At 35.8% G+C, this 144,179-nt stretch overlaps 1 long non-coding RNA gene across 2 annotated transcripts; it reads right to left on the bottom strand.

The window, feature by feature from the left end:
- Positions 1-317: 317 nt before the first annotated feature.
- Positions 318-106,952, bottom strand: LOC141513913 (uncharacterized). 2 transcript variants are annotated; one of them, XR_012475907.1, is made up of 5 exons: positions 106,819-106,952; positions 92,564-92,642; positions 83,461-83,539; positions 18,766-18,847; positions 318-524 (listed from the first exon to the last, which is right to left on the bottom strand). It is a non-coding gene; the product is annotated as an uncharacterized LOC141513913 (long non-coding RNA). The 2 variants fall into 2 exon arrangements; XR_012475909.1 differs by lacking the exon at positions 92,564-92,642.
- Between the last annotated feature and the right edge of the window lie 37,227 nt (positions 106,953-144,179).

Consider the following 144,179-nt stretch of genomic DNA (forward strand, 5'->3'; position numbering starts at 1 on the left):
TGGAACCGGGTGAACACAATTAGTAAGGGCTTGAGTTAATGGCAGAGATTAGACATCCTTCAGTCCCTAATGATGCAAGAAAACCTGGGGAAGGGGTAAAATATGATTGCCATTGGTTTTTAGGCAGTAGTGGCTGGATGGTCACTATTACACTTGTAATTTGGAACTCATACACTGGTCATGATCTTTAATAATCCAATCACTTTTCTGGGACTGATTAAGTTAACATTAAAAAGTTAAGTTTATATGAGGAAATACGGAAAATAACAGTTTGGATTAAGAGGACTATCTAATGTTACATAGTAGTGAATGAAGGGGAAGAAGCACTTTGAATCTTTATTTAGCAATTCTAATTCTGTACAGTCTTCTTAGTTGGTACAAACTGTCTCAGAATTCTTCTCTTACTTTTTCTTTTGTATCTTTTCCTTTTCCTCACTCTTCTTATTGGTTAATAGAAAAATGTTGGGACTGAGAACCATCTTGTTTTTCTTTTTTTCCTCTTCTGAAACTGGATAAGAGTCTTGCTGGAGAAAGAAAGGAAGGGAAGGAAGGGAGAGAAAGAAAGTGCAAGAAAAGAAAGAAGGAAATGAGAAAGAAAGGAGTCAATATATGCCATTATATTTAACTGTTTCAGTTAGGCTGGTCTTGTCCACTACCATGTATTATACTCATCCTTGCTGCCATACTATTCCTGCTGCTTGGAATGACTTCTCCTTTCTAATATCCAACTTCTCTGCGTAATCCACAATCTTGTGATATTAGGAGCAGCATAGAAGTCTGAGTGTTAAACTTGGGATCATAAAATCTGGATTTGCATTTCCTCTCTGATTGTTATTTAACATCTGTATGACAATGAGTAAGTCACATAACTTCTGTAAGTCTTATTTTCTGCATTTGTGAAACTGGGAATGATGACAACCAGACCTAGAGTGCCTACCTCATGGGATTTTTGTAAAGCTTAAATGGCTGTAAAGCATGTTGCTAATTTAAAAACCCTATATAAATGTCTTATTATTGTTCCCTTTTGATCACTTCTATTGCCCTTACAGGTTGTGTATGGCTGACCCAGTCATCTCACCTTTCTTACCTCAGTCTTTCCTTATCCAGGATTGTACCAGGGCCAGTTCCTACAGGCACACAAGAACTGATTAGTAAATTTGAGGCTTGAGTAGTTACATTGAGGAAACCTGAAAACACTACAAATTAGGACTTGATTCATCATTTTATTGATTGTCTAGATTTGAGAAAAATATTAATAATGTAGGTTAAACTTAAAGTTGAATAATTTACTTATCCCTTCCATAGCCAGTTATTAAATATTGATTAGTACACTACTGCCCCCACCACACATATGATAATAATAGCTGGTCATTTACATAGCATTTCTGAGTTTGTAAAATATTTTAAGTGTTTTCTCATTTGATACTCACAAAATCATATGAGATAGATGCTATTATTATTCCTGTCCTACAGATGAGGAAGCCAAAATAGAGAAATTAAGTGACTTTCCCAGGCCACGTAGCTTTTAGTATGAAGCAGGATTTGAAATCAGGTCTTCCTTTCTCCAAGTAAGTACTTTACTGAATCACCTAGCTACCACTCAGTTGCTACATCTCAAATCTTGCTAATTTTATTTACATAAACCCCCTCACATATGTCTCCTTTCCTCTATCCACATGGCCACTCTCCTATTTCAGGTCTTCATTTCATTCTTAATTACATATTACCTTTCATTGCTAGTTAAATTTTCATGTACACAGGTCCTGTATCTTACAAGTAAATTGCTAGTTGTACCCTGTGGTAAAAGATCCCATCCTATCCTTTGTTATCCCCTTTAAAATTCAGTACAGAACTATTTGTTATAGCAAAACAAACAAACAAACCAACAAAAAACACCCTCTGGAATAAAATGTTATATGCAGCAACTGGGGAAATGTTGAGCAGCATAAATTATAGTTACAGGAATGCAGCAAAGTGTTATTATACTATAAGAGATAAAAAATAAGAGGAATTTAGAGAAACATAGGAAGAATTGTATGAACTGATGCTCTAAGAAAAGTAAAACTTTTACAGATTTTTTTTACAGATGAGGAAACTGAGGCAAACAAAATTAAGTGACTTGCCCAGGTCACAAAGATAGTAGGTATCTGAAGCCAGATTTGAGCTCGGGAAGATGAGTCTTCCTGATTTCAGGCCTACCACTATCCACTGTACTACCTAGCTGGAAGCTCAAGGCCCCAGTGGTCATTAAACTGTCTACCTTGATGTTAGTGCCACACACTAACCTACTGAGCTAACTGATCCACATATTTACCCAGGTAACCAGGATCATATTAGTTGCAATGACCAGTCTTGGTGATGAAAAGATGATGACCACACTTCCCTTCTTGTAGATAGAGACATCTACATGTCTAGTCCCTAGCCTATTTCCTGAGTTCTAGTTCCACCATCACCAATCGCCTATTAGAAATTTCAAACTATATGCCCCATAGCTATCTCAGAGTTGACTTGTCCAAAAAAGAACTCATTATCTCTTCCCCATTTCCTGGTTTCCACTGAGAACATCACTATCCTTCTAATTTCTGAGGTTCTAAACTTTAGAGGAATCCTCAACTCCACATTCTCCCCCCAGCTTACATATTAAAAAAATAGTTGAGCCCTAATAATTTTGTCTCCAAATAATTTCTCATATCTATCTCTTCTATATGCACACAACTAGCATTCTATTTCAGGATGCACCTTTCACCTGCACAATCACTTTGCCCTAATTCATCTCTTTGACTCAAAGTCTCTCCTCTTCAAACCAACCTCCACCAAATGGTCAAAGTGATTTTCTTAAAGGACTGAACTAACCATGCCATTCTCCCATGTCCATTGGCTCCCTGTTGCCTCTATAATCAAATACAAATTCTATTGTCTGGCTCCAGCTGAACTTTCCAGCCTTATTATATATTTACTCTCTATAGTCTTTCATAGTCTATTGTCCAGGCAAACTGACCTTCTTGCCAGTCTACCTTTCATGCCAATATTCCACCTCCTATGACCTTCGATTTGTCCTGGCTCACCAACCTCCCCCCCATCCCACCCCTGCGGCCCCTTCCACCAGATCACATTCCCCTGTCCAGGTCACAGGCCACCCTCACTCTCACTTGTTTCTGAGAATCCTCTAGTTTCCTACAAAGATCAACTCAAATGTCACTTCTGATATAACACCTTTCCTCATCCCTCCCAGATACTAGAACCACTTTTTTCTCTTCCCAATTACCTTATATTTATTTTTAAAATCTATTTTGAGTGTTATAATTAATAAAAAATTGATCTCTGAGTCAGGAAAAATTTAAGTTAAGTTCTACATCTGACAAATATGAGCTGTCACTGAATTTGGGCAAAATCACCTCAGTCTTAGTGCCCTGGTCAAATTTTCAAAGACTATAAATTACAGTGGTATCCATTTGTATTGGGAGAGGGAAGTTTCCCCTCCAGAAGTTTCCTAACTTGATGAAATTACAGGTCTAATGAAACATTTTAGAAATATTTACACAAAAATACATACATACATACATACAGATCTACCTGCATATTGTCTCTCCAGTAGCATGTAAGCTTCTTGAGAATTCATTTTTGTTTTTGTATCACAAATAGCTAGTCTGGCATATATATAGACTCTTTTTTTTAGTTGTTTTTTTTTTTGCAAGGCAGTGGGGTTAAGTGACTTGCCCCAGGTCATACAGCTAGGTAATTATGTGTCTGAGACTAGATTTGAACTCAGGTCCTCCTGACTGAAGGGCTGATGCTCTATCCACTGTGCCACCTAGCTGCCCCTCGTATATAGACTCTTAGTAATGCTTGTTAACTAATTGATTATTTCTTTGAGGCAGATGATACAGGTGGTACAGGGAAAAGAAGAATTGTTCAACCCAGATTCAGGGAGATCTGAGTTTCAACCTCCTTTTTTCTTTTAGTTTTTTGCAAGGCAAATCAGGTTAAGTGGCTTGCCCAAGGTCACACAGGTAATTATTAAGTATCTGAGTCTGGATTTGAACTCAGGTACTCCTGACTCCAGGGCTGGTGCTCTATGTAAAGCCCTCTGCAAGCTCTAAAGTGTCAGCTATATGAACTATTGTCCATATTGTCAGTGACAGTCATTTTTGACAGTAGGTTTTGTTTAATTGTTTTTCTTTTTACAAGGGAGCTTTCAGGGAATTACATAGGGAAATAGCTAAGGTAGAAAACAAATTAGGCATCAATAAAACTTCAAACATAAAAATAAAAACCAAGCCTATTACCAACACCCTTGGTACTCATCTCTTAACTGTCTTCTAGTTTGCCTTTAGAATCTCGGCTGAGGTTCTGTATGTCCTGGTTTCCTCTGTGTCTTACAAACGTAAACCAGAATCAGGTGACCTTTTTTTTAGGAACAGCACACAACTCTTCCCTCAGGCAGACATGGTTTTGGCCTTAGACAAAGACTTCCATTTCCACATCTTATAATCTGCACAATTATAACTTCAGTATAGGAAAAGTAAATAGCTTTCCAACATGCCCTCCAAACTGAGCAAGTTCCTGAAAAGCTTTGGGGGTTTAAAGTGGAGGGTGAATTACCTTACCCCCCCCCATCACATAAATGTGTTTCTTTTAAAATCCTATATAATTAAAGATTCTCCCTTTGTTTTCTGTTATGTTAGTGAACTAGCAGAGGAAGTTTCATAGGGGGCTTTAAAAAAAGCTTTATGGTAGTTTCAAAGAAAAGCAGGATCTAAGGGGGAAGGAGCAGGCTATAGGGAGAGTGTCCTAAATAATCCAGAATTGTCATTGATATTGAATTGATCAAATAAGTGGCTAACTCATTGCTTCCCTTTGCCTACTTGCATGAAACAGAGGAACATAAAACATCTTAGAAGGTATTTCTGCAGAATATGAATGAGGCAAAATAATATTACATGGGAGGTCTTAAAAATAGAGGAGGGAAGAAAGAAGGAAGAGACTTCTGGCTCCCCCCCCCATAATAATAAAAAAATTTTAAACCAGAGAAGAAAGAAAAATGATGTTTAAAATAACAACCAGAAAGTACTAGGGAGCCTCTAATTCCTAAGGCTAAGATCCCTTTATGACACATTTAAGGGACCACCGCAGTTCTTTTTTGTTGAGCTGAAATTGTCTTAACATTAAATATTTCTTAAAGAGAGTTGAGATTTGGGAATTTTTTGTTTTGTTATTAGAGAGAAATTTTTATTGTCCTATAATTTTATTTGTTGCAACAAGATCTGACCTGAATTTACACTCTTAAAAACAGGAGTTTTAACAAAGGCAGAGAAATGAGAAGGATGAGGAGGAGGCAAAAAGGGGCCCATTCTTATTATACAACTCCTAGTCTGCTTTGTTATTTCAGACCCATAAAGTCTTTTTAGTGAAGTAATTACAGCTAAGAATCAAAGATAGGACTGTAAGGCAAATGCTGCAGAGGAGTCACAGCCAGCTGTTCCCTAAAAATGGAATGTTGGTTTTTATTTTTATGTATCTACCAAATAGTTTGGAAGCAGTTGCCCACAAATCTTAATCACATATTGTTAATAGACAGCAGGAGGGGGAAATCTGTGTATAGATAAATGTTTCTAGCACCATATCTAAGGCAGGACATGGATAGCTGCCATTGATGCTAAAAATATAAAGTTTCAGCACCTTTTAAATAAAAAAAATAGTGGGGCCCATTCCATAGTTTTAATTTTAGTACCTAGCCAAGTGCTATAACTTAAGAATTCAAGATTGGAATAGACCTTTACCCCAATCTTTCTAGAGCATCATCGTCTGCCTTTCACAGAAGTCACTGAGTGTCAGAGAGGAAAAGAATTTTGTCCCAGGTCACAGTCCTAGAAGGTAGTTGAGGGAGACAAGCTTCTACTTCCACTGTAGCACACAGCCTCAAAGGCTGCCTGGTGATTTAGTTTCCTGCTCAGAGTAGGATTAGGGCACCTTTGTTTCATAAATTTATAGAACACATGTTTCTTTGGACAAGTGTACATATTAAATCAAAGCTATCATATTACAGAAATGTTGTTCATTTGTCGATGGTTTAAATGATTTATGATCACAATTCACAGAATACAAATTAATCTGACATGATACCAAAGTGAGAAGCCTGGCATATTTTGCAAAGTGAAGACAGGATTACATCCTGTTTATCCATCTGTGCATTTGGGCAACACCCATCGGCTCACCAAGGGTGTCTTGCCAGTGCCTAAGAAACAGCATGGACAAGACCGCACAACTTGCTATCTCTCCAGGCCACCCCCTCTGCCCTATTTCAGTTGCAGCCACTTACATCTTCATCTTTTCTTTTAACTCTTGCTAAACCTTCCCCTGGGACTTTCCAAATCCACCCCATCTTCTCTGGATTCACCATTTTTCAAGCCCCTGTTCTCTCAGCTGATGGGTAATACTCTAGAGCTCTGATTTTATTGTTCTAAAGAAGTCTTGGAGCAGGAAACTCCCTCTATCTAAGAAGGGTGGTACCTTCTCTGCAGCACACATGCCTGGAGAACTGCCAAGAGCTTTGAAAAATTAAGTGATTTGCAGGAAGTCCCAAGGGTCTTGTGAAGAATTCCTGGCTTCAAGACCAACTCACAACCTACTACCACAGTGATTATCAGACAAGTTAATACATAAAGATCTCTATGGGCAATACGTTAACTTAGAAAACCACATATTAACATTATCTATATCCTATTGTATTTTTATTTCTTTTGTCAAATATTTTCCAATTACATTTAATTTTCCAATTACATTTAATCTGATTAGGAATGTTACTGGCAGCAATGTCATCTCTGTCCTATACTGTGCTATGCTCCTTTTCTCAGATGAATTATATTTATCTAAGCACATAAGCACATTTCTGTGCATACATGTTTACAACTCTCCCCCATGACTCCAAGAAGCTGTAGCATGCACAGTGACCACACTCTGGTAAAACAGTCTTAACTCAAACTTAATGATGAGTTAGAGAGATATCTACCCAAGCACATGAAGACTTCTTTGGGCAGAATGGGTGGAGAAGAACAATTTATTCCAACAGTTTTGAAGATGACTGTAAAGGGTATTGTGGAATGCTTAGAGTTTGGTCAGACATCAAAGACATCAATTTGACTTTTGTCCTGCCACCAAATTTCACTGACTCTAGAAGAGAGAGTGAGGTTGATGACTATGCAACTCTACCTCACTTAAATCCAATTCACATGTGAATTAAGACATTACTCCATGATGTTGCTAGTACCTTTTGAAAACTATATCTAGATTTACATCTAGATATATAGATGGACATAGCAGAAGACAAACAGATAGATATAAATATCTATATGTGTATATATATTTATATATTTCTCTCTATATATTATATGCAAAATCTATAAATATATGTGTATGTATATATTATGTTACATTTTTCATAGGATATAGGCCCTGAATATTGAATAACCTTGATGACAATCTGCTAGATTACCTATACCTCTTCATTCCATGTGCCTCTTTTTTTTTTTAAACTGAACTTATTAAGTCAATTGTGTAAGAAACTTCCTATAAGGCAATGCTCTCTAACAATTTATGCTGGCATCCAGTCTTCAATTTATAGTCTTAGAACATTGATTAGAGGTCAAATGTCTTCCTCCAGGGTCGCGTAGCTTTGATGGGTCAAAAGCGGGACATAAACTCTGCCTTCCTGAGTCTGATCAATCTGAGGCTCTATACTATACCAAAGTGACTCTTACTGGAATCTTTCCATGTCCTCTCATCATTATTCATTATATCAGAGAAAAAAAGTTATTTCATACATATGTATATATATATATATATATATGTGCATATATAAACACACAAAGTTTAATTGATAATTTTGATTTTTACATTACAGTCTCTCCAAATCCTACTGCTACTACTACCTCCACCAAGTCATAGCTGCTAACACAAAAAGAACCCTCCCTTGTGAAAAAGAAAAGCAGTTTGCTCTTTGAAAAGGAAGGAGTTTCATTTCTTAATTTCTTCTCTGACCATAATTGGTCATGAAAGACAATTTGGCTTCAGTTCTTGTAGCATTTAAAGCTAAGATTCAAATGATGATCCAAAGTCCTCCTTCAATTTGTATCCCATGATACCTGATGACTTAGTACCATCCTCTACTTCCTCAAAACTTTGTTCCAATCTGGTTTATGGATCCTACCACCAAGTAAATACCAAATTTCCACATGTAAAAGACATGCCCTTTTTTGAAAAATTTGGGGTCTAAAAAAAACTGGGAATGTCTAATTCATTGGTTGTAGATTTTTTAACTTGCAGTTCCCACTTTTTTGCACTTGTTGTCTTGGTGCTCATTGTTTCACATTTGTTATTGTTATATTAGGTTATGTTTTGTCACATTCTGCCCAGAAATGGCTCAGAAAAGATTCTCATCCAGTTCTGAATTCAAATTAAAAGTGATCCAGTTTGCAAAAGTGAATGGAAATCATGCTGCTAAACATCAGTTTGGTCCTCCTCCAAATAAGAAAACAATCTGAAACTGGCTATGGGAGGAAAAAACCCTACTGAAAACACCCCGGCAAAAGAAGGCCATGAGAGGCAAGTGAGCCAAATAGCCTGATTTAGAGAGGGAATTGAAGAGATGGATTGAAGAGCAAAGGGCAAGTGGAATTCTTCTGTCCATAAAGATGGTTCTGCAAGAGGCCAGGAGACTTGCTGATGGAAAAGAAATGACTGATTCCAAAGGAGGACACAATTGGCACTTCAGACTCATGAAACGGAATGAACTGAGCGTGTGTCCATGAACCAGACTTGCCCAAAAGATGCCTGGAAGCTATGAGCACAAGGCCCTTGAATTTAATGATGAATAAAATTTGTATGTAATAATTTTCCTTTCAAATTTTGGGCCCCCAAATTAAAGTGCATCTTATACATGGGAGCATATTTATACATGGAGAAATATGGTACCCTTGTGACTTCTCCCAGCAAAATCAATGAGTAAAAACTTTAATTTACTAAATCTAAATTAGAAGATAATTATTCAGGGACATCTAGGTGGCATAGTGGATAGAGAACCGGCCCTGAAGTCAGGAGTACCTGAGTTCAAATCTGGCCTCAGACACAATAATTACCTAGCTGTGTGGACTTGGATAAGCCACTTAACCCCATTGCCTTGCGAAAAAATTAAAAAAAAAACTAAAAAAAGATAATTATTCACAATACAAAAGTATTTTTTCACTTTGCAGACATATTCATTATGGAGCACCTTTTAAATACAAAAATTTCTTTACTGCAATTAAAATGGGATTTGAGCTATCAAAAATTACAATTACATGCAACTCTTCAGGATCATGTCTACTGTAGAAAGTGAGACCTATTTGAATTAGGTTCCTGGAGCACTAAGAAAGAAGGTTCTATATTTTCTCTTATGTTCTGAGCCCTCTACCATGTATATATAAGATCATTTATTGAATGAACACAATATAGCCTATAGCAATCCAACCACTCAATAAATTTCATTTGATGTTCATATCAATATCTTTCTTAGGAGACAAGTTAAGGCCATTGATTTTAGAGAGTGTAGCATGTTTTAAATGGAAAATTCTAAGTCCCTTCCTATTGATAAAGTAGAAACAAAGTTCTTCAGTTATCTTAAAAATGAAAAATTCTTTATTTTATTGTCTCCAAATTATTCATCTCTACCATCAATATCTAGGAAACAGTTAAAAGTCTACTGATTAAAAGACTTTGCTAAATTACTAATTGAATATGAAAAAGTGATTGTCAATTATCCAATTGATATGGAGATGTAAAGAAGGAATTTGGAGATTATATTTCTTGTGAGAACTACAGGGATGGAGTGGGAAGAACAGCTGTACAAAGTGGGTAGAGAGATTGTACTGAGGGGGTTGCTGATAAGATAAAATCTTGGGAATTGTGCAAGAACTGGTCCATTTTACATTATAGTATTTTATATTTTGGAAGAATTGAAGTATTCTGAAGTATTTCTTAGACTTTCACATAGACTATTTCATTTGATAATGAAGTCTGGACTGTAGTGAAAAATAGTTTGTTTTTTTAAATTTAAGGCAATGGGGTTAAGTGACTTGCCCCACACAGCTAGGCAATTATTAAGTATCTGAGGCTGGATTTGAAATCAGGTCCTCCTGATTCCAGGGTCAATGCTCTAAATGCTGCTCCACCTAGCTGCCCCTGAAAATAATTATTTCACGGATAAATAGTTTTGAAGGTCTATGTGACTTTTCTTGGGTCATGGTTAGAGGAAGCATTTCCCAATCCCATTTCATTCTCATACCTTCTTTCTTTTAATTATATCATATTCTGAGCTCTTGGAGGGTAGGGATTTCATTTTATCCCCATCACTCAGCACAGTGACTAACACCAAGCTGATGATTAATAAATATTTATTGACCAACTCATACTCAGGGATCTAGGATTGAAACTCAAACCAGTGATTCCACACAGTTCTCTAGTTTAGTGGTGATGATATTACCAGGGACAAGTAGAGTATCTACATAACATTGTGGTTTCTTTTTTTAGGTTTTTGCAAGGCAAACAGGGTTAAGTGGCTTACCCAAGGCCACACAGCCAGGCAATTATTAAGTGTCTGAGACCGGATTTGAACCCAGGTACTCCTGACCCCAGGGCCAGTGCTTTATCCACTATGCCACCTAACTTATAACATTCTGTTAAAAGAATAAAATGTACATAGCAGAAACTTGTCATCAATTTTGGGAGGTAAAGACATACACAATAGTTACATGAAAGCTCAAAGCAACACAGGAGACATTTGTCACAAGGCCTAGATATCATGAATTACCAAATGTATGGTGCCAATAACAAGTACTAACAGTTCATTTCATTTGATGATTCTTCTCTCTTATTTCTATCTGATTTTGAAATCAAGCTGGTACAATCCTCAGTACTTAAAGGACATTCAGACTCAGTTTAATCCCTGGTGCCTGGACCATGTCTCTCTCCAGATTGTTAGTCCTTAAAGTAGCCAGCTTTCCATTATCTCTTCTAATGGATGAAATGAGTTAACATAGGGAAATTGCTTTGCAAGCTATATAATATTATAGAAATACTAGCTATTATAGTGAATGAACTGAAACAGAGCCATAGGAATCATTGAGATAATAGGGATCACACAGAGAGAGAGAGAGAGAGACAGAGAGCTGGAAGGGATCTCAGACCACCTGATCCAACCCTTTCATTTTATAAATGAGGAAGCTGAGCCCCTGGGAGGTTAAGGGACATGACCATATAGATAATACACAACCAAGTATAATAATTATTTAGAAATTCTATTTCAATAAGATAACATCAGTCATATGAAAAACACTTTGTAAACCTTAAAGTGCTTTGCTCCCTTTTATTATTTGGCTTTGAAATACATTACAGGATTTGAGGTAATAACTGATTTACCTTCCTAATAATATTGGTCATAGGCTAATAATAAAGTTTTAGTCTTTACAGTGGATGACAGTGAAAGGAAGAAGATTGAAAGTATTCTAGGAGTTTAGGGTCAAATAGTTCAGGTTTCAAACTCTATTATTGATCAACCAGAGAGAATAGTAAGGAGGCTTGAAATGAGAACAATCTGATTTCAAGTCCTGCCTCAGGTTGGGCAAGTCATTTTTATATATACATACATACAGCTAATCACACAGCTAGTTATTAAGTGTTTGATGTGGGATTTGAACTCAGATCCTCCTGACTCCAAGGTGCCACCTAGCTGCCCCATCATTTATCTTTTTAAAAAATTATTATTTATTTTTAACAGTCTTTTCTTTTTAAACTTTGAATTTCAGTTCTCTCCCTTCTTCCCACCCCTCCCCATCCAAGGAAAAAAACAAACAATATATCACTTATACATGTGAAATCATGCAAAATATATGTCTATTAACCATATTGCCAAAAAAAAACCCAAACCGAAGAAAATTATACTGTAATTTGTACTGAGTTCATCTTCTCTGCAGAAGAAGAGCATCTTGGATCATTTTATTGATCAGAAAAGTCAAGTCCGTTATAACTGATCTTTATTATAATATTGTTTGTTACTGAACACAATGATATCCTGGTTCTTCTCACTGCACTTTGCATCAGTTCATATAAGTCTTACAATGTTTTCTGAAACCATCCTACTCATCATTTTTTATAGTTACTATCATACTTCATTATAACCATATGCCATAACTTGTTCAGCTATTCCTCATATGATGAATATCCCCTCAATTTCTAATTATTTTCCACCACAAAAAGAGCTGCATAACTACAGATAGCTTTGAATTCTTCTTCTGAAAACTGTCTGTTCATATCCTTTGACCATTTATAATTGGGGAATGGTTTTTATTTTTATCAGTTAGATTCAGTTATCTCCATATTAGAGAAATGAGGCCTTTATTAGAGAAACATTATAAAATTTTTTTATATTACTTCACTATCTACATTACCTTTTAACAAAATGTATTTCTCCTGATTATCTCTTTTAATTAGGTCTATTTTTTGCTTTTGCTTTGCCTGAGAGCATGACAGCTACCCCTGCCTTTTTTTGACTGAAGCATAATAAATTCTGTTCCAGCCCTTTATTTTTAACTCTATGTATGTATGTATGTTTAAAGGATGCTTCTTGAACATAATAAATTTCTAATCAATTCTGGTTCCAGTTTCTAATCAATTCTGCTCTCTGCTTTATTTTATGGATTAGGTCATCCCATTCACAGTCACAGTTATGTTTATTAATTGTGTATTTCTTTTATTCTATTTTCTTCTGTTTATCCTTTTCTCTTTCTAATTATCCTGTCTCTTCCCACCTTCCCTTTTATCATTCTCCCCTCTCCACTCCATCTCTCTCTCTTTTTTTTTTAGGTTTCTGCAAGGGAAATGGGGTTAAGTGGCTTGCCCAAGGCCACACAGCTGGGTAATTATTAAGTGTCTGAGACCGGATTTGAACCTAGGTACTCTAGACTCCAGGGCTGGTGCTCTATCCACTGTGCCACCTGGCTGCCCCCACCCCATCTTTTAATCTCCTTTTTTTTCTGTTTGTTTCCTATTAGGTAAGATAGATTTCTATACCCATCTCAATCTGTTTATATGTTCTTCCCTCTTTGAACCAATTTCAGCAAGAGTGAAGTTCAAGCATTGTCTGCTACCTTATCTCCACTTTCCCCTCCACTATAAAATCACTTCTTTGCATAACTTTTATGTGAGAAAAATTTCCCCATTCTACCTCTCTCTTCTAGTGTATCTGTTTCTCACCCCTCCATTTGTTTTTTGAGATCATTTTTTGAGCTCATTTTTTTGAGATCATCCAACATAATTGAACCTATACATGCCCTCTGTCTAAGACTCCCTCCAGTGCCCTAAAAATGATAAAGTTTTTAGGAGTTACAAGTATCATTTTCCATTATAGTGTGATATAAAACGTTTACCCTTATTAAATTCCCTATGATTATTCTTTCATGTTTGTCTTTTTATTCATCTCTTTAGTCTTCTGTTTGAATGTGATATTTTCTATTCAGTTCTGGTCTTTTCATCAGAAATGCTTAAAAGTCTTCTATTTCAATCTCCATTTACCCCCTGAAGGATTGTACTCAATTTTGCGAGATAGGTTATTCTTGAAAATTCCTTTTCCTTCTAGAATGTCAAATTCCAAGCCCTCCATTCCTTTAATGTAGAAGCAGCTAAATCCTGTGTGATCTTGACTAGTTTCATGATGTTTGAATTAGTTCTTTTTGGCCCCTTGAAATATTTTCTCTTTGCCCTGGGAGCTCTGGAATTTAGCTATAATATTCCTGAGACTTCATATTGGAACTTCAAGGAGTGATTAATGGATTCTTTCAATTTCTATTTATTCTCTGGATCTATGATCTTTGGGCAGTTTTCTTTGATTTCTTAAAATATAAATCTAGGGTCTTTTTTTTAATCATAATTTTCAGGTAGTCTTATAATTCTTAAATTATCCCTCTTCAATTTGTTTTCCAGGTCAATTGTTTTTACAAGGAAATACTTCATATTTTTTCATTCTTTTGATCTTATTTTATTCTTACTTGAAGTCTCATGGAGCTATTAATTTTCACTTGCCCAATTCTATTTTTTTAAGGACTTACTTTCTTTCGTGACTTTTGTACCTTATTTTCCATTTGAGTAATTGTTTTTCAAGAAATTATTTTCTTCAGTGAATTTCTTGCTCCTTTTATCATTAGTTCAAATTTGTTTTGAAGGTATTATTTTCTGCAATATTTTTGTGCCTCTTTTATCAAGCTGTTAATTCCCTTTACATAATTTTCTTGCATCACTCTTATTTTTTTCCTTTATCTCTTTCTTTAACTCTTTCAGGAATTCTTTTTGTGCTTGGGTTTAATTAGCATCTTTCTTTGAGACTTTGTTAGTAGCTGTTTTATGTATTGTTGTCTTCTTTTGGGTTTGTCTTGTCTTTCCTGCCACCATACTAGCCTTTTAAGATCGAGTTCTTATTTTAGTTGTTCATTTTCCCAGACTATTTCTTCACTCAGAGCTTTATATTAAAGTTGCTCACCTGAGGGTGGGGAGGTGCTGTGCCAAACTAGATTTTTTTCCTTCTGTTATTTTTCAAAGCTAGTTCTGAGTGACTGCAAGGTTTTGGTGCTTCCAAAATGACATTATTCTGGGACAGGTGTAGTAACTGCTCTCCTGGTCTTTGTTCTTTAGCCAGGAAGAACCCCGTAAATAGCTGCAGCATTCCTCTAAGCCCTTATCCTCTAGGCCCTGTTCCCTTGTGAATGACTAGAAGCACTCCTCTCTTCCCTGGAACTGCAATCCAGAGCTGGGTTTGGACAATAGAGTTGCCAATCAGCATTTCCTGCTCACAGTGTCAGCAAAGGTCCCCCCTTTGTCTTCTTATGAGCAAATGTCCATCTCTGAGCAAAGCACTACCAAAGCTATTGTGCTGCTTCCACTTCTGTTGAGGCTGCATGGCTGGTGCTCCTTACTATTTTTAGGGCCTGCACCCAGCCAGGTACAGATCTCTCCTGTGGGCCTTCTAAATTGTCCTAGGCTGAAAAAAATCTCTGTATGACCTTTTGTTGGTTCTACTACTCCAAAATTTTATTTGAGGCATTATTTTAAAGTTGTTTGGAGGGGAATGTTGAGAGATCTTGACTGAGCCCCAAACTATACTCTACCATCTTGGTTCCAACTTCACTTCTTAGTCATTTATCTTTTCATTGCCTTAGGACAACTTTCTTTTCTTTTCTTTTATTTCTCCAATTACATATTATGAAAGTTTTTCAACATTTATCCATATGCATATACACATTTTAAAGTTACATAATTTCCTTCCACCCTCCCTCCCCACCCCTTTCCCCTCAGCAGTGAAGAGTCTGGTATATATTGTACATACACATTTGTGTTTAACATGTTTACAGATTAGTCATTTTCTGTGTGAGGAATTAAGATTAAGGGAAAAGGAAAAAAAACCATGAGAAAGGAAAGAAAAAGCAAGAAATTTTTCATAAGTGAATGCAGTATTCATTCAGATTCTGTAGATTTTGTTTTGTTTTATTTCATTTTGTTTTTCTTCCTATGGATGTGGATAGCATTGTCCATAGCAGATCTCCTAGGATTGTCCTAGCTCTCTAAACTGCTGAGAGGAACTGCATCCATCAAGGTTGATCAGCTCATAGTGTTATTATTAACATTTACAATTTTATATTGTTTCTGCTCCCTTCACTCAGCATCGGATCCTATAATTCATTCCATGCTTCTCTAGAGTTCAACTATTTGTGGTTTCTTATAGGGCAATAGTATTCCATAACATTCATATACCATAATTTGTTCAGTCATTCCCCAATTCTTTGCCACTATAAAAAGAGCTGCTATGAATATTTTGGAATATGTGGAACTTTTCCCATTTTTTATGATTTCTTCTGGATATGGGCCTAGTACTGGTATGGCTAGGTCAAAGAATATGATCATTTTTATTGCTCTTTGGGCATAGTTCTTTATTGCTCTCCAGAATGCCTGGATCAGTTCACAACTCCACCAACAATGCATTAATGTCCCAATCCTTCCACAGCCTCTCCAACTTTGATTATTTTCCATTTTTCATCCTAACCAATCTGATAGGTTTGAGGTGGAATCTCATAGTTATTTTAATTTGCATTTTTCTAATTAGCAATGATTTGAAGCATTTTTTTCATATGATTTATATATAACTTTAATTTCTTCATTTGAAAGCTGCCTTTCAAAATATCATTTGACTATTTATCAATTGAGGAATGACTTGTAACCTTATAAATTTGATGCAGTTCTCTATATATTTTAGAAATGAGACCTTTATCAGAATTCCTAGCTGTGAAAATTGTTTCCCAGCTTTCTGTACTCCTTCTAATTTTAGCAGCATTGGTTTTATTAGTGCAAAACCTTTTTAATTTAATATAATCAAAATCATACATTTTATAATTTATAATATACTCTATTTCTTGCTTGGTCATAAATTTCTCTCCTTTCCTTAGATAAAGTGTTTCATGATCTATCAATTGATCTTTCCTTTCATGCTTTATGTCTAAATTCTGTACCTATTTTGAACTTCTTTTGGTATTGGATGTGAGATGTAGATCTATATACCTAGTTTTGCCATACTATTTTCCAGTTTCCCCAACAATTTTTGTCAAGGTGTGTTCTTATCCCCAAAACTAATGTCTTTGAATTTGTCAAACAGGTTCTTTTGTATACTATAGTTTTAGATCTAGTAGAACTAGGCCACCTTCCTTTACTTTTTATTTTCTTCACTTAGCTTTTGTGTTTCCTTTTCCAGTTGGTTAATTTTACTTTTTTGCTGAGTTGCATTCCCTTTCCAGTTGTTTGATTTGAGTTTAAGATGAGTTGAATTCCTTTTCCAGTTGGGTGATTTTATTTTTTGAAGAGTTATATTCTTTTTCCAGTTGGTTATTTTTATTTTTAAAGGAGTTATTTTATTTGGTCAATTTTTCCTAATTTTCCTGCATGACTAATTTCTTTTTTCCATTTTCTCCTTCCTCTCTTCATTGTTTTTTAAATTCTTTTTTAAGGTCTTCTATAAGATTGGAATCCAATTCATAGACTCTTTTGAAACTCAGGTTATTTTTCACTGCTTTCTTTTTCTGAGGTGGTATTGTTATCATCTCTGTCTACATAGTAGCTTTCTATAGTTATCACTCTTAGTTTTTATGTTTGTTTTATGTTTTGTTTTATGCTTGTTTTATGATTATTTGTGTTCTACTCCTGGGGTATAGGTAGTGTAGACTTAAGCTTTTTATGCTGGGGCTGGGGTCTGATCCCTGGCTTATCATTGGCCAGGATGTTGCCTATGCAGTCCAGGCATTGCCTTTGCAGAGGTGTACTTCCTCTTCTATGTCCAGGTTCTGCCTATGTGGTGGTTTGTTCCCAGCCCTGTCCTGTCTTTTGTTCCAGTGTTCCCAGGGCTCAGACTTTGTTTGGATGCTCCTTGCTGGCTTGCTGTTAAGCTGCTGGGACCTTTGCTGTTGTCAAGCTGTTGGGACCTGGAAGCTCTGTGGCTAGAAGCTAGTTGTTGGCTTCCCCACTCTCCCACCTCACTGACCTTTACTTTCCCCTTTCCCTCAAAGAGACAGACCTTCACTGAAGATCCTCCATGATGTCTACAATCGAAAACTTGTTTCGATCTTGTCTCTTTTTGGTGGGATCTGTAGCTTTAATGTCTGTGTAGAGGTTTCCTTTAGTGTTGTGTAAGGAAAAGCTCTAGGAGCAAGCGAGCTTCATTCTGCCATCTTGGCTCTTCCCTGGAAGTTCCCTGAACAACTTTCTAAAATTATATAATATTAGATTGCAATCTGCCCATGTTATCCTTCTCGTACCACGCCATAAACTCATTAAGATCCAAAAAATGGATTAGCCACATTTTAGCTAATCGTCACTTGGATATCTGTAAATTCATTATATTGGAATCAGGAAATGAGAATACCTTTTTTTTTAACCCTTTCCCTAATTCATTATAACTGTCAGTCCTCCCAGAGGCTATACAGGTGGGGCCTCCAGTAAAGAACATGAACAAATAATAGGCCAGCTAAGTCTATAAGACAGAAGTGATTTTGGTAGACAAGAAGAAACATCTGAAAGACATGGACTTGAATTTAATTAGTGGAGTGTTTTCCATGAACTCAAATCTTTGGAATTTCCTTAGTTTTCTGATCTGACAAAACCCAAATTTGTTAACCATTAGAGCAGGAAATAAAGTAGGTGGGAGGATTTAGGGAGGAGCTAGACAGATTTCTTTTTTCTTAACTTTCACCCCTCTGTGTGAGCAGTTAGGATTTCCTAAAGACTTTAAGTTTTATTGATAGGTAATCTTCCTCCCCTTTAAGCCAACTTGTTGGTCTATCCCTGGGTGGGTTTAGGATTCATTAAAGTTATCAAGTTTGAAGAGGTCTGTTGTCTCTCTCTGCCCTACAGAAGAAGAAAACCATTGGATTTTAAAGGGCCTGGGTCCAGAGTGAAATATGGAAATGACCCTGACCTACACATATAGTATCTTCTTCTAACTTTAAGTTTCTGACTAGCTTAGAGGGACTGTGAAGTTGCTGGAGATGTCTCAGAAGGACTCAGCAGGACTAAAATTATTAATAAGAATTCGCTATCACTAGCTGAAACCACAGTAGTGAGCAAAATCTGTGTCCTATACCCAGTATACTGGAAAGAATGCAGGATTCAAAGGCAGAAAGCCATTCTGGTTCTGCTACTTACTTGCAGGTCACTCTTTCTTCCTGGGTCTGTCACCTTTAAAATGAGACCGCTGCATAAAATGGGACCTCCAAGGAGAGCCCCTCTGCAATAGATAACAGGAGAGATTTGGAGTCAGGAAGAACCGGACTTACATTCTATTTCTCCTACTTATTAACAAAGCAAATAGTTACTAAATGTCTCTGAACCTCATATTTCTTAGATGTAAAATTAGAACGATAGTAATAATACCCTTAGTACTTACTTTGGGATAAGAGATGTAGATCACTTTGTAAACTTTGAAGTACTATATAATCAATCAATCAGTCAATATTTATTAAGTATCTACCATAGGCCTGGAAGCTAAATGGATCAGTGAATAGAGGGCAGGGTTGGGAGTTAGGAAGATATGAGTTCAAATCTAGTCCTATATACTTACTCACTGTGTGACCTTGGGCAAGTCACTCAACCTGTTTGCCTTAATCCACTGAAAGGAAAATGGCAAATCCAGTATTCTTGCCAAGAGAACCAAGGACAATGCAGTTCCGGGGGGGGGGGGGTCACAAATAGTGGGATTCGACTGACCAGCAACAACCATTTGTCCAGCACTATACTAAGCCTGAATGACACAAAAAGAGGCATAGTCAGCCCCTGCCTTCAAATGGCTTACAATCTAATGGAAGAGACAACATGCAAACAAATATACACAAAACAAGCTTTATATAGGACAAACAATAAAAGAGCTATACATTTATAATGTCATTTAAGCCTCATTACAGTAACCCTGTAGGGGAGGTACTATTATCTTCACTTTACAGATGAGGTAACTGAGCTTGAGAGAGATTTAAGCTACTTGTTCAGGGCTCCCTGCCCATTAAAATTCAAGTCTTTCTGACTTTAAGTTCAATTCTGTATCTGCTATTATCACACAGTCTCTTTCATTATTATCTTATGAGCATTTGTTGAATTTATTAAGAGGGTTTTGGTTACAAACAACATTTTTCAGCGAATTACAATTAATTTTCACTGATTTATATAAATATGAGTAGAATAGCAATGACAATAATTTTTTTATAAAATAGTTTTATTGGTGGCAAATTGATAATATCCTAAAATGGCAGAAGAGAAATAATTAAGAAGTTAGGAAGGAAAAAGAAATTACATTCAACATAAGTGAGGAACGAACATCCATCGGATCATTCATGTAGGACAATGACTTCTCTCTCTCTCTTTTTTTTAAAGTTTTGCAAGGCAATGGGTTTAAGTGGCTTGCCCAAGGCCACACAGCTAGGTAATTATTAAGTGTCTGAGACCGGATTTGAACCCAGGTACTCCTGACTCCAGGGCCGGTGCTCTATCCATTGTACCACCTAGCCTCCCCGACAATGACTTCTCAATCAACTAGGACATATATTCTGAGTATCACTGATCAATAGTAAAGGTTTATTTCTTTGAGTCATTCATTTATTCACCTGGTCAGCCACAGCACCTATTAGACTTGGAGCAGCTAAGTGATGCAACAGATAGAGCACTGGCCCTGGAATCAGGAGGTTCTGAGTTCTAACCTGACCATACACATTTAACACTAGGTAGCTGTGTGACCCTGGGCAAGCCATTTATCTTAGAGTGCCTCTCCAAAAAAAAAAACCCAAAACAAAAATACTAGTTAGGCTAGTTACTCAATGAGGATACATAAACTCTGATCAGAAGACCAGAGGGAAACCATATGGCTAAAATGTGGACTTAATTCTAACTTTTGTCACATTTATCATTGATAGCAAATTCATAAGCAAATCTACTTTGTATTAATATTGTATTTGTATATGTTAGGGATGATTAGGAAATTCAAAAAAAAGTGAGTATTAAGAAGAAATTAAAGCAAATGATGAACATAATGTCCCTTTTTGGCTATACCTATATAATCAAAGAAGAATTTGACTTTGCCAAATCTTCAACAAATAATAATAATCATTTATTAAGCACTCCTTGTTAAAGAACATTGATGGAGATGTTGGAGAAAACACAAAGTTAGGTAAGATATAGTGTCTACCCTTCTGAAACTCTTTGTCTAGTAGGAGATAAGAAAAAAACACAGATAGACATAATGTACACTGTTAAATATTACATACATTAGGAAGATGCAAGATTCTATGAAGACTGAGGGTGAGGTTCATTAATATCTGGGGAGAGATCAGAGGAACCCTTCTTGGAGGAGAGATAGTACTTGATTTGTATTTTGAAGAAGGGCTAGGTAAAGAGGATAACAAAGGGTGTTTTAGACACAGAGAACATTAGGAGCAAAAGCATGGAAGTGGGAAATATATGATATATTCAGGGGACAGAGAGTAATCAGATTTGGTTAGATTATAGAATATGGTTTACATTTGATGTGTAGTAGAGGGGAATGTAGGATAGTATCAGATTTGAATTTGGGCAAAGGAATTTGACATTTATTCAATAATTCATAGGAAACCCCCAAAAATTCTGAGCCAAGGAATGATATGATTACTCTAAGACTATGAAAGATTGTTCTTTTTTTATTTTTCTTGCAATGAAAGACAGATTAGAGAGCATGGATTTGAAGCACTCACCTATTAGATTAGAACATCTCTTTTGGAAAGGCTTCACTTTGAGTAACAGAGTCAACTTACTGAATATGTACAATCCTACATTGGCATAGTATGTATTTGTAACATGTGACAGTATATTCATTTCTTTTTTTTACCTGCACTTACAAGTCTTTTATCATAACTTCAATCTTTCCTGCCACAAAGTTGGATGATAATAGGGAAGTGGAGAAAGGAGGGTTATTCTGCCAATATAAATGGTGTTAAGTGCCTTAAACATCCATGTTGACTGAAATTCCTAAGTTGTAATTTGACCTTTAGTTTCTATTCTATTGAATCTTTTCAAGAGTGTCTTAGAAATTTTAATAAATCCATGGTAATTGTTATAAGTTTAGTCTTGAAAGGATATTGGATTGAGCCTAAAGGAAATCAGGCAATAGCTATTAAATATTTTATTGGCAATTAATCCAAATTCAAATCTCTTCTTTTCTTCCTCCTTTAGCTTTATTTACTTCTCATGCCATTTTCTGGAAAGAAGAGTGTCATGGTTAAACGTGGATAGAGCTAATTAGACAGCAATATTTACTATATTACCTGAAGTTAGGTTGTATTCATTCCCACCATCACCTAATCCATCCATTGAACTGAAGAAGAGGTTTTGAATGTCATTAGGCTCCTCTCATGTGCAAAGCACTGAGATTTACAAGGTAGGGGTACCCTGCTCATTAAAAAGCTTACTGAAATTCTCTGGGTTATGTGGCAAGAGGACATTATCCTCCAGAATGACATCCAAAGATGCCTTCATTGTTTATCTCTCAGAAAAGGAAATAGGTTGTTCTGTGTAATCACAGCGGGGTCTAAGAAACCAGTCATTGCTGGCAAGGTTCTTGCCAGGGTCCTTCTTAATGGGCTGACTCTTCACCTGGGACATCTACCTGAGATCCAGTGGAGCTTCAGAAAGGGTCAAGGGCCAGTCACTATAGTATTTGTTGCCCTACAACTCCAGGAAAAATGGCAGAACAGAGGTTCATGAATCTGACCAAGGGTTTTGATTCTGTTAGTCATGAGGGCTTGTGGAAAATCATGGCAAAATTTGGTTGCCCAGAGAGGCTCATTAGTATTGTACACCAGTCTCATGAGATCATGCTTGCACAGGTTCTGGTTAATGGATGATGCTCTCAAGCTTTCCCATGCTTTTTAGCATAATGTTTTTGGAGATATTGTCAGATGTCTTCAACAAGGACAAAAATAGCATCATGGTCAGTTAATACACTGACAGTAAATATTTTAACTTGAAAAGGCTATAAGCCAAGATTAGAGAGTTTGTGACTTTATTCACAAATGATTGTGCACTCAGTGTAGCCTGAAGCTGAGATGCAACAGAGGATGGATTGATTCTCTATCACTTGTACTCATTTTTGCCTGACAATTAACACCAAGAAAACAGAGGATCTCCACCAGTCAGCCCCATAATATTCACATGTGGGACCATCAGTTACAACAAATGGAGAAATATTTAATGTGGTGGAAAAGTTCATTTTCCAAGGATGTACACATGGATGATGAGGTTGATGCATGCATTTCCAGAGCTAGCTTAATGTTTGGGAGGCTCTGAAGGAAAGTGTGGAAGAGAAAAGGTATTACACTTCCTACCAAACTGAAGACCTACAGAACTGTTGTGCTGACCTCATTGTTGTATGTCCGTGAAACCTGGACAGTTTACCAGCTCCATGCCAGGAAACTGAATTGCTTCCATTTGAATTATCTTAGGAAGATTTTGAAGATCATCTGGCAAAATAAAGTACTGGACCCTGAGGTTCTTTCTGAAACTGAACTGCCAAGCATTCAAACTCTACTATAGAAATCTCACCTTGATGGGCTAGGTATTCTAGTCTTATGCCAAATGTGTGTTTGCTTAAAAGACTATTTTATAGAAAACTCAGAAAATATAAACACTCACATGGAAGTCAGAAAAAACAACACAAGGACACTCTCTCAAAGTCTCTCTGAAGAACTCCTTAATCAGTTGTGAGAGATGGGAGACATTGGCACAGAACCACCCAGCATAGCATGCCCACATTAAAGAAAGTACTCTGCTGTATGAGCAAAGCAGAATTACAGTAGCTCAAAAGAGATATCTCAATCTAAATGTTCATATGGACTATTATTGCCCAACTTGTGGCAGAGTCTTCTGAGTTCATTTGGTCTGATCAATTTAGTCAAACATTGTACCTTGACTTCAATATAGTGATGTCATTTTGGTCCTCTTCAGGTTTAAAGGACAACAAACCAATCCATCCATATGAAATATTACTTATAAAACTTGAATATAGCTTAGCAGTTTAGCAAGAACACTGCATTTTGTCTCAAAAGATCTAGATTCTAGTCCCAGTTGCACCGTTAAATAACTAAATATAAGAATTTGGAGAAGTCATGTCTATCTACTTGAGAATCCCAGGAATACCTTTCTACAAAGAATTTGGTTTTTTTTTTTCTGAGCCTTGGCTACACTTCTCAATTGTATTCACAGAATCTCCAGATCTAGTTATAGATAAAGTCTCTGGAACTTCAATGGTACCAACTGGGAAAGTAGAGGGAAGAGAGTCAAGGATGGTGGATCCTATAGACCACTGTATTCCTAAGCTTGGTAATTTGGTAGTATGGAAGTACCGAAAGAGTGGAATGAAAGAAAGAAGCAAGGCAGGAAGCAAACAAGTCAAAGTATCCACATCTTTGCTAACTTCTTCCTTAGCCACACAAAGCCTAATTTGCTATGACCAATTTCCTCACTCTTCTGTGTTTCCTTTAACTTGATATGATTTCCTGTAGGATGGTTGTTTTTTTTTCTAATGCCTGTGGACTCAGGCAGCTAGGTGGCACAGTGAATAGAACACCGACCCTGGAGTCAGGGAGGACCTGAGTTCAAATCTAGCCTCATACATTTAATAATTACCTAGTTGTGTATCCTAGGACAAGTCACTTAAAAAAAAAAGTTCATGGACTCATAGGATTTCAAAGCTGGAAGGAATCTTTAAAAAAATTAAATTGAACTTCCTCATTTCACAGATAAGGAAATCTAGGTTCCAGGAAAAAAAATGACTTTCCCAAGATTACACTATTAGTCACTGTTAGAACCAGGATTTGGACTTTTTGATTACCATCATTATCTTATTTTAAGGGGAAACAGAATAACAGTTTTCTCCCAGGTAGTCAGTCAACAAGTATTCATTAAGCCCTTGCTCTGTATGGGGATACAAAAAAAAGTCAAAAACACAGCTTCTGCCTTCAAAGAGCTTCCATTCTAATGAAGGATATGATAAGCAAAAATCAATGTATATGCTATATATAAAATATGTTATGTACAATATCATATAATACTAGTAGAAATTTTATATATATATATATAAATATAAATCAGAGATAATCTTACAGGGAAGAGTCTAACTGGTAGGGGAGGAGAGTGGAAAAAAGAGATCAAGGGAATATAAATGCAATATAAATGGAAAGAACACAGCAAAATTCAAAACTCTAAAGGTAAAACATTGTCTATATTATCGGATTTTATTAATTCATTGGTTTTTTAGCTGATTTTTAAAAAAATTCTTTGTTATGGGGAGAATTCTCTGAGTGAGGAAAAGGAAAAATATATTTAGAAATGATTAAATAGAAGAAAAAATACTTTGTTCTCTTTTTTGTCCCCTCTCTCAATCATGGAATATTTTTTACATTAAGAGTTTATCCAATCTAATTTGTCTGCCCTAACTTTTCTTCTTACAAATAAGAATACTAAAATTTGGCAAAGTTAAATGATTTTGTCTAAGGTTATACAGGGATTTAGTTGCAGAATCAGGACTAGAAACCAAGTTTTTTGGTATCAAGTTCAGATTTTCCCATTATAACATACTTCCTTAAAATTCAGGCATCAATTAGTAGATGGGAGAAATGGTGAGGGAAGGAAGGAGGGGATCAGGGGCTAGGGCTAAAGAAAGAAATGAAGGACCTTTTTGGACTCCCTGAAGTCATATCACATGTAGGTAGTCATTCCATCACTCTATAAAGTTAACCATGTGCATCTTTGTGTATATTCATGTGAAAATTTTAAACTATCACCTATTTTAACTATTATCTACTTATACTTCTATCTTTTCTGAAAGTTGCTCTAAAATTCAGATTCAAATGGTAGATCCAGAAAAGATAATGATCTTTGAACTTTCTATAGAAACTTCAAATACTTTTTGAATTAATTTAAATATATATATATATATACATATACATACACATACACACCAGGGTGCAAAAGAGTTGAAAAACCAAACTTCTCAGTATTTTAAAGCTATATATAATCAATCCTATTTTAATCTTTATGAAGAATTATCTGTATCCTGTGGAGTTTGAACAAAGACCAAGGACCTTTAATTAAAAAAATGTTGTCTTATTGTGTAATTCTGCTATATCCCATACTATATGTTTCTTCCTTAAGGATATGATTTTTCTCTCAACACATTCAACTTAGATCAATGCATACATACTATGGGAATGATGTAAAGACTAGCAAACTGCCTTCTGTGGGGGGTGGGGGAGGGAAGTGAGATTGGGGGAAAATTGTAAAACTCAAAATAAATAAAATCTTTCTAAAATTAAAAAAACTGCAGGTGATAACTTATCAAATTCAGCATAATTTCTATATTATTCTATGCTATTATAACAAAATCCAAGAAGCAATAATTGAAATAAAAACTCATTTGCAAAACTCCAGCATGCCAAAGTATCTGGGGATCAATCTACCAAAGCATATAAATATTTACAGAGATTAAATTACTGTGTTATTTAAAGAAATAAAGAAAATTTGTTGGATATCCAAAAAAATCTTTATGAAGAATTAAATAAATGGTAAGTTTTATACCTTGTGAGTAAGCAGTTTTATGCTAGATTATTTATTCTATTTGGTCTACATTAGTTTATTAAAAAACAACAATGATAAATACTATGGATAGATAAAGAGAAAATGTATCTCTGGCACATCACACATCAGACTTTCCCATAAAATTCTTTTCTGGCCTTGGAGTAAGCATGGGTGCCAAGAAGGGTTTTATGCCTCTTCCCACCCCACCCCCTCCCAAAGAAAAAAATGAGAAAGGGATCAAAACTAAAACCAGAATGAAAACCATATTTCAGCCTCCTCTCTTGGACCTTGACCATGACTCTTTAATAATCACTTCAAGGGTTGAGCTTTGTCAAACAAAAATCAAGTTACTTAAACTACCTTCTTTTCCTCTGAGCTGCCACAATGGATTGTAAACACAGGGAAATGTTGCATGTTTGCTAAGAGTTCATATCATAGTATATTCAAAAACTTTGTCAGATACTTCTAGAGGTCTAAAGTAATAGCTGAGTTCTTTGGAGGAAAAGAAAGCTGGTAATTGTGTCTTTTTACTGACTCCTTTCAGAGTCAATTATCTGAAAAATAGTGTTAATACAAGCCTGGATTGCTCCAAGGTCAGTTAGTATCCACTTAAGGAGCACAGGTTATTTTAGCATTAATCAAAGCAAAATATGGTTTGGGAATTTAATCTTTATCAGAAAAAATAACATAAAGATGGGAAATAGTTTTTCTTTTGAGAGACCCGGAGCTCACTGGGGAGTAGAGAAAGTCATGAATAAACAAAAAAAAAAAAATAAGTTGGAAGTGGGGGAGGGTAAGGTTGAGGATAAGGACTAAAATTGTGATTTCATTGGTATATAGAATTCCTAGATAGGGAAACCTCTACCAGTACTTGTTAGCACTTTCTCTTCAGCTTATAGTCTTGGAAAGCCTATAAGGAAAGCCTCAGTGACTAGATCACTGAGATTTAGTGATTGACTGAAGGTCTCAGAGTTAGTGTAGCTAGGCATTGAACCCAGTTTTCCCTGGCTCTGAGGCCAGTTCTCTGTCCATTTATATCAAAATATAAATGAAACATCTTCCCCCCCCACACACAATGTTTTTCCTTAAAATATGGGCAAACATTATATAAGCCTATAAAATGATTCTTATAAAAAGTTTGAAACACAAAACTTTCTGAATATTTTTCTTTTAATTTTCAGGAGAGAAATCTCCTTTATTCTTTGTAGTCTTAGGTTCTGCATGTAGTAGGTGATTAATAAGTATTGACTGATTAATTACTTCTTACATTTGTGTTACAGTGGAATTATCCCACTCACTTAAAAGTAATTGCCTTTATTAAATAAGAATATTTCTTTATTGAATCAATCAATTAATGTGTGAACAGGACCTGTATACCTTCTCGAATCAATCAAAGCCATTTCTAAAGATATAGATATGCCTTCCCTAAGGAAATTGTATAAAAGGCAATTCTTTGCCTAATTACCTAATGCTTCTTTTATCCATGACTTTAACCATAACCATAAAAAGACCAAAGAGATATAAATGTAAATTTAGTCAAAAAATCCAATCTCTGCCTAAATGTTGGGAATTTTTCCAACAGTGAAAATAGAGTGATTGTGATAACTTTTCTTCAAAAATAAGCTCTTTATACTTCTGTGTCATGTGATCTACAAGATAGTGGTCAAAACATTTTCTTTGCTCCCCACAACCTCTTAGATCTCTAAAAGACAGAAACTATGCACAAAAGATAAAGTAACTGTCACAGTTTCCATGATCTAGGACACCCAGAATCCAAAAGAATGTAAAAAAGAAATTCATCAAAACCCCAAAACAGATGCTCACTGCTCCTTCACTCACTCATCACCCTTCCCACTCAAGCCCTGAGGCTGTACCAAGACACAGGCTTATAACAAAACCCACCTCTTAACACTTGTTTCTCAACCCTCTTTTCAGTGCTATAGAGACCCTGGCTCTAGACTAAAGAAGTTTGCTCAGTCAGCTTGGCCATAGTCTTTCAGGAGCCAAAACCAACCAGGGGCTGGAACCTGGAAGCACTAGTGCTAGGAATAGCCGACTCTGAAATTCTGGGTGCCGTGCTGGAGAACTGAGGAACAGAGGAAGTGGAATAGGATATCATGCAAGTACAGAACTATTCAGCACTCCAACAAACCTGAAGGAGAGGCCACAGCAAGTATCTGGGGCTACTTTGGGTCACTAGTTTGGAGACCAAGGCTGGTGAAGCATAAAATACCCATCCTGAGTGGAGGATACCACCAACAGAGGGGAGGGAGTCAGGAAGCATAAGAGGAAGGGGGAAAATTGAAAGTACCAAAGATTACAGGAAGAAGAAAATTCAAAGAACTTGGACTTAACCAAATAAATCAACAGGAAAAACAGTAACAGCAAAAGTAAATGTGGACTTCAGATCTCATAAACAAATTCAGGTAACAAGGAATAATTGTTTAAAAAAAGAAAGTAATCCAACCCTTGATGAGACAGAGGACCCCGTGGAACTTCAGGTACATGTGGCACCACAACATTCTGTCCTGAGTGGTTTAAAAGAGAAATATTAAGAAGAGAATTTATGTCCTGCAAAACAAAAATAATGAGCAGAATAGAAAACCTTGAATCTTCAATGACATACCTCATCAAATAAACAAAAGAGAGAACAAAAATTGGTATTGTAAAGACACAAGTGAAAACAAGCTAGAAAAAGAGAAACAAAACCCAATAACATTAAAATAAATTGTGATCACTATGCAATTGCAACATACTATACTTGAAATCTAGGGCAACCTAAAGATCACAGGTTTAAAGAAGATCATAACAGGACAAAAAACCTTTAATACCACAGTGAAGGAAATAAAAGAACTGCTCACCTAAATAGAAAATGAAATTCCATTTGAGAGAATTCACAGATCCACCCACAAAATAAAACATAAGGCTACAAACTCCAATATACATAGTGACTAAATTTAAGAATTCAATCCAGAAACTATAAGTTCTGCAAGCCATCAGAAAAATGACCTTCAAATACAAAGGGAAAGACATTCAATAAGTCAAGACTATTTCACATGAAAAAGAAGGAAATGTAATAATCTGCTTGTAAGCCCAACTCGCCCTATCCTGCAAATTTAAGTTTAACCATAAAGGACAAAAGAAGAAACATTTGAAAAATTTTTAGAAAGAAAAATTACTGTAAAGATTATTTGTCTCTCAAACTTTATAAACAGAAATGCAGGAAAAATGAATGACTGTAGCAGCAAGTAATAGAAACAGACTAGAAAAAACTGGTCTAAGTGTTCTTTGTAAATCTACAAAAAGACATGGAAGTGAACCCAGTGATACCCTGCCTACAGGTGAATGCTTCTTTTTTTAAACAACACTTCAAACAAGAGGAAGCATAAAAGGGAGTTGAGGGAGGGATATAAGTACAGGGGAAAAGATGATTGAGTTTTCCATTGTAGTTAAATCAAGGGCTAGCCTTAAGTGAAGATTAAAGTAAAGTAACGGAAAGAACCCAATTCTATGTTAGAAGAGAAGAGAGAACTTGAAACTAAAAACTCCTGAACAGACAACATTAAATGAGGACCTTACACTGGATGAGGTCCGGGGATTTTGTGCCTAAAAAGTGTACTTGTCCCAGTAGCAGGGTGGAATTAGAATCTCTGGAGGATACTGGTACCCAAAGGAGTGGAAAAGCAGGTATATCTCCAGACAAATGCAGAAAAGAAAGTCAAAAAGATTAAGTGGCTGTCTGTATAATCAGGGCCATGGTAAAAGGGGAGGGGTCTTAACATTGGGAAATGCTAAGTGGTATAGTGGAAAGAGTAACAGGTCTCAAGCCATAAAACCCCTGGGTTCAAATATGGTTTCACATACTTACTTACCAGCTACGTGAACCTGGTTAAATCTTTTAACTTCTGTTCACCTCAGTTTCTTCATCTATAACACTGTGATAATAATAGCACCCAGGTTTGTTGTAAAGATCAAATGAGATAATAATTGTAAAGTGCTTAGTACAGTGCCCAGCACATAAACACTGCATAAATGTTAGCTGCTATCATCATCATCATCATCATCATCATCATTGCTAATTGTCATTGTTCTGAAAATGAGGTACAATGGGAAAAGGAGATCTATTGGGTGAACCCTACAAAGCAGTAGCAGAAGGCACCTAGAGGGAAGACATGGGTACCTTGGAATCTTTGATAGCATGAAGAATACAAGAAAAGAGAGGCCAGATAATTTTAGAAATCATGAATCAAAGAAAGAGTATCTAGACAGAAAGAGAAGACTAATGAAGAAAGAAAAAGAAATCTTTTTTTTTTGGAAAGGGCACAAAAAATTAAAACCCAAGTAAAGCTCAAGGATAGGAGAAGAGAAAATCTATCAAATGAATTAGTGGTAAGAGGAAGAAAGCCAGTGGAAACAGGGCTACCTTAAGTGAAGATTAAAGTAACTGAAAAAAACCTAATTCTATGTTAGAAGAGAAGAGAGAACTTGAAACTAAAAACTTCTGAACAGATAACATTAATACATCTTGAATAAGAAGGGAAGTGAGTATAAGGGGGAAAACCTTTGTATTAAATTTCTCTGATAAGATCTTGGTATCCAACATATATAATTGACATACACACAAATATTCATATATATATATGTATGTGTGTATACATATGTATATATGTGTGTCTGTATATATATATATATATATATATATATATATGAATGACTAACAGTAATTTCCAATAGATAACCTTTAGTAGATCATGTAGATCTACAATGCAGATCATGAACAAACAGATCTCAAAAGAAGAATGACAAAGTATTCAAAACCACATAAAAATGCTCAGAAGAAAAAAAGTAAATTAAAATAACCTGAAGGCATCACCCCAATAACCTGCAAATTGGCTTAGATGAAAAAAGTGACACTATAATATTGAAGGGGTTATAGAAGGATGAGCACACAAATATATAATTGGTAAAGCAATTTTGGAAAGTAACTTGAAACCATTCAAATAAAGTGACTAAAATGTCTGTACCCTTTGGATCACAGTCTTCATTACTCAGATTATATACCGAGGATGCCATTGACAAGAAAATGTTCTCATATATTCCCAAATATTTATAGCAATGTTTTTTGTGATAGCCAAAAATTGTAAACATAGAAGGTACTTATCCATTGGGAAATGACTAAATAAATTGTGATACATAAATATATTGGAATATTACTTTTCTGTAATAAATTATGTGAAGATAGAGTCAAGATGGCAGAGTAAAGGCAGGAATTCTCAAAAGCTCTCTCCAAGACCATTCCAAATGTCTTTAAATAAGGATTGTAACCAAATTCTAAAGTGTCAGAACCCACAAGAAGACTTAGTGAAACAATTTTTCAGCCCAAGACAACTTGGAAGATTTGGTGGAAGGGTCTGTTGCACTGGGATTAGAAAGGGCCTGACGTACAACCTGGGCCATACTGGAGCAATGAGCTCTAGTCATCCAGGAACAGACCATGGAGTTCCTAGGTCCATGGCAGGGGGTGATTTCCAGACCCCTCAGCCCAGGGATTGCCAAGGACAACTCGGAAGGTCAGCTGGAAAACTCTGTCACACCAGAGTGAGGGTGGAGCCCAGTCCAATGCAAGACTCAGTGCAAACCCAGCCCAGGGGATGAGGAACAGACCTGGGGAACAATCTAGTAGTTGCTTCCAGAGCAATCAGCCCACTGACAATAAGGGTGTTGGGGGAGATTTCAGAGGTCTCTTTACTATCTCTAAGGCAAGACTCTGTTGCTTTGCCCATACTCTGATCCAGGTCACAGTCTGGGGTTCTAGTCTCAGGAAAAGGTCCTTTATTGCCATGGCAGAGGAGGGACCAGGGCAGAAGGGAATGCTTGGGGTCATCCACAGACCAGAGCATAGGCCAGGAGAGCAGTCATATCCTCCCTTAAGACCTTGGAGGAAGTGTTCCCTTGGAGATATCCCTGAAAACAGCTGCAAAAACCCTTGAAAATTTGGGGCAGTGTAGCCTCTACCCCAATAGTATAACCCCACCTTAACAAAGTGTTAAATTCAAGTCATAGGCTGGGGAAATGAGCAAATAGCAGAAGAAAAAAATAAGACCATAGATAATTACTTTGTCCCTTTGGAGAATCAAAATACCCACTCAGAAGATAACAAAGTCAAAACTTCTGTATCCAACACCTCCAAGAAAAATATGAATTGGTCTCAGGCTATGGAAGAGCTCAAAAAATATTTTGAAAATCAAATAAGAGAGGTAGAGGAAAAATTGGGAAGGGAAGAGAAATGAGAGCGATGTAGGGAAAATCATGAAAACCAAGTTAGCAGCTTGATGAAGGAATTACAAAAAAAAACTGAAGAAAATAGCATCTTAAATGCAGTTTGGGTCAAATGGAAAAAATAGTCCAAAAGGCCAATGAGGAGAAGAATGCCTTAAAAACAGAATTTGTCAGATAGAAAAGGAGATATAAAAGCTCTCTGAAGAAAATAATTCCTTAAAATGTCAGAATGGAGATAAGGTAAGCTGATGGCTTTATGAGAAACCAAGAAACAAAACCAAAAGAATGAAAAACTAAAAGGTGAAACATCTCATTGGAAAAACAAGTGACCTGGAAAACAGATCCAGAAGAGATAATTCAAAAATTATTGGACTACTTGAAAATCATGACCAGAAAAAAAGCCTTGACTTCATTTTTCAAGAAAAAAACCAAGAAAACTGCCTTAATACCCTAGAAACAGATGGTAAAATAGAAATCGGAAGAATCCACTGATTACCTCCTGAAAGAGATCCCAAAATGAAAACTGATAGTAATATTATAGTCAAAATTCAGCACTCCTAAATCAAGGAGAAAATTACAAGTTTCAAGAAAAAATAATTCAAATATCATGGAGCTTACACAAGATTTAATAGTTTCTACAATAAGGGCTCATAGGGTTTGGAATATGATATTCCTGAAGGCAAAAGAGATTGGATTATAACCAAGAATCAACTTCCTAGCAAAACTGACCATCCTCTTTTAAGGGAAAAGATGGACAGTGATTGAAACAGGGGAATGTCAAACTTTGCTGATGAAATGACTAGAACTGAACAGAAGGGCAAATCATAAGATACTTAAAGATGTTGAACTGCATATATTCCTGCATGGGAAGATGATACTGATAACTCATATGAACCTTCTCATTAGGGCAGTTAGAAGGAGCATATATAGACAAGGCACAGGAAGGAGTTGAATTTGAAGGTATAAAATATTAAAAAGATGGAATTAATGGGCAAGAAAGGAATATACTGGGAGAAAGAGAAAAGAGAGGTAGAATGGGGGTGATTTATTTCACATAAAAGAAGCAAGAAAAAAGCTTTTGCAATGGAGTAGAAGAGGGGAAAGGTGAGGGGGAGTAAGTGAGCCTTTACTCTCATCAAAAGTGATTGAGAGAGGAAATACCATACATACATACTCAATTGGGTATATAAATCTATCTTATCCTAGAGGAAAATAAGAGAGGAAAGGGAAGGGATAAAGGGGACAGGGGGAGGGAAGGGGGCTGTAGGGGATAGAAAAGGGAGGCTCGTGGGAGAGGGTAATCAGATGCAAGACACTTTTGAGGAGTGACAGGGTGAAAGGAGAGAGAGAATAGAATATATGGGAATGGGAAAAATAGGATGGAGGGAAATACAGTGAGCAATAACAACTGTGGGGGAAAATATTGAAGCAATTTCTCTGATGGACTTATGTTAAAGAATGCTATTCATCCCAAAGAAAGAGCTGATGGTATCTGACACAGACTGAAACACACTCTTTTTTTCTCACTTTATTTTTCTTGAGGTTACTCTTTCTTTGTGTGTGGGGTGGATTATGTTTACTTTTACAACATGACTATTGTAGTAGTGTGTTTCATGGCTACACATATATAACCTACACCAAGTGACTTGTTTTCTCAATCGGGGGAGTGGGGTTGGAAGAAGGGAGGGAATTTGGACCTCAAGATTTTTGGAAGTAAATGTTGAAACTTGCTTTTGCCTGCAGCCGGGGCAAAAAAAAATTAAATAAAATAAAAATAAATAATAAAAAAATTTTTAAAAAAGAAATTATGTGGGTGATATATATTATATATTATATATATATATATAAAGAATCATGGAAAGCTCTATATGAACTGAGACAGAGTAAAGCAAGCAGAGCCAAGAAAATGATATTCATAGTTACTATAATTGGAATGGAATAAAAAAATGAAACACCAAAAAAACCCCAAAAGTAAATGTAAAAAAAGAAATATTAAAAATTATAAAGTGAGACTCAGATGAAGGAATATGAGATATGAGAAGATACCCCCAACTTATCTCTTTGATGCCATGGGAGGTCCAAAAATGTTACATGTTGGACGCATTTTTTTAGACTTTTTAATATACTGACCAGTGTGCTAACTCTTTTTCTTACTCTCTTTTTTCCTCTCCAAAAAATACCATTTTTCATATGAGATAGCTCTCTGGGACAAGGAGGAGGAATACAAGGGATAGAAAACATCAGTAAAAAAAACTTATTTTAAAAAATAAATTTCTCAGAGTTGCAGAAGAATGAATTACATAAATCTTAGGGGCCAGTGTTTAACCCCAGGCTTAAAAATAATTATGATAAAGGAGTATTATTGTTGAAAATAAGGAGTGTCACATATTTTTTAATGGAAAAGGATGAAGTAACATCACTATCTTTTTTTTTAATTTATTTTTATTAAAGATATTATTTGAGTTTTACAATTTTCCCCCCAATCTTGCTTCCCTCCCCCCCAGCTGTAACATCACTATCTTGTAACATTTTTGGGCACTGTTAAAAAGTTAAAAGTCAAGATACATTTTCACAACAGGGATATAGCAGGGCTATATAATATTTTTAAAAAGTTATTGAAGAACAGGGAGAGAAAATCAATTAATGGTCATTTAGAAATTAGAAGAAAATTAATTTCACTTACAATTTTTAAAAAAGCAAAACTCCTCTCCTAGAGTACTATTTCAGTTATTTCCATTTTTGGTAGAGATAGGAAGTCTCATAGGTATGTTTACAGAGAAGAATCTAATTAGCTTAGAAATAATTAGTGAACAAAATATTTATTTCAGATATGCAGTCCACCTGCTCCAATCAGATGTCTGCAAACTTAACTGTCCACACCCTGTCATTCCATCGTCCAGTGGTTTGATTTTAGCAACATAACTCTTTCACAACTTCTGTTCCAACTTTTTGTTCATGTAGCTCATGAGACATTGTTCTGGTTTCACAGGACTAGTGTTGTGAAATTATTAATTACGAACAGCTACACATAATTTTCAAGAGCCCATTGAATGTACTCAAAACAAACTTGGAAAAGGTCAGAATATGTTCAGTTTAGATAAATGTAAAGCCCTGATTTGACCACATGATCCATTGGACAGATGGAGCCAGGTTCCCAAACTCAACTTTTTTTTTTAGATGTTTTTTGCAAGGCAATGGGGTTAAGTGGCTTGCCCAAGTGCCACACAGCTAGGTAATTATTAAGTGTCTGAGACAGGATTTGAACCCAGGTATTCCTGACTCCAGAGCCGGTGCTTTATCCACTGCGCCACCTAGCCACCCCTCAGCTCTTTCATTAGACCTTGGATAAAGGGATTATGAGTAAATGAAGCATTAAGCCAGACAAGTGGGGCAAAGCAAGAGACCATTACAGGTAAGAGATCTGACTCAACAAAATACTCTTAGAAGAGACTTGAAGTTTGAAAAGTGGAGTAAGAAATTTCTTTCTTTTGAAAATTTTTGGATAAAGTTACTGTGAGGGACTGTGATGATTCAAGAACTAAGGCTTAGAAGATAATCTAAATAGCTACTAATCCTAGGTGAACCTGCTTTTGTGAACACATCAGGGAGAGACCCAGTACCCCACTTCTACTCCACCCCCTTCCTTCTCTTTAGAGAGAAAACAAAGTGTCCCTCTAGACTTTTCACTCATTTTATATTTCCTGCTTTCTTCTGGGCTCAAGTAGTAACAGGATTTGTTCTATTTTTATTTTCCCTTCTAGGCTATTAAATGTAATAAAAATTTTAGTAAACATAAATCCAAGCTTTGTTGTGTTTTACTTGCTACTCTGATGTAGACACAAGATTAGAAGGTGGAGATTCTCATTTCCAGAGATATTTTGCCTAGTTGAGCTAGACCTAGACTAAGCTAGATCAGAGCCATTAGGACAAAGTAGGAAGTCTGGTACTGGGCATCAGCAAGCCTAGCAAAAGAATCAGACCAGAAATATTACTAAATTTGAGTCAATAAAAGACATGAAAGAGATCATGCTGGAGTCAGTCATTTTGGCACAAAGAGTACAAAAATATAATCCTGCCTCCTTCAAGGAAGCAGGAGTAAGTTGCAGAGAAGCTCTACCCACAGAAAGGAAGCAGTGATTAACCTTAACTAGTTCAGAAAACTCAGAGGGAGATTGTCAGCTCATTTGCCTTGTTTACCAATGTCACTTGGTGGTTATAAAGGTCATGAAAGCATATTTGGTTATCTGCCTCTTGTCATGGCTTTCCAAATTAGTATGGAGGTTTTGTGTGAGGGTGAAATGAGAGAATGGATGGGGGGACCAAGGTAATTCATCTCTGTTTTGTCCTAATGCACATTGTAGCATTCATTAAATGTTCTAACAGTGAGTTAACTGTCTACCTCTGTTCTCCCGCTCTATGAATTGACTCATAGATTCCCAAGTGTTCAACATAAGCACTCTCTTGGTCATTAAGAATTGAACCAGTAACCAACCATTAAGCATCTTTGCGATCCTACACTTGTAAGTACACAACTATGCCACTTTCCTGGCAATACAATGCAACCTTTGATACCTAGATAATATCCTCTACCATCTCAACTACCACACTTCTAGCAGTCTTTTTAAGAAATTCTGATCACTTCCATCTTGCCTCCATATGTCTGGACCAAATCTCTCAGGTAACTCGATGAATAAATTTCTGACCTGGAGTCATTCTTACTGTTTGTTAGGACAGGAGATATCTAGTTCTCAAAACGCTTAACCAATTAAACTTATTTACCTAGTTCCATGTTACAACCTCCTTCCTTACTTTCTACTGATGACACTGAATCCATTACCAATTTCTCCCCTATTAGGTTGTACCTTATCTGATCTCTTCCTCCATCCTTAACATCCTGGGTCTGAAAGAGCAATAGGCACGTTTTTTGTTCTTATTGCTGAACCTTCCCTTTACCCTCGTTACTTAGCAGCCTCTTCCCTTTTGTAATTCATTACTTAGCTATACATAAGATTGGTGTAAGTAACTAGATAGTCTGACAACTATGTATATTTTCTGAGATTCCCATTCAGAAATCCCTATAGGGTTGGTGTGAGCAGGAGGAATAGGTGGCTGATTAAGACTGAGTTGTTGCAAGTAATGAGTCTGTGTCTGATATGGGCAAGAATAATGAATATCTGTCATTATTATTATTATTATTATTATTATTATTATTATAGATAGGTGGCAGATAGAGTGGCAGGCCTAAAGTCAGGAAGACCTGAATTCAAATTCTGCCTCAAACATTTACTAGCTATATGACTCTGAGCAAGTCACTAAATCCTATTTGCCTCAGTTTCCTCATTTGTAAAATGAGCTGGAGAAGGAAATGGCAGGAAGTACAGTGTCCTTGCCAAGAAAATCCCAAAAGGGGTCAAAAGGAGTTGTTGGCCTGACTGAAGGGACTGAACAACAAAAACAAAGTGTTTATTGATAGATTAATATTAGACTGGTAAAAACCAGTTAGTATGTTACCTATTTTATAAAAAGAAAAAATATTTACTCTAAAGGTATTTAATATTGTAATTATAAAACTGGACTACAGTTTTATTTTTTGAACTACAATGAGATGAATATATCAATGTAAAAGTCAATTAGAGAATGGATTAAACAAAAAAATCCCAATAATTTCCTGCTTCCAAGAAACATATGTAAAAAATAAGATTCAGATAGATTCAAAGACTAGAGTTAAAATAAAAATTATTATTCTTTAACTGGATCCAAAAAGTTAACAATCTCAATCATTGTTTCTGGTACTGCAACAGCAGATAATACTAAGAGAGGCTATAGGAAAACTAATTGTTATTAAAGACAACATATATAATAAATATGTGAAGGATTTGTGATTTTGCCAGTGAAAACAACTCAACTTGGTAACTCATTTTGCCAACCCAAATTATAACTTGTTTATGACTTAGATAAATCCCAGAGAAGTAACAAAAAATAAATCACTAAAATTAAGGGCTTCTTCAGTGTAACAGGATACAAAAATTAATCCATAAAACTATCAGTAATTTTAAGAATCAAAGAAATGGAATTAAAACAACTCTGAGGGACCATTGTACCTCTATCAAATTGACAAAGATAAAGCTAGAAAAAAATCATTGCATGTGGGTATGTGGAAAAACAGACACTTAATTCCCTGTTGATGAAGCTGTGAATTGATCCAACTATTATGGAGAATGATTTAGAATTATGCAAGAAAAGTTTCAAAATTTTTCATGCTCTCAGCCCAGGCAGTCACACAATTAGATTTATTTACCAAGGATGCAATAGACATTTAAAAAAAAACATATCTATGTGAAAATACTTTAAGCAGTATTATTTATTATAGACAAATCTTGGAACTGAACACATGTGCTCAACTGTTGGGGAATAGTTGAATAAATGGTACTATTTCCTCTCCGTCAGGTACTGGGGAAAAGCAGTCCTTTCATGTCTTCAAAATTGTGACACCTCAAGTCTAGACTTACTATGTATGCATTTGGTATCATCTAACTGCATACATGATCTTTATTCTCTTCAATGCCATTTCTACTTATTTGAGAGTCATAATCAGAATTGTCTCTGACAGAGGAAAAAAAATCTTGGTTACAATAATCTTTGCAGATCTTTTCCATTTTTCATCTGCATATTGTTCTATTTTCATTTTCATCCTTAAATATTCTCAAGAAGATTTTTCTCAGTTGACTCCTTTATTAACTTTCCTTTGATCTTGTTTCTCCTTCCCCTGGTTCTTTATATTTTATGAGGCAATAGGGCTCATAATCTTACTTCATCTTTAATCACAAACAAGTGTCTGTATTCCAGTCTGTTAACCTTGACTGTCATATCTCTTAACTTGGCAAGTAGATTAAATGTTTTCTGACTGAATTGAATTTTAGGTTCTTTTTTTTTTAGGTTTTTGCAAGGCAAATGGGGTTAAGTGGCTTGCCCAAGGCCACACAGCTAGGTAATTATTAAGTGTCTGAGACCAGATTTGAACCCAGGTACTCCTGACTCGAAGGCTGGTGCTTTATCCACTACTCCACCTAGCTGCTCCTTTTTGTTTTTTTTTTTTAAAGAATTGGGTCACATTAGTTAAATTTTTATGTGAAACTGATATAAATGGTGTCACTGTCCTGTCCTCTAGCCATCCCCCATTTTCTGGTATCACTGTTTTGCTTAAATAGTATAGAAGAAGTTGTTTAGACATATATTTATCTAACTTTTATTTTTTTTCTACTTGTATTCAAATTTTGATCTTTGTTCTAATAAGGTAATGGATCAATTATATACAGGTACTTAAGAAATTTTTCTCACAGCAATATTGACATTTCCTAACTATTAAAATATAATTAATTTATGTGGGGGTTTTTTCGGGGGGGGGGAAGGGCTATTGCATAAATATCCAGTACCTCCCAACTTTTCCCTCAAAGAAAGCATTCAAGATTCAGCATTATAAAGTTTCTATGCAGCCAATGTATCTATGATCTTTTTCATCCCTTATTTTAGAACCATATTTTTCAAGTGTATTTTTATAATAAAGATTTATAATATAATTTGAGAACTTGTAATGTCAAATCACACCAATTCAGTTTTTTAAATTTCCATAACTATTCCTAATCAAAAATTCTGTCTTCTTTTATTTCATTGAAAATTATTTTATCATTGTATTTATATCAATCAACCAGTATTCTCTAAGTTTTTCTAAATTTCATAAAATCTACAAATTGAAAAAAATTTTGTCTTCTCTTCACTAATACTTGTTTCTTTAATGTTTTTATAATGCTGATTTACTTAACTGTTTTCTGGTATTATTCATTACACTGTATTCAATTCAGAAATACTTGTGTTTTATGTGACCTATCAAAAGCAAAATATAACAATTGTCAACTCTGTTTTTCCAAATCTTGACTATAAATACAACAGAAGTTCAGAGAAAGGAGAAATCAGAGTGGGCTGAAATAGTGTAATTGAAGAGGTGGAAATTATGTCAGTTCTGGAAATGAATAGGATTCAGCTTCTGAGACCAGGGGAGATATTTTGAATAAAGGAAATGATGTGTCTAAAAATACAGAGGTAGATTTTGAAAGATATTGTCCTAATCCACATGGATCTTTTTTTATTCCTTTGTTTTCTAAGAGTTCCAATCTCGGCACAGGTGGTATCTTGACATCCTTTAGAATTGAATTTAAATGAGGAAGAAATGAACAGCTTCATTCTCTCTTCCACATCCATCATGAAACAAAAGTCAAGATACTGGGGATGACCCAGTCTGACCAAGTTCTATAAAGCCTGCTTCAACCACCTTCACATCCATTGGAACAAATTGTTCTCATAGAATGCTAGACCTGGAGTCAGGAAGACATGAGTTCAAATCCAGACTCAAATGTTAACTGTTGCTGATATTTGTCCTTCATTCTTTTGAAGAATGCTATCTTATGAGGCCAGAGACCAGATTTGAATTGACTCTAGGGCCAATGCTCTCTATCCACTGCACTACCTAACTGCTCTAATAACTAGCAAGGTGAACTTGAACAAGTCACTTAACCTGTTTCTGCCTTAGTTTTCCCAACTGTAAAATGAGGACATTAATAGCACCTATCTCTCAGGGTTGTTGTAAGAATCAAATGAGATATCTGTGAAGTAGTTAACATAGAGCCTGGAAAATAAAGGCTAGCTATTATTATTATTATTAATTTTAAGTGTCTTCTTAACATGTAACATATCCTTCAAAAATGCCCTCTTTCATCACCATACTTCCCTTTCCCCTTGGAGAGGTATGATATAGTACAAAAAATAACTCACTAGGAGTTAGACTAGCTTCAGTATACTATCTCCTAGTTTCTTGTTGGGCAAATTACTTTTCTGAAGTTAAGGTTCTCCTTTTTTGTAAAAAAGAGAATAATAGGGGATGGCTAGGTGGCACAGTGGATAAAGCACTGGCCTTGGACTCAAGAGAACCTGGGTTCAAATCCGGTCTCAGACACTTAATAATTACCTAGCTGTGTGGCCTTGGGCAAGCCACTTGACCCCGTTTGCCTTGCAAAAACCTAAAAAAAAAAGAGAATAATAATCCTATCCTACCTATGTCATAAGGGTCTTCTGAAGAAGATAACGTAAGTAGAAATGCAATGAAAATTGTAAATATAAGTATAAATTATTGTTTCTTATTATTCTATTTTGTTGTCCTTTTTTATTTCTCTCTTTTTTTCTAATATTCCCTTCATTTAGAGAGATCCAAAGTAATATTCACTAAAACATGGGTCTTAGGTATTTCTTGAATTCTCACTGTCTAGGGAATTTACCCCCCAGAATTGACTTTGCCCTCTCTGGTCTAACCTTTGTCCTCCATGGACACCTTCTCTGGTCACATTTCCTCTACTGTTTTTGGAACCTTGACCTTCCCAAAAGCACCAGAAAACATCTAGAATAACACTGACCTCTTTATCCCCATCTTGGCCATGGGCAAAAAAAGATTCACTAGGTGGATCCCTAGATCCTGAAAATGTAGGTCTGGGATTGGAATACTTGAGAGTATTTAGTATTTATTCAGACTTCATTATTTTCCTCCCTGAGACAGGAAAAAAATTTGAGTCTTTGCCTTATGTTTTTTTTTTTAGGTTTTTGCAAAGCAAACGGGGTCAAATGGCTTGCCCAAGGCCACACAGCTAGGTAATTATTAAGTGTCTGAGACCAGATTTGAACTTAGGTACTCCTGACTCCAGGGCCGGTGCTCTATCAACTGCACCACCTAGCCGCCCCTTTTGTCTTATCTTTTTGCATTCATAGTTATATCTTTGCCTATAAGTAGAATAGGTCTTCATAGGAGTCTTCAAAAGTATTGTGATGGCCACTGTACTCTTAAAAAACCAAACCCTCAAAAATTTATAAAAACAAACCTTCCTCAATGTCACTGCTTAACATCAAGACCATGCTTCCATTGTATCATCCTTTCATCGGTCAGTCAATATGTATTATTAAAGGACCTGCTTTGTGCCAGGGCCAAGCATTGGAAATATAAAAAGAGGCAAAAAACATTTCTTGACCTCAAGGAGCTCACAATCTAAAGGGAAGGAGGCATGCAAAAAAAGAATATATAAACAAACTATGATAAAATAAATAAGAAATAATTAAGAGAGGGGAGGTGCTAGAATTGGGAGGGATTAGGAAAGCCTTCAGGTAGAAGGTGGCATTTTATTTGGAACGTGAAGGAAGCCAGGGAAACCCTGGTGATGGAGATAAAAAGGGAGAATATTTTCATGCATGGGGGCAAGAGAAAATTCCTGAAGCCTCAAGTGATGATGTGTTGTTTGGGGAACATTAGAGAAGCCAATGTCACTAGGTAGCAGAAAATAGAGGGTATAAGAAGTACTACAGAAACTAGTTTATGAAGGATTGTGAATACTAGAAGATTTTGTATTTGATTATTGAGGTAGTAGGGAACCACTGGAGTTTATTGAGTAAGGGAGTGAGGACAAATAGATGCTTCCTCCTCTTCTGAACTACCTTCAAATTTGAAAACTGTACAGTTATTTATTTCCTACCCCTCTCTTCTGTGTAATATTTTTTTACTCTCCAAACTGCTGATAAGGGTCAAGGACATCCACTGCCTTAGATTCCTCTTTTCTCTATTGAAACTCTGTTTCTCTTTCCTATGAGAGCATTTCATGCTAAGGTTTTCCTTGGATCCCTCCACCTTCTTTAAAAGGAAGGAAGTCAGCCCATACTTACCACACAGATAAAAATTACTAGCTGTGGCAGAGATACAGACAACTCATACTCAGTGCAAATCATCACAAGATTTGCCTTATTCTCCACACTGATTGAGATCCCCACCTTTTTAAATTATTGAAGGCTACTCACAGTTAAGGGCAGCTAGGTGGCATAGTGAATAGAATACTGGGCCTGAACTCAGGAAGGCTCATCTACCTGAATTCAAAACTGGCCTCAGATACTAGTTGTATGGCCCGAGGCAAATCACTAAACCCTCTTTGCCTATTTCCTCATCTATTTAAAATGATTTGGAGAAGGAAATGGCAAACCACTTCAGAATCTGTGCCAAGAAAACACCAACTGGAGTCTTGAAGAGTTGGACATTACTGAAATGACTGAACAACCATGCCCACAGTTAAGGAATAAGACAAGAAGAAAGATCCAACAAAAACGATTGAGAAGTCAGATAATAGGAAGAGAAGTAAGAGAGGACAGAGATGCATGCTTAGAACCACAAGGAATGTGTGTAAGTCATTCTCTTTGGGTAGAGTGTGGTATTTGGAGTCAAGAAGAGCTGAGTTTGAATCCTGTCTCTGAAGTCATTTAACCATTCTGCCTCATTTTCTTCATCTGTAAAAGGAAAGCTAATAACAGCAACTATTTTGTAGGGTTGTGAGGATCCAAAGTGTTTTTCAAACTTTAAAATGATATAAAAATGTTTGGTATTATTAAGGGGAAAGGAACAGTTTCTGGCAGTGAAGGAATAGTATGATGTGTCACATAAATGTCACTAGGAAATGAAGTATTTATAGGCTCTGGTGTTTATATTCTGACTGTTATTTCCTTTCAGATCTTGGGCAAACCTTGGAGCTTATACTTCAAACTTTTAGTTTAGTTTTAATTTAGTTTAGTTTAGTCCTATTAAGTTTAGTTTAGTTTAGTCCTATTAAGGACTTTTCTAGTGATAACCTCTTATGAATCATAATTGAAACACACACATTAAAACACAATTAACTGTTGATCACAAAAATTGTGGGTAGAAAGTCTTCATTTTAAACAGCCAAAATTGCTCCCTTCAGAGAGATGGTAGTAGAAAGAACACTGGAATGGAACCTAGGTGACTTGGGTTCTAAGGATGTATACCTGGGAAATATAGTTGGATATAATCGCATAAGGGAAGTGGCCTAGAGGATGTCCAAGGAAAAATATAATTAAAAAAAATAGCCCAGTCACTCAGGAAGGAGGGAGGGATAGTCAGTTGATGGATGTTCCATGTATTCCATTGATATCTATTCAATGTCAGGAGATTTAGAGATTGCCTCCAATTGACTGGGTATAGGACTTATGGAAGGACATGGCCACAAATATGATGGGTATGCATTATTAAGTTGGATATACATTAAGAAAGGGAGTTCCCACATTGCACCATGTGACCTCTTCCATCTCTTCCAGCTTTATCTTTAATAATCCTATGATGAGATCACAGATCCATTAAAAAAAGTTCACATTAGAAAGATCACAGTCTTATTTTACTCTATCTTTGACAGGCTACATCTGGAGTACTTATCATCAGCCCAAGATGCCATATTTTAGGAAGACATTGAGTGTAACCAGAAGAGGGGAGTGAGTATAGTAAAGGACCAAGAGTACAGCAAAGTGAGGATTAATTGAAAGAACTGGGGAAATTTAGCCTGAAGAGAAAATTTATAGGATAATTGTAAAGAGTGGCACAATAATTAGAACACAAGAGCCTGGGATCAGAATCCTGAGTTCAAATCTGATTACCAACACTCACCAGCTATTTAACTCAGGGTAAGTCACTTAATCTTCATTTGCCTCATTTCCTCAACTGTAAAATGAAGATCTTAACAAAAGCTATCCAACAGGGTTGTTGGGAGGTTCAACTGAGATGATATGTATAAGGTGCTCTATACAGTGTCTGGAAAAGAGTAGGTACTATAGAAATGTTTATTCCCTTGCCCTTTACTTCTCTTCCCTCTTTCATGAGGAAGAGATATTAGACTCATTCATCTTGGTCTTAGAGGGTAGATGTAAGACCAATGGATGAAAACAGAACAGAGGCACATTTAGGATTTTTGCAAGGAAAAACAACCTAACCATAAAAATTAGAGCTGTCTAAAGTAGAATGTGCTGTCTCAAGAAGTAGGGGGTTCCCCTTCACTGGAGGTCTTCAAGCAGGTTCCAGAAAAATTACTACTCTTATATGTTAGAGAGAATATTCCTGCTCAAGTATGGGTTGGACTAGGGGAAATATGGAACTCAAAATTTTATAAAAAATTTTTTTCTGTTTATAAATTGTCATTTTTATTATGCTTCCATGTGTATAAACATTAAAAGTACTGATGTTTACACTGCTATTCTTATGGTCAATAGGTACTATCAGTCATTTGGATTTGTTTGGGTCCATATTGTACTGTGAAGTCACCATGTTATTTTGAGGAACTGAACATTACTAAGTGAAGCAATAAGAAAAACTGAACCTTAGTTCTTAAATGGGAAGGACAGTTTTTGTTGCATATTTTGAGAGGCATCATGAGGTTTTTTCTAGCATTAAAGCAGGTGTTCAAATTAATCTCATTTGGATAAATCCTCTTTATATATATTATTTCTTTTCCAACTATATACAATAGTAGTTTCACCTATCATTTTTGTAAGGTTTTGAATTTTACAATTCCCCTCCCACTTCCCCCCGCCCCGCAGAAGGCAATCTGATAATCTTGACATTGTTTCCATGCTGTGCATTTATTAAAATTGAATGTGATGAAAGAAAAAAAAATATCCTTCAGGAAGAAATGAAACTTCAGAGATAACAAAATTATGTAGTACATAAGACAACTTTTTTTTTTAAATTGAAGGTAATAATCTTTGGTCTTAGTTTAAATTCCACAATTCCTTCCCTGGATACAGATGGTATTCTCCATCACAGATACCCTAAAATTGTCCCTGATTATTGCACTGATGGAATGAGCAAGTCCATTAAGATTGATCATTACTCCCCATGTTGCTCTTAGGGTGGACAATGTTCTACTGGTTCTGCTCATCTCACTCAGCATCAATTCATTCAAGTCTTTCCATTGGAACTGTCCTATCTTACAGGGCTGGGTGGGGTGGGATGAAGAGAGAGGAAACACTTTGTTATCTCTAAAAGCACCATATAAAATTTTTGAGAATAGAAAAATTCATGGATCCCTTCATAGCAATGATTCTATTGGTATTTGTGGGTTGAAGAGATAAAAGATGACTAAAAACTGCTATCAATTCAATAACACATTTAAATTAATTTGTAATTTATTAATCACAAAGCATCTTTATACATTTGAAAATTGTTATCTATGTATATATGTGCTATATCATTTACAGAGATTATCTACAGTCCCACCCTTGCTCACTGACTTTGACAGTTCCTTAAAGCACATGAGGGACTCCTGATTGGCAGAGAGACTGCTAAGAGTGAAGTGAAGAAGGTGAGAAAATTCACCCTAGAGAGGTAAGAGGACAGTCTCTGAATTGGAGCTGGAAACATAGTCATTTGGGAAGGAGCTGACTTCCTTCAGTCTTACATCCCCAGAGACTGCTAAGAATAGATTTCTTAGATGAGATCATTCTCTCCCCAAGTGAAATGATATTTCTTCTCATTCTTGAGTTGCACACCCCTTTACTCTTGTGTATCCTAATGCCTAAGCCAGTGGTTCTCAGAACCCCTTCAACACTCTTAAATATTATCAAATACATCTTTACCTTCTTAAAAATGACTGAGGATTCTAAGAGCTATTTTTATGTTGGTTATATCTGTTAATAGCTACTACATTAAAAATTAAAAGATATATTTTAAAATATATTTATTAATCCTTAAAATCACAAGTCAATTACATGTTAATATAAGTGGCATATTTTTATGTAAATAACTATATTTTTTCAAAATATTTAATTAATGAGTAGCATTGTTTTAAATTTTTTTACAGAACTCTTTAATATCTACCTTAATAGAAGACAGCTGGATTCTCATATCTACATCTACAGTCAACCTGTTGTGACATATTGTTTTGGTTAAAGAAAATTCTATCTCACACAGAAATGTGAATGGAAAAAAAAGGAGTATTTTGATAAGCAAATGTATTATGAAAGTAGTTTTGACCTCACAAATTTCCTGAAAGGGTTTGGAGAACTTACAGAATCCATAGACTACAGTGTAAGAACAGCTAGCCTAAACTAATTTGTATAGCTTCCTTTATTAGTTTTACTTCTTGCCTGAAAAAATATGTTTACTCACAATCTCTGTCTTTTGTGTAATAGGCATTTGTTGGGAGAGACTTAAACTGACTAGGATTAAACTAAATACTACCTTTCATTCTCTTAGCAGTCTGAGAATTTTTTTAACCTGATCCCCAACAGAAAACACATATCTTTAGATTGCACAAATCTGATATGCAGATAGATTTAATTTTAGTACAATAATCTTTTTAAAGATTAGAAAGCAAAAACAATAAGTCCTGGGTCATAGCTGCCCTTCTATTCTCCACAAAGTTGGCACTCCAGTCTCTCAGAGATGAGGGGTGGGCATTCCAGAGCTATCTAAAAAATGCCTGTAAAATATGGGTTACTATGCTCACAGTACCAATTGTAGATGTAGAAGCTATGTTTACTTATTTACTCTGATCTAATTTCATTGAACCCCTTGCAATTTGCCTGTATTTCTAAGGATTCACTTCTTTTAATCATCTCTATTGATTGGTGTAAAATTAGACTTGAAAAGAAAGCTCCTTATACAAGGTATATTCTTTAGAGGTACATAACTTCCTTACTTCCATTGAACAATGAATTCATATCAAAGGTCTGAATTGTTATAGAATACTATATAAGATATTTTATTTATGCTTTTTGCATTTGCACAACAGTTATTTACCCATGTTTCAGCAAACATATCAAATATTAACTTTTTTGCATTTTATTTTTTCCAATTATATGTAAAGACAATTTTAAACACTTTTTATAAAACTTTGAGTTCTATATTTCTCCCTCTTCCCCTCCCTCTCTCTCTCTCTCCTAAGACAATAAGCAATTTGATATAGATTTTATATGTGCACTCATATAAAACATATTTCTTTATCAGTCATTATGAAAGAAGAAACAAAAGGAAAACTACAAAAAAATAAAGAAAATGAAAATAATATGCTTCAATCTGTATTTTGATTCCATCAGTTCTTTCTCTGAATGTGGATAGCATTTTTCATCATGAGCATTTTGGAATTATTTTGGATCATTATATTGCTGAGGAGAGTTGATCATAGTTGATCATCATATAGTGTTGCGTTTACTATGTACAATGCTCTCCTGATTCTGCTGTATCAGTTCATGTAAGTCTTTCCAAAAAACCTTATCTTCTAACAAATAAAAACACTTAAGTAAGAATCATGGACACAACGACCAAGTCTGGAATCATATGCAGCATTTTATACTTAAGTCTACTACCTTTTATCGGGAGGAGGGAATACACTGATTAATTTAATGAAATAAAGATTTAAAATAATCTGCTCCTTGAAAGATTGTTGACAGTTTTGTAAACTGAAGGAAAATCTCTTGGTAAGCAACCCAGGAATGGGTATTGTAGAGAAGGACATGGCCTATAGAGTCAATAAGTTCAGAATGTTCATTCTGAGGGGAATAAAGCCATCTGCTTTAGCAGTTTAAAGATTATTATTGATATTGGAGAAAATAATCTCAGGAGAATGATGGAACTGAGAACTAAATTTGAATGGGGTAAGAAGTTAATGGGATGTTAACAGAAAATGGAGACTACAAAGGGGGGATACTGAAGTATGGTTCAAAGAACCTGAAATTTGGAGTAAGTACTTAGATACAAAGCACTGACTAGCCACCCACAATCTGTGGAACCTTGAAAAAGTCCTGTATCTTTTCTGCGTTTCAGTTTCCTCATCTGTCTAATGAAGAAATTAGATTAAGTGACCTCTAAGGTCCTTTCCAATTTAAGGTCATTTGATTCTTAGATTAATAGAATTCAGAATGAGATGGCCTGAAGTTTTTGCTCCAGACAATTACCTATGATTTTCCTAAGTATAGCTCATTTTTCTAGTGATTTAAAGTTTATAAAGCACATTTTTTAAAAGAGCCCCACACAGGTAAATGAAATCATGTTTTCATAATCATTGGAAAACCTCACAGGAGTATTTAAATGTCAGTTATTATTATCAGCTAGATGACATTTAATAATAATAATAATAATAGTTTTAGCATAGAGCTTTATGGTTGTCTGAGCACTTTACAAATTTTGCAAGTTTTACAAAACTTTGCAAATTTTATTTTGTTTTAGCCTCACACTAACTTTGTGAGGTAGCTGCTACTATTTTTCTTACCTTATAGATGAGATAACTGAGGTAGATAGAGGTTAAATGACTTATCTAGGGTCACATAGCTATGAGATTCTGAGGCAAGAGCCAGCTAAGGTATACCTGATACCAGGTCCATAACCATCACTGCTTCACCTAGTGGTCTCCAATCATTATTTTTTACAGATAAGGAAACTGAAGGTCAAGAGGTAAAGAGACTTACCTAAGTTATACAACTGTGTCAAAGTGGAGACTTGAACCAAACCTCCTGGCTCCAAAATCAGGAGTCAGTTAGTTTCTACTCACCTTTGAATATATCCTATAAGACACTCATACATCATCCACGATGTTTCACAGCATAAATAGGAATCTGGAAGGGGTCTGAGGTGAGAATATGTGTTTGGCTCTATAAGGGGGGCAGCTAAGGAATGCTTTCCATGTATCTTTTGATTAAAAGATCACTTCTGTTGCCTTCAAGGACAGATCCTTTATCTTTCTTCCTGACCACATGATACACAGTTTGGTAAGACCTTAAATCAATAACTGATCTTCCACCAGACTCTTCCCTTGGTATTCAATTAAAATGGTGTCCTTCCCCATAACTGAACATTAAACACATGGAGAGTGATGGATAGTGTGACAGCCCTCACCCCCAGGATTTCAGAGGCAAAGTCTTCAGCCTTCTTGTGGTTGAGAGATTTATGAAATTCTGCTTTAGCTCCAGTTTAACACACCAGTGTCTGTTCTTTAATCTCTCCGACAATCGCCTTATCACATCTCCCCTTCATGAACATCTGAACTGCTAGACATTGCTACAGCATGCTTAAAGCTCATCATATCAGGAGGGCAGCAGAACCTTGATCTCCCCAAGTTCTTTTTTTTTTAGGGTTTTTTTTGCAAGGCAATGGGGTTAAGTGGCTTGCCCAAGGCCACACAGCTAGGTAATTGTTAAGTGTCTGAGGCTGGATTTGAACTCAGGTACTCCTGACTCCAAGGCCGGTGCTTTATCCACTACGCCACCTAGCCACCCCAGCTCCCCAAGTTCTTTAAAGGATCGTGACACTGTTTGGTCATGAATATTCTATTTCTGTAACCCATCGTAGCATTAAGACTGCATGGTCTTCAAGCAACAAAAATTTCTCCATAGCATTAAAAACAATTCACAACCTAGTCCCAAACTAACTTTCCAGATTTATTATGCAGTATTACATTTTATATGTAATAAGACCTAGTAACCCACATGTAGCATATATACATATGTACCCACACATACAAAAAATACATGTTGCCCAGACTATAACATACAGTTGGACAGCCTTCTGGTCAAATTAGTTTCTTGGAATTGTGATCTGACTCAATGATAGAAACAACAGAGATAACATTTTGGATCCTCCAAAATTTAGCTACAAAAAAAAAAAAATACAACTACAGGTATGCTCAGAAAGGTGAAAGGGAAGGCCAAGAACTTGGTGGTTGAGGTGTGTGCCCCTACTGAACTCTAAGTCCATTCTACCCTACACTACAGGGTTCTCAGACTCCTGGCCACAGCATTCTGTTTTAGCCACAAGTTCAAAGACAAATTCATGGGCATGCTTTTATTTTCCTAAATTCAGTAGAAGTAAAAACATTGTTAGTAGAGACTAGATTGTGTAATTCTTTCTCAAGAACAAAAACAGGACCAGAGGTGATTTTACTACAAGAGACTGCTATGAATAAGTTTGTTCTTTATGTTTATTTTTGTTCTTTGGATCCCTAAGCTCCTGGCAAGTCAGAATAGTGAATCCTGGTTTGTTCCAATCTCATCCAAATGTGAACCTCCAGTCTTCCAAGTATAACCAGGAAGAGCCATCCTCCACCACTTATGCTATGGAAGTAGTAAATAATAGTCGTCTTTGGGGCTTTGGATGTGTAGAAGAGTACAACTTGCATCAATATTGTGGGTCGGGGGTGGGGAAGGCAGGAAAAGTGAATAACTTCAGAAAGACTGCCAAATTTCTTTGAAAGCACCTGAAGTCTTAGATGGAAAGTGATTTTTAAAAAAATTATTAAGACTATTGTTAGCTATAGATAAAATAGCTTATAATTTAATTTGGAGCACAGTTCATCTAGGCAGTCAACAGGCAGAGTTGGGGTTTGGCAGAGTTTGATGATAGATATGACAAGTAAAGGAGGAAAAAAACATGGTCCCTGTCCTCAAGGAGCTCACTGTGGGTGTGATAAAACATATACAATTAAAAAATATATATGGTATAAATAGAAGGTAATTTCAAAAAGGAAGCATGAGTACTGTTAAATATGGCACATGCCACTGATCCAATCAGTAGAGTTATAGAGAACCCCAATCCTGTGTCTTGGTCATGGTTCTTCTCTTCTTTGCCCTAGTCAATAAGGAAAGACCTCAGGGAAGATTAAAATATATAAACAATATGAATATAAATCTAAACATAAACTGCAGGGTTATACCCTCTCAGTCATTCATCCTTCATTTATATTGGATAACATAACATAACATAACAAACATAATATAACAAAATATAATGTAACATCTCACACTGGTGAGCTGTTCAAAATCAGCTCAATATTCATGTCCCTGATGACAATAATAATTGACTTTTTCATGAAAATAAAGACAAGAAGAGGAGGAAAAGTAATAATAAGAGGAAGGAGAAGAAGTGAGACAGATTGTGACCTCAGAGAAAACTCTAAGGGAAGGCAACCCCTTACCTTCAAGGGCCACGTCTACCATAATGTCTTTTTTTTTTTTTAGGTTTTTGCAAGGCAAATGGGATTAAGTGGCTTGCCCAAGGCCACATAGCTAGGTAATTATTAAGTGTCTGAGACCGGATTTGAACCCAGGTACTCCTGACTCCAAGGCCAGTGCTTTATCCACTACCACCACCTAGCTGCCCCTACCATAAGGTCTTGCACAAATGATACTGAAAGATCATAACATTTTCAATAAAAATAGGATAGGTAAAAAGCAAATGAGATGTTTTTAAACTGCAAATTTAAGAATTATCAATATTTCAATACACAAATAAAACTAAGATTTATATAAAAATTGGCCTGTTATCTACAGTTTGATTAATCAATAAGTCAGCAAGCATTTATTGTAAACTTATTATGAATCAAGCATTGTGTCAATTGCTTGGAATATAAAGAAAGGCAAAACACGATCCCTGCCTCCAAGGAGCTCTCAATGTAAAAAAGGTCTTTTGGTTTGTTTAAGAAATTTATATACACATAATTTAACATATTAGCAATAAAATTGTTGTATTCTTTTCTGCTCATATTTTATTTTCTGAGCAATAAAATATTTGTATTCATGTTCCTTTTTTTGGCATATTAATCAATACCCACTAACTTACCACCCAATTCCACACCTAAAAGAAGTCTTCCCTTGGAAAAGAAAGTGGAAGTTAAACAAAACAAATGTCAATACAATACTGTATTGGAATGCATATCTTATTCTATACCTGTAGTCCATCATCTCTCTCCTAAAAGGGAAGCTTCATATTCAACAATAGTACTCTGCATTAAGAGGATAAACTCATGTAAGGAAATTCAGTCATAATTATGGAAACATGTTGAAGAGCATTTGGATAAAGATCAATGAAAGAAAAAACCCCTAAAGAGATAGTTTCATTGAAGTGACTTTATAGTGATTCCATAGACAGAGAAAAAATCTGGGTGATTATCATAAGCCTGGCACAGAGACATAGGTTGACAAGGGATTTCAGCTATCAACTTGAAAATGATAAATTCTGTCTTCAGAAGGTGGACAAAACAACCAAGAAAAATTCAATTCCACATAGATCACAACAAAAAAGAGGAACTGGTTGCTAGAATGGAAATGATAGAAACTTTGGAGAGAAATTATCATTTCATTTTGAAATTTCTGACAGAGGAGAGAAAAGTCATGGAAAACAAATTTCAAAAGATTCAGATAAAGGAAAGGTAAGCTGCCTTGTGCTAAAAAGTCTAAACAGAAAGTAAGTCCAGAAGGGATGAGCAGATCTTAAAAAAGAAATAATCCAGTAAGGAGGAAAAGGAGATAGTTGTCTAAAGAGACCAAATAAGGATAACCAGTTGGCCAACAGTTTTTGTATTTTTAAGTTTTCTTTAATTTTTTTCAATAAACAAAAATTAATTTTTCTTTCTTCCTTTTACCTCCTTTTAACTATTGAAAAGAAAAGAAAAAGAAATTCCTTTGAGTAAATCTGTATTATTTAACAAAACAAATTCTGAAAATTTTGATAAAAATATGTCTCTTCTACATATTGGTCTATCATTCCTCTGTTACTATATGGGTGTCATTCTTCATTTTCATAATAAGGAATTATGACTGATCATTAAAAGAATCAGAGTTCTTAAATTTTTCAAAGTAGTCTTTCCTTGTAATATTGCTGTCATTGCATAAATTATTCTACAGGCTAGGAAATAATGAGAGAAAGAATAATTGGTATTAGAGAGTTCAGCCAGGGACAAGGTGTCTTCAGGAGGGTGCCAGGTCTTGATGAGTGCCAAATAATGGTAGAATTGAGGAAAGAAGAGGTTTAAGATGAAAGTTGTTCATTATGGAGCAAGATTTCCAGGGAATTTTACAGAAGAGTTTGGCAGATCTGGAATAGAATATTAGGAGAGGACAGGGTAAAAGAGGGATGAGAATGAAGGAGTGGACAATCAGGGATGAGAAAAGTAGATGGCACTAGGATTTGCTAATCACTGGAGAATGCGTCTAGACACAGTAACAATGAGTTCTAAAAAAGTCAACTTATGAAAAGGTTCAAGGTCTACATCTTGTGTCAGCATATCTGGTGGTGTTGTTGTAAACTGAAGCAAGGCTAGGGGGACTTGGGATCATTGGTGAGTTAGTAGATGGTTTCTTATAATTTTGATTCTCAAGCTAGGTCATGTCTACTATCCATCCCCAAACCTGGCAAAGAAGTGGTATAGTTATAAAAAGTGATAAAATATACTTTATTTCTCTTAATTTTATTTTTTACAATTACACATAAAGATAATTTTCAACATTCTTTTTTTTGTAAAATTTTGAGTTTCACATTTTTCTCTTTCACCCTTCCTTCTCCTTTCTCCATGACAGTGAGAAATCTGATATTGGTTATACTTGTACAATCATGTTAAACATGTAAAATGCACTTTAGTAAAATGTTAAAGAGCATAGAGTTTAAAAACAGACCCCTGGGGCATTCCATTAAATAAATAAAAAATCCTTATTACATTGACATCATTGAGCCTTTAATAACTATCTGACTGAGGGGGCAGAGCCAAGATGGCGACAAGAAGGGATCGAGTCTTAGGAGCTCTCTGATAAAACTCATAAGCTAAGGACTCTAACTAAACTTTCTAGAGACAGAACCCACAGAGGGACCCAGTGAGGCAGTTCTCCCACTCAAGGTAACCTGGAAAAGAGCAGAAAGGCTCTGCTCCCTGGGGTTGGAGGGGCGGCCCGCTGGAGGGGTAGCCCACCAGAGCGAAAGAACTTCAGCCTCCCAGAGGCAGCCCCAGGGCGCTGGGAGCCCGGCTCACAGCAGTGGGGGAGTCTCCTGAGCTGCACCCCAGGGAGCACTGGGCACAAAGTGGGGGAATAGCAGGGGACCTCTGCCAGAGAGAGCACATGCAGCCCAGCCCTCAGGGCACACAGCTAGCAGCTTGGTCTTTCTGCAGCCCAGACCCAGAAACAGAAGCAGGCAGAGGCGGTAAGCAGGAGCCCCCAGGGCATGAGCCCATTGAGCTGAGGGAGGGGAGTGAAGAGAGACTGCAGAGCTCTGTCCTCTGCCCCTGGAACAGGACTCTGGGGCTCTGACCACATTCAGATCCTGATCGCAGTCTAGGCCCCCCCAATAGAACAGCAGGGCCCCCCACCTCAGCCCCATGGCAGAGGGGGGCGCTTATGGTCATTCACAGACCAGGAGGGAGGACAGAGCCTCACACACTTAGACCCTTGTGGGAGAGTCCCAAAAGCACAGGAAGCACCCCCAAACCAGGCCCAGGCTGGGAAAATGAGCAAGCAGAGAAATAAGAGGAAGACTATTGAGAAATATTTTGCAAATGAGCCCAAGAAGGATCAAAATACTCAGTCTGAAGATGAGGAAGCACAAGCTCCTGCATCTAAAGACTCCAAGAAAAAACAGAAATTGGGCTCAGGCTATGACAGAGCTCAAAAAAGACTTTGAAAATCAAATGAGGGAGTTGGAAGAAAAACTGGGAAAAGAAAGGAGAGAGATGCAGGAAAAACATGAAAATGAAGTCAGCAGCTTAGTTAAGGAAATCCAAAAAAAATGCTGAAGAAAATATGCTAAAAACCAGCTTAGGTCAAATGGATAAAACAGTTCAAAAAGTTATTGAGGAGAAGAATGCTTTAAAAAGCAGAACTGGCCAGATGGAAAAAGAGATAAGAAAGCTCTCTGAGGAAACAAATCCTTCAGACAAAGAATAGAACTCAGGGAGATTGATGAATTTGTGAGAAATCAGGAATCAATACTTCAAAACCAAATAAAAGAAAAATTAAAAGAAAATGTGAAATATCTCATTGAAAAAACAACTGATATGGAAAACAGACTTAGGAAAGATAATTTAAAAATTATTGGAATACCTGAAAGTCATGATCAGGAAAAGAGCCTTGACATCATTTTCAAAGAATTACTACAGGAAAATTGCCCTGATATTCTAGAAGCAGAGGGCAAAATAGAAATGGAGAGAATCCACCAATCCCCCCAAGAAAGAGATCCCCCCAAAACCAAACCCTAGGAATATTATAGCCAAGTTCCAGAACTCCCAAGTCAAAGAGAAAATATTACAAGCAACCAGAAGGACACAGTTCAAATATCGTGGAGCTGCAGTCAGGATCACATAGGACTTAGCAGCAACTACATTGGAGGCTCATAGGGCTTGGAATACAATATACCAGAAGGCAAAAGAGCTTAGAATGCAGCCAAGAATGAACTACCCAGCATGGCTGAATGTCCTCTTCCAGGGAAAAAGATGGACTTTCAATGAACCAGGGGAATTTCAAATGTTCCTTTTGGAATGGCCAGAGCTGAACAGAAGGTTTGATCTTCAGATACAAGACTCAGGTGAAGCATGGAGATTGGAGGAGAGGGGGGAAATATGAGGGACTTAATGAGGATGAACTGCATGTATAGAAAAATGATACTGATAATATTCATATGAACCTTTTCAGCTAATAGAGCAGGTAGAGAGAGCTTTTATAGTTGAAGCACAGGAGAAAGCTGAATTCAAAGATAAAATATGGTGTAAAAATGGAGTCAATAGGAAAAAAAGGGAAATGGAATGGGAGAAAGAAAAAGGAGAGGGGGAATAGTCTAAGATATTTCACATAATCAGATTTTTTTTTATTACAATGAGGTATTGCAATGATATGGAAGGGGGGAGGCAAGGGGGAATGAGGGAACCTTTGCTCTCATCAGAGATGGCTAGGAGAGGAAACAGCAAATATACTCAATGGGGTACAGACATCTGGAGTAAGAAGGAGGGGGGAGCAGGTGGAAGGAGGAGAGGATGGACCATGGGGAGAGAGTGGTCAGATATAACACATTTTCTTTTTTACTTCTTGCAAGGGGCTGGGATTGGAAGGCCTGCCCAGGACCATAGGGCCAGGTGGATTCTGGGCCTAAGGGGTGGTATGGGGGCTCAGGGCTTCTTGGCTCCAGGACCAGGGATCTGTCTGCTGTACCACTCAGCAACCCTACAGCAGAGTCAGAGTGAAAGACGAGAGAAAATACAGTACATGGTAGTGGAGAAACAAGAAAGGAGGGAGTTGCGATCAGCAATGGCAACGTTGGAAAAATATGGAAGTAACTTTTGTGATGGACTTATAAAGAATGTGATCCACCCGTGACAGAGTTTTTGGTGTTGGAACAAAGACTGAAGCACATCTTTTGTTATTATTATTTGGGGGAGGGTGCAGGGCAAGTGGGGCTGGGTGGCCTGCCTGGGGCCACATAGCAGGGTGATCTTTGGGTGTCTGGGGCCGGATTTGGACCCAGGTGCTCCTGGCTCAAGGGCCAATGCTCTATCTGCCACCCAGCCACCCCTACTATTATTACTATTTTATTTTATTTTGGGTATTTTTTTTTCTTCTTTTTGGTTTTTGCAGGGCAGTGGGGATTGGGTGGCTTGCATGTCACACGGCTGGGTGATTGTTGGGTTTACCAGGCTGGATGTGGACTTGGGTGCTCGTGGCTCCAGGGCTGTTGCTTCGTCCATTGCGCCACCTGGCCATACCTACAATTATTACTATTATTTTTTTTAATTTTAATTTTTTCTCTCTCCTTTACTTTTTTCGCCCAAGCAAGTCTATCTATATTCATGGGGGGAGGGGTATTTTGTTTACTTGTAAACAAGAATATTTTATTAATGTAAAAAACATTTGTACAAAATGAGAATAAAAAATAAATTTAAAAAAATAACTATCTGACCATTCAAACCATTCTGAATTCTCTTAGCTATTGTATTATCTAGGTCATATTTTTCCTTTACATCCACAAGAACATAATAAGAGGTTTTGTCAAAATTATTCCCAAAGTCTAGGTTTAATTATGTCTACAACATCCTTCTGATCCATGAGTCTAAGAACCATGTCCAAAAATGAAATTAGGATAATCTAACTTAACACCATATGATCATAGATTTAGAGTTAGAAAGAATCTTCAAAGTCATAAAGTCCTCTCTTTGACTTGGAGACCCAAGGAAGGAAAGTGACTTGCTCAAAGTCACATAGGCACATGTGCAGTAACCCCTGCAGAACCAAAAATTGAAACCATTGGTCTTGGGAGAATAGGTCATGCCTTACTCCCCACATACTCCTAGACTCTCTTTATCTCCATCAGAAGAGAAGTCCCTTCTGAAGTTTATTCAATCTACATTTAGTACCCAATTCAACTTCTGGTTGCTATTATCTTCCAAGTCCTTGGATAGTCTTCCTTCTTTTCTTTTTTTTTTTTTAGGTTTTTGCAGGGCAATAAGTTTAAGTGGCTTGCAGAAGGCCACACAGCTAGGTAATTTTTAAGTGTCTGAGGTCAGATTTGAACTCAGGGACTCCTGACTCCAGGGCTGATGCTCTATCTACTGTACCACTTAGCTGCCCCTCTCCCTTCTTTCTTAATGAGCCAGGTCATGGTTCACAGTCTTCCTCTCTTTTCTAACTTCTTCTCTAATTCTAAAGGACTTCTATATTCACATTGTGCTTCCTCAAATTCTCTGACTTTACAGTTCCTCAGTCTACTAAATTCCCATGACCTACTACCCCATTCTACCACACACAAAGATGGTCCTAAACTTTGGCCTTTCTATCATCTACAAATACTTTGCTCCCATGTCCAAGAACACTGATTTTCTTTTATCTGATCTAATTTTTCATCTTCTGTCCTTATGCTTCATTTCTCTTAAATCTACTCTCCATCCTCACCATTATTTCCAATCCCTTTATTCCTCAGTACCAGCCCATCTGCTCTGGCTATACTCTCCTCTTCTTACATATTGATGTCTTGCTATACTCTCCTCCTCCCTTTCCAATATGGACCCCCTTGGTGAACTATTTAAGTCTATTCAGTGTATAACAATTGAATCCTTCTTTGCTTTTTATATCTATTATGAAACCCCAACTTTGGATGACTTTTGTCATCTCCTTCCTTTGCTTCTGCTCATGTTCTGCTCAGTGAAAGTAGAGGAAATTATGAAAGCATGCTAAACTTATTTGCCAAAAATGAATGCTAGCTAATCTAAACTGGGCCTTCCCTACAGCAAGATAACCCTATTTCTACTCTCTTAATTCCCTATCCTACTCACTAAGTCAACTATTACAAGTCTGTCTGTCTTTCCTCAAGTCTCTCATGCCACCCTCTTCCCATGCCTTTTACTGAAGACTTTATTTCATTTTTAGAAAGTACCTTCTTCTCCCTTCTCATTTCACATGCCTCTGACTTATTCTTCTACTATCCTCTTTCACTCCAGTCTCTAATGACAAAGTAATCCTATAACAATTGTCTTAATAACCATTCTATATACTCTTGATTACCATCCCCTTTTAATCTTCTATCTTCCCTAACAGATTGCCCTATCATCATATTTACTCTTTAATTTTCAGGCTTCTCCTATCTATTGGCTATTTTCCTAATCCCTACAAACATAGCTAAGTCTTCTCCATTTTTTCCCAAGGCAATCAGGGTTCAGAACTTTGCCCAGGGTCTCATATAATTAGTAAGTGTCTGAGGTCAGATTGAATTCATGTCCTCCTATCTCCAGGGCTGGTGCTCTATCCTTTAGTCTCCCTCATGCTTAAGGAAGACTTACTATAGTCTACCATGTCTTTCTCCTGTTGGTCTATATATCTTTTCCCCTTCTGCTATAAACTTTTTGAAAAAGTTGTATATACTAGATGTCTCCATTTCTTTTCCTCACTGAATTCCAAATAAATCCTCTGCAGTCTGTCTTTTAATCTCATCATTTTAAGTGGAGCTAGTTTTTCCAAAATTAACAAAGATCTCTTAATGACCAAGTCTTAGGACTTCCTCTCAATGCTCATTCTTGATCCACAACACTTGATTTGAGGCAGGGAAATCAATTCAAAGACTCTTAATCCTAGTTATTTAATATGTCAATGGTTCCATGATGACATCAATGTGAATACTTCCTCCATCTTGTGCAAGTCACAAGCCATTCTCCAAAGGGAATTAACCTCATGATTAGAGGTCTTCCCTGAAATCTCTTGACATTATGTAGCTATCAGTGCAATACCTGAGTTGTCCACAAAAGGACACAATCTGTCTTTTCCCTTTTCTGATTATACACCTCTTTTTTTTTTAAGGTTTTTGCAAGGCAAATGGGGCTAAGTGGCTTGCCCAAGGCCACACAGCTAGGTAATTATTAAGTGTCTGAGACCGGATTTGAACCCAAGTACTCCTGACTCCAGAGCCTGTGCTTTGTCTACTGCGCCACCTAGCCGCCCCGATTATACAACAGAGAGCCTGTTTTTAAGTCCTACCTTGAAATATATTTGCTCTGTGAGTCTAGATAATTCAACTAACTTTTCAGTTCCTCATGAAACAATTTTAGATTATAAGATTATGTCAGTCTATGTCAGGGAAGGGATTTTCCATACCAGACATTCTTCCCTTAAATGAAACCACAAGTGGAGAACAAAAGACAAATATTTAATGCATTATAATTGCTAGGCATTTTATATATATTATTTCATTTTATCTCTACAGCAAATCCCATTTTACATTTTATTTATGCCCATTTTAGCCATGAAGAAACTGAGGCTTAGTAAGGTTAAATGATTTTTACCAAGGTTTATCTATAAGTAATTGGTAGCAAAGGGCATGAACCTAAGTCTTTGGAGATCTTTACACAATAGCACACAATCTTAATAGACAAAAAAAGTCAGACTTAATTTTTCTTTGTTTATCCTCTCACTTCAAACATTAGTAATTCAGTATGCCACGATATATAACTGATAACCAGCTTTTTAATAGAGAACTTCCTAGAGCAGTTGAAATTACATTCTTTTAGTTAATTCAAATGTTCAGGGAGAGCAGTAAAAACTTGTAGGGAGATTTCTAGATCTCCAATATAACCTGGTCTCTCCAAATCTAGAATTGTCTCATTTCTACAAGTAACTTTTTCTTGCTTCCTTTCTATTTTATCTTATGATACTCTGCTCAGAGTTGGAGAGAAGAGAGAGCAGGGAATGCCCATTTGAGACTCACAGCAACCCTGTAAGATAGGTCCTATCATAATCTCCATTTTACAATTAAGGAAACTGAGGCAGATAGAGGTTGAGTGATTTTCCCAGAGTCACACAGCCAGTAAGTTTCTGAGACCAGATTTAAATTCATTTGAACTGATTCCAAACCTAGCATTCTATCTACTATGCCACCTGCTAGAGGAAGGTAGAAGTTGGGTAGGGATGGCTTCAGAATCAAGAAGATATGGCTTCCAGTCCCATCTAGGACATGAATAGCTATGGACAATTCACTTAAACTCTCAGGCCTCCAAAGAAATTCCCCTACAAAAATTTGGAGAACAGTAACTGATAACTCTTAGGGAAGCTAGGTGAAGCAGTTAGAGTAATGGACCTGGAATCAGGAAGACTCATCTTCCTGAGTTCAAATCTGGCCTCAGATATTCTTACTAGTTGTGTCCTTGGGCAAGGCACTTAAGCCTGCTTGCCTCAGTTTCTTCAACTGTAAAATGAACTAGAGAAGGAAATGGCAAACCTCTCCAGTATTTTTGCCAAGAAAACCCTAAATGGGGCCATGAAGAGTTGGACACAACAGAAAAATAGCAATAACAACAAAGCTAATAATCATTAGTGAAAGGAGTTTCTCAGGGGAGAATTTCCTACAGTGATAAAGTTATACAGGGAGATTTCCCTTACTCACACAATACGTAATATTTTTGTGCTCTAAATACGTGGTAATTTTATTGTATTAATAGCAATAATAGCTGATGGTAACATTCACACACATATTCTATGGTTATCATAGCTTATCATAATGACTTACTGCAGTAAGCACAGAAGGCATTATTACCTTCATTTTATAGATAAGGAAACTGGAGCTAATCAAGTTTAAGAGACTTGTCCAGGCTGATAAATCTAGTGAGTGGCCAAGGTGGACTAGAATCTAGATTTTCTGATTCCAAGTTCAAACCAACAAACTCTAGAATTCACTGGTTATTTTGGGAAAAATCAAAAAGAACCCATGTTTCTAGTTGAACTAACATTTTCTGATGAAGCCACCATATGCTAGTATATTCAACCTCAAACTGGAATATACAAATGTGCGCTCTGGTCATTCTAAACGGTAACAACTGAATGCCAATGATTGGTTTCTCGGTAGTTCTCAAGCTTTTTGGTCATATCCCAAAATTGTTAATTGTGAGGATTCTCAGATCACTGAACATTTAAGTTGACAATTCCACAGGGGAACTGGGAGATTCCTATATATGTGGTTTTCCTTCAATGAGTGGAGTCCTTTTCATTGGCTTCTTTGTGAGTTCAAGGTCTGACAAGTTTTGAAATTATTACACATGTATCATATATTTTTCTCTAGTAGTAAGCAAGCACTGCTGGGACACATGGGGGTTGGGATAGCTGCCCTTCCCTGAAGTGTACCCAGGTATGTGGTTTGACTGGGTTCAATGAAGAGGAAAACTTCCCCTACACTGCTTTCTCATCCACAATGGCTTGTAACCACCTGCTGTCCTGGGAAGAGGTTGACTTATGACTCATATCGAGGGCTTCCCCCTAGATGACAAAGTAGGAAAAGATATACTCAGCATGGGAAATGAATCAGATATAGGACAGGTAGTTAATTCCTACCCATAAAGAAATGGAAAACATGGAAGAAACATGTTCTCCAATAACAGAATTAATAGAGTAATGGGATTCAATAATTTAATTTAGAATTTTAGTTATCAACTAGGAACCTAATATTTAATCTTCAAATAAAGTAGTTTGTAGAACCATTAATTAGAAATTTAATATTTTATCTCAATTTTCTGAACAACCAGATAAGCTTGGGTCAATATACTTTCAGGTGGCTGACCTCTCTGATGCAGAAGTTTCCCCCACCTCACCATCAATCACTGCAACTCCAAGGATATTGCTTTGCAGGTCTTCTGGGAGTTTGGGATGTTTTGGTTAGCTAGGTGGTGCAGTGATTAAGAACACTGGACTTGAAGTGAGGAAGACTGAATTCAAATCTTGTCTCAGACATTTACTAGCTTTGAGTTGTAGGCACCTCGCTTAACTTCGCTTAGCCTCAGTTTCTTAGCTGTAAAATGGGGGGATAACAGTAGTACCTCCCAGGATTACTGTGAGAATCAAATAAAATAATAAATATACAGCACTTTGAAAATCTTGAAACACTTCATAAATGTTTGTTATTAATTAATTATTAGGACTCTTACAAGGTCTCCACTAGTCTTGGATATGTCCACCACATTTGTCTAAGATCAGGAAGGAATAAACACAAAAAGAGCAAATGAATTTGGAGATTCCCATACTTCCCTAGTTAAGTTTATAATACATATGAGAATAGTCATGCAAAGGCATTATAACAGGATACAGAAGTCCTGTACTCTACTCTCACTGGAATGACATGATGATACCTCCAGAGTCACAGTTAAAGGAATAATCAAGATCTATCATATGACATTAAAATGACAAGTCATTTCATTAATGGGTCACCCTTTGTCCAGAAGCAACCCTAAAGCTCCCACAAAGTCAATCAGAATCACAAGCAGAATATCTGCTGTTGTTCTGTACAACCCATGTTACAGTGCAAACACTTTTCTTTCCATACTATTTGTACGATTAAACCAAATTACTTATAAATTTTCTATTATCTGCAATAGCATTAACACCCAAAATTTCTTGGCACACCTAGTGAAATTCAAGGCATGTGCCCTTTGTGAATCACTGATGGAATTTATTAAAGTTTTAAAAAACACATAAAGACTTTACTAAGACCCTTCCTCATAGATTGTTGTTGAATTGAAATGGAATGTATTGTTGATAACTGCTTATTCATTCTGTCTATAGCTTGTTTGTACAGTTGTTTGCATTTGTCTTCCCATTAAACTGTGAGCTCCTTGTGGGCAGGGACTGTCTCTTGTCTTTAATTGTATCCCTAGTCGGAAACTTGTGCTTAATAAATATTTATTGGCTGATAAAGGTGCCAACTATGTTATTAAAAGATAAACTGGGGGCAGAGCCAAGATGGTGGCATGAAGGTAGGAATTCCCAAAAACTTGCTCCCCAAAAAACTCTAAAAGCTGTCAAATTATGGCTAGCTAAAATTTAGAGGGGTGGAACCCACAGAAAGACTGAGTGATACAATTTTCCAGTCCAAGACAATTTAGAAGTTCTGCAGGAAAGGTCTGTTTCACCAGATGGAGGTTGGAAAAAGCTACTGCTAGAGCTGCTTCCAACCGCGGTCATAGCCTTGGCATAGAGCATCTGGGCTGAGTACCTAGATCCCTGGGGGCACCTGGGTCTTTGACAGAGGGGGCGGTTTCCAGACCTCCTGACCCAGGGATCACTGGGAACAGTTTGAAGGGGGTGGTAAGAGAACTCTGCCCCATGAGCAGAGTGCTGGCCTCACAGCAGCTCTGCGGTGAGAACCTAGAGTGGAAACAGGTAAGCCAGACTGTACCTCTAGAATGCAACCCACAGATGGTAAGGGGGTTGGGGGAGACTGCAGAGGTCTCTCTGCTCTCTCTGGGGCAGGACTCAGATGTTTGCCCACATTCAGATCCAGGTCACAGTCTGGACCATACCACCATAGCTGAGTAGGCACTCTCCTCACAGCTCCAGGGCAGAGGGGAGGGCCTGTGGTCATCCACATACCAAAGCACAGGCAAGACAGCAGTCAAAGCCTCTCATAAGACCTTGGAGGAATTAAGGTCCCTGTGGGTTGTCCCAAAGTGTGGTAAAACAGTCATAGGCTGAGGAAATGAGCAAACAACAGAAAAAGAAGACTGATCATAGAAAATTATTTTGATCCCATGGAAGATTCAGAAGAAGACAAAATGGAAACTTTTGTATCCAAAACCTCCAAGAGAAATAGAAAATGGGCTCAGGCTATGGATGAGTTCAAAAGAGACTTTGAAAAGCAATTAAGGGAGGTAGAGGGAAAATTGGGAGGAGAAATGAGAGCAATGCAGACAAATCATGAAAACCAAATCAGCAGCCTGGTGAAAGAAATACAAAAAAATACTGAAGAAAATAAAATAACATGTTAAAAACCAGTTTAGACCAAATGGAAAAAGCAACACAAAAGGTAAATGAGGAGAAGAATGTCTTACAGAGCAGAACCGACCAGCTAGGAAAGGAGATAAAAATGCTCTCTGAAGAAAATAACTCTTTCAAATGCAGAATGGAACTAAAGAAAGCTGATGACTTTGCAAGAAATCAGGAAGAAATAAAACTATTCCCAAAAACCCCAAATTAGAATGAAAATGTGAAATATCTCTTTGGAAAAGCCACCGACCTCAAAAACAGATCTAGAAGAGATAATTTAAAAATTATTGGACTACCTGAAAGTCACGACATGGAAAAGAGTCTAGACTTCATTTTTCAAGAAATAATACAGCAAAATTGCCCTAAGAAGCAGAAGGTAAACTAGGGTAAAACTGAGGGAATTCACCAATCACCTCCTAAAAGAGAACCCAAAAGAAAAACTTCCAGTAATATTAGAGCCAAATTCTAAAATTCCCAAATCAAAGAGAAAATACTGAAAGCTGGGGCAGCTTGGTTGCACAATGGATAGAGCACTGGCCCTGGAGTCCAGATGACCTGAGTTCAAATTTGGCCTCAGACACTTAATAATTGCCTAGCTGTGTGACCTTGGGCAAGTCAACCCCCTTGCCTTGCAGAAGAAGAAGAAGAAGAAGAAGAAGAAGAAGAAGAAGAAGAAGAAGAAGAAGAAGAAGAAGAAAATACTGAAAGCTCTCCAAAACAAACAATTCAGCTACCATGGCTCTATAGTCAGGATTCCACAGGATCTGGCAGCATCTACATTAAGGGATCATAGGGTTTGGAATATGATATTCTGGAAGGCAAAAGATCTTGATTTACAAATGAGAATCAACTACAGCAGAAAAGATGAACTTTCAGTGAAACTGGGGACTTTCAAACTTTTCTATTAAAACAACCAGAGCTGGACAGAAAGTTTGATCTCCAAATATAGGACTCAGGGGAACCATAGAGGGGGTAGACAAGAAGGACTAATTATGAGGAACTTAATGATATTGAACTGTTTGTATTCTGCATGGGAAGAAGATAACTCAAATGAACTTTCTCATTTATAAGAGCAGTTAGAAGACAAGGCACAGGAAGAAGTGAAATATAATGGTATAATATAGTAAAAAGATGGAGTCAATGGGTGATAAAGGGAAGTACTGGGAGGAAGGGAAAGGAGAGGAAGAAGTGGCTAAGATATTTTACATAAGAGTCAAGAAAAAGCTTTTACAATGGAGTGGAACAGTGGAAAGCGAGTGGGAATGAGTGAGCCTTCATTCTCATCAGAAATGGCTCAGAGGGGAGGCTAGGTGGTGCAGTGGATAGAGCACCAGCCTTGGAGTCAGGAGTACCTGGGTTCAAATCCGACCTCAGACACTTAATAATTACCTAGCCGTGTGGCCTTGGGCAAGCCACTTAACCCCATTGCCTTGCAAAATCTAAAAAAAAAAAAAAAAAGAAATGGCTCAGAGAGGAAATAACATACACACTAATAGGATATAGAAATCTATCTTACTCTAAAGAAAAATGAGAGGAAAGGGATGGGATAAGTGGGAATGGGGGAAGGGAGGAGGAGTAGGTAATAGAAGGGAGGGAAGATCATGGGAGAGGGCACTCAGATACAACACACTTTTGAACAGGGACAGCATGAAAGGGGAGAGAAAGAAATAGAGTGGGGGGGGGGAAATACAGCTAATAACAGCAACTGTGGGAAAAATATTGAAGTAACTTCTTTGGTGGACTTATGATAAAGAAGGCAACTTGTCCCAAAGACAGAGCCAATGAAATCTGAACACAGACTGAAGTACATTTTTTTCTCTCTCACTACTCTTGAGGTTTCTCATCTTTTTGGGGGGAGAGGGAATTTGTGTTTACTCTCACAACAAGATTATTTTAATAATACAAAATAAATAACCCCCATAAATTTTTTTTAAAAGGTCAACTCATCTTACTTTATATGCTTACACAGCAAGCTAAATCCCAACTGAAGTGTTTCAAATCTTCTAACCACCACCCAACTAGTGCTTTTGAAATGAAGGCACTGATGCCTGTGACACTCCTTTATTTCTTCTAAGTAAGGACTACAGATTCTACTCTAACACATCTCAGCTTGCAACTTGGAGAATTGGGATGAATGTTCTTATAATTTAGAAGCAAATTCAAACCACTCCAGTTTTTCTTTATCATTTGAGGAAGCTTCAGCCAATCAATGACATAGCTGAGAGATGCTTCAGGCACCAGAAAAGAGCCCCTGAGTATAGGCTATTAGTTTCTGATAGATACCAAAGGGAAATGTGCTGTTTTCTCTTTGGCTGAGTGGGTTTTCTCATTGCTGACTTGTAAAATTCTATGCTACTTCTGAGTTACCAATTGGGAAATTAATGGAAGCAAAACTGGTTTGGTTTCTCTCTTCCTAACGTAGGCAGGTACCTTATTTTATTTGTTTAGTCTTGAAAATGATTTTCTAGTGAAATCATGTAGTGCCTACTATTAAATATATGGATAATATATACACTTTGCCTGTTTGTTTACATCTGATATTGGAGGCATGATGACTTTTTAAAAAGCCTGATAGCAAGTCATCCTTAAAATATTCTGCCATTGATTCTAAAAAAGTTATAAAAAGTGACTTTGGTTTAAAATACCAGTTAGCAAACATTCATTTTCTATGTTGATATTTTGAGGCAAAGTTTGATGAAGCAGGTAAATAAATCACTCCTATTTTATGTAATGAAATGTTTTTGACATACTCAGATTTCATATAATTTTGCTATTTATCATCAAGCACACAACATAAATAAATACTCCTATTGTACCTCATAACTCAAACCTTAGCCTTCATAAGACTGGAGTGAGGCTGGTAAGGATATTTATCTTGAAAACTATCAAGAAAAGTCAGACAGAAAGGGGGCATAAAAATGAAATGAACTATGGTGAAAGGGCCAGACAGTCTCCCAGTATCCTCTGCATCATCTCAACTATCTAACTAGAAAGATTTAGAGCTCCAAATTATATTCTAGGATAGAATGAAATGTTGTTGGATGATTTGAGGAAAGGATCAATCTACTCTGTTTTTCAGTCAAGATAGAAGGGAGGAAAAAGGAGCTATTTGACAAAATATACTCATTGACCATGGACTCCCTTCCAAAGTAATGCCCTCATTATCTAGTGATTAACTATCACCACATAAATGAGAAGTATCTATGTAATACAGTGGAAAGAATGTTGGATTTGAAGATGAAGACCTAAATTCAAATTCTGCCTTGGACTCTGATCAGTTGTTTGGCAATGAGCAAATCATTAACTTTGGATTTCTTCATCTGTAAAATGGAGGTAAAGATCAAATGACATATCACACATAAAGCAATCCCCAAACCTGAAAGCCCCATATGAACATTACCTATTGTTATTAGTTAAATAAATTTCTAAAGGAAATGGTTCATCATTTTTTTCCATTTCTGGTCTGGTAGCACAAGAAAGAAGGAAAGAAGAATCCATAATATTTTTCAATCTTGTCAGACTTGTTCCAAATACTTCCATTTTCTATATTGCTATGACTGCCTTTTTCTAGGTCTCAGAGTCTGGAAGTAGTTTGTGATTTAGGATCTGCTCTGCTATATATCTGGCAGTAGTAGCTAATCTATAGCCCAAGATAACAGACTATCATAAATTGGTCTGATTCCTGCGTGGAGTTTTTTTCTCCTCAACTGAATTGGAAGCTCCTGCTGGCAGGGGCACTGATATCTTACTTCCCACTCTCCATGTTTCTTGGTTTATACTGTTGCTCCCAATCTGGAATTTCCTCTTCTTTCTCCTCTCTCTTTCCCAGTCTTGTCTTGCCCAGTCCACTTCAAGTCCCAACCCCTTTATAAAGTCTCCCCCAAGCCCTAGAGACCAAATAGATCACATAGTATTATAGATTTATACATAATCTGGGAGGAATCTTGGGGATTATCAAGTCCAACTCCCTGAATTTTTTTACAAAAAGTATTTTGTTTTCCTTCCAATTGAATGAAAACAAATTTTAACATTTGTTGTTTTTTTTTAAACTTTGAGTTCCAAATCCTATCTTTCCTTCCCTTCTTAATGTTACGCAAGTTGATTTGGTTTGTTCCTGTACAATCAAGTAAAACATTTCCATATTGGTTATTTTATGCAAGAAAACTTGAACAAAAAAGAATGGAAGGAAAAAGAAAAAAGAAAAAGAAAGAAGGAAAGAAGAGAAGGAAGGAATAGAGAAAGATGAAAGAAGGAAAGAAAGAAGGAAGGAAGGAAGAAGGAAAGGAAGGAAGAAGTAAGAAAGGAATAGAGAAAGATGGAATAAGGAAAGAAAGATAGGAGAAGCAAATAAGGGAAGAAGGAAAGGAGGAGGGAGGAAGGAAGAAAGAGAAAGAGAAAAGAAAAGAGAAAAAGAAAGGAAGGAAGAAGGAAGGAAGGAAGACAAAGAAAGAAAAATGAAAGAAAGATAAAAGAAAAAAAGTATGTTTTAGTCTATATCTGGATGTTAATTCTTTCTCTGGAGATGGGTAGCATTTTTCATCATGAGTATTCTGGAATTGTCTTGGATCTTTATATTGCTGAGAAGAGCAAGGTCCTTCACAATTGTTCATTCTACAATACTGTTGTTATAGTATATAATGTTCTTCTGGTTCTATTCCCTTCACTATGTATCAGTTCTTGTGAGTCTTTCCAGGTTTTTTTGAAATCATCATCCTGCTCATCATTTCTATAGCACAATAATATTCCATTCCTATAATATACACAACTTGTTTTCATTCCCTAATAGATAGGCATCCCCTCAGTTTCCAATTCTTTACCTCCACAAGAGGAGCTGCTTTAAATATTTTGGTACAAATAGGTTTTTTCCCCCTTTTTTGATCTCTTTAGAATACAAGCCTAATAGTAGTATTTCTAGATTAAAGGCTATGTGTGTTTTATTGCCCTTTGGTCATAGTTCCAAATTACTTTCCAAAATGAATGGATCAGCTCACAACTCCACCAACAATGCATTAATGTCCAAATTTCCCCATATTCCATCCAACATTTATAATTTTTATTTTCTGTCATATTAGTCAATCTGATGAAACTCCCTAATTTTAAAGAGGAGGAAACTGAGGCCTGAGGAGGTTAATGACTCGCTAATCACACATGTATTAGATGATAGAGCTTAATCTGAACTCAGGTCCTATATCTAAACCCAATGATTTTTCACCATCTACTATGACCTCCCAGAATATTTCATGCCTGTATTTATCTTAAATCCTATAGTTTTGGGTATGTAAGGACCAGGAACAGCTAGGTGATGCAGTCACCTTGGAATCAGGAGGACAGGAATTTGAATCTGTTCTCACTCAGACACATCCTGACTGACACATAACCCTGATTGCCTCACATCCAGGGCCATCTCCTGTCTTCCTGATTCACAGCTGGCCACTGGACCCAGATGCTCTGGAGGTAAAAGGGAGGCTGGTGACTTGGTACAGCCCCCCTCACTCAAATCCAGTCCAAGTACTTGTCATGGCATCACCTCCCTGATGTCATGGTCTTCTTCAGGAATGAAGGACAAACATTATCATTTTCTAATTATTTCTTGCTAGCTCTTCCTGCCTCCAACTCTGGGAATGTGCTATTCATGTTGGTATCAGAAAAACCCATATGTATGAATTTAGATGAGGGAGAGCTAAACATCAGAGGAGATGCTAAGAGGAAACATTTGATTTATGGTTTTTCTGGAAGGACTAATATGACCTAAAGAGTTACTTTGGGTAAGCCTGTGCTTATATTGGACCAAAGCAATGTCTTCCTGTTTGGGAACCATTAGTTTGTGGAAAAGGCAAAATGGAAATTAGGTGGTAGAAGGGAAAGTTTTGCTGTAACTCAATTTAGGGAGTATAATTTTGTTGATGCTACAAAGGTCAAGGATAGTATCTCTGCTTAGGAGAGAGAAACAGGATACAAGAGATGCCTGGGCGATACTGTTTATATGTCATATTTCCCCGAAGGACTCTTTTTTTGGGTAGTGACCACATAGGCATAGAATCTTTTTGAAGAGAAGCTGATGTTTATTTCAGCTGACCTAGTTTGAGGGGCATTCTGGGATCCTGGAATGGAAGAAACCATAGACCAAACAGGTTGTAGGAAATAATTATGGATGAATTTAGTATGGATGCCATACTTGAGTATGTTACCTGAGTTTGTTACCTTAAATGTGAAAAGTTCAAAAAATGTCTCAGTTCTGAAGAATCTTAAAATAAAATCAACTAATTGAGTAAAAGTTCCTTATAACACAAATATCTGAAGATAGTATTAAGGACCATGTCACAAGTTAACTGTGTTGTATCTGTTTTCAAGGTTAAGCTTAACTTTCCTATTGGTCACCTGTGGAGTGATTTCAAAAGTACCATTTAAAAAGCCTTTGTCTCATACACACAGACACACAGACACACAGACACACACACACACACTCACACACATACTCACACTCACTCACATGCACATACAAACATACACACTCACATTTATCTCTTTTATATCTGATCAGTACACCTGAAATTCCTTTAACAAGAGTCAGAGCCTTTTATTATTCTACAATAAGATAAAAAGCTTAAAATACAAAGATTTTAGGGAGAGATCAACTGATTTACATTTATCTCAATTCTTCTTAAGAGCAGAGTCCAGTAATAGAGAAGGGGAAAAAAACCCTCAAGGACACTAGATTTGTGAAAGATAGGTGAAAAGTGATATCACCATAAATAGGAAAAATTAGTGCCAAAAAAGGACCTTATATATTCTGAAGACTAACTCCTCCTCTACATGATGATTTTGTTGAGAAATAACTTTATCCTGCTTCTACTACATGTAACTATTTCATTTGGCGCTGAGGGAAGGAAGTAATAAGGCATGCATCTAATGGTCATAATATGATGATGTTTGTCCTTTGTTTTTTCAAAGACCATGACATCAGGGAGGTGACATCGTGACGTGCCTACAAAATGGATATGAGTGAGGGAGAACTGCTAAGTCACCAGTCTCAGTTTCTCCTCCAGAGCCATCTGGGTCAGTGTCCAGATATGAATCAGGATGACTGGAGACAGCCCTGGATGGGCAGCAGAATGGCACAGTGGGTAGAATGCTGGCCCTGAAGTCAGTCACTTACTGGCTGTATGACCTTGGGCAAAGTCATAATAAACAAATATTCTCCTGATAAAGTTTTTCTGTAATGGTAATACTCCCTACTTGTGGTCAGTCTTAACACAACTCCTTCCAACTCAAGAGAATCAGAATCATAGATTGAGAACTGGGACAGACTTTATAAAACATTTCTAAATTTACTGATAGGAAATTAATGACATGAATCGTGACTTATCCAAGGTCATTAGGCGGAAAGTAGATTATAGTCTTCTGGCTTAAAAATGAAGCTGATTTTCCGTTACTCCTTGCTAAGTTAGGCCCTTTCAAAGCCCAGTCCATCAGATCAAGCAGTTCACAAAAAGGTTTCTAGCTAAGTGTAACAAACTGCTCTAAGTTGGTTGTCCTGCTCAGATCCCCATTTGGTTCTGCATTTTTTCCTGACATTTCTCTGGCACTAGACACTAATTCTCTCTCTGCCCACAGAACTTTAAGTTACCTTTTTGTCCGACAACTTCACTATATTATAGGAATTTTTCTCCATAAAGAGACCCCAATTTTTTAAACACTAAAATTATTTCAGGGATACTCCATGATTTTGAATCATGGAATATCATAATCTCCAAAAAAACAAAATTGTGAGTCATTCAAAGGATGACAAAGTATGGTGGACTTAAGTAAGCTGCCATATTACCAACAACAAATTGTATACATGAAAAGGTGGAAAATCTATTATCAGTGAAGTTTATGGAGAGAAAGTAAGGAAGTTCTGTAGACTCTGAAGAATATGAGATGGGCATCTGGCAAGCAGGATCGGTACCCATATAATGCCAAGAGACATAAGCTCCCTAGAAGGCTGTATGGACTCCATAAGGGATATTTATGACATGGCATGAATAAGCATTTCTCAGGAAAAGAAAACATAGATGACTTGCATTCTCTACCAGTGGAGAGAGTAAGTGCTGACTGACATTAATGAGGGGTTCAATGCAAATTTAAAGAAGCATAAATTAATATTCTTCTGTTTCTTTTATAGTCTCTGTTTTGGGGCAGTAAATTATCATGTGCACTATTCTCTGATAATTTTCTTTATTTCTTCACTATTGAGATTTTCTATTTATTTTTATTTTAGTAGACTTTCTTTTTTTCCTTTTTGATTAATTTATGGCTGTTGAATTCACTTTGCATTTAAAAAAACTTTATTCTTAAATCATTCATTATAACCAATCTACTTTTATATTAAGGATGCAAGGATGATTCAATAATTAACTTAATTAATTAAAATATAAACAAAAACATTAATCAAGTGATTATCTCAGTAGATGGAAAGAAAGACTTTGTCAAAGTTCTGTTCTAGTTTTACTACTTTATCATTTATGCTAAATGTCTACAATATACTCATAGAAAGACTTTTTTAGCATCATAAAAAGTATCTATCTAAAACAAAAAGTAAAATCATATGCAATGAGGATTCTAAAAGAATTTCCAATAAATAAGATTGGAGCAGGGATGTCCACTTTCCCACTATTTTTAAAATATAGCTCTAGAATGCTAGCAATATCAATAATGAGAAAGAAATCAAAAGATAGGCAAAGAGGAGATAAAAGTATTCAGTTTTCCTGATGACCTGATGGTTTATTTAGAAGCTCCTCAGTAATCATCAAAAAAAAGTAAGATAATAATTTCAGCAAAATTGTAGATCATAAAATAAACCCATAAAACAATATTTCTAATAAAATCTAAGAGGCAATAACAGAAAGGGAAATGTGAAGCAATCTACAAAGCATATACAATATTTATAAAGATGTAATTGCAAAGTACTTAAAGAAATTAAAAAATCGACTTAAACAATGAGGAATATTCAGTGCTCAGTGTTGGGCTGTCAATATAATTAAAAAAATAACACTACTATCATAGTTCATTTTAAACTATGAAACTATGAAAAAGATACATTATCCATAGAAATAGAACAATAGAAATAATAACAACAGGTACACTGATAAATTATTTGTGGAGCTCTGAATTAGCACAACCATTCTGGAAAGTAATGTGAAATCAGTATCCTGGACTAAAAGATTCTTTTGCTAGGCCCACACTTCAAGGAGATAACTAACTAAACAAAAAAGGACTAATATATGCCAAAATATTTTTAACCCCACTTTTGTGGTAGCAAAGAACTGGGAACAAACTAGCTGTCTATTGCTATGTGAATGGCTAAAAATAATAACAAGAACAAGAAATAATAACAAATAATAACAAAATTCATTTGGTAGATCAAAAGATATAGAAACCAAGGGCAATAATGAAAAAAGCAGTAATGAAGGGAGATAGTACTTCCAGAACTTATACTATACTATAAAAAATTATTTATCAAATCCATTTTGATACGTTTCAAAAGAAATTGTTCAATGAAACACACTAGACAAGAGAAAATCCAAACTAAGCAGACTCAATAGTATCCTGCTCAATAAACTCAAAAATATATTGCCTAGGAAAGAACTCCCATTTGATAAGAACTTTGGAGAAAAGTGTAAACTGACTTATTTGTCTTAAACCAATACCTTACACCACATTCCACAATAGATTCAATGTGTGTATATATGACCCAACTATTAGGGTTTAAATCACAGAAAAATTAGAAGAGAAACCAATGACATATCCTTCACAGAAATGGATAGAACATATTTTCTAAAGCAAATAAGGGATAGAGGCAATCACAAAAGATAAAATAGAGAATTTTGATAATGCAATTGAAAAAATTTCTGCCCAACAAAATTAATGCATCTAGAATAAGAAAGGAATGGTGGAATGGGGGAAAATCTTTATATGAAAATTTTCAAATTAAGGTTTGGCATATAAAAGAATGACATAAAGTTCATAAGACTAGAATCATTCCCTAGTGGATTAGTGAACAAACTGGTTTGAAAACAGTTTACAAAAGAAGAACTGCAAACTACTAATAACTATATGAAATTATGCTTTAAATTACTACTAATAAAAGAAATGCAAATGAAAATAACCCAGAGGTTTCAAAACTTATATAGTGTTTCAAAAGATGGTCAGGGATGACTAAAGATTAGAATAGTCGATATTGAAGGGGTTATAGAAAGACAGGTACACTGATAAATTATTTGTGGAGCTCTGAATTAGCACAACCATTCTGGAAAGTAATTTGAAATCAGTATCTTGGACTAAAAGATTCTTTTGCTAGGCCCACACTTCAAGGAGATAACTAACTAAACAAAAAAGGACTAATATATGCCAAAATATTTTTAACCCCACTTTTGTGGTAGCAAAGAGCTGGAAACAAACTAGCTGTCTATTGCTATGTGAATGGCTAAAAAATATCGTGGCACAATAATGTAAAGGAATATTACAAAACTTTAAGATGTTATAAATATGAGAAGCATGGGAAGAATTATGAGAACTAATGCAAAATAAAATACAGATAGGATACACAATGAGTACAAAGTAATGTAATGAAGCCAATGTGCACAGTAAATGCATGAATGTGGAATATTCAAGATAACACCACCCATGAATCAACTGAAAAGAATGTTGTAAAATTACAAAGTAATTGGTGGTAGAGGACCCACAGGTGTGAAACATTGTACATACTGTCAGATTTTTAAAAAATACATATTGACTAATTTTGCTGATTTTTTTTCCTTTCTTTTCCTTTGGGAGTGGCAATGAGGAATAATTTAGATTATGTTCAAACAAAACATATGAAGAAAATTTATTTTAAAAAGTTTTTTATTTTTATTCATAAATTCAATGTTGACACTTTTCTTCCAATTTTATTAGCATCTCCCTTGATTTGTCAGTTTCCTTCTTTTATGTTTATTTCAGGTGCCTTATTTTGTTGATTTTTAAAAAAATTTTAACGACAAACTATTCATTTTCTCTTTTTATTTTTGTTAATATGGGTATCCAAGAAAATAAATTATCCTAAGTACTATTTAACTAAAATTTTACTACACATTTTGACATATTTTATTATTTTCATCACCATTGATATAAATTTTATTGTTGTTTCTATTATTGAGAATAGCAGTAACACCACACAAGATTTTTGTGAATATTGAATGATAGAATATAGACCAAAATGTTATAAAATTTTTAAAACACTATATAAATGTCACCTATTACTATTACTGTTGAAATAGCAGAGTTGTTTGATAAAACTGTCTGAGAAACAATTCTAGGATAAATCATTATTCTGCTATTATTATTTTATATTTAATATTCTTTTTCCTATTGCGTCAGTGAATATTATGAAAGTAGTTGAATAAAGATATTAAGCCTTACATTCACCTTCTTCCCAACAAGATTTTCATCGTCTAGAGTCTACATTTTGCAATTTTTTTCATTACATATAGTCTCACTATTTGGTGTAGTAAGAGCTATTTTAAAATCATTATTCTGTACCATCTATATCTGGAGAAACAACTGTGGAGTTTGAACAAAGACCAAGGGCTATTACCTTAAATTTAGGGGGAAAAAAACCTGATATTTTATTGTCTGATTTTGCTATCTCTTATACCTTATGTTTCTTCCTTAAGGATATGATTTCTCTCTCATCACACTCAATTTGGATCAATGTATAATATGGAAACAATGTAAAGACTGACAAATTGCCTTCTGTGTGGGGGGGGAAGGAAGTAAGATGGGGGAAAATTGTAAAACTCAAAATAAATAAAATCTTTAATAAAAAATAAAATAAAAATCATTATTCTGAGGGCAGCTAGGTGATTCTGTGAGTACAGAACCCACCCTGGACTTAGGAGAATCTGAGTTCAAATCTGCCCTCTGATACTTGATATTTACTAGCTATGTGACCTTGGGCAAGTCAATTAACCTCATTGCCTTTGCACAAACAAAAAGTCTATTATTCTGAAATTCGTAGGGATAAGTGCTATTTCTATATGATTATAGGGCAGAGATAGGTCAGGGATAATGCCTTGGTTTGAGTACAATAAATGGATATTGTACTGAAATGAGTACAATGTAGAATATGAGATCTGTATATGAAGTATGGGGTTTGCTATTATTTATTAGTCTTATAGAGGTCTTGTAGATGGTGCATTTTTGCACACTGACTGCAATTGTTCAATTTCCAGATTTCCTTGAATGATCTACATTGATCACTAATTTAAGCTCCTTAAAGATAACTTTTTTTTTTGAGTGAGAGAAGAGATGTTCTGTTCATAAATTAATAGCATAGTCCCCTCTGCAGACAAATCTTCCTAACTCAGTACTTTATTTTGTCTTATTTTTTTGATGAGGCAATCAGGGGTAAGTGGCTTGCCCAGGGTCACACAGCTAGTAAGTGCCAAGTGTCTGGGGCTGGATTTGAACTCAGGTCCTCCTGACTTCAGGGCTGGTGCTCTCTCCACTGTGCCACCTCATGACTCAGCAAGGTTTTGACACTTCTTTGTTGACTTATTGTTGGCTGAGTTCATATAAATGTCACCCATATAGGTACTTTTGATTCTACTCTTCAATGTTAGCCATTTCATAGGGTCCAAATGGAGGAGATCCACTTTCAGCTTTATTAGACAAATACAAATGGTTGGGCTTATGTTATGTATGTTTATCATGTAGTTTGAGAATGTTTTTTATCAATTTTCTGCTTCCATTTTGGTGAAGAAGTGTCATTTTTTTCTTTCTTTTTCTTTTTTTGCAAAGCAATGGGGTCAAGTGACTTGCCCAAGATCACACAGTTATGTAATTAAGTCTCTGAGGCCAAATTTGAACTCAAGTCCTGACTCCAGGGCCAGTGCTCTATTCACTGCACCACCTAGCTGCCCTTAGATGTGTAATTTTTCTTTAGCTATTTTAGGAAAGTGGACCCTGTACTTTATTTATATTGTACTTATTTTAGTGAAAATATTTTCTTTTCAAAAAACATTTTTGGAATTTTTATTTTTGGTTCCAAGTTTTCTTTTTCCTTCCACCCTCCTCCCACCCACAGAATTCTTTCCAAATCTCTTATATTCTACTCTGGTCTTCCAAAAGCATAAAAAAAACTTATACAGCACAGGTGTAAATTACTTTAAATACATTTTTCCTATTAAGTTTTGAATTCATGCTATACATCTCTAAACTTATTTAGCCAAAGCTTTCTCCTTGATAGTGATATATTCCTTGAATGAAGAAGATGAAGATATTTATAGCTATTTCCTTCAGCCACTGGATCAACTGACAAAATTCAAGCTCAAAAACTTTCAGTCTCTATCTTTATTAGGAATATGTTAAAAAATTTTAAATTTAAAAAGTACATTAACATTTTAATTTCAATGGTAAAAAGATTCTCTAAGAATAAGTAGCTGTTTAATGTGTATTTTGGCAGAGCTAGAGAGTGTGATATAATTCATGTACAACAAGTGTTAAGATTAAGTGAATAATAATATGTTTTGGTTGGATTTCCTTTTTAATTTGAAAGATATTCTTCTATTTGAAGCAGATGATAGTGTATTTAAGGTTAGGCATAACCATAATGGGCTTAAACTGTCTTCCTAAGAAAATGCTATATTTTATTTCAATTATTTTTGACATGACTGTGTTTGTAATATGTTTTCAGTAGAGAAAAGTTTTCCATATGGCAACAAATACTGGAGTATTTTCCCATGCTTGAATCTATTTTATATATTTGCAGTATGTGGATAAGATGAGCCACAAGTGCAGAAATGGGTTAAAAGCTTTTTGTTAATAAAATTGGTAGAAATATTTAAACATAATGTGTCCAGGAGGGTTGAATCTGATATTTTCCATAGAAAGCATCTCTCACTACACTAATCTGTGGACTCTTTTTTAAAATTATTTTTTCTAGGAAATTTTCTTTAAAACTCTCTTGGGAAATGATGGTTAGACTCTCCTATAACTGAGGTCTTTCTCAGTTACCATTGTCTTTGTATATAAAGTTTTCAAATTTAGCATATAAAGCACAATCTTTTCTCTTAATTGGACTGAATGATATCTTCCCTTGAAAGCAAGTATGACAGTTTGGTAAAACCTATAGATCCTGTCTCAGAATAATATGCTTAAATAATTGAAGGAAATTATAAATTTCAGTTCAAAGTTAGTTAAAAAAAAGTAATTTGTTTACCTATCCAAGTTCATGGATCCCCAAAATCTATGCTTGGACCCCTTGGAAGTTTGTGAAACCCAAGGAGGGAAGGGAATGATCACTTAAGTGCCAATCATGAGCCAACACTGTGCTAAGCACTTTAGATATTATCTACCAGAATCTAGCTATCAGATTGGCTATCATAAAAATGGCAACTGCTGGAAAGGTTTTGGGAAAATTGGGACACTAATACACTGTTGGTGGAATTGTGAACTGGTCCAACCACTCTGGTACACAATTTGAAACTATGCCCAAAGAGCTTTAAAACTCTGTATAACCTTGGACCCTCCTAAGTCTGTATCCCAAAGAAGTAAAAGTGAAGGTGAAACCAATTTGAATCAAGGCATTTATAGTAGCTCTTTTTGATAAGTCAAAAAATTGAAAATTGAATTGAATAAATAAGTTGTAGTGTATATGATTGTCATACGATACTATTGGATTATAAGAAGTGAAGAGCAGGATAGTTTCAGAAAAACATGGGAAAGTTTAAATGAACTGATGTAAAGGAAAATGATCAGAACTAAGAAAACATTGTACACAGTAATAACAGCATAATAACGATGATCATCTCTGATCAAGACAATGATCTAAGATAATTCCTTTTATTTACTCTGATATTTTATTACATATAAAATTTTTAACACTCAATTTAAAAAATTTTGACAGGCCGGCTAGGTGGCGCAGTGGATAAAGCACCAGCCCTGGAGTCAGGAGTACCTGGGTTAAAATCTGGTCTCAGACACTTAATAATTATCTAGCCGTGTGGCCTTGGGCAAGCCACTTAACCCCATTTGCCTTGCAAAAACCTAAAAAAAAATTTTTTGACTTTCAAATTCTTTATCTCCCACATCCTTCCCTGATACAGTAAGCAATTTAATATAGGTTATATATTTATAATCCTTTAAAACAAATCTTCATATTAGTCAAGTTGTGAAAGAAGACACAAACAAGAAAACTCTCACAAAAATAAAGTAAAAAAATTATATGCTTGGATCTACATTTAGATTCCATCAGTTTCTCTCTGGAGGTGGATAGCATTTTTCACTATAAGTCCTTTGGACAATTTCAATGGATATAATATGAATACAGATCAAAGAATATTACCTTCTACTTTCTTAATTTGTTGGGTTTTTTCGTTTGTATCTTCCTTTCACAATTTGACTAATATAGAAATGTTTTGCAAAACTTCTGTTTATTTGCTGTTAAATTGCTTTCCTTCTCAATTCCTAGGGGAAGAATGGAAGAGGAGGGAGAAAATTTGGAATGCAAAATTTTAAGAAACGAATGTTAAAATTTTTATGTAATTGGAAAATATTTAACAAAATAAAACATACTTTTAAAAACTTAAATATTATCACTTGAGCTTCACAACAACTCTATGAGATAGTTACTGTTTTTATCTCCATTTTACATTTTAGGAAACTGAGGCAGTTAGACGCTAAGGGATTTGCTTCAGGCTAGCATCTGAGGCCAAATTTGAACTCAAGACATTCTGACTACCGAATTTCTCTATCTACTGTCAGATCTCTCTCCCAGGTTAAGAATCCATGCTTTAAATGTTTATTATCCAATTCAGCATGTCTTGAGTAAATCTCATCTTAATTTCTTGGATTGTTGTTGAAGCTGATTTGTCAGTGTCTCCTTCTGGTGATTTTATTTTAAAGAATCTTTTAATTCATGGTATTTATTGAATTAAGTTTTGTGGGTTTCCCCCCACTGCTTATTCATTTCCTTGTCTTTTTACTTTCCTTATCAAAAAAACATTCTTTTTGAGGCTTTTTAGTTCCTTCCTTTTTTATTTACTTATTTATTTTTGGAGACATTTTTAATCTATTCATTGTGGGGATGACTGGACTCTGGAAATTCTTATTTCACCATCTTCTGTTTCACCACTTTAAAAAGCCCCTTATTCTTAGATTTTACAGACAAAATTTTGGAGAATATCTTCACTAATTAGAGCTTAATTATGTACGAGACAAAAAAATTTAAGTAAGAAAATTTACACCAAGCACAAAATTAAAAGAAGTTACATTAAAATCTTTGTTCTGTAATAGCACAAACTGTGTGTTATAAGGGGAAACTTGTCTGAAGATTAATAATGGTATACCATCTGTTATCTCAGGTTTCCTGGGTGAGAACTGTGAACCAATAGAGTAAGCAAATGCCCTCAAAGTATATCTGGGTTCTTTATACTATGAGATTCTATCTGAAATAAGAGTTATAGGAAATTAAAGTCTCTGTGACAACATTTGGCTTCTATGGTTCATAAAATAGCACCAGGAGGGTAAGTGTTAGAGTCCCCATTGCCCTGGGATTTTTCGTTAGGATCATAAGGAACCTTTGGAAGTCATCTAAGTCTTTCCTGATTCCAAGTGCTCCTGCTCTCCCCCTCTCCCTCCCAAAGCTACCTTGTGTTTAACTATCCTGTGTTTATTTGTATTTGTTCTATTTGTACAATAAAATGTAATCTCTTTAAATATAGGGAATTGTTTTATTCTGTGTAAGGGCATACTTAGAATTTGGCACATATAGTAAGTGATTAATAAATCATTGGGTCTCAACATTTTTTCACACTGACCTTAAATTATACTTATAGGACTTTATAACTGAGATTTAAAAGGGAATTAGGATAGTTAGTATTGCCTATGCCTCTATATCACATTTTATTGGTATAGGTACTATCCCTACCAACATAAATTACAAATTTGTTTGCTTTAGTAAACAGTCTTTGGACTGTGGCCCCTAAAAGACTTCCATAATGAGTCTCTCTAACTTAGCTGGGCTGTGAATAGAACAGAACCAAAAGAACAGCACACACAATAACGACAAGAAAGTATACAAAAACAACAATTCACTTAGAATGCAATGGCTAATGTTGGTTCCAGATGACTGACATTAAAACACACTTCCTTCCTTCCTACTAATAATGGTAAACTGTAAGAGAAGAAAGTTACATTTGTCCAAGTCTCAAAGGAATTCCATTGATGTTATAACTATGGAATCAAAAAACTCTGATAAACAACTACTATATGCAAAACACTAAGGTTTGACTGAATTTTTTTGAGGGGGAATGTAGGATAGGTGGCTTATTGGGAAGGGATTGCTGTGGCAAAACAAAATGTAACAATAAAAAATCATAATTCTGTGATACACATAGAAGATATGAACTGCCCATGGAATATGGATATATTTACATAGGTTATTAAATGTGGTTCACTGGGAGGCATGGTTAAGGAAGACTGGAAACAGACTCTTACAGGATATAGGATTTTATCTGATTCTTCAAAGAAACTAGTAAACTAGGAGATCAAAATGGGTAGGAAGAAGATTCCAGGCATGGGGGCAGCCAGTAAAACTGCTTTTGAGTTCAGAGATATGTGAGGAGTAGCAAAAAGGTCTGCATCAATGGATTGCAGAGGACATGGTGGGGATTTAGTTGTAAGAAGACTGTAAAGGTAAGAAGTATCTAGGGAATGAAGGGCTTGCAGAGACAGAGAATTTTATGTTTGATTTTGGAGGCAATAGGGAAGTTTGGAGTTTATTGAATTGGAGGGGAGGGTGATAAAGTCACATCTGAATTTTAGGAATGTCAATTTGACAGTTGAGTGGATGTCCAAACAGGAGCAATTTCTTCAAATCATGGTTACTATCCTAAGTCAAAGAGCAATCTTTTTGTCCACAAAGTATAGAAGTAATTGTTATCCAGTGTAAGAAGTAGGTCTAAGATAATAACTTAACTTCAGACTTGGTTTTGGGGTTATATGAATCACTTGTAAGTCCCTGAATGGTTGACAAAAAAAAAAGAGACATTTACTCACCCCAGCACAGGTAGGATATTCAACAAGGATACAAAAGCACCAATCATTAGTTCTGGGGAGATGCAGCTCTCTTTGAATCCTCATGGAAAGAGAAATGATTAGTTGATTAATAAGTTATTAGGGATGATGACTTACAAGGTCTTAGGCATGCATTAAGTCTTAAAAGCTAGACTCGGAGTAATGAGGATTTTTTTAATTAGGAAGTTGCATCAAAGAAGCCAGACCAATCAGATCCTGGGCATCTTTATTTTGCTAATTCCTCTTGGAGGAAAGGAGAAAAGAAGACTTGAGCCTACTCCTTGTTGGATGAAGGGAAAAGAAGTTTGATCAAGATAAGCATATGTTGATTGCTCTCTCAGCACAGCCAATTTGGATCAATATGTACACCATGGAAACAATGTAAAGACAGGCAAATTGCCTTCTTTGGGGGTGGTGGGAGGGAAGTAAGTTCTGCTCACTTCACTTTGCACCAGTTCATGAAAGTCTTACCATATTTTGAACCAATCCCCTCATCATTTCTCACAGCATGGTAGTACTCCATTACAAACACAGGACATAACTTGTTCAGCTATTCCTCAAGTGATGAGCATCCCCTCAGTTTCCAATTCCAATTCCATGTCATTACAAAAAAGAGTTGCTATAAACATATATATATATATATATATATATATATATATATATATATATATATATCTTTATATCTTTTCCTTTTTTATCTCTTTTGGATAAAGACCTAGTAATGGTATTGCTGAGTCAAAAGTCATGAATGGTTTAATAGCTTTTGGACATAGTTCCAAACTGCTCTCCATTATGGTTGGGCCAGTTCACTATTCCACCAAAACTACATTCATGTACCTATTTTCCCTCATCCCCTCAAGAATTTTTTCATTTCTGATAGGTGTGAGGTGGTATCTCAGAGTTGTTTTGATTTGCATTTCTCCAATCAATAGTGATTTAGAACATTTTTTCATGCGAATATAGCTAGCTTTGACTTTTTTCTTCTGATATCTGCCCGTATACATCTTTTTGAACATTTATCAATTGGTGAGTGGCTCTTATTTTTATAAATTTGACTCCATTTTATAAACAGTTTATATTTGAGAAATGAGGGGTTTGTTAGAAAATTTGCTATAATTTTTTTGATATTACTTCAATATCTATGGTACCTTTTTGGCAAGCTGTAATTTCTCTTATTGTCCCTTTTAACTAGGTCTATTTTTGCTTTTGCTTTGTCCAGGTTAATAATTGCTACCCTGTCTTTTTTTAGACGAGTTGAAACATATAAGATTCTATTCCAGCCCTTGATTTTTAACTCCATTCCATAGTGGTCCCTTGTAAACAATATTCTGTTGTGATTCTGGTTTCTAATACATTCTGCTCTCTGCTTTCATTTTGTGGGTGAACTCATCCCATTCATGTTCAGTTACGATTATTAACTTTGTATTTTCCTCCATACTATTTTCTTCTATTTCTTCTTCTTCTTTCTCTTTTTATCCTATCCCTCTTCAAAAAAGTCTCCTTTGCTTCTAATCACTGTCTCTCTTAAACTGTTCACCCTTTTAATTATTCCCCCCAATCAACTCCCTTTCTCTTATTCTCTTCCCCTCCTATTTCCCTATTGGATAAATTACATTTCTGTACACAACTTAGTGTGCATGTTTGTTTGTGTGTTTATGTGTGTGTGTGAGTGTGTGTATTCTCTTTTTCCACTTTTTTATAGAAATACTTTGTTTTCCAATTATATACAATAGTAGTTTCTACTTATCATTTTAAAATTTATTTTGAATTTTACAATTTGCCCCCTCTTTTAACTAATTTCTCTGAGAATGAAGTTCAAGCATTGCCCATTCCTCCATTTTTCCATATGGTTTAAATGTTTTTCCTTGTGTACTTCTTTTATGTGAGAAATTTTCCCCACTCTACCTCTTCCTTCTCCCATTTTCCAGTGCATCCCTCTCATTTCTTTATCTTTTTTGGAGATCATTCCAACATGATTGACTTACATCCTTAACTTTTGTTCATGCAAACTTCTTTTTTTATTTTATTTTTTTAACTTTTGCAAGGCAAATGGGGTTAAGTGGCTTACCCAAGGCCACACAGCTAGGTAATTATTAAGTGTCTGAGGCCAGATTTGAACTCAGGTACTCCTGACTCCAGGGCCAGTGCTCTATCCACTGCGCCACCTAGCCACCCCTCATGTAAACTTCTTTTAATTGCCTGAATAATGATAAAAGTTCCTATGAGTTACTTGTAGTATCTTTATATATAGGCCATTTTATTAACTTTATTGAGACCTTATGATTAGTCTTTTATGTTTACCTTTTTATTCTTGAATCTTCTGTTGGCATATCACATTTTGTATTCAGCTCTTTTTTTTTCCATCAACTTGAACATTCTCTATTTCATTAAATATTCATTACCTCCCCACCCCCAAAAGATTATGCTCAGTTTTGGTGGGTACTTTAATCTTGCTTGTAATTCTAGTTCTTTTGCTTTCTCTAATATTATATTCCAAGCCCTCCCTCCTTTAATATGGAATCTTATGAGATCCTGACTCCACCTCCACAATATTTGAATTGTTTCTTTCTCTTTGACCTAGGAGCTCTGGAATTTGCCTTTAATATTCCTGGGATTTTTCATTTTGGGATCTTTTTAAAGAGGTGATTGGCGGATTCTTTCAGTATCTATTTTACCTTCTGGATCTAAGATATCAGGGCAGTTTTCCTTGATAATTTCTTGAAATATTATGTCTAGGCTTGTTCTTTGATCATGGCTTTCGTGTTGTCCTTGATCTATTTTCCAGCTTAGTTAATTTTCTGATGAGATATTTTAAAGTTTTTTCTTTTTTTTTATTCTTTTTTAATGTTACATTAACTCTTAATGTCTCATCCATTAGCCCATTTCTAATTTTTAAGGAATTATTTTCTTCAATGAATTTTTGTGCCTTTTAAAAACAATTATGACAATTTTAAAAAATTTTTTATTTTATATATATTTTTATTTTTGTACAAATGATGTTTTTTAGACATTACTGAAGTATTCTTGTTTAAGAATAAACATAATAGCCCTCCCCCCAAAAAATCTAGACCCTCATGAGCAATAAAGTAAAGGAAAGAGAAAAAAATTAAAATTAAAAAACTGTGCTTCAGTCTATGTTCCAACACCACCAGTTCTGTCATGGGTGGATCACATTCTTTGTTAAGTCCATCAGAAAAGCTACTTCCATATTTTTCAACCATTGCCATTGTTGATTGCAACTCTCTCCATTCATACCTCCCCACTACCATATACTATATTTTCTCTTCCCTCTTCTTAAATGTGCTATAGGGTAGCTGAGTGGCACAGCAGACTGATCACCAGCCCTGGGGCCAAGAGGCCCTGAGCCCACATGCCACTCCTAAGGCCCAGCAACCATCCAGCCCTGTCATCCTCGACAGACCATTCAATCCAAGTCCTTTGCAAGAAGTAAAAAAGAAAATGTATTATATTTGGCCACTCTCCCCCACAGTCCATCCTCTCCTCCATCACTCACATACCCCCCTTCCCCCTGTCCCCTTTCTCTCCTTTTTACTCTAGATGTCTATACCCCATTCAGTATATATGCTCTTTCCTCTACGAACCACCTCTGATGAAAGCAAAGGTTCCCTCATTCCCCCTTGCCTTCCCCCTTTCCACATCATTGTAATAGCTCATTGCAATAATAAAAAAAACTTATTATATGAAATATCTTAGCCTATTCTACCTCTCCTTTCTCTTACTCCCATTACATTTCCCTTTTAGCCATTGACTCTATTTTTACAATATATTATATCTTCAAATTCAGCTCTCCCCTGTGCTTCATCTATAAAAGCTCCTTCTATCTGCTCTATTAAATGAGAAGTTTCTCATGAGTATTAGCAGTATCATTTTTTGATGCAGGAATATATGCAGTTCATTATCATTAAGTCCCACATATTTTACCCTTCTCTTCTACTCTCTATGCTTCACCTGAGTCCTGTATTTGAAGACAAACTTTCTGTTCAACTCTGGTTGTTTCAACAGGAACAAATGAAGTTCCCCCTGGTTCATTGAAAGTTCACCTTTTCCCCTGAAAGATAATGTTGAGTTTTGCTGGGTAGTTGGTTCTTGGTTGCATTCTGACCTCTTTTGCCTTCTGGAATATTATATTCTAAGCCCTAAGAGTCCTTAATGTAGTTGCTGCTAAGTCCTGTGTGATCCTGACTGCAGCTTCACAATATTTCAGTTGTGTCCTTCTGGCTGCTTGTAATATTTTCTCTTTTGACTTGGGAGTTCTGGAACTTGGTTATAATATTCCTAGGGGTTGTTTTTTTTGGATCTCTTTCCGGGGGAGATTGGTGGATTCTCTCAATTTCTATTTTGCCCTCTATTTCTAAGATATCTGGGCAATTTTCCTGTAGGAATTATTTAAAAATGATGTCAAGTGAGGCAGCTAGGTGTTGCAGTGGATAGAGCACTGGACCTGGAGTCAGGAATACCTGAGTTCAGATTCAGCCTCAGATATTTAATAATTACCTAGCTGTGTGGCCTTGGGCAAGCCATTTAACCCCATTGCCTTGCCAAAATCTAAAAAAAAATGATGTCAAGGCTCTTTTTCTGATCATGACTTTCAGGTATCCCAATAATTTTAAAATTATCTTTCCTGAATCTGTTTTCCAGATCAGTTGTTTTTTTCAGTGAGATTTTTCACATTTTCTTCTAATTTTTCATTCTTTTGGTGTTGAAGTATTTTGTCTTGACTTCTCGTGAAGTCAATAGCTTCCTTTAGCTTTATTCTAAATGTGAAGGATTTTTTTTCCTCAGAGAACTTTCTTATCTCCTTTTCCATTTAGCCAATTCTGCTTTTTTAAAGCATTCTTCTCCTCAATAACTTTTTGAACTGTTTTCCATTTGACTTATGCTGGTTTTTAACATGTGATTTTCTTCAGCATTTTTTTTTTGGATCTCCTTGACTAAGCTACTGGCTTCTTTTTCATGTTTTTCCTGTATCTCTCTCATTTCTTTTCTGAATTTTTCTTTTATCTCCCTTGATTTTCAAAATCTTTTTTGAGCTCTGTCATAGCCTGAGCCTAATTTCATTTTTTTTCTTGGAGTCTTTGGAATGCAGAAGCTTGTACTTCTCATCTTCAGATTGAGTATTTTGATCCTTCTTGGGATCATAGACAATGTATTTCTCAATGGTGTTCATCTATTTTCTCTGTTTACTCAGACTGTGATCAGGATTTGAATGTGGTCAGAGCCACAGAGTCCTGTTCCAGGTACAAAGGACAGACCTTGGAAGTCTCTATCCACTCCGCTAGCTTTGGTAGGCTGAGCACTCAAGGCTCAGTTGCCTGGGGGCTCCTGCTTACTGGCTCTGCCTGCTTCCATTTCCTGGATCTTGGCTGCTTGCTGAGTGCCCTGAGGACTGGGCTTCATGTGCTCACTCTGGCAGAGGTCTCCCTGTTGATCTTCCAAGTTGTGCCTGGTGCTACCCAGGGTGTAGATCAGGAAACTTCTCCCGCTGCTGGGAGCCACAGCTCCCAGGTGCTCTGGGGCTACCTCCAGGAGGCTGAAGTTACCTCACTCTGGCAGGCTTCCCCTCTAACCTGGTGGAGCAGAGCCTTTCCACTATTTTCCAGGTTACCTTGGCCTGGAGAATTGCCTCACTGAATCCCCCTAGAAAATTTAGAGTCATAATTTTATGATTTTTGAAATGTTATGGAGAGAACACCTAGGAGAGGCTCTTCTGTCACTATCTTGGCTCCCACAAAATTTGTCTTTTAAGGTATTACTTCCTTGGGGGGGGGTTGCCTCTTTTACTAAACTATTAATTCTCTTTTCATAATTTTCTTGCTTTGTTCTCATTTCTTTTTCCAGTTTTTCTTTTATCACTCATCTAGAAATTTTTGTTGGACTAGTATCCAATTACCATTTGTCTTTGAGCATTTGCAGGCATCTTTTTCTGTGTTTATGTCTTGGTCTTCTCTGCCACTGTAGTAGCTTTTAATCATCAAATTCTTTTTTTGTTGTGGTTTGCTCATTTTCCCAGTCTATTTCAAAAATTCTTGCCTATGTACAAAATTCACTGAAGGAAAAGAAAAGTCTGTTTCTTAATCTTGAACTTTCAGTTAAAGTTGGACTCTGCTCACCCAGGGATGGGGAGTCACAGACCAAAGCTTCAGGCTTTTTCATGCTTAGAGCTAGTTCTAAAGGTCTGCAAGTTTTGGGTGATTCCAAAGTTCTGGGAGAGATATGCTCATAGCTTTGCTGGTATGCACCATGGTCTTTACCCAGAAAGTGCTTCTGGTCCCTTGCAGCCACAAGCAATAGCTTTCTCTTTGCCCTGAAACTGTGATCAGGGTTCCCTTGTCTTCCTTTGTGACTGAACCCAAGTGTCCCTATCTACCCTGGAATTGTGACACAGAACTATGTCTGGGCAATAGTGCTGCCAATCAGCACCAACTGTCTCCAGTGCCAGCAAAGAGTCCCTAGTAATCTCTTTCTGACCAGCTGGCTGATCTCCTTACCATCTCTCCCAAGCTAACACAGCTGCTACTGCCAGTTGCTGCCATCTCATGTATGAACTCCAGACAAGTTTCACTCTAGTTCTACAAATATCTCCTGCCAGTCTGTTTTCTTAGGTCAGAAAAATTTGCCCAGTGCTCTCTGGGGTGTAGGTCAGGAAACTGCCCCTGCTGCCATGAGCTACAGCTCTCAGGCACCTTGGGGCTGCCTCTGGGAGGATGAAGTTCCTTCACTCAGGTGGGCCTTTGTTGACTCTGTTACTCCAAAATTTAATTTGAGATATTTTAAAGTTGTTTGGAGGGAAATGTTAAGAGAGTTCAGTTGAGTTGCCTCTAATCTGCCATCTTGGCAGATGGCAGATATGTTGTTGTCATTGATGTTTTTAATCATGTCTGACTCTTCATGACCCCATATGGAGTTTCTTGGCAAAGATGTTGAGTCATTTGCCATTTTCTTCTCCAGATCATTTTAGAGATGAGGAAATAGGGTTAAATGACTTGCCCAGGGTCACATGGCTAGGAAGTATCTGATGCCAGATTTGAATTCCTGATATGAGTCTTTCTGATGCCAGGTCTGGAACTCTTCCACTGGGCCACTTAACTGCCCCTCTTGATTCCTTTGAGGAAAGCTAATATCTGGCACAGGAGAGAAGGAAGAGAGTCTTATACCTACTCAGTTTTGGCAGGGGAAATAAGTTGTGTCAAGGGAACTGGACCTAAATAAGTCCTAGGAACAGCTTTGTATTCTCTTAGGGAAAGCCAAACCCTGTTAGAGAAAGGAAAGAAGAGAGGCCTGAGCCTATCCTATACTGGGAGGGTGAGAAATTATAGTAGCTAATCCCTGCCACAAATTACAGTGACTCATAGTAATGGTCACAAGTGGCATCATTTTCAAACCCAGACAATAATATCTACCTAGCACAGTTAATGGCCATCTAAATTGAGCAAATTAATAAAATAACTCCAAGCAAGCTCTTATTGCAAAGTGAATCTCCCATGGTTGGAAGCCTTTTGACTTAGATAACTTAGGGTGCCTTGATCAGCTTTGTCCCTAGGTTATAATTCTCTAGGTCTTAAAGGACCTTGAGTGATCACAGAGCAATGTATATTAGAATCTTATACATTAGAAGTGTTCCTCTTTGTCTGAGAGCCTTAGGATCTGTGTCAAAAAGGGGAGCCTATCCTTTGTGGTTCAAGCAGACTGTGCACATCTTCCTCCATTTCATTTGCCCCATTCCTCTCAAGAATTCTGAATTCTTTCCAGAAAGAAGCCACTTGGAATCTCATCATTATTATAGGACCAGTACCCCAACATCAGAGAATAAATTCAAAGAGATAAGAAACCTGATATTATTTACAGAAATACCTCCTAGATAAATTGCACAGTATTTATAGATGTCACTTTATGCAATTATGTATTCCTAGAAAAGCTTGTATAAAAATAAAATATTTGTAAATAGAATCCTATTTTAATTGCAGTAGTTGAGAACACCATTTAAAGTCTTCCTATATTATATGTATATGTAGGTTGTCTAAGTGCATAGATGTGGTTCACAGGTGTCATGGATAGATGGGATTCAATCTGGCTACTCTGTGTCCAAGAGAACTAACTTCTTTGTGAGGAACAGGAGAAAGGCCAGGTTAGTAATGCCAGCAGCCTCGGTGGTCGGAAAGTTAAGAAAGGACCAGGACTGCAGAGGTTGGGTGATCTCTCCTCCACGTATTACCTAGACTAAAAACATTCTACCCCTCAAATATCTCTAGTCTAGGGGTATGGTAGCTTCAGAACAAAATCACTTCCCTACTAGATTTTAATTGGAAAGGTAGTCCTTAGTTTATACTATTGCATTTATCCTAGCCAAAAGGAATCAGAAGTCCAAGTTCTACAGATTAGAATATACCAAAGAATACACAAGAGTAAATGAGATCATCAGCCTAAAACAGGAAAAGATCTCAGCTTATAGCAGAAAAGAGGCAATGATATCTCCTTTCAACAGTATCTAGAATTACAAGTCTTGGGGCATCAAGAAATAGAATCCAATATATGATCACAGTTTTGAGGGTTCTGGTCTACCATTTAAAAGTCTTTCTCAACTACCTCCCTGAAGATTCTCTTGAGGTCTATCTCTAACTCAAATAAGTCCTTTTAGCCTTGGCCCTTAGCCAGTCAAGGGTCACAATTTCTTCTACACATGTTGCATTTGTGGCATCTAAGATAGGACTAATTTTCAGGGCACCACTGAATAGTGTGTGACACTGAAACAAATTCTTTTTATAAAGTGAATCAGCACAAGGGAAGATGGAAGTGGTTGCAAAAGAATTGCCTGCTTCAGTAACCCCCTTAAAATAGAATTTTTAAAAATTTTTTTTAAAAAATTTATATATATATATGTATATATATATATATATATATATATATATATGCATGAGTGTATAGATGAATGTATTTTAGGTTAACTGGCAATTTAGTTGACATAGAGAGCTCCTACTTGGCATCCTTTACCAATGCATATTAGTACTTGCTTTGCAATATCTAGGATCAGAGAGCTATAACTTCACTAAGAGATTAAGTGACTTACCCAGGTCCTATTGCCAACATATGTCAGAGCAGGGACTTGCTACTTGGTCTTCCTAGTTCCAAGGCCAGATCTCCAGTCACTACAGACAAAGGGGATCTTTGTGAGAGAGGGCATTAGTAACTGGTGGAGTTGGGAAAGACATGTAGAATATGATTTTTGAACAGTATTTTGAAGGAAACAATGCCTGTAGGGTTGAGGAGGGAATATATTCCAGTCATGAGAGACATTCAAAATAGAGGTATGAAAATGGGAGGTGGAGTGTTGTATGTGAATAAAACGAGTAATGTGCAATCAGGATGAAAAGGATTGTTTGGGGGTAGGTTGTAAAGGTCTTTAAAGACCAACATGAAGAGTTTATTTTGATCCTAGAGGCAATAAGGAGTCATCAGAGTTGACTAAGAGGGTAAATATATAGTTGATTTTACTCTTCAGGAAAATCACTTTAGCAGATGCATGGAGGATTAATTGGAGTAGGGCTAGACTAGAGGTAAGGAGAACAATTAACAGTCTGTTGCAATAAGAGGGAAGATAAGGCCCAAATTAGGGTAGTGGTTATGTTAATAAAGAGAAGAGGCCAGATGAAAGACATTGTGGAGATAGAGACAACACTTGGCAACTGATTGATTATGTGCAATGAGAAACAGCAAAGAGTTAAGGATAATAGCAAGGTTTGTGAGCCTAGATGACTAGAAGATGGTTTTACCTTCAATAGAAATAGCAAAGTTTTGAAGGGCTATAGTTTTATGGAAAAGATAATGAGTTCTATTTTAGATGCATTAAATTTGAGATATTTATTGGTTATCCAGTGTGAAATGTCAATTCATGGGGGTGGGAATATAGTTCAAAATAAAAACTAGGGGTAGATATATAGATCTAGGTGTCACCTACATAGAAATGATGCTTAAATCCATGAAAGTTGATGAGATCACCAAGTGAGAGAATATAGAAAAAGAAGAGTCCCTGACAGAGCTCCATAATTAGGAGGAATGATATAGATGATAAACCAGACGAAGAGACTACATGAAATCCTCAAAAGAAAATTGGTTTTCATAAAAGCAATAAGCAAAGAAATGAGCAAACAAAATTTACAACATGATAAATAATTATTATGGATTAAAATAAAGTGAAGCTGAAATGGCAGAAGGAATAATATAATGAATCAATAATGAGAGTAGCCTCAGAAACTAAACTGGAATTATTATAAGACCCATCAACATTAATAATAAATAAACTGACAAATAAAGGGAGAAACAAATTAGCAAAATTATAATTGGATTAAATGAAGAAGATGCAAGAAAAATGATTAAACTCAACAGCTTGGATATTTTTCCACAGAGAAATAAATAAAACAATAGATTTTCTGGGAAAAAAAAAGATTTTTTTTTTTTTGCTGGAGAAAAGATCAACTAGTTTTAAAAAAACCTATCCAATTAGATAAATGTTTTGAAAACATCTTTATATCCATATCATCCCAAACGTGCTTTGTATATAGATTGCACTTTAAAATTGCTTTTTAAAAGAATGGATGATGGATGAATGAAAGAGAAAAAGCAAAGGAAAATGTTGATTCTGGAGCAACAAAGGACTACAAATAAATCAGTACACAAAAAATGAAATAGACAAATGAAACCATTCTGGAATGGTTTTTCCTATCTCACAAGGGTAGATGGTAGGGAAGTCAAACCAAATAAACAAAAATTCCCACACATATAGAGCTGAGAGAAGCTGGGAAGAAATTATGTTTAATGTTATATGAAAGTATAAATGTGTTGGTTGTTAAAGTATTAGTATTCGTGAAATTAGGAAGATTGTATTCCTTTCTGAATAAACAATTTAAGAAAAATAAAAGGAGACAAACCTTTTTATAAACTTGAATGGAAATTATAGAGATAGATAGATGGATAGACGGATGGATAGATGGACAAATGGACAGATGGATGGATGGATAGAGACAGAGAGATAGATACACAGATAGAATATTAAGTATTTAAAATGCATTAGACACTGTTCTTGGTTGATTGGTTTGTTGGTTCTTTTCCTTCATTAGTGAAGATAACCAAAATGATAGCACTATGTTAGAGATGAGTTACAGAGTGTGTAACTGTGACTGAACAGACCAATAGAACTTGAAATGCTATACCACAAGTCAGGCACAAATTGTCTGTGTGAACATTTAGGCTGGTTACTTTAAACTTACAGATTTCACATTTCCTTTGAGTTGCTTCCATTCTGCCTTCCTCATAGAGCACAATACCCTCTCTGACGAGGGCAAGTCATGCTGGATGGTCCTGTGCCAGTGTCTCCCATACTGCACAATCAAGTTAAAGCTCTTAAAAGAGACCTTCAGGGTATTCCTGTGTCATTTCTTCTGACCCCCCTTGTGAGCACCTATCCTGTGTGAATTCTCCATAAAATAGTCTTTTTGGAAACAAGCCATTCCCCAATTGACTAATGGTCAAAGGATATGCAAAGGCAATTTACAGATGAGGAAATCAAAGCTATCCATAATCATACAAAAAATTGTTTTATATCATTACTGATTAGAGAAATGCAAATTAAAGCAGTATCTCACACCTATCAGATTGACCAATATGATCAGAAAAGACAATGTTGAATGTTGGAAGGGATGTGGGAAATCTGGGACACTAATACATTGTTGGTGGAGCTGCGAACTCATCCAGCCTTTCTGGAGAACAATCTGGAATTATGCCTAAAGGGCAATAAAAATGTGCATACCCTTTGATCCAGCAATACCACAACTGGGTCTATACCCTGAAGAGATAATGAAAAAGGGTAAAAATCATTTGTACAGAAAATATTCACAGCCTTATTGTGGTGGCAAAGAATTGGAAATCAAGTGAATGTCCATCAGTTGGTGAATGGTTGAATAAATTATGTAACACTATTGTTCTATTAGAAACCAAGAGGAATGGGAATTCAGAGAAGCCTGGAAAGACTTGCATGGATTGATGATGAGCGAGATGAACAGAACCAGAAGAACACTGTACAACCTATTGGCAACATGGGGGGTGATGATCAATCTTATTGGACTTACTCATTCCATCAATGCAATAATCAGGGACAATTTAAACAAAGGGAGTTTAAACAAAGACTGAAGTTTATTACCTTCAATTTTATTTTTAGGTTTTGCAAGGCAATGGGGTTAAATGTCTTGCCCAAGGCCACATGGCTAGGTAATTATTAAGTGTCTGAGGTCGGATTTGAACCCAGATACTCCTGACTCCAAGGCCGGTGCTCTATCCACTGTGCCACTAGCCGCCCCACCGTTAATTTTTTTTTTATAAAAAAAGTGTCTTGTGTACTACACATAACTGTGCTATCTCTAATATTTTATTTCCTCCTCAAGTCTATGATTTCTCTCCCAACACATTCAACTTCAATCAATGTATATGGAAACAATGTAAAGATTGACAGATTGCCTTCTGTGGGAGATGGGGGAGGGAAGGGAGGGTAGAGGAAAGATTGTAAAATTCAAAACCTTATAGAAAATGATGGGTAGAAACTATTATTGTATATAATTAGAAAACAAATAAAATATTAATTTAAAAAAGAAAATAAAATTTAAAAAATAGTCTTTTTGGTAAGCATACGTTTGGCATTTGAACAACATGACCAGTTCATTGTGGTTGCACTCTCTGTTGTAATATTTGAATGCTTGGCAGTTTAGCTCAAGAAAGGACTTCAGGGACTAGTATCTTATTCTGCCAGGTGATCTTCAGGATTTTCCTAAGACAATTTCAATGGAAACAATTGGCAGGCACTGTACTAATCACTGGGAATCAAAATACAAGAAATCACACAATTCCAACCTAGGAAGAACATATTCTAATGGAAGAAGGTATCATATAAAAGGAGCCTTGGAAGGGGAGGGTGAGGAAGAGCACTTGATGAAGAACAATGGAGTAGATAAGGAGGAGAGACCTAGAGATAGAATCCAGACTTGAAATGTGGTGAAATGTGGTAGCATCTTTCATAAAATATGGCCCTAGAAGAGAGGTTTTAATCCAATTCTGAGATTTAAATATGATTTTAAAATAAGAGGCTAGAATACAATTTACTAGGCTATCAGCTGACTCCAGAAAATCTGGATCTAGAATGATGCTATCATACAATGCTATATATTCAAATTCAAAATCATTGAGAGAAATAAAAGAAGTATATTATGCTGAAAGATACCATAAAAATGAGAGAATATCAATATCAAATATCTATAAATTTAATGGTGCAGCAACTAAACATATAAATTAAATTAACTGAGTTGCAAAAATATTAGAAAAAACAATGATATTGTAGAATAATTTATGCTCTACCAACAAAATATAAATCAAATATTAATTAAGATAAATAATGAAGTTGCTGGTATATGCTAAAGAAGCTAGATTATGAGAACTATGTTAAGAAAACAACTGGAAAAATAAGGAATGCTTTTTTTCAAATACAAATGAAACATTCATATCAACTTATGTTATAGAGCAATGAAGTTATAAATAAATTCAAAAGAGATGAAGTTTTAAACATTAAACTTAAACATAATGCAATTAAAAAATTTAAAAGGGTATATGGTCAAAAGATACAGGTCTATATGGAATTCTAAAATGACTGTTTAGATTAAAGATCAAATGATAAAAAGATTTAAAAATAATTTTAGAGATAGTAATATAAACATATCGTTTAAAAATTTACTGGAATGTACCAAATCAATATTCATATTAAAAAGGAAGAACCATTTTAAGCACCAACCTGCCAATTCTAGTTAGAGAAAACTGGGAAAGTGGAGAGGGAAAATTTGGGAAAGCAGATATCCCAGAGAGGACATTTCAGAATAAATTGAATTTGAAATCAAAGAAATTAAAAATGAATAAATAAAATTATGCCACTAACAAGTAGCTGTTGAGGCTTTCTTGCAATTCATAACCTTTCATGTGATAGGACAATAGATCTAGAATTGGAAGGGAATTTAGAGATCATGTAATCCAATCCTTTCTTATAAAAAAAGAAATCTAAGATCAGTAAGTTATTTCCCTAAGGTCACACAGGTAGTAAGTGATCGAGGTAGTATTTGAATTCAGATCCTGTATTCACAAGTACAGTAGTCTTCAAGATGTCTCAGACCAGGAACCGTCTTAGGTGTATTCTCTATTCACATACAAATTCCCCACTTGAGGTCTTCCCCCTGGAATCTGAGTCTTCCCTCTAGCTCTCCAAATCCTACACCCAGTTTGAGCTCAATGACTTTCTGAGCCTGACTGGCAGGAGTCCAGACCCTGATCAAAGTCCCAAAGTGATGATTAGTACCCTGAAAGCAGTAGGCATTCCTTCTGACCCTGGGGCTATGCCTCAGCAGAGCAGCATCCCCTCCCCTATCCACCCTGGACCTGACAAAAATCCAAGGAATCATTCTCTCACAGGTAGATGTTGGATTGGAGAGAAGAGATCCTCTGACATCAAGGAGTCCAGCTAGGCGACAATTGGAATAATACAGACATGTGAAGATGAGGCAGATATGAGACAAGGGACAGATATGAGAGATGGTGTGGCTTAAGAACTGTCAGTATGTAATTATATATTGGAAAAGTGAGGAAAGAATGAAAATGTGAGGATAACTCCATAGTTGCAAGCCTAATTGGTGGAAAAATGGTGGTCATTTCCCAAGAATAGTGAAGTTATAAAGAGGGACACTTTTTTAGGGGAGTGGGGGTGGGAGGGAGAGAGGGGGGGAACGACAGACAATGACTGCTGTTTTGGATATAGTGACCTTAAAGATGCCTTTGAGACAATCAGTTCAAGATACCCAGCAGACAACTGGTTTTCCAGGATCAGACCTCCAAAGAGAGGTGAAGGCTGACCCTATAAATTTAGTATATATGGACAAAGGTGATAATTAAACTCTGAACTGAAGAGATCAGCAAAAGAGAAGAGTGTAGAGACAGAAGAGAAGACCCAGGACAGAGACAGGTAAGATAATCAGGAGAGTACCTTATCAGAAAAACCTAGGGCTGTGTAGGTGCTCAAAGTTTCCCTACCCTTTCCCAACTCCTCTTTACCACAAACTGCTGAAAGTCACAACACTAGGATCTAAAATTATATGGTGAGCCCTTTTTCTTCTCCACTGGACTTCTGAAATATCCTAATTAAACCAATCCCACAGTAAAGATGTAAATCATGCTATTTTCCCAGCCCCTGCATAAAGTTTCCTATCATCTTCCACTTCACACTGACAATCAGATCATAAGAAGTTTGAGGGTCCACTTACACCTCTGTGTCAAATCAAAACTTTCTTCTGGGGTACAGCTAGGTGATGCAGTGGATAGAGTACTGGCCCTGGAGGCAAGAGGACCTGAGCTCAAATTTGACCTCAGACACTTAATAATTGCCTAGCTGTGTGACCCTGGGCAAGTTACTTAATCCCATTGTCTTAAATAAATAAAAAAAACCCAACTTTCTCCTGGTGCTTTACCTTGAATCAGCAGCTAAATTCACCAAAGTGACACTAATGTTACATTTGCTATGTCTGACCTTTCAAATACCTCTATCCCTAATTGAAAAAAAAGAATATCATTGTAACAAGAAATTCTATAATGCAAGAATTTTTCAGAAGGAGAAGTTGAGGCATCTACAGGATGGAAGAAATGACTAATGACATTAAATTTTATAATAAATATAAAAAGAAAAATTGAAAATGAAAATGTAAATATGGTTCAGAGGAATGTGGATGTATAAAGACATTTGAAAATATATTCAGGAGAAATTGAGGAAAATTTGAAGAACAGTTTTCAGTTCAAAATTCTTCTTTTGCCTTCCTGCTTCTGAACAAAGAGATTTAATAAGCAGATTAAAGAATAAGGAGGTAAAAATGAGAAATCAAAGAGGAAAAAAAACCTAAGCAAATAAAATAAATTTGCTAAATAAAAATTAATGTGAAAAGGAGAAAGTAGTAGAATTTAGAGATAATGTTGAGAACAAGCAAGAGAAGGAAATTGGATAGGACTGTCAAGTTATTAAGAAATAATAAAAAAAATTATGTTACTATTGGAGTAATCCAGGCAAATGAAAATGAAACTCTAAAGGGACATATATGAGGTTTTAGGGTCTTAAGAAATACTTAGGAAATTTACTAGAAATACAACAAATATTTTACAAAAAAAAACAAGGTAGAAAATCTCAATCAATATGGAGGAGAGAAAATTTTCCAGTGACCTTTCATTGATTGCCTATTTATACTTCTGACATGGTCAAGTACCTACTTTCTATGCCCCAAATAAAAGACTGATCTCTCTCCTAGAAGTCTAAGTGATATGACTCAAAGAATGCCTCTTCATGCTTCATGTTGTCAGATACAATGAAGTGATTCTTTTAAAAAATGGAAACAGAAAAATTAATTAATTAAAAATAAAATGAAATAAAATAAAATGGAAACTGGATTTCATGGGTGGGAGAAAAGAATCTGAAGGAGTATAGGAGATACAACCCTTATCAGAATACTGAAGATTTGAAGACTTTCACAGAGGAGGGTGGAAAAAAAAGTTTGCTTGGGGCTAAACAAATAAACTTTTATGAGTGAGCAACTGCTTGACCTTCAGGACTGACAATGTAGAGACAAAGCTTTCAGTTAAGAGAGCAATCAGAGCAAGAAGAAAAGAGTGATAGTTGATGATTTCCTGATTTCCAGTAACTTTAAAAATCTTTAGAATTCTGATTAATGCAATGATGAACCATGAGTAGAGCACTTTAAAAATGAATCATGCCACCTACCTCCTTTTAGAGAAGTGATGAACTTAAAATGAAAAATGAATCATAAATATTTTGATGTGAGCAATGTGGGACTGTTTTGCTGAACTATGTATATTTGTTGTAAGAATTTTTTGTTATGTGCCTTTGTTTTGAGGTAAAATGTTTTACTGGGGCATTTGGGAGGAAGACACAAATGCTTAAAAATTTAAAAAACAACAGAAAGACAAAATAAATTATTTTTGTCAAACATAAGAATAATTAGAGATAAATGAACATCAAAAAGTAAACAGGTCCTGAATATGACTAGAAAAACAGTTAACATTTATGTAGGACAAAATGATAAATTTGGAAAACAAATCAATAAACACAAACATCATATGACTTTGGATAAAGAATAGACTGAAAAAGAAAAAAGAGGTATTGGAGAAAAATAGAAGAAATCTTTCCAACAAGACAAAATCCAAGGGAAAAAAATCGAATGTGGAAAAATACACAGGACTCCAACACTGAAAAATCCAAACCAAGATTCACCAAGATATATAACTGTTAAAATATACAATTCCAAGATCAGAAAAAAAGTAAAATTATATTTTAAAAATACCAATTAGTATTACACTTTTCAAAATTACCCCCAAATTCAAAGTTAAACAAATATATCATAAGTATATTTGTATATATATAATATATAGAAATATATAGAAGTTTTTAAAATAGTATTGGACCATCATCATCACATTATATTCTTTAAAAAGATAAGAATTTACTTCAACAACAAAAAACTTTGAAGAATACATGAAAATCCATAAAGAAATTCCTATAAGCAGTAAGAGAAAAATAATTCCAAGCTGACCAAATAAAATTTTAAACAAAAATAATAGTTTGTTACCAATTATAGTTAAAATTTTATCACAAGTATACATGCATACCACATACAAGCACATATAATTATATCCCTAATCTTTATGTATGAAATGTATATACTTTTTCCTGATTATACAAGAAACAGTCAAATTAGAGTTTGGGTTAAAATTTGAATTATGATTTAAACACAATGTAAATAATAATAAAATATATCACATTTACTAACCAGAAGATATTTAATATACATGATAAGCAGCCAAAAATAACAAAGAACTGAAGGAGAGGAGAGTAGCTAGTTATTAGAGAAATAAAATATTATTTGCTATTTTTAGAAGGGGATTAATCCAGGTAAATACAAGTTAATAGTATCACAAGCAGAAATAAAAACTTACTTCATTACTTAGTTTCAATAACTAAAATTAAATGTAAATAAATTTCACTTCCTCCAAGAAACATCAAGAAGAAAATAGCAAGAAGAAAATACTTGAATAGAGATCAAAATTATGGTTTATAAGCATAAATATGAAGTATGTGAGTGTGCTCAGTAAAATAAAAAATATTATGGAATAGATTAAGGATGAAATTACTATGATATAGGAAATTCAAAGTAGAAAGATAAAATAAAGAAGCAGGTCTAAAATATATCATGGAATTGCAAGTTTTTAAAAATGGGACTGGCAGTAATGATATATAATAAAATTTTAACTTTAAAATACTGAGAGTCTCAGACAAATACACCATATAATGATGAAAAGAAAAGTGGCGAATGTATTACATTTCTCAATTTACATATATATACACCAAGCATTTCAATAGCTAATTAATTAAAGGCGAGATGAATAGTGACAGAAGAAGAAATAGGTAAAAATGCAATTAAAGAAGAACAACACTATTGACTAAGTCGGATTATTTAAATTAAAAGATGAAGAATGAATAAATCACAGATAAGAACTTGGAATTGAGAGACATTTGGAAAGAACAAAATGGAAGAAGGAGATAGATGTTCTTTTTGAATACATATGCAGTGTTCATAAAATTTGATAACATATTAGGTCAGATAAAAGACCTAGATAAATTCAGAAAGGAAAATTTTTAGATTGGTGATACAACAAACAAAATTAAATTATATTGACAAGAGTGAAAAATATAAAACAATATGGAAATTGAAGACAATCTATCAAACAATGATTAGTCTAAAGAACAGTGATGACAGTATGATTGATTTGGAAATATGTTTAACATAGTTATACATGTATAACCTATATTAGTACTCTCTGTCTAGGGGAGGGGGAGGGAAGAGAGGGAGGGAGAAAAATATAGAACTCAAGACCTTACCAAAAATATGATTACTGAAAACTATCTTTACATGTAGTTGGAAAAATGAATAACTTTTTAAAGAAAGAACAGAGATGATAGCTAGAGATGTTATTTGATTGATTTAAACATTTCTTTAATTAGAAAATTCCTAGGGCGGCTAGGTGGCGCAGTAGATAGAGCATCGGCTCTGGAGTCAGGAGTATCTGAGTTCAAATATGGCCTCAGACACAAAAACTAAAAAAAAAAAAATTCTATCAATTCATATATGAAGTGGGATTTGAATTCAGTCTTCCTGACTCCCAATCCAGCATTCTATTCTGAGACACTTACATGATTAAAAAAAGAAAATAGAAAAAAAAGAATTACAGAATATTTAAATGACAAAGAAAATGGCAAAATTCCCTACTGTCTATGGAATGTAGTCAAAGAAATTGTAAAATTAATTAGACTTGTAACTAATGGCACTAGGGGGAAAAAGCAATATTCTAAAGGAGAGTAAAAAGAGATAAATGATAAAATTAAGCACAGAATAAATAGTAAAAAAAATGAAAAACAACTGAATTGATAAAGCCAAGAGGTTTTTTCCCCCCTGAAAGATCAATAAAATTGACAAAGTATTAACAAGCTTAATTTAAAAATGGAATATAAAACACAAATCAGTAATGTTACAAATAAAAATGGAGAGGTCATGAAAAGTACAAAATAAATTAATAATAATAACAATAATAAATACAATACAAAGCTATATTTTAACAATTTAAAAAACTCAAAGGAAATAGATGATTATTTCAAAATAAGAATTGGCACATCAGGGAAGTGATGCCATGTCAAGCACATGAACTGAATTTGAGTGAGGGGGGCTGTGCTAAATCACCAGTCTCACTTTCTCCTCCAGAGCCATCTGGATCCAGTGGCAAACATGAATCAGGACAATTGGAGATGAGCTTGCTTGCAAGGCAATCAGGGTAAAATAAGTTGATCAAGATTACACAGCTAGTAGTGACAGAGGCTGGATTTGAATTTCTATTCTCCCTATTCCAAGGCCAGTGCTATATCTACTGCACCAAATTTTAGCTTGGGGAAGGAATAAGTTGTCATCAAATAAACACCTGACCAAATGGATTTTGAGATGAATTGTTTCAAATCTTCTAAGAAATATAATTCCTAAATTTCATCAAAGAAGGATTTTTTTCTTTGAAGCTATGATTTTCTGAACATAGGAAGCTTTGGGAGAATAATTCAGTCAATGCAGAGTGGCACCTTCTTTGCAGTTTTTAATCTAAGTAAGTTGTATAGGGCACTGAGATGATTAATGACTTGTCTAATGCATCTAGTATATGTCAAAGGTGAGACTGGATCATAGGTTTTCCTGATTTAAAAAAAAATTCACCTCAAGTCCCAGTGCAGGAAGCATTTCCTACTCTCAACAGCTGCTAGTAACCTTCCCTTTGAGACTACCTTCAATCTATTTTGCATATCTTTTCTATGCACCTAATTATTTTCATGTTGTCTTCTCCAGCAGAATGTAGACTGTTTTTGTCCTTCTTTGTATAACAAGAGCATAGCTCAATACTTGATTCATTGATTTGGGGCAATTTACTTAGTTTCTGTTTAGTTTCCTCAACTGAAAAATGAGGATAATAATAACATCTACCTGGGTTCTTGTGAGGATCAAATAACAAGACATTTGCAAAGTGCTTAGCAGAGTTACTCATATAAATTTTAGCTATTGTTAAATATTTAATGAATGATTGTTGACTGACTATTAGGCAGTTAAGGAGACATGGTAGATGGAGAGTTGGGTCTAGAATCAAAAACTCTCCTCTTCCTGAATTTAAATCTGGCCTCAGACACTTATTAGCTGTGTGACTCTGTGTAAGTCACTTCACCTTGTTTGTCTCACTTTCTTCACCTGTAAAATGAGCTGGAGAAGGAAATGGCAAGCCATTCCAGAATCTCTGCCAAGAAAACCCCAAGAAGAGTTGGACATGACTGAAAAATGACTCAACAACAAAAGATTGACTGATGGACTGACATAAAGAATTCATTTTAAAGCATCCTTTGAGAAATGCTCAAATAGACTATTTCATCAGCAAAATTTGAAAGTCCCCTATTTCATGGAATGTCCATCTTTTCCCCCCAAAAAAGATGTTCAGTTTTCCTGGGTAGCTGATTCTCAGTTTTAATCCAAGCTCTTTTGCATTCCAGAATATCATATTCCAAGCCCTCCAAGTCCTTAATGTAGAAGCTGCTAAGTCTAGGTCATTTATTTATTTATTTATTTGTTGGTTATGACATTTAGGTAGACCAACAATTTTTAAATTATCTCTTCTGGATCTGTTTTCCAGGTCAGTTTTTTCCAGTCACATATTTCAAATTTTCTTCTAGTTTTTCATTCTTTTGGTTTTGTTTTATTGTTTCTTGATTTCCTCACAAAATCATCAACTTCCCTTAGTTCCAGTCTACATTTGAAGGAATTATGTTTTTAGAGAGCTTTTGTATTTCCTTTTCCATCTGCTTTTTAAGGCATTTTTCTCCTCTTTGATCTTTTGGATTGCTATTTCTATTTGACCCAAATTGGTTTTTAAAATGTTATTTTCTTTAGTATTTTTTGGTAATTCCTTCACCAAACTGCTAACTTTTTCATGATTTTCCCACATCAATCTCATCTCTCTTCCCAATTTTTCCTCTACCTTCCTTACTTGATTTTCAAAACCTTTTTTGAGCTCTTTCATAGCCTGAGACCAATTTATAATTTTCTTGGAGACTTTGGATACAGAAGCTTTGCTATCTTCTGAGTGTATATTTTGATCCTCCATGGGGCCAAAGTAATTGTTTATGTTCATATTTTTTCTTCTGTTATGTGCTCATTTCTCCAGCCTATGATTTAATTTTAACTCTTTTTTAAGGTGGGGCTTTGTTTCCAGGGTGGAGGATATACAAGCTTTTATGGTTTTTACAGTTGTTTTCAGAACACCCCCCCTCCCCCCAGGAACCTCAGTTCTTCCAAGGTCTTATGAGAACCTGCTCTCCTGGCCTGTGCTCTGATCTGTGGATGAAGCAAGTACTTCCCTCTGACCTGGAACCATGAGGAGACTGGAGTTCAGACATCAACTTGGATCTGAGCATGGACCATGCTGCAGAGTCCTGCCTCAGGGCTAACACAGAGACCTCTACAGTCTCCCCTGACCCCCTTGCAATTGGTGAGCTGAATTCTCTGGAAGCAGCTACCAAGTGGCTCCCCAAGTTGCATCTGATCTCCTGGGGCTGGGTCAGCACTGAAGCCTGTGATGGACTGGGCTCTGCTCTCACTCTGGTGTGGCAGTTTTCCTACTGACCTTACAAGTTGTCTTTGGCAATTTCTGGGCTGAGAGATCTGGAAATCACCACCGCTGCCACAGACTCAGGCACTCCCAGAGACCCAGGTACCCCATGGTCTGTTCCTACGTGGCTGGAGTTGGTTTGCTCTTGCTTGGTCCTTTCTAACCCCATAACAGACCCTTCCAGTGGATCTTTCATGTTGTCTTGGGCTGGAAGATTGTTTCGCACAGTTTTTTTGGTGGATTCTGCCACTATAGAATTTGGTTGGTTAGTCTTTATTTAAAGCTATATGAAGTGGTTTGAGGGAGATCTCTTGAGTCCTAGTCTTAATTCTGCCATATTCTTAATTCTGCCCCCTTTCTCAGTTGTACATATATTTCTAGTAGGGAGAAAAGAATCAGAATCCTAATTTCTTTAAGGGTCATAGAAGAAGATTTAAGGGTATGGGAGTGGTGTTATTCTATTGTGATAGTCTTAGAAAAGGAAAAGAAAGGAAAAGGAATAAAATAGAGAAGATATGAAAGGGGTAGAACTTAACTGTTTCTCTTATTTAGAGTGTGTGATAAGCCTAGTAAATATATGTGTACACACACACACACGTATTGTTGTTTGTTCTTCATTCTTGAAAGGAACCGCTACATCACAATGTTGATGTCATGCACTCTTATTTGAAATGGAAAAAAGGAGAGTTGAACATGAAAATATAAACATGCACAAAAAGTCTCATGTAGTAATATATTAAATTCAGCTGGAGAACTTATAGAGAGAGAAGAGAAGAGAAGAGAAAGGAAATAGTCACAAAGAAAACAGACCAATTTTTGAGAATGGATTATTTAAAGGTGAATTAAAAAGAGGTAAAAAACAGGTCAATTAAAAGGGCCTGGGTGAAAGGAAGAAAAGAGAACAAAGGAATGGTAGCAAATTACAGATCTGTAATATCCTTTCTTTTATCACTAATTGAAGTAACAAGTCACCAGGAGGGAGAAATGAGAGTCAGCATTTACCATTCAAGTCAAACCATTGCCATCATTTTGACCAATGCCTATCTTCATTTTCTAACAGAAACAGACTGAAACTGAATCCCCAAACTCTGGAAATAGCAGTGCCATTCCCTTGCCCCCAGACCATCAATACTGCTTCCAGTCCAAACACCACAGCCATCACTGAGGGGAATACTGTGGGGAAGGGGCCCACCTTTCTTATCATCACAATACTTCTTATCATCACAACTGCAGGGGAGATGTCACCTGGCAACATCATCTGCTTTTCCTTTCCTATCTCCTGCTTCTGCCTATCTCTTTAGCAAACAAAACATCCAATGAGCCCCAAAAGAAGATTCTCGGCACTATCAAATATTTCAAAGTCAGAATCAAATATTATTTGATAACAGAATTTACATTATGTAAGAGATGCTTTGCTTCCATACCTTAAAAATGATGGGACCTTTCCATCTGATTTATATCTGAAACATCTCTTATATGTTGCCCCCTCCATTAGAATAATAAGCTCCTTGAAAGCAGGAATGATCTTGGTTTTTATTTGTACCCCCAGCACTTATCACACTAAATGTTTAATAAAGGCTTTTACACTCATTCAACTTTTTATTTGTAAAGAGAGGAAAAAGAATATAAGGATAGGATGGCAAGAAAAGCAGAATTATAGCTCAAAACCAAATTTTTCCATTAAATGGGGATAACAGAATGGATAAGGCAAAAAATCCAAAAAACATGTTTATAAGAACTCTGAAAATAAAAATTCACACAGAGTTAAAAATAAGGGACTTGAGAAGAATTTATTTTGTTTCAAATGAATTTTTTAAAAAAACAGGAGTTACAATCATGATCTCAGATGAGGCAACAGTAAAAATTGACATAGTTTGAAAAGGTAAACAAGGAAGCTATATCTTGTCTAAAGGCCCAATGAAATAATATTAATACTTCTATATTCACTGGCTGCTATTGCACCTACTTAAATACTTAAAGGATAACAATCCATTTATGTGAAGAAATGAGCAACAAAATTTACTGGTGAGGAATCTTCTTGGGGACATTGGTTGATAGATTTCTTTGCTTTTCAAAGCAAATAAATATCCCTAATGAATAAAAAAAAGTTTAATAAAATCTTAGCAAAATGGTTATAAGTAGCATATTAAAAAGACTATATACTGAGACTATGGAAAGGTCCTTTTATTTTTATATTTTTAATGGTTACCATATTTGGGCCATTTTTCAGGAAAGTAGGATAATCTTAAGTGTGATATGGAGGAGGTAGGTGGTTTAGATTAGAGTGTAGAGTCTGAAGTCAGGAAAACTGATCTTCCTGATTTCAAATCTGGCTTCAGACACTTAATAGTGTATGACTCTGAGCAATCACTTGACCCTCTTTGCCTTGGTTTCTGCAACTGTAAAACTGAATTGGAGGGGCAGCTAGGTGGAGCAGTGGGTAGAGCACTGGCCCTGGAGTCAGGAGTACCTGAGTCCAAATTCAGTCTCAGACACTTAATAATTGCCTAGCTGTGTGGCCTTGGGCAAGCCACTTAACCCCATTGCCTTGCAAAAAAAAAACCTAAAAAAAAAATCTAAAAAGAAATGGAATTGGAGAAAAATATACAAACCACTTGAGTATCTTTGCCAGGAAAATTCCATGAATAGTCAGACAAGACTGAAATGATTGAATAGAAGCATTAATATACCATATTAACAATAAATATAATTAAAATTGCATGTTTATATCAAAATATATATATAAAGCTTTGGCCAAAATATGGTAACCATTAAAAATATAAAAATAAAAGGACCTTTCCTTAAATGGCAAATAGTATCTAAATTAAAATTTTTTTTAAATTAGCATTATATATAATGGAGAAAGGTAAAGGGCCTTCCCAATAAGTTGATATATATATATATATATATATATATATATATATTATCTCCAGTACTGATATCTTCCTGGAAATGCTGATTACAGAAATAAGACAAGAAAAAGAAATTGAGAGAATAATTTACAGACAAAAAGGATCCAGTTTTTTTTTCAGATGATATAATGATCAACTTAGAGAACCATTAAGATTCAACTAAAAATTAGAAGGACATAAAGTAAACCCATATAAATCAACAACCTTTTTTGCATAATACCAACAAAAGTCAACAGGAAGATATAAAGAAATTCATTTCAAAATAGCTAGTGAATGTATAAAACATGTGGGAGTCCACCCAACAACACAGAAACAGTGATTATTTGTATAATGGATAATTGACTGCTAGGGACCTAGTCTTTCTATAACCTACTCTTGATGTTGTTCATTAATTCAATTATATCCAGCTCTTCAAGACCCCATGAATCTCAGTGGGCCAAGCCCATCTATCCTCCATTATCTCCTGAAGTTTGCTTGAGCTCATGTTCATTGCTTCTATGACACTATCTATCCATCTCATCCTCTTCTTCCTCTTTTCCTTTTGCTTCCTGTCTTTCCTAACATCAGAATCTTTTTCGATGAGTCCTATCTTCTCTTTATGTGACCAAAGTATTTAAGCTTCACTAAAGAGTCTGAATTAATTTCTTTAAGTATTGACTGATTTGATTTCCTTGCTGTTCAAGGAATTCTCAGAAGTTTTTTTCTACCACCACAATTCAAAAGCTCCTCCTCTGTCTAGTTTCAAACCATGAGGATGCTTGGGGAAACCTGCTTCTGGAAAAATGTCTGATTGAAAATACTGGAGGTCCCTGCCCCATGCCCTTTTCAGGGCATGCACAAATATTTTATGACTGTTTCCCATTTGCTTATTGCATGGTGAAGAGGTCTTTTAATTGAATGAGTATGCATATAAAAGGTTCAAAAATTCAATTACTTTCTTTTTCCTTGGTTTTTGAGTGAGGCAAATAGTCTTGGGGTCTCTCTCTAACCCATTATCATGAAGTCGTGAATATATGCTACTATTTTTTCTGTTTCTAGTATTTTTCATTCTTTCCTGCTCTTAGTTGAATGAGTAGAAGAGGTAGAATGTAGTAGACTGTGACCTTTTGGACTTCAAGAGAATCATTGGAGCTACCAGAGGCATAAGTCTTCTACTGGTGATGAGGTAACATGTTCAAGAGTGTACCCTATCTATAGAGTTTGTGCCAAACAGGATTTGTTATCTTTCTCCTACTCTAACCCTCCCTTCTCTTCCAGACCTTCCTATTACTGTCAAGGGTACCACCATCTTTCCAGTCAATATAACTTTCAACCTTTGTTTCACTGTTAACTCCTCACTCTCCCTTACCCTAAATCTCATCATTTTTTACCTTCATAGCATCTCTCTGATATATACTTGCAGAGCTTTTGATCTACTTCAGACCCCATCACCTCTTGCTTAGACTACTGTAATAGCCTTCTAATTGATTTCCATTCCCTCAGTCCCTCCCCCCTCCTAATCCTTCCATCTTCCATTCAACAGTCAGTGATTTCCCTACAGTTTAGGTCTGACCACATCATCCCAGTATTCAGTAAATCTCAGTAACTCCCTATTACTTCCAGAATCAAATATAAAATTCTCTGTTTGACTTCAAAGTACCTTTCTATCATGGCTTTTCCTTACCTTTTTTGTCTTCTTCGACTTTACTCCTTTCCATATCATCCATTATCCAATATTACTGGTGTCCTTGCTGTTTCACTAACATAATATTCCATTTTCCAAATCAAAGCATTTTCACCAGCTGCTTCCCATACCTGGAATATTCTTCCTCCTCATCTCTGCCTCCTCCTCCTAGCTTCCTTGGTTTCTAGTCTCTCCTTCTGAAAGAAACTTACCACTTGTCCTTAATCTTAGTGGCTTCTCTTTAACCTGTACATTTAACCACTTTAACCTGTACATATCTTATTTGTACATAGTTGTTTCCATGTGACCTCCTACATCAAACTATGGTAACTTTAAGAGCAAAGACAGTTTTGGTCTTTCTGTCTCTAATTTAGAGCAATACCTAGACTCTAATAAACACTAATTGACTATCTAATTGACTGGCACATAAAAGGACACTAAATGAATTTGTAAGTGAATGCCATAAGATAATCAAAGAAAAATAATCTCTATACTATAAGAAATATTCTTTAAATGTGAGGTGAATATATTCCTCATCCCAAAATCTGAAAAATCTGAGTTACAGAAGATTCTAGATCAAGATTATTAATAAATATTAATATGAAAAATAAAATACTGACAAAAGGATATAAAATTTACAAATGTTCTATACATACATATATAAATACATATGATTATGATTACAGTAAAGAAATATTTATCCTAGGAAAACTAGTTTGGTTCACTATAGAAAATAATTAGCATGTTAAATCTTATCATTAACAGGATAAATTCCTAGCTATGTTAATGTATACATATACAAACTTTGAAAAACTATATTAACTATTTATATTTAAATATTTATAAATATAGAAATGGAAGAATTCGTTCTTAATATAATAAAAAGCATTTATTTAAAATTGAGATCTAGCTTTATATGTAATGGAAATATTAGAATCTTTCATGCTAAGAACAGAGTTAAAAAACAGTCCACCATTATTCTTGACATAGTTATAGAAATGTAAACTATAGAAATAAGACAAGAAAAAGAAATTAAGAAAATAAAATAGACAAAGAATTCAAAGCTTTCTTGCAAGTGAAAAAATAATGTATTTGTGTAGAAAACTCAAGTTACTAAAAAAAACTTATTTAAGGTAATACTAACACATACCTTAGCAGAATGGTGAAGTGCAAGATATAGTTATCTCTCCTGCATCATGACTTTCCCATTGGGGTTTTAAGATATTACAAGTCAGCATAAAAAATTAAATGAAAATTTCATGGAAGCTGCAGACAACATATGAAGACCAGCAGATGACCCACAACCTATGACCATAAATACTTAACCCAAAAAGAAGAGAAAAAGATAAAGAAAAAATTCAGACTTTTTCTCTGGTAAAACTGAAGGCAGATTATGGAGGCACTGTCCCTAAACCCCATGATTATAGAAGGAATAACAATTTTAAATTTTGGAATATTGGGAATATTTTAGATCATCATATTTTTATCTGCAGGAAATTGGAGTTGCCTAACAACCAATAATGAGTTAGATCTTCTGTCTTTTAATGAAAGTGATTTGTGGTCCCAGTTAATTTTTGGGGGGGGGTTGGTTTTTGCAAGGCAATGGGGTTAAGTGGACCCCAGGTGCATGATCAAGCCTGGTACTCACCTGCTGTTGGAGGGATGATGAATCTTAGGTTCATGGTGAAGTCTGGTACCTATCTCCTATCTCCTGGCAGAGAGGTGATGGATCCAAGATACATAATGAAGCATGGTACCCACCTACTGACAGAGAGTGATAGATTCAAAGTGCAGGATGAGTCATAGATTTTTAACAAATATATAGAATTGTTTTGACATGCTTATTGTTTCTATTGATACAAGAATTGTAATTTGTTGGAGTTTTTGTTTTGGGGTTTATTTTTAACAAGTGGGGGTTGGAAAACAGAGGGGAGCTAATGATAATGTTGCCAAAAAAAAGAAAAGAAACAAAAGAGGGTCATTGAAGCATTTTTAAATCACTCAGAAGGGAATAGAAGAAAGTTCAGAGACATAGACAAGCAGGACAGCTTTAAAAGTAACATATTGGGGTGGCTAGGTGGCATAGTGGATAAAGCACCAGGCCCTGGAGTCAGGAGTACCTGGGTTCAAATCTGGTCTCAGACACTTAATAATTACCTAGCTGTATGGCCTTGGGCAAGCCACTTAAGCCTGTTTGCCTTACAAAAATCTAAAAAAAAAAAGTAACATATTGAACTTACCATGTTTTTTTTTTAAAAAAAAGTATTTTATAAAGATTCATGGTTTCACACATTTAAAGTTCCTCTCATATCTAATAAGTGGTTATTTAGCTTTTGTTTGAAGACGGCAACTGAGGGAACAGTCACTACCAACATAAAACCACCCATCCACCTTGGGACAGCTATAATTATTGGGACTTTTTTCCTTGATATCAAACCTAAATCAACCACTTCTACCCATGGCTACCAGTCAGTCCTGCCTTTTTTGACCAATCAGAAGAGTTCACTCTGTTTGCCCCATGATGGTCCTTGAATGCTTGAAGGCAGTTCTCATGACCTCCAACCTAAAAATCTCCAGATCCTTCACACATTCTCTTAGATTATGCCCTGAAGGCCCTTCAGCATCCTGTTGCCATTCTGCCATCCTCCCCAACTCACCATGGCCCTTCCTAAACTCTGGGCCTCAGAGCAGAGTATGAAGCAAACAGAATCCGTTGACTACAGAGTCTTCAGCAGCCTTACTTGGCTGCCATATTGCATAAGAGCCTTTGACTTCGAGTCTTTTCATTGAAGCATGAAGACTTGGGTTGCATCCCTGCTCTGTTACTCCTTTTCTAACCTTCGGTAAGTCCCTTCCCTTCCTGGGTCCTCAAGATTCTCAGCTGTAAAATGACAGGGATCAGTCTAGAGGACTTCTGGGGTCCCTTCACATGGAACAGTGAAAAGGCTTTGACTTTAGAATCAGAGGACTGGGGTTCAAATCTTTCACCTGACCCTTACTGTCTGTGTGATCTTAGGTAAGTTGCTTACCTCTTAGCCTCATTTTCCTCACCTATAAAATGAGGAGCTTGTCTAGGCAACTTTTGAGGTTTCTTCCATGCTCTCATAAGCTTTTGCTCCCTTCCTGATACACATGGGTAATGAACCTGGTGTTATAGACCCACTGTCCCTAGCACTGGAGAGTCCTTGCATTGGGAAGAGTTGTTTTAAGGCTCCCTTGATTCTTTGTTCTGGGGCGTTTCTGTAGATTATTATCCTCCCCTTGCCATATCATGCTATGCCAAACTAGAATCCAATCAGAAAGGGAAGTCTCTTCTAGAACTCATACAATTCCTGATCTAAGTCAGTTAATAAGCATTTATTAAGTTTCTAATGTATACCAGGCAACTGGAGTTTCAAAGAAAAACAAAAGACAATCCCTGCCCTTGAGGAGCTCACAATTTAATGGGGAGCTGAAGAGATAAACTAGGGGGCCTCCTTCTGGGAAGCATCTAGGAGGAACTCTCCAAGGACCACTCTTAGCCTTTTACAGGCAGATGAGGGAGGGACCCCAAGGACCACAAAGGTAGCGTTCAGCAAATCAGAAAGAGCTCCAGAGGGAGGTGAGATGATGGAGCAGAAAAGGGGGAATTCTCAACCAGAGCTGGATTTGAATCAGTTCTATAGCAAGGATGAAGGTTGACCAGTGGACAGCCTGCATACTCTATTGGCAGCCAGATATGCCAAGAGAATGACATGAGACCTCCAATTGTTGAGCTTGCCTCTGTGGAAAGCAAAAAGGAGTGTGTGTGTGTGTAAGAGAGACTCCCCCATCCAGGATGCCTTGATGCTGGGTGGGTGGTGATTTCCATCCTTGGAGGCAGCCTCTGACACTGGGGTCACAGATCCATTGGAATATTTAAATAAGTGGTATTTGTGTTTACAGAGAGTTTTGCTCACTCAACTTAGGCTTGCAACAACCATGTGATATGGAATCTATTGGCCTCATATCCCACTTTTCAAGTCAGGAAACTGAGACTGGGAGTAATAAAATAGTCTGTAATAAAATAATAGTAATAACAATAATAGTTCATAAGTGTTGGAGGCAGGATCTGAACTCAGATCATTCTGATTCCAAGTCCAAGCACTATATGGGCAGTTAGGTGGCCTGCTAGATAGAGGCCAGTGTTCTATCCATTGGGCCACCTAGCTGCCCCCCCCCCAGTTAATTTTTTGATGATTCTCTTGAGTTTGCTATCAGACTGCTTCAGTTTTCTATAAATCAACCTAATTCAATGGCACTGCATAAGTAGATTACACTCTAAATGATGAATTCTTCACCAATCCATGGAATATAGCATAATATCATAAAAATTATTAGTTCCCCTTTACTAATCAAGTGTGAATAGACTTGCACTTACTTCTTAAATAAAAGCATCTATTTACTCAAATGGTATAATAAGAACAGTAGCTTCAAAGCATTTCTCCCAAGAAAGCCTGGAGTATATTTTCTCACAAATACACACAGGTATGGGAGTATAGTATCCAGAGAGATTAATCCTGAACAATCATTAATGTAATGGCAATGATGCACGTGTGTAGAGAATATATATGACTAAAGCAATTCACAATTTTGAAATGATAGAGCCTTGATGTGTTTTCTTTCTCCAGAGGACTCTCATGAAGATCAGTGTTGGGAATGGTTTTGAAAGTGGAAGAGTGGCTCTGTTGCTGGAGCTAGGTTAGACCAGTCATTCATGCACTGAACTTTTATTATGCAAGGCCAGATATACCATGCCAGTTCCAGGATACCGATGATGGACTGGACTGGGCAGGTTCTGAGATCTGTCACCTCTAGTGAAGAAGTGGGGAGAGATTTATCTTATTTGTCAATTATTCAAACCAGTTCTTTCAATAAGATACCACCTTGGTTATGGTGATCAGTTCCAATTCACTCAATTACACTTCCCAGACTTCTTTTGGGGTCTCATATAGATGAGAAACTAGGTATATAGGTAGAAATATACTTTTATTCCAGATAATCTTATTTTCTTTTTTCTTTTTAGATTTTTTCGAGGCAATGGGGTTCAGTGGCTTGCCCAAGGCCACACGGCTAGGTAATTATTAAGTGTCTGAGGCCAGATTTGAACCCAGGTACTCCTGACTCCAAGGCCAGTGCTCTATTACTGTGCCACCTAGACGCCCCTTATTTTCTTTATCATGTTCAAGAGAACTAGTCAAGCCTCAGACCCTTTCTGATGTATGCAATATTTATTTTGTATCTGAAGCATTCCACTTTAGTACATTTTAATATCTCTGTCCTTTTAGCCCATTAAAACCTAAAATTTTGGTTGAAATCTCATAGGGCATCTTATTTTAGAAAGTTAACTGTAAATGATTTTAACTGAAATGGTAAAAGAATAAAATTAATTGGAGAGGGATTTTATGAACATGACCAAGTCAAACAAATATAGTAAAGAAATCAAAGAATTGAAGTAATGCAATGCCAATCAAAAAAGCAATTGGATACTCTATTGACTAAATAAATAGCATAACAATTTTTATCAAGGAAAAAAAATAGTCAAGCAGTGAGGGAAATTAAGAAGGGGAGAATTGAGAGAAAAGGGAATTTGTACTGATAGATTTCAAATTATACAATAACATAGTTATTATTAAATTAACTTCGGCTACCAGAAACAAAAGTATAGATACATCGAAAAATTTAGATAATTCAGAACTAGAGCTAAATATATACAGTAAACTTTTGTGAGGTAGAGGAAAGGTTAAAGTAAATAGATTTCAGGACCTGAAATTTCATTGTTTTAGAAACTTCAGACAGGAAATTCCCCTCTACCAAGGCAAGTTAATGACAGTTTTGCAATTTCTAGTCTTAAAATGGAGCACTTCGACAGAAAGTAATTTGCCTAGGGTCACATGGCCAAAGTATGTCAGAGGGACTAGACCCTAGGTCTTTCTAACTGCAAGTCCAGGTTTTATATTCTAGCATTCAGGATTAGCAAAGCAGTTTGCTAAATAATAAAAACTATTAGGATCATTGGGTTGGAATAAGGAAAAATAGGGCATTAGAATCAAATCTCACATCATAAAGCAAAATGAATAATAAATGAATTAATAGATCTCATTAGGTACACCCAATTCCCAGGAGGAATTCTTTCTTCTTATGTAGATTTAGAGTCTAGCATTCACCACTTTTCCTTTATCCTTTCTTCCTTCCTGGTTTGGTTGTCTATCATCATCAGACCAACCAAATCAGAAATAAAAATCCAATTGATATTATCACTGACTGACCTGCTACTGACTAACAGACAACTCAACTAAGGAGAAGAATTATGCAAAGAAGGAGAGCAAGCATTTTTTATGTATCCCTAAACTATTTCTGGAATCCTACCACTTCATACAAAATTCCTTCATGTGTCCCTGGACATTGATTCTTCTAAAAGGAAACTTTTGAGGAGCTCTGAAACTTAAAGCAAGTTATAAGAAATTCAAAGAATTATTTTGGTAACATAAATTTTCTCTTCTTGGATACAGAGAAAATTTACCATTGCTGTTATTATTTGTATTCAGATTTACATTATAAGCATGTTGTCCCTAGAACTGCATTTCTCATTATGGGACCAATAACATCTCAGTTATGGGAAAAACTTCTCTGCACTTTGTTTTCCAGAAGACTGTGACTGATTTTACAGCAGAATGATGTTACCAAGCAAAGACTGATTGGTAAATATTTTACTAGAAGGGAAGTTTAAAAATGGACTTAAGAGAGTAAGTGGGGTGGGTGAGTGGGGAAAGCAAGCAGTTTCAGGGATGGTCAGCAAGGATAATAGAGAATATACAGAATAACATGGCTATCATTGCCATCACATCCAAATACTAAAGGGCAGTTAGGCAGCACAGTGGACAGAGCACACCAGGCCTGGAGTCAGGAGGACCTGAGTTCAAATGTGACCTCAGACACTTAATCATTACCTATTTATGTGATCTTGGGCAAGTCACTTAAACCCACTTCCTTGCAAAAACAAAAACAAAAAAATCATCCAAATACTAAGAATTCCAGATCTGAGGCCAGAAGCTTTAATGTTCACAAAAGTGACCTGACCTGAAACCATCTCAGAAAGACTCATAGGAGATAGATTGTAACATATTCTAAGCATAGAACTCTGAATTCTGAAGTGGCTATTCTTTCCTTCTATGCTGGAGAATCAGAAGAATCAAAATCATGGGTTGAATAATAATAATAATAATAATTATTCCCCCCAAATCCCTGTTGAATCTAGAAGCTCAAAAGGGCAATATAAATATAAAATATATTAAATGTTCCAACATAAATAGCTTGAATTTTAGACTTTTATTTGAAAACGTACTCTATATTTGGTCCTTCTTTGGGAGCAATTCCCATAATTGCAATTTCTAACTTTCTCTTGTCTTCTTATATCCATGTTTTCAATGGTCCCAAAGAAGAAATGCCAAAACTGTATAAGAAAATCTATTCCTGTGGTATTCTCCTGGCTGTATTGTATACCCATCTTCAAAACCTTTCCAACCCACTAGATTAGACCCACAGGTTTGGATCAATTCCTAAACTTCTGGGGGCTAATCCAAGCTTCTAAACCACTATCCTTTGGAGTTTTTTTTTTTTTAACCAAACTTACTCTCTAGATTTTGGTAGAATGATCTCTTTGTCAGCAGCTCTTAGATTTGCCTCATCATAAGCCTCTTTAACTAGGCTGTCATTTTTGTGGCTACCAGGGCCTGAAAAGGGTTTTCTTCTGAATGAGTTTTTCAGTTCTGCTGAATTTTTCCCCCCTCATCAGAGCTCAGGTCCTCCTGGGTCAATCTCTATTTTCACAGGTCTATTCTATAATTGCTTATACTAAAAGAAAAAAAAATAGGTTTTAATATATTTTATTAGATTTTCAACAAATAAAATGTATAGGGTATTTGAAGAACTGCAGTACATGTTGGACCTACCATTCAGGGAAAAGTTCATTAGTTAAACTTGGTTCAATATTCAACCTCTGACCCCTCCAAGTTGTGTGATCTCAAGCAAGTCACTTAAACTTTCTGATCTTCAGTTTCTCTGTTTGTAAAAAAAATGTGATAATAAAACCTGGAGCACAGGATTGTTATGAAGATCAAATGAGATAAAAGTTTTGCAAACCTTAAATTAGGAAGTTTATGGAAATCCATTAATAAGCACTTATTAAATTTCTATTATGTGTAGTTAGGGTAAGCTAGATGGCAAAGTGGATGAAAGCACCTATGCATGGAATTAGAAGATCTTCCTAAGATCAAATCTGGCCCTAGACTGTGTGATTCTTAACAAGAAGGAAATGACAAACTACTCTAGTATTTTTGCCAAGAAAATGGCATCATGAAGAGCTGGTATTACTGAAATGACTGAACAACAACAAAAAAAACATGTTCTGGTTACTGGACTCTATGCTGGCAATACAAAGACATCCTGTACCTTCTCAAGGAGCCAACAAGGGAATGGGGAGACATTTATTTGAGTTTATCCAAAATATATTTTCTGAAATTGGGAGAAGGGGCACACTGAGAGGACAAGGAAAGTTTCATGGAGTTGAAGGTGTTATTTGAACTGAATTGTGAAGGCAATAAAAGATTTTAAGAGGAAGAGATGAGGAGGTGGAGCATTCTTTTGATGGAGGAAAGTCACAAAATAAAGATTTAACTGAATATGTTAGGAAGATCAAGACAATCATTTTACCTGACCTGAGGAGTACAGAAAGAGTAGTAAGAAGTAATATGATTGGAAAGATAAGTTGAAGCTAGACTGTGAAAAGCTTTGAAAGCCAAACAGAGGAGTTTTTTATTTTGTTTTGTTTTGTTTTTGTGATTCTAGAAGCAAAAGAGAAAGAATCACTGGAGATTTTTTTGACTATATTTTGATAGAGTATAAGGGGAAACATGAAGATTACTTACTCCTAATAAATTTTTTCTGTACCTCTATTGAAAATTTCCCTTTTACTTTGCTATATTTTCCAAAATGTTATCAAATTAAAGACTCATAAGTAGTCTAATAATTATTAACACTTTAATGTGAATTAATTTGAGCAGAATAGAAGCCCAGAGTTTTAGAACTTGTAGAAACTTTAGAAATAGTGTAGTCTAAACCTTTAAGTTCTTGGTGAAAAAATAGCTGAGGAAACTGAGACTTGGGGATATAAAGTAATATGCCCAATGTAATACTGTTAATTAGTGGTTACTAGACTGGGTCTTTTGATTTCAAATCTTAATCAAATCTTAAGGTCTAAAATAATCAATCAATCAAAGAGTAATATATGTTAGGCACTGAGCTAAGCTTTAAAGGAGAATTACTCTAATGGAAGTTACCAAGTATTTGCTGATCACTTATGTGCAAAACTCTGTAATAAATACAGAGATAAATAGAATGTCATTGTTGACCCATGAATCTATAGTCTATAAGAGGAAATGGGATGACCACAAAAATATGAATGTAAGGTAAAATGTGAAAATTCTTTATGAGTAGTACAGAGCACAGGATACTCTGGCTGCATAATCAAGAAAAACTTCATAGAGAAAAATGACCTTGAGAATTTGCTCTGATGGATGGATGGAATTGGACAGAAAAAGATACTCAAGGTTGGATTTCAGGAAAGAGTAGAGGACACACCCTCAGTAAAGATACAAAGAAAAGAAAGCTAGAATATGTTCAGGGAAATGCATAGGGTCTGCTTTAGCTAGGACAAAGGACATCTGGAGGAAGGTAATAAGCAAGAGAGGCAACTAGTTGGCACAGTGGATAGAGGAGGAGGTCAGGAGGACCCAAATTCAAATCTGGCCTCAGACACTTGATATTTTACTAGCTGTGTGATCTTGGGCAATTCTCTTAATCCCAATTTTCTTTTTTTGTTTTTTTGTTTTTTTAGGTTTTTGCAAGGCAATAGGGTTAAGTGACTTGCCCAAGGCCACACAGCTAGGTAATTATTAAGTGTCTGAGGCCGGATTTGAATTCAGGTAGTCCTGACTCCAGGGCCGGTGCTCTTTCCACTGTGCCACCTAGCCACCCCTTAATCCCAATTTTCTTGCAAAAAAAGAGAAAAGGAGAGAGAGAGAGAGAGAGAGAGAGAGAGAGAGAGAGAGAGAGAGAGAGAGAAAGTAAATAGTAAATAAAACTGGAAAAACATGTAGGGATCAAATCATAAATGGCTCTGAATATCAAACTAAGAAACTTTATCTTATTGGCAAACAAGAATCATTGGAAATTTTTAGATAGTATATAATGTGAACAGAACTATGATTTATAAATATGATTGGCAGTTTTGTTTTAGATGGATTAGAAGTGGAGGAGAGCCTGGAGTCAAGAATATAAAAAATGTAATAAAAATTAATAATAATAAATGCTCCTGAGGAGTCTACATTCTTTTAGAGAGATAAAAAATGAACACAAATAAATAAATAAAAAGTAATTTGAGGAGGAAATGGGGCTTTCTAGAGAATCAACAGCATTGAAGGATCTTAGGAGACAGAAAGGAAATACAAGGCATCCTGAAGAAGAGAGAAAAGAGGAGATAAAGACTAAGTGAACTAAAATACGACTCCCATCACTTCTCTGACTCTGATGAGGAAACCTAGGACCCTAAACCCAAGAACTCTGGGAATAACTGTTGCTCTCTGTTCCATTCACACCATTTTTTTTTTACATTTTACTTTATATTCATGTTATTTTTAGCTGTCTTATTTCTTTTTACAGTTTCCCCAAACCACCCCCTTTACTTCTAGCCTGCTCCCCAATATAATCAATTCCCTTTTGAGGAGGAACAGTCCATCATACTTGTCATCCCTAGTATCAACTGAACAAGAGCCCAAAGGTCCCTAGGAATAGCATCACCACCATCCTCTTCACAGTCCATTGCCCCTGCTTTTAACCTAACCACCACCCCACCCCTATGGAGATGGAGGCCAGCCATCTTCACCTACTGACAACCAAATCTTGCCAATGGGCCAAGCACGCTCCAACCTGATAAAGTAACCAGGCATAGTGATGGGAATAACGGAGGAAGAAAGTGACAGTTGAGTAAAACCACAGCTGCCACTCCCCCTTCCCAGATCACAGTGGAGATATCCCTAAGACCTAGAAGCCAGAGCTCTGAGAGTAGCAGTCTCCCCACTTCTGGATATGGTTTTAGCAATGAAAATGACTTTAAAGAAGCTGCATCACCACCTTTTTTGTTGTTGCAGTAGTACCCTAAAGTCCATGGGACCTTCTCATATGACTTGCAGATGAAAGTACTTAATAATTAACTAGGAACTGGAGTTAAGGGTAAGGGAAAGGAAAGGGAAAATAGTTTTGAAATAGAAAGGAAGACAATAAAGATAGGTTAATCAGAGCAATTTTTGCTTTTAAGAATAGGAAGTCTGTGTTTTATGGAAGTAGGAAGATGGACAGGAAGAGGAAGGAGAAGGAGCTATGTTACCAATTCTCAATTGAGACAACATCTGTAAAACCTAGCTCAGGGTCTGGCACCTAATAAACACTCAATAAATATTTCTATCCTCCCTCCCTCACAAGGAAGTTGGAGAGAGTAAAAAAGGGAGGTTGGAGGGTAATACAGTAAAGTTTTGTCAACAGGGTTGGCTCTGTTATAAATAGTGTTAACACTGGAGCCCAGATCTCAGACCACGCAAAGCATTCACTATGTATCGTTAGGCATTGTTGTTTGTCATTTGTTTTTTGAAGAGGGCTGATGCCATTATGGGTTATGTCTTGATCCAGAGTCATTGAGGTCCAATGGCAAGACAAAAGTCAAAATGACTGGCAAATGGCCAGGGATGCAATGAATGACCTCGGTGTCTTTGATGTCTGACCAAACTCCAAGCATTCCATAGCACCTGCATCAGTCACCTTCATCACCATAGAAACAAATTATTCTTATCTGCCCATTCTGCAGAGGGAAGTCTTCACATGCTTGGCATAACTATCCCCCTAACTCACTGACAGATTAGATGCCTATCAGATACTCTCAACTTGGTATAGCCTATCTGCCATGATAGGTGTAGCCTAGCTGCTGCACATGCTACAGATTCTTGAAGCCACAGGTCAGGGTTGGGTGAAGGTGGACACCAAAGGTGGATGAGCAGTCCTTATACCAGAGGTGCTACCATGAACACCCTATAGACTCCATTGCCAGTTAAGGTAGGATAGTATGATGATGTGTAATGTAAACTCTCAATCTCCCAAGTTCAGAGCTTGCACAGGTATTCTAATTTCTTATCATGTGATGAAATGGAACTTTTTCAACAGAACAAGAATTGAGAATGTATTCAAAAGGGACTAACTGGCAAAAGCAATTTTTCTTTCCTGCCTGGCTGGCATTCAAGGAGAAGAAACTGAGGCTTTCTTAGTGAGAGAAGTGCCAGGCACTATATCTCCTGGAGCCTGGAATAGTGCATAGCCCTGCTGACATTGAGAGAAGGCATGGCAGTGGCAGCAGCAAAAAGCTCTGCTGCCTAGCTCCCTTCTGATGTCAAAATGTGACTTGTTAATAATACGGGCCTCCATTCTTTGCCTCTGCATTTTTTCTTCCAGATTTTAGGTTAAAAAAGTAGTGGAAAGGGCCATGAGTTTGAGCTTCTAAAGGTCAGGATAGCAAGCACCAGAAATGGAGCAGCTGGAGACCACACCAGAATCTAGAAGAACCTCAACACAAGGTGAATCAGCAGCTGAAATCCACTCCAGTAATAGAAAGCAGCAGTGACTTATTCATCATCCACACTACATTCAGAAATGAACTTTGTGGACAAATGCCTTGTGAAAATGATTTTAGATTAAATCTACTCTCCCTACAGCCTGCCCAGGTGATGGAGAGAAAGGTTTTTCCTTTTGTGTTTGCTCTTCCTTCTTAGTAGATATCTCTTTATAAAATCTACTTGGTTTTAATTGGCTAAATGACAATGTGGTATTAATCACTGGTGATTAATATTGGGGAGAAAACCTTGGAATGGGGGCTCAAGCTAATAGGATTAAAGAATCACCTCTTGACTTCTCAGTGGTACCCCTAAAACCAGAGTGGTAGATATAGTTTTGCACAGGAACCTGACTCATCTGTAAAAATAGAAGTTGGGATAAAGATATCAGTTTCTATTTTGTGTGAGTGCTAGATCTATCATCAATTTTTATTATTATCATGGACTATAATATAAAATAATACTTTTAATGAATGTAAAGGGAAAAGTAGGTGGACAACAGTGATCCTTCCTGTTCTGGTATCCCAGAAATGTGTCTGACCTAGTTTGTAAAGCTTTTAACCCTAATGGTATCTTTCTGCATGGAGTGATGATATCTTCTTAAAAATGCCTTGAAGGGATAAACCAAAGATCACATATTTAGGCTGTCTGGTTTCCTCCAAATACTTGTGATTATAAGAGGCAAGAGAATTCCTAAAGACTTAAGTCTATGAGAGCCCTTTTATAAGCTATCAGGAGGGACCCAATGAAATCCATAGCGAGAAGCAATAATATTCTTGAGTTAGGAAGTGAAAAAAAAGGTCAAGAAATTCAGAGAGAGGGGATAGCTGGGTGGCATAGAGGATAGGACGCTGCCCTGGAGTGAAGAGGACCTGAATTCAAGTCTGACCTCAGATACTTAATGATTACCTGAGTGACCTTGGGCAAGTCACTCTTAACCCCCTTGTCTTAAATAAAAAAACAAAAAAGGAAGAGCCCTCCAAAAAAAAAATGGAAAATTTTGGAAATGGAGACCCAAGCCTGTGGCTCACATTGCACCTACTTGCTGAACTACATGCACTTTTTTGAAACTGAAAGAATTATGGCCCAAAGCAAAGCCAAGTCTTCTCCAGTTCAGGCTGCTTGAATGAATGGAATGAATATACTCATGAGGGATTTCCTCAGATTTGGCATTTGAGAAAGGAAGGGAAACTAGAAAAACATTAGAAAAGTAAATAGTATCTGATGAAATCCCTTTCGATTCCACAGGCATTAACCCTAGTCAGTTCATTCTTCTAATCTTTAACTGAGGGGCAACTAGATGGAAAGTATTAGCTCTGGAGTAAGGAGGACCTGAATTCAAATTTGACTTCAGACACTTAACTTCTACTAGTTAAATGACTTGGCAGGAAGTCACTTAACCTCTCTTGCCAAAAATTAATAATAATGATAAAAATAAAAACAACTAAATCTTTAACTATCTTTCAAGTATGTCATTTATTTGGGTTGTGAAATTATTCTTTCCTTCATGCAGGTAGGACAAACTTTCCTTCAGAATTTAAAGCAGCAGTCTGTGCTAAATACAATATTAACAGAGAACTTTGTACATGGTAGAATGAAACTGAACCAAATCAACTAAATCTGAAGTTGGAAAAAGCATGTTCCCTACAAATAATACTCTAGGCAGGAAAAATGAGTCTATCAAAACAATCAGAGAATCTGTCACAAAATTTTCTAAAGGTAGAATTAGTTAACTGTTATTAAATTGGAACCAAACTTTGGGACTAAAACAGTAAAAGCATTATGAATTTTTCTGGGATTTTTTTGAAAGGGGGAAAAAATCCTGAATTAACTTTCCATTTTGAATGGTCTGATTGCACATCTGAGATGAGAAGGCCAACTCAAGTTGCTAGACCTGGGTAAATCAATTTAGGAGCTTCATATAAAGACTTTGACATGAAGCCCTCAAAGCAAGAATTAAAAAATAAATGAAAAAGTATTTAGTACCCACTATATGCTACAAATTCAGGTCAGAAAGTGCTTCTTCCCCTCTTCTAATAACTCCTGTAGAGAATGCTGTATTCTGAAGAAGGAAGTCAGAATGGTGATTGAAATAATTGAATGCAAAATTGATTAAGATGTAATTAAGTTGATTTGATTATTGTTCTCAGTAAAAAAATTATTTTATGTTGTAATTAAGAATAGAATGTCAATATAGAAGTATGAAAGGCATAATAATTGCTAATTGAGAAAAGGCTTTTTGAAAACATACGTTAACATTTTGAAAGAATATATTGCCACCCTTTATTGAAACTATGAGATAGGTATCATTGTGGCTAGAATGTTAGGCAAGTACTAAATCATATATGTGTATTAGTTAGTGGAGGGAGTTACCATGCTTTGTTACCCACTGTCGACAAAAAACACAAAATGTTACATGTATTTATAAATTAATAATATTGGTGATGTCTGACTTCCACCTTTGGTCACACTAATCACCCTGTGGACTGAGACAATGAATAATATCACTAAACACCAAATGACCAAAACATCAAAAACTCAAAGGATATATGTATATATATATATATATATATATATATATATATATATATGTATGTATATATAGGATAGAATTTAGTTGAAATAGGAATCAAAGTATGTACCAATTGGATAGAATTTTTTTGTTTAATTCAGAGAGAAGTGCCAAGTTTACTCAATGTGACTGAGTAAAATTCAACCTCAGAAGAGCATTATATGGTTTCAAGTCCTATGACAGGTGTGAAATTATACAATGCCTAGAATTTACAGTCTTTTTCTTCTGAGAAAGCTAATATTTTGTGTGATAGTAAATAGAATTATTCCCTTGCAACAGAGAACATAAGAATATTTTGGCATCTTCATTTCTCCATTTGTATTTTGTATTTCTCTTCATTTCAAAGATGAAACTCTCCATCAGCAGGGCATGTGCTCTGAGTTTGTTATTTTCAGCAGTGGATACTGAATCTTTTGACTAAAGCATAAAATTTGGAGATTTTACTGTGACCATGGAAGAACACAAAGCAAATTGACTTACCACAGATTCATTAGTACCATGCTCTGATGAATAGATGAATATACTAAAACAGAAATATCACAAGGAATCAGAGAATATTAGTATTAGAATGAATTTTAAGGTATGTTCTATAAATTATCTCATGTGAGCAATATTCTAACTTTAGGGTTATTTCAATTATTTTTAAGACATATACTGAGAAATCCTTAGCAAAAAAAAAAAAAAAAACAGGAGAGGAAACCATTCAAGATCCACTTTAAAGATAAATATAAATATATATATTATATATATAATATATATATACATACAATTATAGAAAATGAATTTAGAATTAGAAGAAACTTGAGTGGTCCAACCCAACCCAAAAGAAGAATCCTCATTACAACACAACTGATGAGTGGTCATATATAGTCTCTGCTTTATTATTATCTCCAGAGAGAGAGAGATCCTACTATTTTTTGTTTCATTCTTTAAATTAATAAAGAAAACTTACATAATTAAAGGGATAGTCAGCATTTATGATTAGACTTTGTCAATGTTATAAAAATGAAGTGCCACCTAAATTAATCTATTGATGCAGTGCTATGCCAATCAAGTTATTAAGGGGTTAGTTTATAGAGTTAGACAAAATAATATAGAAATTCATTTGAAGGGCCGAAAGGGGAAATTCTCAAGGGAAATGAGGGAGAATATAGAAATGGAGAGGGACTTCAAATGATTTTTATAAAATAGTTATTTTTAAAACATTTGATCCTGGTTAAAACATTTGATTCTGGTTAAAAATATAGGAAAAACACAGAAGAGAAAGTGACAGCATAGTTATAGTGAACAGAAAAGGTAACTTTGGAAACAGGAAGACCTATCTTGAAATTCTTATATGACACCTTCTGACTCTGTGACCCTGGACAACTCTTTCTCTGTTACTCCATTTCTTATAAACGTATAAGCTGCAAAGTAGTTGATGACCTCCAGTAATAGAGGGAATTTCCTCCTTAGGCTATACCGTCACCAATGAAATCACAGATCTGGATGAAAAAGAAAAGCAAATAAAAGAAACCAGTAGAATCACCTAGATAAGCAAGCTCTAGTCACAATAAAACACTGTAAACCAATGAACAATAAATTCAATATAAACTATTTGGGGAAGAACTCCAAATTCTTCAAAAACTGTTAGAAAACTAGAAAATAGCTTGAAAAAAAAGTATTTCAACTATCATCTTTTTTTTTTTTTTAGGTTTTTGCAAGGCAAATGGGGTTAAGTGGCTTGCCCAAGGCCACACAGCTAGGTAATTATTAAGTGTCTGAGACGGATTTGAACCCAGGTACTTCTGACTCCAGGGGTGGTGCTTCATCCACTGCGCCACCTAGCCACCCCCTGAAAATAGAGATTTATTAAAGGAAGTTACAGCATATTAAGAAAGTAATAGGAAAGTTAAAGAGTTTAAAGAGAAGACCACATGGACTGCTACTTGTTCAAGGTTCAGCAGGAGACTGGAAGGTAAAAAGTGTCTAGCCCCTCCCTCCTTCTCCTTAAATTCTCTGCTAGTCCATGGGAGGGGTGGTGACCTGGGAATGATGCAAGTCCCTCATTGGAAATTTTGCCTTTTGGGGACGGGTCTTTTTTCCGTGGTCTTCCAGTCTGTGCTCCCTGACTGCCCCACCAAAAAAAAAATCAGGTTAAAAGGTCTAGCCTTCAGGTGTGGAAGGACTAAGGAAGATTCCCTTTACAATGCAAACAAAAGATTTACAAAGTTTGTCTCCAACTGATCTCATCACTCCCATGCTCAGGTTTCTCTGCATCAAGATGATGACATCAGGGAGGTGAAGCCATGACAAGCATGTGAATTAGATTTGAGTGAGGGGCTGTTGTACTAAGTTTAACAGTCTCACTTTCTCCTCCAGATCCATCCAGTGGCCAGATATGAATCAGGATGACTGGAGATGGCCCTGGATGTGAGGCAATCAGTGACTTGCTAAAAGTCTCACAGCTAGTTAGTGTCTGAGGTCTGATTTGAACTCAGGTCCTCCTGATCAGGGTAGGAGCTCTACCCACTACATCTAGTTACAAAGTACTATTAGGAGAAATTCAAATTAAAACAACCCTTAAATTTAACTTTACACCCAGCAAATTGTTAAAGATGACAAAAGCTGGAAATAGTCAATATTGAAGGGACTACTAGAATCTATTGCTGTGGTGCTATGAATTTAGTCCAGTCATTCTGGAAAATTTGGCAATTATATACCTCAAAGTACCTAAAATGGGGCAGCTAGGTGGCGTAGTAGGGGCAGCTAGGTGGCGTAATTGGGGCGGCTAGGTGGCGTAGTGGATAAGTCACCGGCCTTGGAGTCAGGAGTACCTGGGTTCAAATCTGGTCTCAGACACTTAATAATTACCTAGCTGTGTGGCCTTGGGCAAGCCACTTAACCCCATTTGCCTTGCAAAAAAAAAAAACCCTAAAAAAAAAGTACCTAAAATGCCATTGTTCTGTACTCCATAACTTCTTCTCGTAAATGTGCACCCTCAGGAAGTTAAAGACAGGTCTCATATAACCCAAACTATCCATGGCGATACTTTTTGGGGTACCAAAGAACTGGAAATAAAACAGGTACCCCAATAGAAACTGAGAGCAGCTAAACAAATCATGAATTAAAACTTCAGCCACAATTAACTATGGAATGAGAGAAAACAATACTATCAGTAGCCCTACCTCCCATGCAGAAAGTTAGTGACAGAGAACTCTACTAGTCTCATAGGAAAGTCCAAGTAAGAGCACGAACTGGAAGACAGAAGCCTCTTTAAGGTTTCCTCTGACTCAGAAGTCAATGAGAGAATTACTTCATTATTTTAAAGTGTTTATATCCAGAAGAGATTAAGTACACAGGTTTTGGAATGAAACAGACATAGTGGCATAGTATTTGATAAACCCAAGAATCATGACTGGTGGGCTAATGACTCCCTAATTCAACAAAAAAATTGTTACAAAAACAGGAAAGTAATTTGGCAAAAATTACATCATATACTATAATATGCCCTAAATGGATCTAAGTCTTAGTCATAAAGATCATATTGCAAACAAATTAGTAAAGTAGGGAAGGAAACAGACAATTTTGATCACATAAAACTGAAGTTTTGCATAAAATTGAAATTAAAATTAAAAGGGAACTCAAATTGCAACATCTCTGAAGTACCACCTCATACCTTTCAGACTGACTGATCTGACTAAAAAGGAAAATTATCAATATTGGAGGGGATGTGGGAAAACTGGGACACTGATGCTTTGTTAGTGGAATTGTGAATTGATCCAACATTTCTGGAGAGCAATTTGGAATTATATTCAAAGGGCAATAAAACTGTACCTACCCTTTGATCCAGCAATACTAGATCTATATCCCAAAGAGATCACAAAAAAGGGTTAAAAAAACCCATATATACAAAAATATTTATAGTACCTTTTTCTGTAGTGGCAAAGAATTGGAAATTGAGGGGATGCCCATCAAAGAATGACTGAAAAAATTGTTATATGAATGTGATGGAGTACTATTGCTCTGCAAGAAATCAGGAGGGATGGGACTTTAGAACAGCCTCAAAACTCTTACAAAAAACTGATGTTGAATGAAGCAAGCAGAACCAGAAAATCATTATACATACTAACAGCAACATTAGTGATGATCAGCTATGATGGACTTGTTCATTTCAGCAGCACAATAATCAAAGACAATTGTAAAAGATTTGTGATGGAAAATAACATCCATGCTCAGAGATGAAATTGTGAAGTTTAAATGCAGACTAAAGTTTACTATCTTCAATTTTTTTAAATTCGTAGGTAATTTTTTCCCTCTTTTTTCCTATTTCCATTTGATTCTTCTTTCATAAGATGATTAATATGGATCTATGTTTAGCGTGGCTATACATGTATAGCCTGTATTAGATTGCTTTCTGTCAGGGGATGGGGGAGGGAAGAGAGAAAGGATGAATAATGTAAAAAGCTCAAAACCTAACAAAAAAAAGATCATTGAAAACTGCCATTGTATATAGTTGGAAAAATAAATAAAATATTATTTCCTTCCAAGAAAAAGAATATTATCTATTCCCAAAGACAAAGCTAATGGTGTCTGAATACAGATTGAAGCATACTTTTTATTACTTTATTTTCCATGAGGCTTCTCTTTTTGGGGGATGGCTATGTTTACTTTTACATACACATTTTTAACCTATATCAAATGACTTGCTTTTTCAAAGAGACGGACTGGGGTGGGAGGAAGGGAAAGAATTTGGAAGTTGAGATTTTAAAAGTGTATGTGGAAACTTGTTTTTGCATGTAACCAGTGAAAAATAAAATAAAATAAATAAAATTTTAAAAGAGAAAAAAATCAAAAGGGAAAAAGGTACCTGTGAGGAGAGACTTTATATGAAACTTTCCTGATATTAGTCTATGATACATAGGCAACTTATTCAAATATATCAAAACATTCCACAATCAAAAAATGTGAGTAGCTAATTCTTTAATAAAGAAATGTGAATTTTTATGAAAATCACTCAAAATCACTAAAAATGAGAGAAATGGACTTTAAAATAATCTGAGTTTCTACCTTACATGTAACAGATTGGCAAAAACAACAAAATGACAATTGGTGGAAGGACTGTAGAATTTGCAGTCCTGGTACATCTATAAATTGGTCCATATATTCTAGAAAACAATTTGTAACTTTAAAAAGTTATATATGTTAAAATGTGCATAACTTTTTAAACCTAGGAATACCAATAGAAGGCTTATGCCACCCAAAGAAGATCAAAGAAAAAGGGAAATGGTTCATACATGCAAAAATATTTGTAGTAGCCCTTGTATAACTGACTCTTTTAGACCCTTTTCATAAGTACCAATAAGTGCCAAAAAGAGCAAAAAAAAGTAAAGTAAGAGATTTATATTGATTCTCAAAAACTGTAGTATATTTAAACTGCTAAGGATGAGCATTTTGATATGAGTAGATAAAGAACTTTGTTTTAACATACACTGTTAAATTTATGAATGAGGATAAACAGTTTTCAGGAGAGATTTGGACAGTTTTGGAGAGAAAATGGCATGTGGTATAGGTATTGAGGACTTGGATCTTTGTTAACATTGTGGAGTAATGTCATTCTTATGTGAGAACAGTTTAATGTTATAAAGAAGCAGAAAACTATCTTTCATTTATTAAGAAACTGAGGAAATATTGAATGTGAAAAAAACTGTCAAGGGTACAAGAAATGGACTACCTTGATGGAGTCTTTGAAGATAAAATATGATGGATACCTCCTCTAATTTGCATATACATATTTTATGACCTAAGAGAGTATAACTTAAAACAAAATAGCAAAACCTTTACCCATTTGGAGACTGAAGTATGATTTTAAAAAGACTAAGGATTATGATTTTTAAAAGGACATGGGAAATTTGGGAAGTTGCAATGATCAATGTCAAGAGTGAGTTCCTGTGAACTGAGATTGAACATAGTGAGAAAGGAGAAGACTTCACAGAAGTAGCAGAGGGACCTGAAGGGAAGATACAGGTAGATTCTATCATCAGCCCTACCCCATACCCTAAATCATTGAACTTTTTTCCATCTGCTAGGAAGTTAAACCATTCTATGTGGGTTGTGTCCTCTAATTAGAAAGTTCCTTGAGAAAAGTGACTATCTTTTTCTTCTATATGTATTCCCAGTTCTTGGCACATCATAAATAATTAAAAAATATTTTGCCCTCCCATTCCAAGGATAGCATGAGAAAGTTTAGAATGGGTTTTAATGAACCCATCTAATAACCCCATCCAACAAGGAATAAGGTTAGTTTTCAGTTTCTTTTAGGATTCTGGAGTTTAGTTCACTTGGACCTAATGACTTGAATTCATTAGGGGAATCTATAGACAGCCATGTCATTTTCTATGTGATTTCTATTGTTCATTTTTGTTCTAACCTTCCTAAAGTTTTTTTAAATGCATTTATTTATTTTTCAAATTATAGGTAGAGATCATTTTCAACATTCATTTTTTCTTAAGTTTTCTTTGTCCCACCCTCCTGTCTCCCCACCCTAGAATAGCAAATAATCTGATATAGATTATACCTATACAATCATGTTACATAATTTCCATATTGGTCATACTGTGAAAGAAGAATCAGGACAAAAAGGGAAAAACTACAAGAAGGGAAAAGCAAAAAAACAAAATTAAAAAGATGACGATAGTATGTTTTGATCTGCATTCAGATTCCATAGTTCTTTCTGTGGATATGTATGGAATTTTCCATTGCAGGTCTTCTTAGAATTGTCTTTGACCACTGAATTGCTAAGAAAAGTAAAATCCATCATAGTTGATCATTGTACAATGTTGCTGTTAGGGTACACAATGATCTCCTGGTTCTCCTCATTTCACTTAGCCTCAGTTCATACAAATCTTTTTAGGTTTTTCTGAATTCAGCCTGCTCATTGTTTCTTATAGAGAAAATATTTCATTATATTCATATGCCACAATTTGTTCAGCCATTCCCCAACTGACAGGCATTCCCTCAATTTGCCACTACAAAAAGAGCTGCTATGAATATTCTTGTACATATGGGTCTTTTCCCCTTTATAGTGATCTCTTGGGTTATAGACCGAGTAGTAATATTGATGGATCAAAGGATATGCATAGTTTTATTGCCCCTTGGGCATAGTTCCAATTGCTTTCCAGAATTTTTCTAAAGTCTTTGAAAGAAAAAAAAAATAAAATAAAGGCTTCATGAGTCTTCTTTTCCCAGAGATCCATTATCATTGTCTAATCCACCCTAAGTTATATTCCCATTCTTTCTTTATTCTTTCTCTGGGCCCCAGCATAGCTTCCTCCTCCCCCCACTTCATTAGTATTAGCCACAACCTTTAGTTTATTCTAAATTTTATTATTAAAGTTTTGTGTCACTCTTTTATTCTTTTACCTGTTACCTGTCTTTTCATCTGTCTTCTTGATGTCTTTCTAAAACTATCTGACAATGAAATTCCTGCCATCTACAATTCTGTCTATGGACAAATTCCCTCTTCTTTGTAAGAATTGTTTGTTCCTAAGTTGCTAGAATTTAATGCTTGAGGGCATCAAATCCCTCTCGAATTAATTTTTCCTGTGCAATTTTGGATTGTAAGATGCCATCTATCCTTTCTCCAAATTCTTTGAAATCTATTCTCTACATCTTTAGAATGCATGTTAAACTATTTTTTGGCTTTTACCTCTTTAAATAGCATGAATTCTAAAAGAGAATGGTAGCTTCCTTCCAAGGTTGCTATTGAAATAGAGTGGAAAGAACTTTGCTTTGGGGTCAGATAACTTGGGTTCAAACCCTGTCTCTCACCTGTGATATTGGGAGAATCAATTGTCCTTCCTAGGCCTTGATTTCTTCAACTGAAAAAAGGAGGAACTTGGCTAGGCAGCCTCTGAAATCCCAACCAAGTCTGGTTCCATAATCTCATCATCTCTGCTATAGGGACTAGTTCTTTCTTATTGGTCAAATTTCAAATGGCTCTCCTTTGGCTTCCTATACATTTTGTTTTGTTTTGTTTGTTTGTTTTTAGGTTTTTTTCAAGGCAAATGCGGTCAAGTGGCTTGTCCAAGGTCACACAGCTAGGTAATTATTAAGTGTCTGAGGCCAGATTTGAACTCAGGGACTCCTGACTGCAGGGCCAGTGCTCTATTCACTGCACTACCTAACCTCCCCATTCCTATGCATTTTGAGAAAAGAAATGATTGCTTTTTAAGGCAATTCAAGAATTTATCAGCTTCTTTGCTTTTAACAGAGGTCCTTCCAACATATTTCAGACAGTTAACTCTATCCCCCATCACTACATTACCATACTTCCATGATAATGTGATCTATTTTCTTACTTGTTACCCATTTCCTCTCGCTCATAGTGATCTGAAGTATACAAACGCATGAAATAAGAATGGAAATTATGTATATCAGAGATATTTATTGGTCATGTCTGCTATAAATAGGTATACATCTACCACAATGACTTGAACATCTTAATTGAAAAATATTTGTTGAACTGAATTCAAATATAATCAAACATCCCTTTTTATATGGAAATTGAGGGACACTAAGTTACATGTAAATCAGTAATTTTTCAAGTATTCACTATGTGAATTTGTATTTCAGCAAACTGGGTTTTATGGTGGTACATAAAATACATGTGACTATGTGTTAAAAAAGATTTTACATTAAAATCATTTTTTCTGAATCTCTATTATTCAATTCCTCTAATTAAATTTTTAAAACTTTGTTTAATAGCTACTATACACCTATTCCATGCTATTCACTACTTATTTTAAAAGAAAAATACCAACTCTGCTCATTCTAGAAATAGCAACTCTGCTCTAGCCTAGCTAGAGAGAAAACAATCCTGAGATATTATGGAAATAAGCAAAATATGATTGCAATATTGAGAGAGAATATATAAGAATTTTGGGAAAATTCAAGACAAAGGAAAGTTTCTCAGGAGAATGCTTCATGAAGGGGATGAGCACTGAGCAGGGCCTTCTGTGTTTTTGATTCTAGAAGTTAACCAATATTTGAGTAGTTTTTGTTGTTTCTTTCTGAGGGAAGGGAGTGGAATCTTCACTACTATACAGGACTATCTTCAATGTAATACATGTTAGAAAAAAATCAGAAGAAGAAAAATTATAGTATTAAGATGAAAAAATGAAGTAAATCAGATGAAACCACTAGCAAGCATTTCAAGTACCAACTAACTAACAGAAACCACACCACCTACTGGCTCAAGGAGTTCTTGTGTTGTCCATGAATCTTTTTGCATTGGTACTCTAACATTATTTCCTTATGTGTGCATCCTTGTCCAAGTATTACTACAAGTATGTACCCATTGAAGCAACAAGGGAGCAAGATTCTCTATGTTAATATTAGAGATATATGTAGTCAGTTTGCCATCACACCATAAAACATGGTACTATGAGAAAGATGGAGAACAGATCACACTATCTTCTGAGTGGGCAATGCTTCATTACCAAGTTCTTCCTGAATTACTGCTCCAGATTTAGTTCTCTGAATATTCTTGATTTATTTTCCCAGCCTCTCTTTTTATTCCCCCCCCAACTTGTACATGTATTTGTGAGGTACCCCAATGAACAACTGACTTTACAGTATTTCTGTTTCATCTTAGGTCTCACTGCCTAGATAAGTCAGGTGGCACCCAACTCCATGAGTTTATATATATGTATAGGTACTTTTGTAGGTACTTTATACATATGAATGGGTTATACTATGTTTCATGAATAGTCTGTGCTGATGCCTTTCACAACAAATTTTCTCTGAGGTTGGGAAACTGAGAATTCAACTAGTGTCATTCAAATAGACCTTTCTAAATTTGATCTAACCAGTTTTTACCACTCATTTTCCCAGTTTGGATTTACATAGCATATACACTCTAAATTTCTATAAGACATAACTCCATGGGGCAGCTAGGCGGTGCAGTGGATAGAGCACCGGCCCTGGAGTCAGGAGTACCTGGGTTCAAATCCGACCTCAGGCACTTAATAATTACCTAGCTGTGTGGCCTTGGGCAAGCCACTTAACCCCATTTGCCTTGCAAAAACCTAAAAAACAAAAAAGACATACCTCCAAATGGTGCAAACATTGGACCTGTGATTTCATAGGATCATGGACCTAGAGCTGGAAGGGACCTCAGAGGCTGTTTAGTCCCACTCTCTCATTTTACAGATAAAGAAACTGAGCCACAGAGAAGGTAAATGAATTTAGGTCTTCTTGTCTCCAGAGCTAGCATACCTTTATAGGGAACTCACTTTAATGATTCAGGTTATATGGAAATTTTCCTTTGCAACTTAAAGATTTTGAGAGTATGGGCAGTTAAATGACTTAAGTAGGGTCAAAAAACTGATAGGACTCAGAAAGCAGGATTTGAAGCAACGTCTTTCTGGTTCCCCAATGCCTTTTTCTACTAAAGCACACTGAATAAAGCCCATGCCCAGTTACCAACCTCCTTCCCTTTAATGCACACATAGCTTCCCCCTCATCAAAGCCTATCTCTATCACACCAAGAAGCTACCAAGTATATAACAAGTCTCCACATATACCAACTTTTTATCTACTTTCTAGTCCTCCAAAATAATCTAGTGGAAGCTGACATACTAAGTTATTCCATTAACCTTTTCTATGCTTCAAGAAAAGTCTCTTCCAACTTTTTAACCTTTTTCTTCTTCCAGCCCTGATAGTCTCCATTCTCCCTATGATAATGACACCAGAAGGCAAAGGATAGAGATGAACTCTGTTATTTCATTGGGTTAAGTCAATCTTAGATGATGAAACTCCCTCTCTCCCAGGGCAAGATGATGGCATTTTCTTGGAAACTTTAAAGCAGTGAGAATTTAAGTGATTTGCCCAGAGTTGTATAGCCCATGTATGTCAGAGGAAGTTCTGATGCTCCCCCTTCTATCTACCACACAACACTACTTTTAACAAAGAATAGGGATTTTGTCTAAATACTACTGTATCACTATTCCTGGGTAAATCAGTGAATATGGATGGAGATGATGAGGATCCTGATCATTGTTAGGTCATAATTATGGTAAGATATTTGGTTGAAAGATGAATAGAAGGTTCCCCCTCTCCATTTTGGCTCTTGTTCTGCTTGTTCTCTTTATCGAGTACTTGGGTTTTCAGCTCTTTTTAAATCTGAAGATTCTGCATATTCCTCTTCTGGGAAAACTCACAGAAAACATTTGCAAATGGAAAACACTTTGCCTTGTGTGTTTTTTCTCCCTTTCAGGCACATGAATAAACAGAATGTTCTGACACACTCCATATCTCTCTCGCAGCCCATTGCCTTGCCCAATATTTGTCTGTAACAATTTTGCTGCATCTATTTTTTTTCTTCTCCCCAAAGAAATAAGTTTCTTCACATTTCAAAGGCACAAATTGTTGCTTCCACTTTTTAAAGGAGGTTTGGTGTTTCCAGATTTAGAAACATACTCCCAGTTGCCAAGCTCTGTCACACGCTGCCTTAGATTAACAAGAAATGTTCCTTTGCTTGGGCAAATGGGGGGAAAGCATAAATGATCTAAATGGCTTTCAATTTGGAGAGAAGTTTCCTTTAGGAAAGATGTTTCTGAAAAAATATAGTGGAATGAACAAAGGACAGAGAATAAAGTTCATATATCAAATGAATTTAGAGATCTTGAGCAAATCAATTTCCTTGTCCAAAACAAATGAGAACAATTTTTTTTCTTTGCAAGGTAGTAGAGTTAAATGACTTGTTCAAGGTCACACAGTTAGGTAATTATTAAGTGTCTGAGGTCAAATTTAAACTCAGATCCTCCTGACTCCAGGGTTGATGCTCTATCTACTGCATCACCTAGTTGCCCAGGAGAAGCTTTTTAAAGATGGAGACAATAGATCCTAAAGTGTATGAAAAGTGAATAGGTTTGATGGCACATGCCTCTAATCTCTACTTCTGGAAAGACTGAGATTGGTGGATACCTTGAGGACTAAAGGTCCCTGAGCTGACCAGTCCACTAAGTTTAACTTTAAAATGATAGTAAACCCTCAAGAGTGGGGGCTGGGAGATAGAACCAAACTACCTAAAGAGAGGTAAAATGGTCCACATCATTAACTGAGGAACTTTTGTTCTGATCAGAAGTAAGATATGACCCATGAGTGGATGCTGCCCCTCTAGTCTGGGCAACATAGGGAAACACTCTCAAAAAAAAAGTTAATAAGTGAATAATTTCTCAGTACATCAAAGGATGTGAACAAATGAACAAAGGATATGAACAAATACTTTAAAGAGTTGTAATTCAATGAACATATATAAAAATATGATTAATAATAAGATAAATGCACAGCATTAACTTTGGTGTTTTATCCTATATGCAGAAAACTGGCAAAGTTGATTCCCCCCCCAAAAAAAAGCAAAAACATTCAGTTTTGGAGGGAAGACAAGCACAATAATGCATTGCTGTTGAAAGTATACATTGATCCAACCATTCTGGAAAATGATATTTCTACAAGAAAACTGATTGAACTATTATGCCCTTTGACCTATTTTACCAAAGGAAGTCAAATAGAGAAAGGTCTTATATGGAAATTGGCACCAAAATAGCCCTACAAGTAAGGAAAAATATATATTTAGTCTTCTAAAATTTTGTAATTTTTCATAGAATGCACCTGTGAAAAGTTCATCTTTTCTACAGAAAGTCACTGACTCTGGAGTGATAGGAAATGAGTTTAAATTCCACCCCTGATGCTTACTATTTATGTGACACTTTTTCAGTCTCAGTTTCTTCACTGACAAAATGGGGACATAGTATCATCTACATCTCAAGACTGCATAAGGATAAAACGAGATAGTAAAGGTAAAGCACTTATTATTCAGTCATTAAATTGTGTCTGACTCTAGTTCACCAGATCCTTTTCTCCACCACTATCTTCCGAAATCTGTCCAAGTTCATATTTGTTGCTTCCATAACATTATCTATCTATCTCATCTTCTGCCATCCTCTTTTCCTCTTGTCTTTAATCTTTCTCAAGATCAGGATCTAGTCCAGTGAGTTGTGGCTTTTCATTATGTGACTAAAGTGTTTAAGATTCAACTTCAATATTTGACCTTCTAGAGAATAGTCTGAAAAGATTTCTTTGAATATTGACTGATTTAATCTCCTTACTGTCCAAGGGAATCTTAAAAGTCTTCTTCAGCACCACAATTTGAAAGTGTTATTCTGCAGTGCTCAGTTTTCCTTATAGTTCAACTCTATTGGCATTAATTACTACTGGAAAATCATAGCTTTGATTATATGGACTTTTGTTGGCAAGGTGATACCTCTGCTTTTTAGTATGCTGTCCAGATTTTCCTTCCAAGAGCAAGCATCTTTTAATGTCATGGCCACAGTCACCATATACAATGATCTTTAAAACTGGGCACTGCTTCCATTTCTTTTCCCTCTATTTGCCAATAAATAATGAGACCAAAGGCCAAGAGTTATGTTTTTTGGATGTTAAGATTTAAGTCAGCTTTTATGCTTTTTTCTTTCACCCTAATCAAGTGGCTTCTTAATTTTTCTTCACTTTCTGCCTTCAGAGTAGTATCATCTCCATAGCTAATATTATTGATATTTCTCTTGGTAGTCTTAATTCTAGTTTTTTCATTCATTCAGTTGAACATTACACATGATGTACTCGGCATATAATTTAAACTAATAAGATGACAATTTATACCCTTCTCAAACTCCTTTACCAATTTTAAACCAATCAGTTGTTCCATGTTTGTTTTTAACTCTTGCTTCTTGGTCCGAATACAGGTTTCTCAGGAGACAAGTAAAATGATCTGGTATTCCCATCTCTTTGAGGACTTGCCACATTTGGTTGTGATTTGCACAGTTCAAAGGCTTCAGTGTAATCAATGAAACAGAAATAGATTGTTTTTCTCCTGCAACTCCCTTGCTTTCTCCACAGTCCAGTGAATATTGGCAATTTGGTCTCTATTTCCTCTACCTCTATAAAAATTAGCCTGTTATTCTTATAATTCTCAGTTCAGAAATTGCTAAAGTCTGGTTTGCAGTATCTTAAGCATAACCTTGGTGGCATGTGAAATGAGCACAATTATTCAATAATTTAAACATTCCTTGGTATTGCCCTTTTTTAGGATTGGAATATAAACTTATCTTTTCCAATTTAGTGCCCACTGTTGTGTTTTCCAAATTTGCTGGCATACTGATTGTTACTTTAACAGTAACATCTTTTAAGGTTCTAAATAGTTCATATGGAATTTTATCACCTCCACAAGTCTTATTGTCAACAATGCTTCCTAAGGCCCATTTGACTCCATTATCTAAGCTGTCTGGATCTAGATGAGTAAACCACTCTGTCATGATTATTGGTAATGTTAAGTACTGGTAATGTTTTATAGTTCTTTTGTGTATTCTTGCTACTTTTTACTAATCTCTTTTGCTTCTGCTATCTCTAATTTTCTTTTCTTTATTAAAGTTGTTATTTGAGTTTTTGAATTTTACAATTCTCCCCCCATCTTACTTCCCTCCCCCACCGCCATAGAAATCAATCTGTCAGTCTTTACTTTGTTTCCATGTTGTACATTGATCCAAATTGAGTGTGATGAGAGAGAAATCATATCCTTAAGGAAGAAACAAAAAGTATACAAGATAACAAGATCAGACAATAAGATATCTGGTTTTGTTTTTTTTTTTTGCTAAATTAAAGGGAATAGTCCTTGAACTTTATTCAAACTCCACGGCTCTTTATCTGGATACAGATGGTATTCTCCATTGAAGACAGCCCAAAATTGTCCCTGATTGTTGCAATGATGGAATGAGTAAGTCCATCAAGTTTGAACATCACCCCCATGTTGCTGTTAGGGTGCAGTGTTTTTCTGGTTCTGCTTATCTCACTCAGTATCAGTTCATGCAAATCCCTCCAGGCTTCCCTGAATTTCCATCCCTCTTGGTTTCTAACAGAACACTAGTGTTCCATGACATACATATACCACAGTTTGCTAAGTTGTTCCCCAATTGAAGGACACTTACTTGATTTCCGATTCTTTGTCACCACAGAGCTGCTATGGACATTTTTGTACAAGTGATGTTTTTACCCTTTTTCATCATCTCTTCAGGGTATAGACCCAGTAGTGGTATTGCTGGCTCAAAGGGTATGCTCATTTTTGTCACCCTTTGGGCATAGTTCCAAATTTCTCTCCAGAAAGGTTGGATGACTTCACAGCTCCACCAACAGTGTAATAGTGTCCCAGATTTCCCACAACCCTTCCAACAATGATCATTATCCTTTCTGGTCATATTGGCCAGTCTGAGAGGTATGAGGTGGTACCTCAGAGAAGCTTTAATTTGCATTTCTCTAATAATTAATGATTTAGTATCTCTAATTCTCTTGAAGAGATTTGTTTTTCACATTCTATTTTTTCTTCTATTTCTTTGCATTGCTCCTTTCAAAAAATCTTGTCTGTCCTTGATATTCTCTTAACAACCCTTCAAGTGCCTTAGAAATGTTAGCTGTTGCTACTATTGCTACTGCTGCTACTGCTACTACTACTACTACTTAGGATGTAGCCTCAAAGAGATAAGAAATTAATGGATCCTAAATTAATTTATAAATGGTCAAAGATTTTGGTTTTAGTTTTTTCCTCTTCTAGGTCCACCGTCCACTTCAATTCAAGTCAACAAGGATTTAAAAGCCAGATACCATCTGTGTGCTAAGATCTGTGGTTATAAGCATTTGACCAAAAATAATCTTTCTCTTAGAGGAGCTTTGATTCTACTTCCTAATTTCCCCTTCTCTTCTATTCCTAGAGCTCACTGTCCTTATGTTGACTTCTGACCAGCTTTTCATCTTGCTTTAATTCCCTTTTCTCTGTGCTCAGTATTCAATACAACATTCCTGCTGCTACTTACCCATTTTGTCCCACCTGAGTGAGCACACTCCACAGTGGACCTAAGACATGGACTTTTACATTCAGTCTTCCAATACCTATTTCATTAATCTATTTTTTTGTTTAAAATATTTTTATTGAATGCTTTCCCTCCTCTGCTTCTAATATTAATTATTAAGAGGCCAGATTTGAACTCAGGTACTCCTGACTCTAGGGTTGGTGCTCTATCCACTGTGCCACCTATCTGCCCCCAACAAGTTTTTTAAAAAATTATATAACTAAATCCAAATATTTATGATTTCTGTTTTTTTTATTTTAATCTCCTTTAGTCTTGAAATAACCATATCCAATTGAACTAGGAGATCAAAATGTCCCAAAGTTCCCTAAGTACTAAAGCTGTTTCTCTTTACTTTGTGTCCTGAGCCTTTATACACACATTTTCCCAGTTTTTAAATAAATAGAAGCTATTTTTCTACTTCTTTAAACCATTTAAATGTTAATGTAGAAATAAGACATCACCAACTTTCACGGGATGATTTGTCTTGATATTTATAGCATAGCTAAATTAAAAAAAACTTTTCAAATCTCATCTGAAAACTTTCTTCATATTCATATTTTAGCAATTTTATTAAAATAAACATTATTTTTCTATCTGTATGCCTATGAGGCATCAAAATGTTCATTGATAAAAAATTTTTCCAATGCATAAGAATATATAAAAAGATGGTACCTTATATCTTATAAAAAAGAAGGTATTCACTTACTAGATTAGACTAGCAAGTCTAAAAGTACTAAAAAATAAGTACTAAAATCAATTATGGGGCAACTACAGTAATACTTTACATGTCCAGATATAGCACTCAGGACCCCTTGATTTGGCCCACTTTTTAGTTACAAGCAGTTGAAGGAATTGTCTTTTCAAATCCATGGTGCCTCTAGCAGTACTTCTTTGAACAGATCAAACCAAATGATCATGGATTCAAAGCAAAATGCATTTCATGAAACAAAATATTAAAAATAATAAAACAGTTGAAACAAAAATAGAGAATTGAATTAGGTGTTAAACAATTTCAATTTGTTTTCTAGAGAATGATAGTTCTCAGCATGGAAACTAAATGATTGCTGAACCCCTCCACCACTACTCCCTTATAGAGCTTAAAATCAGTGATTTTTATCACGAGAACTAGACAAGCTCATGACACAAATGACATTTTCTTCTAGTCTAACGCCTATGTTTCTCTATTCCTACCTCTTCTCTGCATGACTCTTTCTATTCGGTTTCTTACAAAGAGATTAGTTACTGGAATACTCTCTAAAAACCAAGAAGGAAGAAAAAATGTTCATCTAGTAGCCTAAATAAATATTGCAAAGTCTGCATTCTTAAGCTTATGTTCTTTCTTCTAAGTATATGCTCTCTTCAGACCCACATTCAAACTATTTGCTCTCATTTTACATAAAATTAAAATAAGCTTGATGATCTAAAATTTTAAGCTACTCAGAATATTAGAAGAAGTTCATTGGAAGGAAGAGAAAAGCTTAGTGACAAGCACTTGGCAGCAGAGAAATGATACCCGAAAGTTAGACAATTAAGAAGATAGAAAAACTACTCAAAAGCAGACATGTACATAAGCTAAAGGCACAGAACCCAGGGATCATTTAGTACTGAATTACAACAAAATACACCAATATAAATTCATAATACTAATTCAAAGCTATCAACAAAAGATAAATTGTGAGAAATATGCACTAATAAAGAAGTTAGAAAAATATTTTTTAAGGTTTTTGCAAGGCAAATGGGGTTAAGTGGCTTGCCCAAGGCCACACAGCTAGGTAATTACTAAGTGTCTGAGGCTGCATTTGAACTCAGTTGCTCCTGACTCCAGGGTTGGTGCTCTATCTACTGTGTCACCTAGACGCTCTGAGAAGTATTTTAGAAATCTAATATAAAATTCTTTTAAATATAAGTGATTAGAGGTATAATCCTCAACTACTCAAAGAAACAAAACAAAACCCATCCAAAATAACTCATTCTTCAAGAATTTTTGAAAAGAAATTTTACACCTCCTTTTCTTCGTAAAGACTGAACAAAGTTCCTTTCTTAGAACTCACACCATTTTCTCAGTGCCTCTCTGCTACACTTCTATTGTGTTTTAAATCTATTTGTGAGATATATTTCTTTTGTCACAAGACTCAAGAAACCAATAAAAAGATACATTTGTGATACTTATTATATTGATGAGATATGAATTTCTATTATGTTACATTTATTATATTTGTAATTCATCTGTGGCATTTATTATATTTATATTTACTAACATAGTAACCAAAACTGACATTTATATTGTATTTTAAACTTTGCAAGTCTGCTCTATGCACAGTCTCTTTACTGATCCTTACAATAATGCTGTGAAATAGATATTTATTTACTATATTTGTATCCTTCAGATACATTCTGCAGATTCATCTAACATCAATGCAAGAATAATGGTGTTACATGTACAAAACTATTTATATCAACTCTCTTTGTGGTGGCAGAGAATTGAAAATTGAGGGAATATCCATCAATTGAGGAAAGTTAAACAAGCTGTGGTATATAATTGTGATG

This window comes from Macrotis lagotis, chromosome 1 (genome assembly GCF_037893015.1).
Source record: "Macrotis lagotis isolate mMagLag1 chromosome 1, bilby.v1.9.chrom.fasta, whole genome shotgun sequence".
NCBI classification, from domain to species: domain Eukaryota; kingdom Metazoa; phylum Chordata; class Mammalia; order Peramelemorphia; family Peramelidae; genus Macrotis; species Macrotis lagotis.